This window comes from Tachyglossus aculeatus, chromosome 2 (assembly GCF_015852505.1).
Source record: "Tachyglossus aculeatus isolate mTacAcu1 chromosome 2, mTacAcu1.pri, whole genome shotgun sequence".
Taxonomy (NCBI): Eukaryota; Metazoa; Chordata; class Mammalia; order Monotremata; family Tachyglossidae; genus Tachyglossus; species Tachyglossus aculeatus.
The window spans coordinates 34,000,751-34,144,929 of NC_052067.1; the positions used below are offsets into that span (position 1 = coordinate 34,000,751).

General features: G+C 46.5%; 2 protein-coding genes across 4 annotated transcripts; one reads left to right on the forward strand and one right to left on the reverse strand.

Moving 5' to 3' along the window:
- The first annotated feature begins 8,064 nt into the window (after nucleotides 1-8,064).
- Nucleotides 8,065-76,472, forward strand: SH3BP5 (SH3 domain binding protein 5). The gene is made up of 9 exons (XM_038740434.1): nucleotides 8,065-8,386; nucleotides 14,239-14,301; nucleotides 39,355-39,483; nucleotides 57,424-57,588; nucleotides 65,760-65,890; nucleotides 68,578-68,620; nucleotides 69,085-69,310; nucleotides 72,923-73,183; nucleotides 74,849-76,472. Exons 1-9 carry the CDS (start codon nucleotides 8,174-8,176, stop codon nucleotides 75,052-75,054), a joined length of 1,437 nt encoding a protein of 478 aa, XP_038596362.1. The 5' UTR covers nucleotides 8,065-8,173; the 3' UTR covers nucleotides 75,055-76,472.
- A 2,248-nt stretch (nucleotides 76,473-78,720) lies between these two features.
- On the reverse strand, nucleotides 78,721-120,104 carry CAPN7 (calpain 7). Of its 3 annotated transcripts, XM_038740406.1 has the most exons (21): nucleotides 119,971-120,104; nucleotides 109,056-109,164; nucleotides 107,756-107,913; nucleotides 104,046-104,113; nucleotides 101,499-101,699; nucleotides 98,298-98,384; nucleotides 95,718-95,844; nucleotides 94,717-94,802; nucleotides 93,589-93,682; nucleotides 92,269-92,415; nucleotides 89,877-89,983; nucleotides 88,961-89,081; nucleotides 86,807-86,951; nucleotides 86,007-86,106; nucleotides 85,593-85,728; nucleotides 84,565-84,640; nucleotides 82,442-82,587; nucleotides 80,983-81,045; nucleotides 80,646-80,776; nucleotides 79,699-79,791; nucleotides 78,721-79,597 (listed from the first exon to the last, which is right to left on the reverse strand). In XM_038740406.1, the coding sequence occupies exons 1-21, from the start codon at nucleotides 120,070-120,072 to the stop codon at nucleotides 79,453-79,455; spliced, it is 2,442 nt and encodes an 813-aa protein (XP_038596334.1). In that variant the 5' UTR covers nucleotides 120,073-120,104; the 3' UTR covers nucleotides 78,721-79,452. The 3 variants fall into 3 exon arrangements, with proteins under 3 accessions (XP_038596334.1, XP_038596350.1, XP_038596343.1); XM_038740422.1 differs by lacking the exons at nucleotides 82,442-82,587; nucleotides 85,593-85,728; XM_038740415.1 differs by lacking the exons at nucleotides 109,056-109,164; nucleotides 119,971-120,104 and having other exon boundaries at nucleotides 107,714-107,790.
- Nucleotides 120,105-144,179: the final 24,075 nt, after the last annotated feature.

Here is a 144,179-nt window from a genome sequence, read left to right on the forward strand (position 1 = left end):
TCTCCTTGACGCTGCCAACCTCTTCCTCCACCCCACCTCACCCACTCACCAACTTGGTCATACCCTCGACCTCATCATCTCCTACCGCTGCACTGTGTCCACCCTCACCAACTCTGTGATCCCTCTCTCTGATCATAATCTTCTCACCTGCCTCCTCACTCACACACCTTTCCCCCGTAAATCCGTATTACTCCCTCACAGAGATCTCCGCTCTCTGGACCCCACCCATCTTTCGGAGCGCCTCACACCCCACCTCGCCGCCCTCTCCTCTCTACCCAGTCTTGATGATCAGATTACTGCTCTCAACTCTACCCTTTCTACTCAGCTAGACTCGCTCGCTCCCCTTTCCCTTCGCCGCTCTTGCACCACTAACCCACAGCCCTGGATCACTGCCACTGTCCGCCTCCTTCGCTCTTATGCTCGAGCTGCCGAACGCTGCTGGCGAAAGTCTAAACACCATGCCAACCTCGTTCACTTCAAGTTTATCCTTTCCTGCCTTAACTCAGCCCTCTCTTCTGCCAGACAAAACTATTTCTCCTCCCTTATTGACACCCATGCCCAGCACCCCCGCCAGCTCTTCCGTACATTCAACTCCCTTCTCAGGCCCCCGGTTCCTCCCCCTCCTCCTTCCCTCACCCCCAACGATCTGGCCTCCTACTTCATTAACAAAATTAAATCCATCAGGTCCGACCTCCCCAAAGTCTCTTCCCCCCTTTCTCCAACCCCCCGGCTCTCAACACTCTCTGCTACTCTCCCATCCTTCCCAGCGGTATCCTCAGTGGAACTCTCCTCCCTCCTCTCAAGTGCTACTCCAGCCACCTGTGCTTCTGACCCCATTCCCTCTCATCTTATGAAATCTCTCGCTCCATCCCTTCTCCCCTCCTTAACTTCCATCTTCAACCGCTCACTCTCCACTGGTTCCTTCCCCTCTGCCTTCAAACATGCCCATGTCTCTCCCATCCTAAAAAAACCCTCTCTTGACCCCACCTCACCTTCTAGTTATCGTCCCATATCCCTCCTACCATTCCTTTCCAAACTCCTTGAACGAGTTGTCTACACGCGCTGCCTAGAATTCCTCAACAACAACTCTCTCCTCGACCCCCTCCAGTCTGGCTTCCGTTCCCTTCATTCCACGGAAACTGCGCTCTCAAAGGTCACCAATGACCTCCTGCTTGCCAAATCCAACGGCTCATACTCTGTCCTAATCCTCCTCGACCTCTCAGCTGCCTTTGACACTGTGGACCACCCCCTTCTCCTCCACACGTTATCTGACCTTGGCTTCACAGACTCCGTCCTCTCCTGGTTCTCCTCTTATCTCTCTGGTCGTTCTTTCTCAGTCTCTTTTGCAGGCTCCTCCTCCCCCTCCCATCCTCTTACGGTGGGGGTTCCCCAAGGTTCAGTGCTTGGTCCCCTTCTGTTCTCAATCTACACTCACTCCCTTGGTGACCTCATTCGCTCCCACGGCTTCAACTATCATCTCTACGCTGATGACACCCAGATCTCCATCTCTGCCCCTGCTCTCTCCCCCTCCCTCCAGGCTCGCAACTCCTCCTGCCTTCAGGACATCTCCATCTGGATGTCCGCCCGCCACCTAAAGCTCAACATGTCGAAGACTGAGCTCCTTGTCTTCCCTCCCAAACCTTGTCCTCTCCCTGACTTTCCCATCTCTGTTGACGGCACTACCATCCTTCCCGTCTCACAAGCCCGCAACCTTGGTGTCATCCTCGACTCTGCTCTCTCATTCACCCCTCACATCCAAGCCGTCACCAAAACCTGCCGGTCTCAGCTCCGCAACATTGCCAAGATCCGCCCTTTCCTCTCCATCCAAACTGCTACCCTGCTCATTCAAGCTCTCATCCTATCCCGTCTGGACTACTGCACTAGCCTTCTCTCTGATCTCCCATCCTCGTGTCTCTCTCCACTTCAATCCATACTTCATGCTGCTGCCCGGATTATCTTTGTCCAGAAACGCTCTGGACATATTACTCCCCTCCTCAAAAACCTCCAATGGCTACCGATCAATCTGCGCATCAGGCAGAAACTCCTCACCCTGGGCTTCCAGGCTGTCCATCCCCTCGCCCCCTCCTACCTCACCTCCCTTCTCTCCTTCTACTGCCCAGCCCGCACCCTCCGCTCCTCCACCACTAATCTCCTCACTGTACCTCGCTCTCGCCTGTCCCGCCATCGCCCCCCGGCCCACGTCATCCCCCGGGCCTGGAATGCCCTCCCTCTGCCCATCCGCCAAGCTAGCTCTCTTCCTCCCTTCAAGGCCCTGCCGAGAGCTCACCTCCTCCAGGAGGCCTTCCCAGACTGAGCCCCTTCTTTCCTCTCCCCCTCGTCCCCCTCTCCATCCCCCCGTCTTACCTCCTTCCCTTCCCCACAGCACCTGTATATATGTATATATGGTTGTACATATTTATTACTCTATTTATTTATTTATTTATTTATTTTACTTGTACATTTCTATCCTACTTATTTTATTTTGTTGGTATGTTTGGTTCTGTTCTCTGTCTCCCCCTTTTAGACTGTGAGCCCACTGTTGGGTAGGGACTGTCTCTATGTGATGCCAATTTGTACTTCCCAAGCGCTTAGTACAGTGCTCTGCACATAGTAAGCGCTCAATAAATACGATTGATTGATTGATTGATTAGAACAATCAATCAATCAATCAATCGTATTTATTGAGCGCTTACTGTGTGCTAGAGCACTGTACTAAGCGCTTGGGAAGTCCAAGTTGGCAACCTATAGAGACAGTCCCTCCCCAACAGTGGGCTCACAGTCCAAGCGCTAAGCACAGTGCTCTGCACACAGTAAGGGCCCCATACATACGACTGAATGAATGCATGCGTGATGAATGAATGAACGAATGCAGGCATTCATCTGTAAAATGGGGATGATTATAATGATGGCATTTGTTAAGCGCTCACTATGGGCAAAGCACTGTTCTAAGCGCTGAGCACTGTTCCAAGTGCTGATGAAGACTGTGAGCCCCCCGTGGGACAACCTGATCACCTTGTAACCTCCCCAGTGCTTAGAACAGTGCTTCGCACATAGTAAGCGCTTAGAACAATGTTTTGCACATAGTAAGAGCTTAGGACAGTGTTTCGCACATAGTAAGCGCTTAGAACAGTGCTTTGCGCATAGTAAGCGCTTAGAACAGTGCTTCGCGCACAATAAGCACTTAGAACAGTGCTTCACACAGTAAGCGCTTAGAACAGTGTTTTTCACATAGTAAGCGCTTAGAACAGTGCTTCGCGCACAGTAAGCGCTTAGAACAGTGCTTCGCACATAGTAAGCGCTTAGAACAGTGCTTCGCACATAGTAAGCGCTTAGAACAGTGTTTTGCGCTCAGTAAGCGCTTAGAACAGTGTTTCGCATATAGTAAGCACTTAGAACAGTGCTTTGCACATAGTAAGCGCTTAGAACAGTGTTTCGCATATAGTAAGCGCTTAGAACAGTGCTTTGCTCATAGTAAGCGCTTAGAACAGTGCTTTGCGCATAGTAAGCGCTTAGAACAGTGCTTTGCACTTAGTAAGCGCTTAGAACAGTGCTTTGCACATAGTAAGCACTTAGAACAGTGCTTCGCACCTAGTAAGCGCTTAGAACAGTGCTTCGCACATAGTAAGTGCTTAATAAATGCCATTATTATTATTATTATGCATGCATTCTAGACTGTGAGCCCGTTGTTGGGAAGGGACCGTATCTGTATGTTGCCCACTTGTCCTTCCCAAGCGCTTAGTACAGTGCTCTGCACACAGTAAGAGCTCAATAAATACGATTGAATGAATGAATGAATGAATGAATGAAATGAATGAGTGAATGAATGAATGAAATGAATGAGTGAATGAATGAATGAATGAATGAATGAAATGAATGAATGAATGAATGAATGAATGAATGAATGAATGAATGAGGAGTGGAAAAGGGATAGGAGCGGCGGGGCTGCTGCGGTGCGGGCGGCGGCCGAGAGGGGGCGGGCGCGAGGCGGGGCAGAAGGTACGGTGCAGGGCGGGCGGCGGCCGAGAGGGGGCGGGCGCGAGGCGGGGCATTCATTCATTCAATCGTATTTATTCATTCATTCAATCGTATTTATTGAGTAAGCGCTTGGGAAGGACAAGTCGGCAACATATAGAGACGGTCCCTACCCAACATTCATTCATTCAATCGTATTTATTGAGCGCTTACTGTGTGCAGAGCACTGTACTAAGCGCTTGGGAAGTACAAGTTGGCAACATATAGAGACATATAGTCATATACAGAGACATATAGTCCCTACCCAACAGCGGGCTCACAGTGTAGAAGAGAAGGTCCGGGGCGGGCGCGAGGCGGGTCATTCACTCATTCAACGGTATTTATGGAGCGCTTACTGTGTGCAGAGCACTGTACTAAGCGCTGGGGAAGTCCAAGTTGGCGACATATAAAGACGGTCCCTACCCAACAGCGGGCTCACAGTGTAGAAGAGAAGGTCCGGGGCGGGCGCGAGGCGGGTCATTCACTCGTTCAGTCGTATTTATTGAGCGCTTACTGTGAGCAGAGCACTGTACTAAGCGCTTGGGAAGTACAAGTTGGCAACATAGAGAGACGGTCGGGGGGCGGCCGAGAGGGGGCGGGCGCGAGGCGGTGCGCTGCGGGCGGCGGCCGAGAGGGGGCGGGCGCGAGGCGGGGCATTCACTCACTCAATGGTATTTATTGAGCGCTTACTGTGTGCAGAGCACTGTACTGAGCGCTTGGGAAGGACAAGTCGGCAACATATAGAGACGGTCCCTACCCAACATTCATTCAGTGGTATTTATTGAGCGCTTACTGTGTGCAGAGCACTGTACTAAGCGCTTGGGAAGGACAAGTCGGCAACATATAGAGATGGGGGAACCCAACATTCATTCATTCATTCATTCGATCGTATTTATTGAGCGCTTACTGCGTACGGAGCGCTGGACTAACGCTTGGGAAGTCCACGTCGGCGACATCTAGAGACGGTCCCTACCCAACAGCGGGCTTCCAGTCTAGAAGAGAAGGTCCGGGGCGGGCGCGAGGCGGGTCATTCACTCGTTCAATCGTATTTATTGAGCGCTTACAGTGTGCGGAGCACTGGACTAAGCGCTTGGGAAGGACAAGCCCTACCCAACAGCGGGCTTACAGTCTAGAAGAGAAGGTGCGCTGCGGGCGGCGGCCGAGAGGGGGCGGGCGCGAGGCAGTGCGCTGCTGGCGGCGGCCGAGAGGGGGCGGGCGCGAGGTGGGTCATTCATTCATTCAATCGTATTTATTGAGCGCTTACTGCGTGCGGAGCACTGTACTAAGCGCTTGGGAAGTCCAAGTCGGCGACATATAGAGACGGTCCCTACCCAGCAGCGGGCTTACAGTCTAGAAGAGAAGGTACGGGGCGGGCGCGAGGCGGGTCATTCACTCATTCAATCGTATTTATTGAGGCGCTTACAGTGTGCGGAGCACTGGACTAAGCGCTTGGGAAGTCCAAGTTGGCGACGTATAGAGACGGTCGGGCGGCGGCCGAGAGGGGGCGGGCGCGAGGCAGTGCGCTGCGGGCGGCGGCCGAGAGGGGGCGGGCGCGAGGCGGGGCATTCACTCACTCAATGGTATTTATTGAGCGCTTACTGTGTGCAGAGTACTGTACTGAGCGCTTGGGCAGGACAAGTCGGCAACATATTGAGACGGTCCCTACCCAACAGTGGGCTCACAGTCTAGAAGGGAAGGTACGGGGCGGGCGCGAGGCGGGTCATTCATTCATTCAATCGTATTTATTGAGCGCTTCCTGCGTACGGAGCACTGTACTAAGCGCTTGGGAAGGACAAGTCGGCGACATATAGAGACGGTCCCTACCCAACAGCGGGCTCACAGTCTAAAAGAGAAGGTCCGGGGCGGGCGCGAGGCGGGTCATTCACTCATTCAATGGCATTTATTGAGCGCTTACTGCGTGCAGAGCACTGTATTAAGCGCTTGGGAAGGACAAGTTGGCAACATATAGAGACGGTCGGGGGGCGGCCGAGAGGGGGCGGGCGCGAGGCAGTGCGCTGCGGGCGGCGGCCGAGAGGGGGCGGGCGCGAGGCGGGGCATTCACTCACTCAATGGTATTTATTGAGCGCTTACTGCGTGCAGAGCACTGTACTGAGCGCTTGGGAAGGACAAGTCGGCAACATATAGAGACGGTCCCTACCCAACATTCATTCAATCGTATTTATTGAGCGCTTACTGTGTGCAGAGCACTGTACTAAGCGCTTGGGAAGGACAAGTCGGCAACATATAGATAAGGGGGAACCCAACATTCATTCATTCATTCAATCGTATTTATTGAGCGCTTACTGCGTGCAGAGCACTGTACTGAGCGCTTGGGCAGGACAAGTCGGCAACATGTTGAAACGGTCCCTACCCAACAGTGGGCTCACAGTCTAGAAGGGAAGGTACGGGGTGGGCGCGAGGCGGGTCATTCATTCATTCAGTCGTATTTATTGAGCGCTTCCTGCGTACGGAGCACTGGACTAAGCGCTTGGGAAGGACAAGTCGGCAACATAGAGAGACGGTCGGGCGGCGGCCGAGAGGGGGCGGGCGCGAGGCGGGTCATTCATTCATTCAATCGTATTTATTGAGCGCTTACTGCGTGCAGAGCACTGTACTAAGCGCTTGGGAAGTCCAAGTCGGCAACATCTGGAGACGGTCCCTACCCAACAGCGGGCTCACAGTGTAGAAGAGAAGGTACGGGGCGGGCGCGGGGCGGGTCATTCACTCATTCAATCGTATTTATTGAGCGCTTACAGTGTGCGGAGCACTGTGCTAAGCGCTTGGGAAGTACAAGTTGGCAACATCTAGAGACGGTCGGGGGGCAGCCGAGAGGGGGCGGGCGCGAGGCAGTGCGCTGCGGGCGGCGGCCGAGAGGGGGCGGGCGCGAGGCGGGGCATTCACTCACTCAATGGTATTTATTGAGCGCTTACTGTGTGCAGAGCACTGTACTGAGCACTTGGGCAGGACAAGTCGGCAACATATTGAGACGGTCCCTACCCAGCAGCGGGCTCACAGTCTGGAAGGGAAGGTAGGGGGCGGGCGCGAGGCGGGTCATTCATTCATTCAATCGTATTTATTGAGCGCTTACTGTGTGCAGAGCACTGTATTAAGCGCTTGGGAAGGACAAGTTGGCAACATATAGAGACGGTCGGGGGGCGGCCGAGAGGGGGCGGGCGCGAGGCGGTGCGCTGCGGGCGGCGGCCGAGAGGGGGCGGGCGCGAGGCGGGGCATTCACTCATTCGGTGGTATTTATTGAGCGCTTACTGCGTGCAGAGCACTGTACTGAGCGCTTGGGAAGGACAAGTCGGCAACATATAGAGACGGTCCCCACCCAACAGTGGGCTCACAGTCTAGAAGGGAAGGTACGGGGCGGGCGCGAGGCGGGTCATTCATTCATTCAATCGTATTTATTGAGCGCTTCCTACGTACGGAGCACTGTACTAAGCGCTTGGGAAGGACAAGTCGGCGACATATAGAGACGGTCCCTACCCAGCAGCGGGCTTACAGTCTAGAAAAGAAGGTACGGGGCGGGCGCGAGGCGGGTCATTCACTCATTCAATGGCATTTATTGAGCGCTTACTGCGTGCAGAGCACTGTATTAAGCGCTTGGGAAGGACAAGTTGGCAACATATAGAGACGGTCGGGGGGGCAGCCGAGAGGGGGCGGGCGCGAGGCAGTGCGCTGCGGGCGGCGGCCGAGAGGGGGCGGGCGCGAGGCGGGGCATTCAATCACTCAATGGTATTTATTGAGCGCTTACTGTGTGCAGAGCACTGTACTGAGCGCTTGGGCAGGACAAGTCGGCAACATATTGAGACGGTCCCTACCCAACAGCGGGCTCACAGTGTAGAAGAGAAGGGGCGGGCGCGAGGCGGGGCGGGGCGGGGCGGGCGGCGGCCGCGAGGGGGCGGGCGCGAGGCAGTGCGCTGCGGGCGGCGGCGTTGCCGGTGCGGTGCGGTGCGGGCGGCGGCCGAGAGGGGGCGGGCGCGAGGCGGCTCGTCCGCTGGATCTCGTGCTCCTTTTCTGCGGGCGGGCGGGCGGCTGCACGGACCCCGCTCCTTGGCAACCCGAGCAGGACCGGACCGGACCGGACCGGACCGGACCGGACCGGACGTCTGTCTGTCCGGAGGAGGAGGAGGAGGAGGACGGTGACCCGCCCCCCGTCATGGAGTCGGCGCTGAAACGGGCCCGGGCGGAGGAGCCGCGCGACGGGGCCCCAGCCGACCCCGCCCGGCGCGACGTGGACGGGCACCACCGGCCCGGGGACCGCGAGGAGGAGGAGGAGGAGGAGGAGGACGACGACGACGACGGGGAGGAGGAGGAGGAGGAGGCCGACGCCCCCCCCGAGGGGGAGGAGGAGGTGGACCCCCGCATCCAGGTAACCGACGGACGCCCCCGGCCCTGCCCCGGGCCGCTGTGTGTGTGTGTGTGTGTGTGTGTGTGTGTGTGAGAGAGAGACACTGCGTGGGGGGCCCGGGGGCGCGCGCGCGCGCACACACACATACAGGGAGGAGGAGGGGCCCGCTGTTGGTGTGCGGGGGAATCTGTGTGCCTGTCTGTGTGTGTGTCCGTGTCCGTGTCCGTGTGACACGGGGGAGTGTGTCTGGGGAGCGCCCCGCCGTGTGCACGTGTTTGTGTGTGAGAGAGAGACACGGGGGGGGGGGGAATCCCTGGGGAGCGTGTGTGTGTGTGTATGTGTGTGTGTGAGAGAGAGAGAGAGACACGGTGGGGGTGTGTGTCCCTGGGGAGCGTCCCGCTGTGTGTGTGTGTGTGTGTGTGTGTGTGTGTGTGTGTGAGTGAGAGAGAGAGAGAGACACGGGGGAGGGGGTGTCCCGCTGTGTGTACGTGTGTGTGTGTGTGTGTGTGACATGGGGGGTGTCCCTGGGGAGCGTCCCGCTGTGTGTGTGTGTGTGTGTGGGGGGGGGGGAGAGACACGGGGGAGGGGGCGTCCCGCTGTATGTACGTGTGAGTGTGTGTGTGTGTGTTTGTGGCATGGGGAGGTGTCCCTGGGGAGCGTCCCGCTGTGCGTACGTGTGTGTGTGACGGGGGTGGGGGGGTGTCCCTGGGGAACGTCCCGCTGTGTATACGTGTCTGTATATGTGTGTGTATGTGAGACACACACACACACACACACACACACGGGGGGGCGTGTCCCTGGGGAGCGTCCCGCTGTGTATACGTGTGTGTGTATGTGTGTGACGGGGTGGGGGGGGTGTCCCTGGGGAGTGTCCCGCTGTGTATGCGTGTGTGTATAGTGTGTCCGTGTGACACGGGGTGGGGGGTGGGGGTCCCTGAGGAGCGTCCCGCTGTCTATACGTGTGTGTGTGTGTGTAGTGTGTCCGTGTGACACGGGGTGGGGGTGGGGGGGGTCGCTGAGAAGCGTCCCGCTGTGTATATGTGTGTGTGTGTGTGTGTCCGTGTCCGTGAGTGACTGGGTTGTGTGTGTGTGTGTGTGTGTGTGTGACCCCGGTGGGAGGTGACGAGTTGGGGGGCGCCCCGAAACCGCCCAGCGCGCGCGCGCGCGCGCGCGCCCTTCTTGCCGGGGGGGTGGGGAGGGCCCCGAAACCGCCCAACGGACCCTGCCCGCCGCGGCGGGGGGTGGGGGGCGCCCCGAAACCGCCCAGCGCGCGCGCGCGCCCTTCTTGCCGGGGGGGAGGGCCCCGAAACTGCCCAACGGACCCTGCCCGCCGCGGCGGGGGGTGGGGGGCGCCCCGAAACCGCCCAGCGCGCGCTCCCTTCTTGCCGGGGGGTGGGGGGCGCCCCGAAACCGCCCAGCGCGCGCGCGCCCCCTCAGCGCCAACGCCGCCCCCCCGGCCGGGGGGGGGGCGGAGGATAGAATTACTTGGACCTCATTGTCTCTCTTTGTCTCGGCTAAAGCTGCTGCTGCTGCTTCGAAAAACCCATCCAAGCGTAGGAACCCCCCCCCCCCATCCTACCGCACTTTCTCATAATAATAATAATAATGATGATGATGATGATGATGGCATTTGCTAAGCGCTTACAACGTGCCAAGCACCGCTCCAAGCGCTGGGGTAGATCCAAGGTGATCAGGTTGCCCCACGTGGGGCTCACAGTCTTCACCTCCATCTTACAGATGAGGGAACTGAGGCCCAGGGAATAATAATAATAATGATGATGGTGGCATTTGCTAAGCACTTACTATGTGCAAAGCACCTCTCTAAGCGCTGGGGAGGATACAAGGTGATCAGGTTGTCCCACGTGGGGCTTACAGTCTTCATCTCCATCTTACAGATGACAGAACTGAGGCCCGGAGAATAATAATAATAATAATAATGATGGTGGCATTTGTTAAGCGCTTACTATGTGCCAAGCACCGCTCTAAGCGCTGGGGAGGATACAAGGTGATCAGGTTGCCCCGCGTGGGGCTCACAGTCTTCATCTCCATCTTACAGATGACAGAACTGAGGCCCGGAGAATAATAATAATAATGATGATGGTGGCATTTGCTAAGCACTTACTATGTGCAAAGCACCGCTCTAAGCGCTGGGGAGGATACAAGGTGATCAGGTTGCCCCGCGTGGGGCTCACAGTCTTCATCTCCATCTTACAGATGACAGAACTGAGGCCCGGAGAATAATAATAATAATGATGATGGTGGCATTTGCTAAGCACTTACTATGTGCAAAGCACCGCTGTAAGCGCTGGGGAGGTTAAAAGGTGATCGGGTTGTCCCACGTGGAGCTCACAGTCTTCATCTCCATTTGACAGATGAGGGAACTGAGGCCCAGAGAAGAAGTAGAATAATGGTGGCATTTGTTAAGCGCTATGTGCAAAGCACCGCTCTAAGCGCTGGGGAGGTTACAAGGTGATCAGGTTGTCCCGCGTGGAGCTCACAGTCTTCATCTCCGTTTGACAGATGAGGGAACTGAGGCCCAGAGAAGAAGAATAATAATGGTGGCATTTGTTAAGCGCTTACTGTGTGCAAAGCACCGCTCTAAGCGCTGGGGAGGATACAAGGTGATCGGGTTGTCCCACGTGGAGCTCACAGTCTTCATCTCCATTTGACAGATGAGGGAACTGAGGCCCAGAGAATAATAATAATAATGGTGGCATTTGTTAAGCGCATACTGTGTGCAAAGCACCGCTCTAAGCACTGAGGAGGATACAAGGTGATCGGGTTGTCCCACGTGGAGCTCACAGTCTTCATCTCCGTTTGACAGATGAGGGAACTGAGGCCCAGAGAAGAAGAATAATAATGGTGGCATTTGTTAAGTGCTTACTGTGTGCAAAGCACCGCTCTAAGCGCTGAGGAGGTTACAAGGTGATCGGGTTGTCCCACGTGGAGCTCACAGTCTTCATCTCCATTTGACAGATGAGGGAACTGAGGCCCAGAGAAGAAGAATAATAATGGTGGCATTTGTTAAGCGCTTACTATGTGCAAAGCACCACTCTAAGCACTGGGGAGGTTACAAGGTGATCGGGTTGTCCCACGTGGAGCTCACAGTCTTCATCTCCATTTGACAGATGAGGGAACTGAGGCCCAGAGAAGAAGAATAATAATGGTGGCATTTGTTAAGCGCTTACTGTGTGCAAAGCACCACTCTAAGCGCTGGGGAGGTTACAAGGTGATCGGGTTGTCCCACGTGGAGCTCACAGTCTTCATCTCCGTTTGACAGATGAGGGAACTGAGGCCCAGAGAAGAAGAATAATAATGGTGGCATTTGTTAAGCGCTTACTGTGTGCAAAGCACCGCTCTAAGCGCTGGGGAGGATACAAGGTGATCGGGTTGTCCCACGTGGAGCTCACAGTCTTCATCTCCGTTTGACAGATGAGGGAACTGAGGCCCAGAGAAGTGAAGTGACTGGCCCAAAGTTACCCAGCCGACAAATGGCAGAGGTGGGATTCGAACCCACGACCCCTGACTCCCAAGCCCGGGCTGTTGCCGCGGCTTCTCTTGCGGCTCGCAAATCCAGTGAACGCTGCCCTCACTGGTTGGGACTCGAGGGGATCGGAGGGGCCTTTAGGGAGATAAAGATAGGGACCATCTCTATCTGTTGCCGATTTGTACTTCCCAAGCACTTAGTCTAGGGCTGTGCACACAGTCAGTGCTCACTAAATGCGATTGAATGAATGAATGAATGAATGAATGAACTCCTTGAGAAAGTCAAAAATCTCCAGTGGCTACCAATCAACCGACACATCAGGCAAAAACTCCTCACCCTGGGCTTCAAGGCTGTCCATCCCCTCGCCCCCTCCTGCCTCACCTCCCTTCTCTCCTTCTCCAGCCCAGCTCACACCCTCCGCTCCTCTGCCGCCACCAACCTCCTCACCGTACCTCGTTCTCGCCCGTCCCGCCGTCGACCCCCGGCCCACGTCCTCCCCCTGTCCTGGAATGCCCTCCCTCCCCACATCTGCCAAGCTAGCTCTCTTCCTCCCTTCAAAGCCCTACTGAGAGCTCACCTCCTCCAGGAGGCCTTCCCAAACTGAGCCCCCTCCTTCCTCTCCCCCTCCCCATCCCCTGCCTTACCTCCTTCCCCTCCCCACAGCACCTGTATATATGCATATATGTTTGTACATATTTATTACTCTATGTATTTTACTTGTACATATTTATTCTATTTATTTTATTTTGTTAATATGTTTTGTTGTCTGTCTCCCCCTTCTAGACTGTGAGCCCTCTTTTGGGTAGAGACCGTCTCTATATGTTGCCAACTTGGACTTTCCAAGCGCTTAGTACAGTGCTCTGCACACAGTAAGCACTCAAATACAATTGAATGAATGAGTGAATGAATGTTACCAGTGCCAATTCTCAGTTCGTGAGTTTGCCACCAGAATTCTGTTGGCAAGGACCTTCGTTTTTCCTCATCTCTCGGTGAACTTTCGATCCTGCTTGTATTTGTACCAGTCAACGTTTATCTAAACCTTGTCGATAAAAGAAGATGCTACAAAGAAAACCTCAGATACCCGCATGACTTCCTCTGAGCTCTTCTCATCATCAATCGTATTTATCGAGCGCTTACCGTGTGCAGAGCACTGTACTAAGCGCTTAGCACAGTACTTTCTCAGAAAAGCCTCTAAGGTTTGTCAGTTTCCCTGAACTACGTTGATGTGAATTTGGTTTTGATTTTTGGACTTTTTCATTCCGCTGCATTGAGAGAGCACATGGTTCCAGCAGTCAACTGAAACAAATATGTAGAAATCACTCGGCACGAGATTGATTCAGCAAGCCATTTTTTTTTTAATGATTGCTTCACCCACTTCCTCTTATTTCACTCTTCGAGGAGCCTGAGACATCTCGGACCCCTTCTTGACAAGATACGTAAAAGAGGCCCTTCCCAACCCTCTACGTATCCTGCCCCTTTCCCCTGCTGCCCAGGTCCCTGTGCCCTCCTTCATCCCTGTATTTCCATCTTTCCCCTCCACAGCTCCAACCTGACACCCCGCACTGTCACCTCAGCTGCTGCCCAGACACCCCCATGACTGACTGATCAGGGAAGGATGGAGAGAGAGAGAGCAGTGGGGGGTGAGGAAGAGCCTTGGACCACCAACCGCCCCCCCCCCCCAGTAGCCACAGCGAGGCCCTCAGCATTTGAGGGCTTCAAAATTATGAAAAAAATCATTTTGAATGGAAGGGAGAAGGGCGGGGGATCCGGGAGATTGGGGACTGGTGAGCCCGGGCCTCAGGAGAGGGTCCTGGAAAACTTTGGGATCCGCGAGGGGCCGGGCTAGGAAGGATGGCGTGGAGTTGCTTCCCAGGTAAATTCGCCAAACTTCAGTCCTGCCAAGAAAGTGTTTTCTGTTGTGAAACCCAACCAGAGTCTTTGTAAAGGAGAGATTTTTTAAAAACTCAGACTTTAAAAAAAAAAATGCTGTTATTTTGGTTGCCAACCTGTACTTCCCAAGCGCTTAGGGCAGAGCACACAGTAAGCGCTCAATAAATATGATTGATTTTGGTTAATAGTCCAGCTAGGCTCATTTTTCTGGGAGGTGTAGCCCTCGTTTCAAGTCCATTTATGCCTAATGATGTATGGCTTTCTTTTTCAATCGAATTATTCAGTTATCCCTTAAAAGTTTTTGTTTCAAAAGTTTCACTGGACCTGGACTACAGACTGTGGGAGTGAAGGTTCAAGTTCAGAGCATTCTGCACTTATCGCAACAGGTGTATCAACTGATTGTTCCCTCTTTCTTTTCCTTCTTAGTCTAATTTCAGGGTGTGTCTTCCCTTCACTTGAAAACGCAAACACTTTTTCCCCCTCCTCTTTTCTACAGGGCGAACTGGAGAAGCTAAACCAGTCCACAGATGACATCAACAAAAGGGAAACTGAACTTGAGGTACATAATTTTCTCATTTTGTATTCCCTCTTTCCCTGAACTTTTTTCTTGTGGACTTGCAGCCGGTTATTTTAAGGGCCATCGGATTATTGTAGAGGCCTTTATTGTTAACTTGGCTTGTTAACTCAATGAATGAAATACTGAATTAGCATCTGAGAATCTGTGAGTGGAGCCCACAGGGATCCTATTTCATGTTGTTTTTCATTTCAGTAGTTCCGTCAGGCCAAAGCCAAATGTTCTGTGGAACATCTCACATTCTTAAATGTATTTTTAATGTTTCTGTGAAAATCCTCAGAGAAAAATTCTCCCGAGTCTTACATAATGAATAATGATTCTTTCATGTTCCTTAAATAGGCCTTTTACTTTTAGTCTTAGGACTTGCTTTCCACAGACTTACGATTGTGGCCTTTTTCTATGATTAAAAAGCGTGTGTGTGCGTGTTGTAATCATCCTAATTGTACACAGAGCTGTTTAAGCAATGGAGGATTTTCCAGTGGGGAAATGCTAAGAGGCAAGCTTGTAGCTCAGTTTGAATTTCATGAGAATTTTTCCATCTGCTCATGACAGATGATTCTTCACAGCTGTCAATGAATCCTCCAGTTCTTTTTTGGGAGTTGGCTTTTATAATCTATTAGCAAATCGTAATTCTTTTATTTCAAATTGTAACCGTGAGTTTGGGTGATTTTGGTATTAAGCACTTGGGGCCGGGCGTTGTGTACCTAGTGCTGGAGTAAATGCACTAGAGGCAGATCAGACACAGACCCTGTCCCACTTGGGACTCTCTGCGTGGGAAGGAGAACAAGCATTTAATGCCCATTTTACAGATGGCACAGAAAAGTTAAGTGATTTGCCCAAGGTCACAGGCCAGAGAAGTGGCAGAGATGGGATTGGGTCACAGATCCTCTGATTCCCAGCCCATGCTCTTTCCAGTAGTTCACACTGTTTCAAACTCCATAAAAGCCATAATACCGCATAGTGAGGATAATAATAATAATAATGATGGCATTTATTAAGCGCTTACTATGTGCAAAGCACTGTTCTAAGCACTGGGGTAGATACAAGGTGATCAGGTTGTCCCACGGGGGGCTCACAGTCTTAATCCCCATTTTACAGATGCGTTTTACAGAGCAGAGAAAAAAGCAGAAAGGAAATCATTTTTATTTGTCCATGATTGACATTCACTGTGAGGGGGGTGAGGGTCAGGTTTTACCCAGAATAGGTTGAATAATAACGATGGCATTTGTTAAGCACTTACTATGTGCCAAGCACTGTTCTAAGCGCTGGGGAGGATACAAGGCGATCCGGTTGTCCCACGTGGGGCTCAATCCCCGTTTTACAGATGAGGTAACCGAGGCACAGAGAAGTTAAATGACCTGCCCAAGGTCACACAGTTGACAATTGGTGGAGGCTGGATTTGAACCCATGACCTCTGACTCCAAAGCCCAGGCTCTTTGCATTGAGCCATGCTGAATAGGCTTCTGGGCCCTTTAGGTGAGAAGCAGCGTGGCTCAGTGGAAAGAGCACGGGCTTTGGAACCAGAGGTCATGGGTTCAAATCCCAGATCTGCCGGTTGTCAGCTGTGTGACTTTGGGCAAGTCACTTCACTTCTCTGGGCCTCAGTGACCTCATCTGTAAAAATGGGGATTAAGACTGTGAGCCCCCTGTGGGACAACCTGATCACCTTGTAATCTCCCCAGTGCTTAGAACAGTGCTTTGCACATAGTAAGTGCTTAATAAATGCCGTTATTATTATTATTATTATTATTATTATTATGTGGATGAGGCTTTCAGGGGCAGGGCCCAAACGGAGAAGAAAGATCAGGAGGAGAAAAATGCCTTCACTGTCCCAGTGGAAGCGCCGGCAACCTGACCGTAGGCTGGCCAGATAAGTTGGTGGCTACTATTCATTCACTCATTCATTCATTCATACATATTCATTGAGCGCTTACTGTGTGCGGAGCACTGTACTAAGTGCTTCCCCCCATCTTACCTCCTTCCCTTCCCCACAGCACCTGTATATATGTTTGTACATATTTATTTATTTATTCATTTTACTTGTTCCTATCTATTCTATTTATTTTATTTTGTTAGTATGTTTGGTTTTGTTCTCTATCTCCCCCTTCTAGACTGTGAGCCCACTGTTGGGTAGGGACTGTCTCTATAGGTTGCCAGCTTGTACTTCCCAAGCGCTTAGTACAGTGCTCTGCACACAGTAGGTGCTCAATAAATACAATTGACTGATTGGGAAGTACAAGTCAGCAACAAATTAGAGATAATCCCTACCCAACAGTGGGCTCACAGTCTAGAAGAGGGGAGACAGACAACAAAACAAAGCAAGTAAACAGGTATCAATAGCACCAATATAAATAGGATTATAGATACAGGCACATCATTAATAAAATAAATAGAATAATAACTGTACAGAAGCAGCGTGGCTCAGTGGAAAGAGCCCGGGCTTTGGAGTCAGAGGTCATGGGTTCAAATCCCGGCTCCGCCACTTGTCAGCTGTGTGACTTTGGGCAAGTCACTTCACGTCTCTGGGCCTCAGTTCCCTCATCTGTAAAATGGGGATTAAGACTGTGAGCCCCACCGTGGGACAACCTCACCACCTTGTAACCTCCCCAGCGCTTAGAACGGTGCTTTGCACATAGTAAGTGCTTAATAAATGCTGTCATTATTATTATTACATAAATACACAAGTGCTGTGGGGTGGGGAGGGGGGTAGAGCAGAGGGAGGGAGTCGGGGCAATGCGGAGGGGAGGTGGGGCAGAGGAAAAAGGGGGACATTTAGGATTGCTTTTAGACTGAGCCCACTGTTGGGTAGGGACTGTCTCTATATGTTGCCAACTTGGACTTCCCAAGCGCTTAGTACAGTGCTCTGCACACAGTAAGTGCTCAATAAATACGATTGATGATGATGATGATTGCTCCGACTTCTGCCCAGGAGGAGATGGTAGTGATGGCACTACCACCAGCAACAGCAGCAGCCCCCTCCGCCATAGGTTAGTGGAGCTGGGACCAAGGGCATCATCTATCACTTGAGTTATAGTGGCAGTGTGGTCCCGTGGTTGCTGTGGTTCAGGTGAACTGGACCATCATCAATCGTATTTATTGAGCGCTTACTATGTGCAGAGCACTGTACTAAGCGCTTGGCAAGTACAAATCGGCAACATCTAGAGACAGTCCCCAACAGTGGGCTCACAGTCTGAAAGGGGGAGACAGAGAACAAAACCAAACATACTAACAAAATAAAATAAATAGAATAGATATGCACAAGTAGAATAAATAGAGTAATAAATATGTACAAGAGTAATAAATATGACCAGGATCAGGGATGCAAGGGAATTTCTAGCAGGGATCTGTGTTGGAAAATTCCACTGTGCGTTTCTCTGGGATGGACCAGACCAGCTGCGGGGATAATTTCGGAGGAAAAGAGTCCGGGCAGCTTCCTCCCTTTCTTCATTGCCCAGCTGCTGCCGGTGCCACAATGGCTAAAAGGTTTTGTCTCCACCGCCTATCGGAGGCAGAACCCGTTAGCTTTTCGAGTGGTAGGATAAAACCTTGAAAAATGTCCATGCTCTACCTCTTGTGGAATGTCTAATGATGCTAATTTTGGCAGCCTGCCAATTCACACCTCATCTGGCCACATCCCACATCCTCTAGACTGTAAGTTCAGTGTGGGCGGGGAGTGTGTCTGCCAACTCCGTTGTATCGTACTCTCCCAAACAGTGCAGTGCTCTGCATTCATTCGTTCGTTCATTCATTCAGTCGCATTTATTGAGCGCTTACTGTGTGCAGAGCACTGTACTAAGCGCTTGGGAAGTACAAGTTGGCAACATATAGAGACGGTCCCTACCCAACATCATCATCATCAATCGTATTTATTGAGCGCTTACTGTGTGCAGAGCACTGTACTGAGCGCTTGGGAAGTACAAGTTGGCAACATATAGAGACAGTCCCTACCCAACAGTGGGCTCGCAGTCTAAAAGGGGGAGCTCACAGTCTAGAAGTGCTCAGTAAATGTGATTGATTGATGTGGCCACAACCCAGTCCCAAGCCCTTGAGACCCACAGTCTAGAGATGACAATTTAGGGTAGCAATTCGTTGTTGAACGTTACATGTTCCATGCTTGCCCAACCTAGTGAGCTCGTTGACCTCATAAAATACGTGCAGCCACGCAGATCTGCAGCGGGGCTTAGTGGAAAGAGCCCAGGCTTGGGAGTCAGAGGTCGTGGGTTCTAATCCCGGCTCCGACACTTGTCAGCTGTGTGACTTTGGGTAAGTCACTTAACTTCTCTGTGCCTGTTAGCTCATCTGTAAAATGGAGATGAAGACTGTGAGCCCCGCGTGGGATAGCCTGATGACCTTGTATCTACTTCAGCGCTTAGAACAGTGCTTGGCACAGAGTAAACGCTTAACAAATACCATCATTATTATTATTACCAGGCTTGAAAGAAATGCAGTGAACTTCACTTTTGACCTTGTCCTATTGCGGTTTTTATAGAAATTTGCCATTTTGATTGCAGCTTTGGTATTTGATTCCAAATAGAGAAGCAGCATGGCCTAGTGAATAGAGCACAGGCCTGAGAGTCAGAAAGACCTGGGTTCTATTCCTGGCTCTACCACACATGTCTGCCATGTGACTTTGGGCAAGTCATTTAATTTCTCCATGCCTCAGTTACCTCATCTGTAAAATGGAGGTTAAGACTGTGAGCCCCATTTGGCTCACATTGACTGTGTCACATGGACTGTGTCCAACCTGATTAGCTTGTATCTACCCCAGTGTTTAGTACAGTGTCTGGCACACAGTAAGCACTTAAAAAATGCCATTACCCTACCCCCCCCCAAAACCCCCCGATATTTGCTTTCTTCAGTTAAGTGTTTTTATTAGCCTAGTGGAAATGGGAGTTACGATAGGAAATGTGAGCAGGCTCAGTGAAAAGTTTCTAGGCAAGGAAAAATCATTGGCTCCCGCTATTTCTTTTCATTTGTTCATTCAAATGTATTTATTGAGTGCTTACTGTGTGCAGAGCACTGTACTAAACGCTTGGGAGGTACAAATCGTCAACATATAGAGACGGTCCCTACCCAACAACGGGCTCACATCATCATCAATCATCAATTGTATTGAGCGCTTACTATGTGCAGAGCACTGTACTAAGCGCTTGGGAAGTACAAATTGGCAACATATAGAGACAGTCCCTACCCAACAGTGGGCTCACAGTCTAGAAGGGGGAGACAGAGAACAAAACCAAACATATTAACAAAATAAAATACATAGAATAGATATGTACAAGTAAAATAGAGTAATAAATATGTACAAACATATATACATATGTACAGGTGCTGTGGGGAAGGGAAAGAGGTAAGAAGGTGGGGATGGAGAGGGGGACGAGGGGGAGAGGAAGGAAGGGGCTCAGTCAGGGAAGGCCTCCTGGAGGAGGTGAGCCTTCAATAGGGCCTTGAAGGGAGGAAGAGAGCTAGCTTGGCGGATGGGCAGAGCACAGTTTGGAAGGGGGAGACAGACAACAGTACAAAACAAGCAGACAGGCGTCAGTACTGGACAGGCATCAATACCAATTTCTTCTACCCACAAAATAGGTTAGATTTAACCTTTCTTTCCTAATAAGTCTTTTAACATGCTTAAATTTTCATGCTTACCCGGTGGGGGGGCCAGGGCAGGTGCATCCTGCCTGCGCTGACTCACACTGAGTTACAGGTGTGTTTCGTCCAAACACAATAATACCGCACGTAACCTGGGCAAGTGGGAGAAACAGTTGCCTAGAATCTGTGGTGGGAGGATGGTACCTGGGTGAGAAGGCAGTGTTTTTTGACATGTCCTGATGAACACGTTCATAACAAACAACTCACCTAGGACCGTGGTTGAATTTGGGGTCACCGTTAGTCCTGACGGGCAGGCCAGTTGCCCGTCGCTTGTCCAGAACTGGACTACTTACTGTCGAGCCCGGCCTCCTGTCTGAGTTCACACGACTTGGCCAGCGGAGGGGAGGGGTGTAGGGGGTCTCGAGCATTTGGGTTCCCTCAGAGAAACGCCCCAATTTGCTTTCCGTAAAATAGTGGATGTATAGCACATCAATCTGTGATATTTACTGAACACTTACTGTGTGCAGAGCGCTATCCTAAGCAGTTGAGAGAGTACAATTTAGATTGTGAGCCCACTATTGGGTAGGGACTGTCTCTATATGTTGCCAATTTGTACTTCCCAAGCGCTTAGTACAGTGCTCTGCACATAGTAAGCGCTCAATAAATACGATTGATGATGATATGACAGAGTCAGTAGACATGCTCCCCATCCACAAGGTGCTTACGCTTTAGTGGGCGAGGCAGACGTTAAAATAAGTTATGGATAGGAATCTCTGTGCCCTGGGGTGAATAAAGGGTACCAAACCATGTGCCTCAGTTTCTGTTTTTTTTTTTCGAGTGAGAAGCGGCATGGCTCAGTGGAAAGAGCACGGGCTTTGGAGTCAGAGGGCGTGGGTTCAAATCCCGGCTCCGCCAGTTGTCAGCTGTGTGACTTTGGGCAAGTCACTTAACTTCTCTGTGCCTCAGTTCCCTCATCTGTATAATGGTGATTAAGACAGTGAGCCCCCCATGGGGCAACCTGATCACCCTGTATCCCCCCAGTGCTTAGGACAGTGCTTTGCACATAGTAAACACTTAACAAATACTATTATTATTGTTATTATCCTTGGCCACCCTAGTTGAACCACTTCCTTGAACGTCGCCGGGCAGTTTTCACGAGGGTGAGAATTTGAAGGAGCGAAACGTTGAAATAGTTTGGAACTATGTTTTGCAGTGGCTTATACAGCCCTTTGCCCTGGGTCCTGATTCCTCGTCTGTTAATTGCACTTGCAGGCAGCGACCCAATCTTGAGTGAATCGAGGCACAGAGGAGGGTTTTCATGAGAAGGCGCTAAATGGGCTCAGATCAGCTGGGGGCCCTGAGCCCGGTCACCGGCCTGGCCGGGTCGCAGCGTGGCTTAGTGGACCTGGGTTCCGATCCCAGCGCCGCCGCTTGCCTACTGGGCGACCTTGGGCGAGTCACTTAACTTTTCCGTGCCTCAGTTTTCGCACCTGCGAAATGGGGATTCCAAACCTGTTCTCCCTCCTACTTAGACTTTGAGCTTCATATGGGCCAGGGATTGGGTGTCTGACCTGATTGATTTGTATCTACCCAGTGCTTCGAACAGTGCCGGGCTCAGAGTAAGCGTATAACAAATACTATAATAATAATAAAGCTTGGGCATTGCCTCCAAATTTCCTCCTCTTCCTTTTCCTTCCCTCCCCTAGCAAATAATTCAATTTCCCTCCTGCCCGAACTTCGGTGAAAATGGTAGGACTTGCAGCGCATTGTGGCACGGAGTCCGTTTAAGGTGGGGGTGGACGGGTGCTAGGGAAAGACTTCACATCCGTGGCTCAATGGAAGGAGCCCAGGCTTTGGAGTCAGAGGTCATGGGTTCAAATCCCGGCTCTGCCAATTGTCAGCTGTGTAACTTTGGGCAAGACACTTCACTTCTCCATGCCTCAGTTCCCTCATCTGTAAAATGGGGATTAAGACTGTGAGCCCCCCATGGGACAACCTGATCACCTTGTAACCTCCCCAGTGCTTAGAACAGAGCTTTGCACATAGTAAGCACTTAATAAATGCCATTATTATTATTATTGTCCCTGAATGCACTAAGGCGCCACATCTTGAGAACCTGAAATTCATCCCGAAGGCCAAAGTCGTAACAAAAAGGCTTGTCTCTGGGATGTTTATTTGTTTTTGATCCTGGAACCTCAATTTTCACCATGTCCACTGGGTTTCTGTCCGTGTAGTGGTCTGTTTTACATGTTGAGCGTTGTTTCCACCGTCACCCATGCTTTGCAGTGTGGCCAGCGTTCCTGCTCAGTACGTGGAGGGTGGGCCGGTGTGGCCGTTACCTCCTGTATCTTTGAGGGGACCACTTTCCCAGCTCCTGTGCCCGGTACCTTGCTTGGAGAGAGTAGCCTGGCCTTCTCAGGGTGGCTGCAGACCAGACCAAGGTCACTGGGGCAGGCCACAAGGATCTCCCACTGTACGCATAAGAAGCAGCGGTAAATTTGCCACCGGTACAACAGAAACAAATAGATGGGTGGGGGAGTGGTTAACTATCACTCTCTAAACCGAGCACTTCCAGCTGAGTGGTTTGACCATCAGTGGAACTTATTGAGCGCCTGCTGTGGGTACAGCACTGACCTAAGAGCTTGGGAGAGTATAGTGCAATAGAGTGAGTAGATGTGATCACTTGCCCTCGAAGAGTTTACAGTCCACTGGAGGACTTTAGCCTAATCTCATATTATTGGCCTTTCCCAATAACAACTAGGTTAGTCTAGTAATAATAAAGTGATAACGGTATTTGTTAAGCACTTACTGTATGCCAAGCACTGTTCTAAGCGCTGGGATAGACACAAGGTAAGCCCACTGTTGGGTAGGGACCGTTTCTATATGTTGCCAACTTGTACTCAGTCAATCAATCAATCGTATTGAGCGCTTACTATGTGCAGAGCACTGTACTAAGCACTTGGGAAGTACAAATTGGCAACATATAGAGACAGTCCCTACCCAACAGTGGGCTCACAGTCTAAAAGGGGGAAAGCGCTTAGTACAGTGCCCCCCAAGCGCTTAGTACAGTGCTCTGCACACAGTAAGCACTCAATAAATGTGATTGAATGAATGAAGTTGTCTTCTAAACCGTGAGCCCGCTGTTGGGTAGGGACTGTCTCTATGTGTTGCCGACTTGTACTTCCCAAGCGCTTAGGACAGTGCTCTGCACACAGTAAGCGCTCAATAAATGTGATTGATCGATTGATTGACACAGTCCCTGCCCCACATGGGGCATCACAGTCTCAAGCTCCATTTTACAGATGAGGTAGTTGAGGCACAGAGAAGTTAAGTGACTCGCCCAAGGTCACACAGTCGGTAAGTGGCAGAGCTGGGATTAGAACCCAGGATCTCCGTCTGTCAAGCCTGAGCTTTTGCCAATAGGCTCCGCTGCTTCTCAACCCAGGGGACCGCTCATTTCCTAGCCTTCTGATATAAGGGTGAAGTGCTCCCACTGAACTTGATGTGAAGAACAGCTGCCTTTATTTCAGGGTGTTGTTGGGATGATGAAATGTGCGTTTTATTAGTGGGCAGCAAAAGCTTCCTGAAACTTTGTCCGGGGCACCTTTAAATCTCTGAAACCCGCTGCTGATCAGTCGGTGCAGCTGAAAGGCAAGGTGTAGTCTTACAGAATGCCCTTGGAAGTCTTTGAGGAGAGTGTATTCCTTAAAATAGAAACTCCGCTGTACTCAGGCTGGTACAGGTGATCTGAGGTAATTTGTAAGTTGCTTCAGAGTTCAGTTGACCCTGAAAGAAGGTTTCATTTATTTCTCTAATTGTTAACGTTCTGGCCTGGTAGTGTGTTAATCAGAGAGGATAACGAGATAAATGGTGGTGGTCTCTTGTGGCATTTTATTTGTTCATTATGCAATGGTGGCTTTGTTGTGGGGATGAGGAAATCAATCAATCGTTCGCATTTATTGAGAGTTTACAGTGCGCAGGCACTGTACTGAGCCCTCGGGAGAGTACTAACAACAATGTAACAAATACATTCCTGAATTTTGACAATGAGAGTCGGACCATTCTAGGTCATAAAGACATTTACAGAGAAGCAGCGTGGCTTAATGGATAGAGCATGGGCTAGAGAGTCAGAAGGATCTGGATTCTAATCTTGGCTCCGATATTTGTTTGCTGTGTGACCTTGGGCAGGTTAGTTCACTTCTCTGGGCCTCAGTTCCCTCATCTGTGAAATTAAGATTTAAGACTGTGTGCCCCAAGTGGGACAGGGTTTGTGTCCACCCAGATTAACTTGTACCTACCTTGGCATTTAGAACAGTGCTTGGCCCATAATAAGTGCTTAACAAGTACCATGATTAATATTATAATTATTATTTGCAGAACCTAAGAATATTAAATTAAGGCCAGTTAACTGTGCTAGTCACAAGGATGAAAATGTATGATTCCTTTTGAAAGAAGAGTACAAGTCTTTATAAAAAAGCCTGTATACCCATGCTGCACAGGTCAAAGTATGGTATCCCAATAATCACGGTAGTGCATGCTTAGGAACAAATCAATTCTATAAGAGTAGTCAAGAAAGGTTAAAGTTGGGAGTGAATGTCTTACGGAGGAAAAGATGGAAAATTTGGAGCTGGAGAAAACGAAGAATGGGGAGACAAAATAAAAAAAATGCATTTCACTACTATTCCCGTACACTTCAGTTTTGAAGTTTAATGTTTAAAAGAAAGACCAGGTGCTGATTGATAAAAATGGAAAAAGTTAAGATTGGTAATGTAAGATGGCGAGAATATAACGTATGTGGACATTTACAGTGTTTGTCAAATGCTTATTCCATTTACAATGTTTATGAATGTATAAGATGCTCCGGAACAATGCCTGTAATATAAAGCCTGTGGAGTCAAATATAATAACCCTTCTTGGAGCTTTTCAGAAAGAGTGTTCTAATAGTATGCAAATACAAGGTGGTGGTATTCTAAAAATGACAATAGCCTCAGTGTTAAGAGGCTATTGCTGAAATAGCTCCATCTCCAAGTATCCTGCCGTATAAAGTTGTGACTGTTCACCCTTTACTCCAAGACAGGATAATATTTCTTAGGCTCCATTATTTGTTTTGGATCTTGTGTTGCTTCATTTGGCAGTTGTGTGATGTCCTGTCACGTTGTGTGCTAGAATAGCGCATATCATGTCGCATCATCATCATCAATCATCAATCGTATTTATTGAGCGTTTACTATGTGCAGAGCACTGTACTAAGCGCTTGGGAAGTACAAATTGGCAACATATAGAGACAGACCCTACCCAGCAGTGGGCTCACAGTCTAAAAGGGGGAGACAGAGAACAAAACCAAACATACTAACAAAATAAAATAAATAGAATAGATATGTACAAGTAAAATAAATAGAGTAATAAATATGTACAAACATATATACATATATACAGGTGCTGTGGGGAAGGGAAGGAGGTAAGATGGGGGCATGGAGAGGGGGATGCATCTTGGAGGGCAGGTTTTTGCCACCTCTGCCACCACTACATTCAACTTTCCCTTACTCTTCTTCCATCGTATTTATTGAGTGCTTACTGTGTACAGAGCATTGTCCTAAGTGCTTAGAAGAGTACAGTGCAACAATAAACACACATTCCCTGCCCACAAAGAGCTTCCAGTCCAGCGGGGGCTGGCCCGCAGGAGGAGAGAAAGAGACGTCAATACAAATAAATAAATTACAGATATGTACATAAGCGCCCAACCTCTCACCCACGTCCTGCCTCTGGCCTAGAACGCCCTCCCTCAAATCCAACCACCCCCCTGCAAAGCCTTATTGAAGGCACATCTCTTCCAAGAGGCCTTCCCAGATTAAGCCCCCCTTTTCCCTCTTCTCCCATTCCCTTCTACGTCTCCCTGACTTGCTCCCTTGGTTCCTCCCCCTCCCCACCTACCCTTGTTCACCTCTTTGGCCCTGTTTGGCTGGTTTTGCATATTTTTAATCAATCAATCAATCATATTTATTGAGCGCTTACTGTGTGCAGAGCACTGTACTAAGCGCTTGGGAAGTACAGGTTGGCAACATATAGAGACAGTCCCTACCCAACAGCGGGCTCACAGTCTAAAAGGGGGAGACAGAACAAAACCAAACATACTAACAAAATAAAATAAATAGAATAGATATGTACAAGTAAAATAAATAAATATTTAGAGTAATAAATATGTACAAACATATATACATATATACAGGTGAAGCTCTTTACCTCGACTGCCCAGTGAAATTAATCGTACCGTAAATAATAAATTGTTTAATGTCTGAATTGTGCCCAAGAAGGCAGTCTCGTGGTCTTTCGGCTGTCAGACTCATTTGGTTTGCTCAGATCTCTAAAAAGGATGCCTTTGGTTTTCTTTGTCCTTCATTTCCTTCTGAATGTTTATCCTAGCCACTTTAATCGTGCCGTTGCATGTATTAGTGCGTGATGAATTAAACACCTGTCGAACTAAATCCTTTTACCCTTGATCCTAACTATCTAGCTCGGCCCTCCTGGGAGAGAGGGGTTAGAGAAATGTTTGTGCTCTAAAAGTGAGCTTGTTTTGTATGATACCTTTTTAAATGATTTGAAACTATTTAAGAATGAGGATGTGGGATTGTTTTTAGCTAGACTGAAATCATCCAAAAAGGTGGTTTTAACATTGCCTCCAGATAGTACTCCTTTCATTCCCGTAAGGGACAATGGTAGATGTTGTTTGTTCTTGCCTGACTTTTCTTGCTGAATTCACTGGCTTATTTAGGAATTATTAATGTTTGCTCTGAGAGCAACAACCAATGGAGAGACAATCAGCGGAACATCCACTGCTTATCACAGGAATGGCCAAGTTGACTTCCTGTAACTCCGTACGTTGATAATGCACAAACATAGCTTGTGATGAATGAATTCAAGAGGAGATGCACTTCCTTCCAACCCCTCCTCTGCTGCTCGGAATATTTTGTAGCCAAAATGAAAATATTTTTGCCTTAGGTTCAGGGTAGTAGACATTTCACATTGTTTTTCTTTTTTTCCCATTTCCTTTGTGGGCTTTACTGAAGCAGAACTAGGTAAAGAAACAGGAGAGGATGATGCCTGTTTTTTTTGTTACAGTTTTACTGTTGGATTTGATATCCATAATACCCTGTTTCTAATTAGAATGACTCAAGCAGCTGCACTTAAGATAAATCTTATGTCTTTAAATGATAAAAAAAAGCCTACAAGTAGGATTGGATTAAATTTAGATACTGACTTTCAAAAGCCAAACAATCAGTGAACTCATTTTGCCTGATCCTTGCCCATTCATTCATTCATTCAATCATTTATTGAGTGCGTACTGTGTGCTGAGCACTGTACTAAGCATTTGGGAAGTACAAGTTGGCAACATGTAGAGACGGTCCCTACCCAACAGTGGGCTCACAGTCTAGAAGGGGGAGACAGAGTACAAAACAAAACATATTAACAAAATAAAATAAATAGAATAAATATGTACAAATAAAATAGAGTAATAAATACATACAAACATATGTACATATATACAGGTGCTGTGGGGAGGGGAAGGAGGTAAGGCAGGGGGGATGGAGAGGGGGAAGAGGGGGAGAGGAAGGAGGGAGCTCAGTCTGGGAAGGCCTCGTGGAGGAGGTGAGCTCTCAGTAGGGCCTTGAAGGCCCATAAGGGACTTACAGTCTAGAGGTGGAGACAGACATTAAAATAAATTATGGATAAGTACTTAAGTCCTGGAGGATGGGCTGGAGGATACTACAATGCATTGTACCCAGTGAGAGTTCAGTAAATACCACTACCCTATATATATATATGTGTGTATATATATATATGTATATATATGTATATATATGTGTGTATGTGTGTATATATATGTATATATATGTGTATATATACATATATATGTATGTGTGTGTGTATATATATATATATATATATATGTATATATATATATATATATATTTGAAGAAGCTGCGACTCTTGGTGACATCCTCACTGTACCTCGTTCTTGCCTGTCCCGCCGTCGACCCCCGGCCCACATCCTCCCCCAGGCCTGGAATGCCCTCCCTCTGCACATCCTCCAAGCTAGCTCTCTTCCTCCCTTCAAAGCCCTACTGAGAGCTCACCTCTTCCAGGAGGCCTTCCCAGACTGAGCCCCCTTTTTCCTCTCCTCCTCCCCATCCCCCCGCCCTACCTCCTTCCCCTCCCCACAGCACCTGTATATATGTTTGTACAGATTTATTACTCTATTTTACTTGTACATATTTACTATCCTATTTATTTTGTTAATGATGTACATATAGCTTTAATTCTATTTTGTTCTGATGATTTTGTCACCTGTCTACATGCTTTGTTTTGTTGTCTGTCTCCCCCTTCTAGACTGTGAGCCCGTTATTGGGTAGGGAGCTTCTCTATATGTTGCCAACTTGTACTTCCCAAGCGCTTAGTACAGTGCTCTGCACACAGTAAACGCTCAATAAATACGATGGGATGAATAAATTCTCCTAGGACTGCATGCCTGACTGAAAAGGCCATGGTGGGACCTACAGACCAGCCATGTTAAGTGCACTGATTGGTGGTCCTCTGTTGTGTTATCATGTTGCTGTTGGCAGAACATGGTGCTGTTTTCTCTTTGGCCTCTTCTTATCTCTCATTCCTTAAAAAATTTCGGTGCAAAAAAGGTCAGTGAGGTACAGCTAGAAAGTGGGCTGGGGAGTAAGTAGAGGATGAAGAGAGCCACTCTAGACTGTAAGTTCATTGTGGCCAGGGAACATGTCTTCTCACTCTGTTGTAATGTGCTTTCCCAAGCGCTTAGTACAATGCTCTGCACACAGTAAGTGCTTGGTAAATATCATAGATCGATTCAGAGCCGTGGGGAGAGTTGGTGAAGAGCCTTGAAGCTGATTGTGATGAGGCCGGTGGAGCTGATATGGAGAGAAGTGGGAAGTCATAGAGAAGAAGCGTGGCTTAGTGGGAAGAGCCCGGGCTTGGGAGTCAGAGGTCGCGGGTTCTAATCCTGGCTCCACCACTTGTCAGCTGTGTGACTTTGGGCGAGTCACTTAACTTCTCTGGGCCTCAGTTACCTCATCTGGAAAATGGGGATTAAGACTTGTCAGCCCCACATGGGACAGCCTGATAAACTTGTATCTATCCCAGCACTTAGAACCGTGTCTGGCACACAGAGCTTAACAAATACAATCATTGTTATTGGGGGTTTTCTAGGAGTTGAGAGATGTGTTCTGAGCGACACTTCATGCCCTGCAGCCGCTTGCGGTGTAGGTTGGAGTCGGGAGAGACTGAACTATATGCAGTAATTCATTTCTGGCCCTGTAAGACTTCCAATTACTGGGAGTTCTCCACTTAGCAAATATGAAGAAAAGCCAATTAAATTACATCATCAGACTTCTTCAGTGTTTACTAGCAATTTGTGAGAAATGCCTGAATAACCACACCCAAAGGCTATTAAACCAATCCCTGATTGTTTGGGGAGTTTTTTGGTTTTTTTTTTTAAAAAACTCACATCCAATCTCTTAGATTGACATTGCTGTTTACTGGTTTTATTTCAGAGCTCTGAAGTGGTAAAACACAGTACTGTTTTACTGACCCCTAATGTGTGGGGTGTATGTGGATGGTGTGGAAGGAGCTGATGTCCTTGGGCGTTTTAAGTCGAAAAGGAAAAGTCTATCCTGAAGTTTCTCAGGTGCCTTAAGGGGGGAGAACAGCCAGTGTGTGTTGAACCACTCTTGGCCTGGTTTTTAAAAGCTGGACCCCAGTTTTAAAAGCTTTTTGTAGGGACCAGCTCCTATAAGCTGTTTATCCAGAAAGACATGGTAGGTATATGTTGGTATGTATATGTATGTATACATGTATGTATATGTTGCCAACTTGTACTTCCCAAGCGCTTAGTACAGTGCTCTGCACACAGTAAGCGCTCAATAAATACGATTGATTGATAGGAGAGAAATGCGCAGATGAATAGAGGCACAGATGAACTTGAATACAATTTTATTCCATGGGAAAACTTAGGTGGGTTTGTTCTGTTTTGGGTTTTGTTCTATTTTTATAACAATCCTGTGAGGGAGTTTAATTAATCTGGCTGTCTGTGTCATTAGGAGCAATGTTTAGAGTGTTGCTGTCTTTTGTTCTGGTATTTGGATGAGCCAGACCTCGATTTGATGACAAATTAATAGTAATAGTAGTAACTACCGTGGTATTTGTGGGTGCCGCACGCCAAGCACTGTGCTAAGCAAGAATGAGTACAGTCACATCAGTCATGGTCCCTATCCCTAAATGGGAGGGAGGACAGGTATTTAATCCCAATTTTAAAGATGAAGAAATTGGCACCAAAGTTAAGTGACTTGCCCAAATTCACACCTCAGGCGAGAGGTGGAGTTGGGATTAGAATCCAGGTCTTTGACGCCCAGCCCTGTTCTCTTCTTGGTACTATAACAGGCTGCTTCTCGTGGCCTAATTGCTGACCCAGGTACTGGGATTTAGGTTGTCGAGGCTGTTGCTGGCTGGTTTCTTGCTCAAACCCCAGCCAGGCATTTCTTAGGATTTACTGAGAAATGGTAAGATGCACAAATTGGCATTCTTGAAACCTCTTAGGCTCAGGTAGCAACGAAAGCGAGTGGGGCAGAAGGAGAGAGTTCTCTCTTAGTTTTATTAACTAGACTTGGGTAGGGACTGTCTCTATATGTTACCGACTTGTACTTCCCGAGCGCCTAGTACAGTGCTCTGCACACAGTAAGCGCTCAATAAATGTGACTGAATTATGTACTGTCAAAGGGCTATTATGCCAGCTTTTGTAGATGCATATTTTTGTAAAGTCCACATTATTTTTCCAAGGGAGAAAGAAACAAAAAGATGGGGCCTGGAAAAGCCACTTGCCCAAATTGTCACATTTAAATCTCCTCTCCTCACATACAGACTGCTAGGTGCGGTCTCACCTCAGGAGAATTTTTAATAAAAGAATGTATCCTAAAAATGTAAATTAAAAGCAAATTGAGTCCTGCTGTTGAAAATGATAGCAACAGGGCCTCTATGCCCATACCTCTGTCTTTCAAATAGTCACCTACCTGCTTGGCTAGGACCAGTGACAATTTCTGTCAAACCAATATCAAAGAATGTAGTTTTTATTTCCCGTAGTACTTTAGTTACTTTCCACCAACAATTTATACCCAGCCCGGTCATGATGAATTCTGGCTAAATTTCGGTTGATTGTGTAGGGCTGAAACATAACTTTGTTGGATCATAGCAGCTGGCTCATTCTTCTTGTTTTCTTGTGTGTGCCTTTGTGCTTTCAGGGCATGGAGTGCAGCTGCAGATAGAGCAGCTCTTGAACGGCTCAATCTGGGAATTTTTAATGATCCTTTAAACCTTTGAGAGCCATAAACTGTTCGCACCGGGCAGGCTGAACTGTTCATCACCAAGGGCTGTGGTCTTGAGCCCTTTGGAAACCCCCCCACCCTCCAAGCACCATGTTCCCATGTGATGGTTTTCATTTCTGAATTGTGTATTTCTTAATAACTCCCATTTGTTTAACCACCTTTCCTTGGTTTCTGTCTTCGTCCATCCCTGGGGCTGCTAGCTCTTTATTTGTTCTACCCCTGTACTTAGCCCAGTGCTGAGCATAGAGTTAGGGCTTAGTAAATACCATAAATACCATAATCATCACTCCTTAAAACTGTTTCATTTGGGAGTAGTTTTAATATAATAATAATGATAATTGTGGTATTTGCTGAGCTCTTGGTATGTGTCAAGCACAGAGCACGGGCTTGGGAGTCAGAAGGTCATGGGTTCTAATTCCGGCTCCGCCACTTGCCTGCTGTTTGGTCTTGGGCAATTTACTTAACTTCTCTGTGGCTCAATGATCTCATCTTTAAATTGGGGATTAAGACTGTGAGCCGCATGTGGGACAAGGACTGTGTCCAGCCCGATTTGCTTGTATCTGCCTCAGAGCTTAGTACAGTGCCTGGCACATAGTAAGCACTTAAAAAATACCATCATTACTATGATTATTGTTATTATTATTATTATTATTACCAAGAGCTGGGGTAAGTATATGGTGATCAGGTCCCACATGGGGGTCTCAGTCCAAATAGAACAGGTATTGAATTGCCACTGTGCAGATAAGGGAACTGAAGCACAGAGAAGCAAAGTGACTCGCACAAGCTCACATAGCAGACAGAGGTGGAGTCGGGATTAGAACCCAGAACCTCTGTCCCCCAGACCTGTGCTCTTTCCACTTGGCCGCACTACTTCTCCAAGTACTTTTAGTGCTCCGAGTGCGGCGTCGAGAATCCAGCCTGTGCTTTTGAGTGGTGAAAGGTGTGTTCCTTGTCTGGTAAATCTCCGCCTGCTTCCCAGAGGCTCCTTTGTGGTCCGACTGCTGCGCCGCGCTGTACTTTCTGCACCACATTGAGACGGTCAGATCTGCTCATCTCTAGGCGCTTCAGAGTCGTCCATCCCGAGGCGGTGCTCAGCACACAGATTTGTTTGCAATTATGGGCACCAGCCGGCTGTGCAAGGTTCATTTGCTTCCTGAAACAATTATGAACTTCACGCACATGACTCACTGGGTGGTTGCCTCTTAAAGAAGTTGTGTTGTTTTTGGTTTTTTGTTTTTTTGAAAAAAATTAAGCCCTTTTCCTGAGAGTATCTAAGGCAGGTAAAAGCAGATGCTTCCGACTTCGCCTTCTTTGGACGAGACGTACTCTGTGTGCTAGAGAATTTCCTTTTCCGTTTCTCCATCGTTTAATTCTTTTGCCGGAACATCAAGGATTTTGTAAGGGAGAAGAGGGACATTCTGCTTAACTAACCCCGTAGTAACCAAGTGTACACTTCAATCAATCGTATTTATTGAGCGCTTACTGTGTGCAGAGCACTGTACTAAGCACTTTTAGTTTCTTCTCCACACATTCACTAAAAAAAGGTTCCAGTTCTTGATGGAGTTATAGAAATAGTTATTGGTTGTAGGTTTGTAAGATTACCCTGGATCAGAGCCTTCCCTCAATCCGTTACTGCAGCTAAAGCAGGTGAATTTCTTGTTTTTGGTGGAAAATAAGGAACTTGAATTTTGACTCCATTAAATCACCGCGTTGATGTTCTGCTGGGAGTTCTGTAATCCCCTTGCCATTAACAGGCGCACTATTTCTTACATAGAGCAGTTGCACATGACAGCCGTCCGAACTGGATCGTTAAGCCATTCACCAGCCCGGAGGCAGGGGGCTGACCTGGATGATCTCACGAGGTCCCTCTCAGCTCGGAATTTATAACTATGACCGGGATAATCGCTTAGGCTTTTTCCGCAACAGGAGATGTGACGGGGTTGATCCGTCAGGTCGGAATGCAAATCACTGGAAAAGAGTGGAGCAGTCCCTTTGCCCTCAGGACCTTGGATGCTTAACCCAGGGACTGACCACCAAAAGTGGATGCCACCCCGTCTACACGTTTTGTTTTGTTGTCTGTCTCCCCCTTCTAGACTGTGAGCCCGTTATTGGGTAGGGACCGTCTCTATATGTTGCCGACTTGGACTTCCCAAGCGCTTAGTACAGTGCTCTGCACACAGTAAGCGCTCAATAAATACGATTGACTGAATGAATGAATGAGTGTGAGGCCTGTGTGCCAAAGAGCTGCCTTCTGCAGACATTTCCCATAAAAGCTCAGGAACAACTCTCTCTGGGATTCTTCATACTTGATCATTAAAAGTTACAGACTGAGCTTGGTGTTGCCTACAACAGTGCCAAAGTACACAGCAGTAACTGTGGGGACCTGGAAGTGTCTAGTAGATTCTGGGCCATTAGGGTTATTTTTTTCCGCTCTTCCTCCTGTTACAGTTTTGTGGGAGGGGAGTTTGGCAGAATGCTTTTCTGAGTCTGGGGAATTTCAAACATCAGTCCTTCAGTCGTATTTATTGATTGTTTCCTGGGTGCAGAGCACTGTACTAAGCGCTTGGGAAAGTACGCTATACCAGAATTGATAGACAAGTTCCCTGGTCACAACAAGCTTACAGTCCAGGAGGGGAGACAGACATTAATAAAGACACGTTACGGATATGTACATAAATGCCGTGGGGCCAAGGGAGAGGTGAATAAGGGGTGCAAATCCAAGGGCAATCCCGTCTCTTCCACTTGTCTGCTGTGTGATCTTGGGCAAGTCACTTCACTTTTCTGTGCCTCACTTAACTTTTCAGTAAAATAGGGATTAAGACTGCAAGTCCCATATGTAGCAGGACTGTGTCCAAAGTGATTAGCTTGTGTCTATCTACCCCAGCACTTGGTACATAAGCACTTAACAAAGAGGAATGATTGAATGGCCGTCTCTCTCTCTCTCAGTTGCCGACTTGTGCATTGTCCTTCCCAAGCGCTTAGTGCAGTGCTCTGCACACAGTAAGCACTCAATAAATACGATTGAATGAATGAATGACCGTCTCTCTTCGTTGCCGACTAGTGCTTTGTCCTTCCCAAGTGCTTAATGCAGTGCTCTGCGCACAGTAAGCACTCAATAAATATGATTGAATGAATGAATGACCGTCTCTCTCTCCGTTGCTGAATTGTGCTTTGTACTTCCCAAGAGCTCAGTACAGTGCTCTGCACACAGTAAGCGCTCAATAAATATGATTGAAGGAAAGAAGCAGCATGGCCTAGTGGAGAGAGCACAGGCCCGAGAGTCAGAAGGACCTGGGTTCTAATTATGGCTCGGCCAGTTGCTTGCTATGTGACCTTGGACAAGTCCCTTAACTTCTGTGCCTCAGTTTCCTCAAATACAAAATGGGGATAGCTCTTCTCCCTCCTACTTAAATGGGTACGGGGACTGTGTCTGGCTCAGTTAACCTGCACCTACCCCAGCACTTAGAACAGTGTTTGACACATAGTGAGCACTTAACAAATGCCATTTAAAAAAAGGTCAAGGGTAACACAGAAGGGAGTGGAAGAAGAGGAAATGAGGACTTAGGGAAGGCCTCTTGGAGGAGGTGTGTCTTTAATAATAAGTATTTGCAGATGGGTAAAGAAAACATCTGCAGCACCAGAAGAGGGAGGGAGTTCCAGGCCAGAGGTGGGACATGGGTAAGGGGTCGGAGGTGAGCTAGATGAGATTGAGGTACAGTGAGTAAATTGGCAATAGAGGAATGAAGTGAGCAGGCTTGGTTGTAGTAGGAAATCAGGGAAGGGAGGGGAGGAGTGGGAAAGATGATTGAGTGCTTTAAAGCCAATAGTAAGGGGTTTCTGTTTGATGCAAAAGTTGATGGGCAACCACTAGAGGTTGTTGAAGAGTGGGGAAACATGGACTTTTAATCTTTTTATAGAAAAATGATCCAGGAAGCAGAGTGAAGTTTGGACTGAAGTGGGGAGAGGCAGGGAGGTCAGCAAGGAGGCTGATACAGTAGTCCTGGAGGGACAAGATAAACGCTTGGATTAATATGGTAGCAGATTGGATGGAGAGGAAAGGGTAGAATTTAAGCAATGTTGTGAAGATTGAACCAACAGGATTTGGTGACATTGAATATGTGAGTTGGACGAAGAAATGAGTCAAGGTGTAATGCCAAGGTATGGGCTTGCCTGACGGGGTATGGTGGTGCCGCCGCTTACACTAATGGGAAAGTTTGGGTGGGAATAGGAGGAGTTCCGTTTTGGGCATCTGGCTTCCTGTCAGTGGAAGCCACAGGCACTGTGTTAATTTTTTTTTTCATACACTCTCATCATAAATTTACATTTAAAAGGAGACTGACTATTTGAGGAAAACAGAGCTGTTAACACCAAGGCAGAATGTGTGTGATTACTCTTTCCTTCTCTCTCTGTAACGATTTCAGAAATATCACAATGTACTATCCCCTGATTCCTTCTCCTAGCCCCTTCCACCATCCCCATGCCCTGGAGCATATACTTAGCAAAACAAAATGGGAAATTCAAATATATTTCCCAATATTCATGAGCCAACTTTCTTGTGGTTGCTAAAATCTTCCATTAAAATTGAAAGTCAGCAATAAATGTGCTCTGTTTTTATGGAATGCATTTCTTTGTGTTTAAAAAGATTAGCCTTCAGTGAACGTTCTTCCTTTAGTCATCCACTTACTGGATTTTATTAATTTTCCTCTTGAATGGAACAATCATTTGGTTAACAGTGGATCAAAGCTCCATTCAGATATTACTTTGGTGGTGATCTGCTCTGGTGGGCCTGAATATTTGAGGATGCTACTTGGGTTAATCATGGCTGGAGACTCATTTCCCTTTCCATAGTTATGTGTTAGAGTCTTAGAATGACTTTCCAACCAGGAACTCTGCAACATTAAAAAAAAAAGCAGCACCATTAGATTAAAAAACAGGAAAAGCACGGGAAGCAACAGTAGGTAATAGTAATAACAATAATAATGGCATTTATTAAGTGCTTACTATGTGCAAAGCACTGTTCTAAGCGCCGGGGAGGTTACAGGGTGATCAGGTTGTCCCACGGGGGGCTCACAGTCTTAATCCCCATTTTACAGATGAGGTAACTGAGGCACAGAGAAGTTAAGGGACTTGCCCAAAGTCACACAGCTGACAATTGGCAGAGCCGGGATTTGACGTCTGACTCCAAAGCCCGTGCTCTTTCCACTGACCCACGCTGCTTCTCCGAGGTACCTACCAGAGAACAGAAGGCTTAGGAGCAACAAGAAAATCCTAAGCCTTGACCTGCTGAGGAGCTAGTATAAGGGAATTCCACTTATCTCCTGTTGTTCCTTAGCCCCCATTCCATGAGAAAATTCCGTCTGTCCACAAGGACGTTTGAATTTTAATGGAAACTAACCACCAGTAGGGCTGAAGCGGACTGGAGCTTATGATACCAGGTTCAGCAGCATGTACTCTTTTGTGACTATTCCTTCAGAGTCAAGGAATGACAGACTGATTTGGCCCCGGGCAAATTTCATAGGAATTTGTAGGGAGGCTGCAGTGCATTATTAGACTGTAAACTTGTTGTGGGCAGGGAGCATGCCTACCAACTCTGTTACAGTAGACTCTCCCAAGCACCGCTGCTACATTAGTACAGTCACTCATCCTATCCCACCTGGATTACTGCATCAGCCTCCTTTCTGACCTCCCAACCTCCTGTCTTTCCCCACTTAAGTCCATACTTCAATCTGCTGCCTGGATTATCTTTCTACAGAATCGTTCTGGGCATGTCACCCTCCCCTCCTCAAAAATCTCCAGTGGTTGCCTAGCAACCTCTGTATCAAGCAAAAACTCCTCACTACTGGCTTCAAAGCTCTCCGTCACCTTGCCCCCTCTTACCTCACCTCCATTCTTTTCTTCTGCATCTCAGCCCACACACTTCGCTCCTCTGATGCTAACCGACGCACTGTGCCTGGTTCTCACCTGTCCCGCCATCAATAGCTATATTTTTATTTATTCTGATGGTTTTGACACCTGCCTACATGTTTTGTTGTCTGTCTCCCCCTTCTTGAACTGTGAGCCCATTGTTGGGTAGGGACCGTCTCTATATGTTGCCGACTTGGACTTCCCAAGCACTTAGAACAATGCTCTGCACACAGTAAGCGCTCAATAAATACCATTGAATGAATGAATGACCCCGGCCCACATCCTACCTCTGGCCTGGAATGCCCTCCTTCCTCAAATCTGCCAAACGACCACACTTCCCCCCTTCAAAGCTTTCCTGAAGGCTCACCTTCTCCAAGAGGCATTCCCAGACTCAGCCCTGCTTTTCCTCAGCTCCCCTTTCCCCGCCCCACAGGACTTGTGTGTATATATACATATCTCCAATTCTGTTTATATTGATGCCTGTTTACTTGTTTTGGAGTCTGTCTCCCCCCTTCTAGACTGTAAGCCCGTTGTGGGCAGGGATTGTCTCTCGTTATTGCTGAATTGTACTTTCCAAGCACTTAGTACAGTGCTCTGCACACAGTAAGCACTCAATAAATACGATTGAATGAATGAATGAATGAAAGCGGCAGAGCCGGGATCAGAACCCAGGTCTGTCTGAGTCCCAGGCCTATGTTCCGTCCTCTAGGCCATGAAAGAACACAGATGTACGAATATTGGGAATCAGTTGTTAACTCTTGGCTGATTTTACCCTGATCCATTGGGGGTGCTGCTGTGGGAGGTGAAGCTGAAATATGAGACGAGGTTAAAGAAGCTGCATATTTGGTTATTGGAAAAAATTCCCTTCAGTATTTTATTTAATGCCCCATACTCTCTCCTTGGCTTCTACCACCAATAATCTTTTATTTTTGCCATTTTCCTAAGCCCTGGCAGGCTTTTTTTTTTTTTTACTGTCCCCCAAATCTTTGTTTCTGGTCCCCAGTTAATCTTCTCTGCATTCTTGTGACATTTACCATTGAATGGACTCTGGTGTGTGTGATAATTAATTGTAATTATGGCATCGATTAAGCACTTACCCCGTGCTGAATGCTGGGGTAGCCACAAGGTTATCAGATGAGGTGCAGTCCCTGCCCCAAGTGGGGCTCCCCATTTTACAGATGAGGAAACTAAGTAAGGCCCAGAGAGATTAAAGGAATTGGCCGAGGTAACCCAGCAGGCCTGTGGAGGAGCTTAAACCCAAACTTCTTAGCCCATGTCTGTGCTGCCCTGCCTCCCCTCCCCAACTTAAAGCATATTTTGTGGGTAGTGGGTTAAGCAGGCCGGATTGGGAGTTACAACTCTTGACCTCTTTTCTTGGCTTCACTCGCAGAGTGGGACTGTGGGTGAGCCATTGCCTCGCTTAGGAATTGAATTACTTCCATCAGGAAAATGGATATAAAGCTACCTTGTGCCCTAACCTCACAGAGATGTCTATTTGCATTGTAACTAATGAGTAGATCTACCTTGTGAGTAAGCTGCTCCACGGTAGGACATTCCAAAGGCTTTAAGTGTCCAGCACCAGTGAGCTCTGATCCTGAACTTAGCCCCTCTGAAAGTTTGTAGTTGCCTTTCTCCTTTCTTTCCCTGAGCAGAGCGATGCTGCTCTGTAGTTTTGGATTGAAGGTTTTTGGTTGCATGTAAACTCTTTGCGGTCCCTGGTGGGTGCGTCTCCTAAAATTTATAGCATGTCTAGAGAGCTCCCATCCATCTGGTAGGATTTGCCATGTAATGGGCGGTTCCTTGAAACGAGGGGTTGTGAAGCAATCTGTACCCGTCTACCAAAAGAGGAGAAGCAGCGTGGCTCAGTGGAAAGAGCCCGGGCTTTGGAGTCAGAGCTCATGGGTTCAAATCCCGGCTCCGCCACTTGTCAGCTGTGTGACTTTGGGCAAGTCACTTAACTTCTCTGGGCCTCAGTTCCCTCATCTGTAAAATGTGGATTGACTGTGAGCCCCACGTGGGACAACCTGATCACCTTGTATTCTCCCCAGCGCTTAGAACAGTGCTTTGCACATAGTAAGCGCTTAATAAATGCTGTCATTATTATTCTCATATTCCAATTGTGTCTCTCCTTATGTACTCCTGGCTGTAGGATGCTCGCCAGAAGTTCCGTTCAGTTCTGGTGGAGGCGACAGTGAAACTGGATGAACTGGTGAAAAAAATCGGCAAAGCTGTGGAGGATTCCAAACCGTACTGGGAGGCCCGCCGGATAGCCCGGCAGGTAAGAGATCATTCCTCTCCACTCCAACACCCCTCTCCTGCATGCCTTGCGGGTTTAATTTATTGGAAACTCAAAATGGCTTTTGCCGCAAATTCCCTGCATGCTTATATATCCTACTCCGAGTCAAACCAGATGTGGTTCCCGCACATCTTCTCATCGCTTCTCACAGGGCTGTAGGCAGAGGCGTTGGGATGGTACTGCAGCAGCAACACTCCGGCCGTGGAAGTTGAGGGCCAGATCTGTGGCTGGCACGTGCGGCTTATTTTATATTTCTCCCCCTCCTTCGCTAGGTGGGCATGTTCACCCCCTCTTTTTCGGCCCTCCTAATTGGTTTTAAAGTTATTACTCTTTTGACTGTCACCTAATAATCGTATATTCTAGAACCTTAAATAAGCAGCTAAAGAACTCTAAGCCTAAATTGCGGGGATGGGAGGGTGAAGGAAGGGAAATGTTTAGTCACTCCCATTCCCCCTTCCTTGAGAAGAAACCGACTGGGGTCGACGTGAACAAGAGGTTTAGGGTTTCTTTAGCTTCCTTCCCTTTCCTCTATGTTTTGCATCTTAGAAACTGTCCACGATGGATCAACTGAGGGCGGATTCAATTTAGCTGGGGGCTAGACCGTTGTGTTCTCCTCTGAGTGAAGGAAATATCTGTTTTACACTTACTATAAAGGTTAATTTAAAAGGAACCAGCTTGCCTAGCTAAATGGCCCAACAAAATCTGAACAAGTTCCTGAGGGGGGCTCAAATAATAATAATAATAGTAATAATAATAATAATAATAATGATGATGATGGTATTTGTTAAGTGCTTACTATGTGAAAAGCACTGTTTTAAGCGCTGGGGGGATACAAGGTGATCAGGTTGTCCCACGTGGGGTCACAATCTTAATCCCCATTTTCCAGATGAGGGAACCGAGGCACAGAGAAGTTAAGTGACTTGCCCAAAGTCACACAGCTGAGAATTGGCGGAGCCGGGATTTGAACCCATGACCTCTGACTGCAAAGCCCGTGCTCTTTCCACTGAGCCATGCTGCTTCTCTCAAAGTGACTCTCCTTAAATCACTGCAGCCTGAGCTGGAGTAAAGAGAGAGTGGAGGTGGTAGAGAGGGGAAAGGGTGTGATCTGCACACAGCAGACATTCAATAAATAATGATTTTTTTAAAAAAACATTCCTAGGATCCTTAGTTGCTAGGGAAAACAGCAGGGGCAGATCTGAGGAAGATTATGGAGAAAAAATTAGTAGAATTTACCAACAGAAAGCAAAGGTTCAAAAATGGTATCCTCATCCATTCCTCACTAAGACTTCTGGTTTCTGGGGCAGGGAGAATGATGGTGTCAACAGAGATAGGGAAGTTAGGAAGATGAATGGGTGGATAAGAGTTCGGTGCTGTAGGGACGCTGCTGTGGAAGTAATAATAATAATAATAATAATGGTATTTATTAAGGGCTTACTATGTGCAAAGCACTGTTCTAAGCGCTGGGGAGGTTACAAGGTGATCAGGTTGTCCCACGGGGGCTCACAGTCTTCATCCCCATTATTACTCTACGTGATGCCCGCTTCCTTTGCCCCTGGCCCTGCCCCTGCTCATCACACATCTGGCCGCCCCCTTCACTAAGCGCTTAGTACAGTGCTCTGCCCACAGTAAGCGCTCACTAAATACGATTGATGGATTCGTATTCGTGGAAGTGTCCTGAAGGCAATGAGAAATGTGTGTTTGTATAGCTTGAAGGACTTTGATAGGGGCGAGGTAGATTCAGGAGTCATCTGAAGAAAGGTGGTGGCGAAGCCATGGTTGAAGGTAGAGTGAGAAGAGAAGCCCCAAAAGAGCCTCAGGAGATGAGGTGGAAGAAGAGCCAGTGGGTGAGATGGCGACGGAGCACTCAGAGGTAGGAGGAGAACTAAGGAGAGTAGCCCACACTCTTTGCTCCTCTGGCCAACTTACTCACTGTACCCTAATCTCCTTTATCTCACCAATGACCCCTTTCCCAGGTAGGTTGGAACTCCTTCCCCCTCCATATACTCCAGACCACCACCCTCCCCACCTCCAGAGCTCTGTTAAAGTCGCATCTCCTCCAAGAGGCCTTCCCCTCTTAAGCCGTCTTTTCCCCACTCTCACTCCCTTCTGTGTCTGTGTGCGTGGGTCTGTGCCCTTTGAGCATTTGGTAATCACCTCAGCCCCACAGCGCTTAATAATAATTGTGGTATTTAAGCACTTACTGTGTGCCAGGCACTGTACTAAGCACTGGGGTGGATGCAAGCAACTTGGGTTAGACTGCATCCCTGTCCCTTATGGGACTCACGGACTTAATCCCCATTTTACAGATGAAGTAACAGAGGCACAGAGAAGTTAAGTGACTTACCAAAACCACATGGCCGACAAATGGCAGAGCCGGGATTAGAACCCAGAGCTCTGTTAAAGTCGCATCTACTCCAAGAGGCCTTCCCCTCTTAAGCCCTCTTTTCCCCACTCTCACTCCCTTCTGTGTGCGTGTGGATCTGTGCCCTTTGAGCATTTGGTAATCACCTCAGCCCCACAGCGCTTAATAATAATTGTAATATTTAAGCACTTACTATGTGCCAGGCACTGTACTAAGCTCTGGGGTGGATACAAGCAACTTGGGTTAGACTGCATCCCTGTCCCTTAAGGGACTCACAGACTTAATCCCCATTTTACAGATGAAGTAACTGAGGCAATCAATCAATCAGTCGTATTTATTGAGCACTTACTGTGTGCAGAGCACTGTACTAAGTGCTTGGGAAGTACAAGTTGGAAACATATAGAGACAGTCCCTACCCAACAGTGGGCTCACAGTCTAAAAGAGGCACAGAGAAGTTAAGTGACTTACCCAAAACCACATGGCCGACAAATGGCAGAGCCGGGATTAGAACCCAGAGCTCTGTTAAAGTCGCATCTCCTCCAAGAGGCCTTCCCCTCTTAAGCCCTCTTTTCCCCACTCTCACTCCCTTCTGTGTCTGTGCATGTGGGTCTGTGCCCTTTGAGCATTTGGTAATCACCTCAGCCCCACAGCGCTTAATAATTATTGTAATATTTAAGCACTTACTATGTGCCAGGCACTGTACTAAGCACTGGGGTGGATACAAGCAACTTGGGTTAGACTGCATCCCTGTCCCTTATGGGACTCACAGACTTAATCCCCATTTTACAGATGAAGTAACAGAGGCACAGAGAAGTTAAGTGACTTACCCAAAACCACATGGCCGACAAATGGCAGAGCCGGGACTAGAACCCAGAGCTCTGTTAAAGTCGCATCTCCTCCAAGAGGCCTTCCCCTCTTAAGCCCTCTTTCCCCCACTCTCACTCCCTTCTGTGTCTGTGCGTGTGGATCTGTGCCCTTTGAGCATTTGGTAATCACCTCAGCCCCACAGCGCTTAATAATAATTGTAATATTTAAGCACTTACTATGTGCCAGGCACTGTACTAAGCTCTGGGGTGGATACAAGCAACTTGGGTTAGACTGCATCCCTGTCCCTTATGGGACCACGAACTTAATCCCCATTTTACAGATGAAGTAACTGAGGCAATCAATCAATCAGTCGTATTTATTGAGCACTTACTGTGTGCAGAGCACTGTACTAAGTGCTTGGGAAGTACAAGTTGGAAACATATAGAGACAGTCCCTACCCAACAGTGGGCTCACAGTCTAAAAGAGGCACAGAGAAGTTAAGTGACTTACCCAAAACCACATGGCCGACAAATGGCAGAGCCGGGATTAGAACCCAGAGCTCTGTTAAAGTCGCATCTCCTCCAAGAGGCCTTCCCCTCTTAAGCCCTCTTTCCCCCACTCTCACTCCCTTCTGTGTCTGTGCGCGTGGATCTGTGCCCTTTGAGCATTTGGTAATCACCTCAGCCCCACAGCGCTTAATAATAATTGTAATATTTAAGCACTTACTATGTGCCAGGCACTGTACTAAGCTCTGGGGTGGATACGAGCAACTTGGGTTAGACTGCATCCCTGTCCCTTAAGGGACTCACAGACTTAATCCCCATTTTACAGATGAAGTAACTGAGGCAATCAATCAATCAGTCGTATTTATTGAGCACTTACTGTGTGCAGAGCACTGTACTAAGCACTTGGGAAGTACAAGTTGGAAACATATAGAGACAGTCCCTACCCAACAGTGGGCTCACAGTCTAAAAGAGGCACAGAGAAGTTAAGTGACTTACCCAAAACCACATGGCCGACAAATGGCAGAGCTGGGATTAGAACCCAGAGCTCTGTTAAAGTCACATCTCCTCCAAGAGGCCTTCCCCTCTTAAGCCATCTTTTCCCCACTCTCACTCCCTTCTGTGTCTGTGCACGTGGGTCTGTGCCCTTTGAGCATTTGGTAATCACCTCAGCCCCACAGCGCTTAATAATTATTGTAATATTTAAGCACTTACTATGTGCCAGGCACTGTACTAAGCTCTGGGGTGGATACGAGCAACTTGGGTTAGACTGCATCCCTGTCCCTTACGGGACTCACAGACTTAATCCCCATTTTACAGATGAAGTAACAGAGGCACAGAGAAGTTAAGTGATTTACCCAAAACCACATGGCCGACAAATGGCAGAGCTGGGATTAGAACCCAGAGCTCTGTTAAAGTCGCATCTCTTCCAAGAGGCCTTCCCCTCTTAAGCCGTCTTTTCCCCACTCTCACTCCCTTCTGTGTCTGTGCGTGTGGATCTGTGCCCTTTGAGCATTTGGTAATCACCTCAGCCCCACAGCGCTTAATAATTATTGTAATATTTAAGCACTTACTATGTGCCAGGCACTGTACTAAGCTCTGGGGTGGATACAAGCAACTTGGGTTAGACTGCATCCCTGTCCCTTATGGGACTCACGGACTTAATCCCCATTTTACAGATGAAGTAACAGAGGCACAGAGAAGTTAAGTGACTTACCCAAAACCACATGGCCGACAAACGGCAGAGCCGGGATTAGAACCCAGGTCCTTCCGACTCTCGGGCCCGTGCTCTACCCACGAGGTCACACTGCTTCTCATTAGGCTCCGCTGAACGTCTCTATAAATTATTTTTATCAATGCACCTCTCCCCTTCTAGACTGTAAGCTTGTTGTGGGCAGGGAACATGCCTGCCAACTCTGTTGTATCATACTCTCCCAAGCGCTTGGTACAGTGCTCTGCACATAGTAAGTAATCCAGTTGATTATAAGGGATGCACCATTTAGTAATGCTAACTTTTCCGTGTACATTCCTAATTTTCTCTCTTTCTTTGCATGCCCTAATTCTTAGATTGTGAGCCCCAGGTGGGAATTATCTTAAATTCTTCTAAGCACTTAGCGCAGTGCTTCACACATCAAAAGGGCTGAAATGCCATTAAGGAAAAGAAAAATCCGAACTTCTCTTGAACCTGCTGACTTTTTTTTTTTTTGGCGTTCACAACTTCTTGTGGGATCAGATTTTCTACATTTACTCCCTGCTGTATGAAGAGTAGTTTCTTTTTGCTTGTTTTGAATTTGCCACATTTCTTCAAGCTTTGTAGACTGTCCACCAGTTCTCTTGTGGGAAGATTTGGTGAATAACAGATTCGGAATTTCCTCTGTCCACCATTTTGATGATTTTTGTAGACAGAATCACAATCCTTTTCAGTCTCTGACTTTCCCGTCTGAAGTCCTAAAACTTTCTAAGTCTGTCCACCTAAAGAAGCTTCTCTGTTTCTCTGATCACCTTCGTTGCTCTTCTTTGTACCTTCCCCAGCTCTATTCTTTTCTTTCTGAAATGAGGTCAGCAGAGCTAGGTGTAATATTCCAAGTACGTGGTTTTAGTGGCAAAAGTGTATTTTCTTTTGATTGTTTTTCTGTCCTCTTTCTGATGATGCCCAGCATATTGTCTCTGCTAATTTTACACCGATAGGGTGGCTCAGAAACTGGTCGTTAGCTTGGTTAAATGTAATAAAGTTGTCCCAGAGTTGTCTAGTTTGATTTATCCGAGCCCTATCTAATCATCCCCTCCTTTTCCTTCAGCTGTCTCAGCCATTTCCGTGCTCAGTTTTTTTTTTTATTTTTTTTGTGGTATTTTTTAGGCAGCTACTATGTGCCAGGGGTAGGAGCTAATCAGATTGGACACTGTCTTACATAGGGCTCACAGTCTTAGTCCCCATTTTACAAATGAGGTAACTGAGGTCCAGAAAAGTTAAGTGACTTGCCCAAGGTCACACAGCAGACGCGTGGCAGAGCCAATATTAGAACCCAGGTCCTTCCGACTTCCAGTCCCGTGCCCTCTCCACTAAACCATGCTATTTCTCAGTTGCACCTCTCCCAGAGGTGATGGGGATAAAAAGAGGAGGGGAAACCTACCAATTGTTAAGCCCCTGTTAAAGGCTTTGGTGGGGAGGAGGTTGGTTCTTCGTAGCTAAAAGGAGGCTTTGGGCTTTTTCTGCGGATTTCATTTATTCCCGGTATCTCTGGTCTCCATAACATAGGTATTTGAGGACTGATTGTACCAGAGACTCTTGGAGCTTTATGAACTCTTCCCATCGCCCTTCTCTTCATCCTAGCTTTCTCCCCGTTCTCCTTCATAATAATCGTCATCAAGATTATTCTTCTTCCCAGTACTTTTCCATTTCTACGGTGAATCTTTGCCATTTGTCAGAGGGGAGGTCACCTCTGTCTCCTTTTTCCGAGGGGAAGTTTGGGTCATTGACGTCCGTCTGGCTGTGAGAGTTTGGAATTCCCTCTGTAGGGTCACAGGTCAGCTCCCTGGAAGCACGTCAGTCCCCAGCCCTCCCAGGGCACAAGCCAGAAGTTCGACAAAGGCGGTAGGCACAAATCCAAAACCCAAGTTCAGAGTGATTTGTGATAAGAAAGGGGAACTGGAACTTCATAACTCTTTAGGAGGAAAGCCACTTCCTGTTTTGGGATTCTGTTGCCAACTTGTACTTCCCAAGCACTTAGTACAGTGCTCTGCACACAGTACGCGCTCAATAAATACGATTGATTGATTGATTGATTGAGAGACAAGAGCAGAAGTTTTTGAAGCCAGGTACCCTCCGAATATAAATAAGTAAAGGCAGAAGATGCTGGAATTTTGGTGACCTTAATAATGTTGTGTTGAGGTGTGTTTATGTGGGCACATCAATCAGTCAGTGGTATTTTATTGAGTATATGCTGAGAGCAGAACACTGTGCTAAGCACTTGGAAGAGTACAATGTAACAGAATTGAAGCCCCACTTTTCCTCATCTCCCACTCCCTTCTGCATCGCCTTGACTTGCTCCCTTTACTTCCCCCCAACCCCGAGCCCCATAGCATTTAAGTACATATTTTTTGTCTTATTTATTTGTATTGATGTCTGTTTCTCCCCCCGCGCCTCCCAGACTGTGAGTTCATTGTGGGCAGGGATTGTCACTGATTATTGTTGTATTGTTCTTTCCCAAGCGCTTAGTACAGTGCTCTTCACACAGTAAGCTCATAATAAATAGAATGAATGAATAGATGTGTTCCCTGTCCACAAGAAGCTGACAGTCTAGCTTACGTGTTCTGGGTACAGAAATTAGCTTATGGCTGAATGTCTCTCTACATGTAGAAAGCCTTCAGGTTTCATTGCAAAGTTTTCCTTTTCTTTTTCATTTCTGTTGCCTGCCTGGCTTATTTATGAAGAAAACCTTTTTTGTTTGTGGCTGTGTGGGTGGCAGCAGGCCTGCTTCTTACCTGTGGTCTTCCTGGTTGTAAAGTGTTGGGAGATGGTCATCTCTATATGTTGCCAACTTGTACTTCCCAAACGTTTAGTACAGTGCTCTGCACACAGTAAGCACTCAATAAATATGAATGAATGAATGATTTCCTTTGTGCTTTTAAGATGTTTATTACATGAAACAAAGTGGAGGAATTTACTGCCAAGGTGACCAGAGACAAGAACTCTGTCGGTCATCTGATTTTACCAGTTGAACAAACGGTTTAAGAGGTGGAGAACTGACATTTCCATCGCTTGTATTTCCTTTTCATCTTTGCCTTCCGTGTGCTCCTCTTTGCAGAAGTACTTGCAATATATTCATTTCTCCTACAACACGTCGCTCTTGTGTTTTGGCTGGAATGAGACAGGATAAATAGGGGGTGTTCTTTCAACATCATATGCCTTTCTCTGTTTGGGTGTCTGAGGGTCTGCCTCTCTCTTCTCCTCTGTTAGCTTATTTAGCAACAGGTAACTTATTTGTAGAAGTCTGTAAGCTCCCGAGGGCAGAGATCACATGTACTAATTCACAAGCACTTAGAACAGGGCTGTGCGCGTAGTAACTGCTCAGTAAATTATTTGGATATTTTCCCACCATTGTTTTGCCAGATGTGTGAGTGAATCTGTATGCGTGCTTCTTAGTTCCTGGTCTTGAAGATGCGATACTCTTCAATCTACAGCTTACATTTTACATGCTACAAGAATTTGGGAAGTCACGTTTAAAATCATTAATTTCCCATGAGTTACTCCTCTGACACTGGGATCTCACGCAGTCTGTGGGTTACTGCCCTTCTTTTCATTGGAGTACAGGTGGCTCATTTCATAAGGATCCTCCTGAATATTAACCTGGGAGGTTACATTGCATTATTGTGCTCTTCCCCACCAGCTCCAGAGCCATCAGTCAGTCAGCGGTATTTATTGAGTGCTTACTATGTGCAGCACACTTTACTAAGTGCTTGGGAGAGTGCAACACAATAATGTGACAGACATTCCCTGGCAGTCATGAAAAGAGTGTGTGTGCCCGTGTGTGTGTGTACACACTCACACAGCTATGTTCCCATCCTCTAATACATGATTTGTTTTGGGGCTTTTAGAAAGGTAAGTGAAATTAGCTCTCTAGGAATCCAGCTTGCAGGCATTGAAGCAGTGGGTGGAAGAGACATCCTGATAGCTTTTTTTCTTTATTCCTCGCTGGCTGATTAGGGTGTATGTCTGCAGAGTAAGTGTGTACCGTCCCTGCGGGGGGACAAAGAGGGTTGCAACGCTTTGGGAGCCCGATTCGCCTCTGCTTCGCCACTGATTAGATGTAAGGCAAACCTGAAACGCTTGGTATTATCTCAGGTAGTTATGGAGAGCAGCATACATGGCAGTCCAGGGAGGCTCCTCTGTCTTGTGCTGGGTGGGTGGACCTTTGTCCCACATAAGCAGCCAGCGCGGAGGAGGAGGCAGGAGGCGGCACCGCCCGTACCCGGCATGGCCCTTCCCTTTTTTTCCCTATTTTTCCCTTTTCCCCTGCCCGGACCCCGGAGACCCCGCCTGACGTTCGTCTGTCTCTGTGTCTCTCTGTCCGTCTCTGTGTCTCTGTCTCTGTCTCTCTTCATCTCCCTGTCTCTAACTCTATTTGTCTCTGTCTTCATCTCCCTGTCTCTCCCTGTACCTCTATTTGTCTCTGACTGTCTCCCTCTGTCTCTCTCTCTCCGTCTCCCTGTCTCTCTGTGTCTCTGTTTGTCTCTGTCTCTCTCCATCTCCCCGTCTCTAACTCTATTTGTGTCTGTCTCCATCTCCCTGTCTCCGTCTGTGTGTCTCTCTGTCTCCCTGTCTCTCTGTCTCTGTCTCTGTCTCTTTCCATCTCCCTGTCTCCCTCTGTGTCTCTCTGTCTTCCTGTCTCTTTCTGTGTCTCTGTTTGTCTCTGTCTCTCTCCATCTCCCTGTTTCCCTCTGTGTGTCTCTCTCTCCGTCTCCCTGTCTCTGCCTCTGTCTCTCTCCATCTTCCTGTCTCTCTGTATCTGTTTGCCTGTCTCCCTCCATCTTCCTGTCTCTCCCTCTGTATCTCTGTTTGCCTCTGACTCCATCCCCTGTCTCCCTCTGTGTGTCTCTCTCTCTCTGTCTCTCCATCTCCCTGTCTCTCTCTCTGTATCTCTGTTTGTCTCTGTCTCCATCTCCCTTACTCTCCCTCTGTATCTCTATTTGTCTCTGACTCTTCATCTCCCTGTCTCCCTCTCTCCATCTCCCTGCCTCTCTCTCTGTATCTCTGTTTGTCTCTGTCTCTCTCCATCTCCTTGTCTCTCCCTCTGTATCTCTGTCTCTGACTCCATCTCCCTGTGAGCCCACTGTTGGGTAGGGACCGTCTCTATATGTTGCCAATTTGTACTTCCCAAGTGCTTAGTACAGTGCTCTGCACACAGTCAGCGCTGAATAAATACGATTGATGATGATGATCCTTGACTGGGGCCTGGTCAGATGCAGCGGATGGAATTAGACCCCCCTCCTGGTTTGCCTTTTTTGGACTAGATTGCAATGTAGACTTGGTAACATGCCATCCTGACAGGAGGGTGTTTTATTTTGCAAGATTTCTATTTGACTGCAATCTCTATTTTTTTTTTTTTGATGTTCTTCAAAGCATTGGTAGAATCAAGCCAGATTATCGTGGTGTCGGGAAAAGTAACAGATGGAAGGAAGAGGGTGTGGTTTTCCATTGAAGCAGTTGCTCTTCAGTGGAACGACTGCAATAGTGCAAAAAGTCTCCAAGAAGGCTATAATTTAGGGTATGTGTAAGGAAATGTTACCAGGCTACCTTAAACTTACAGGGAATTGTTTCTGACTTTTGCATAGCCTAGAATGGAACATTTTTCAAAATCGACCTAAAACCGAATTATATATCGCCTGATCCATTGTTAATAATTTGGTTGTAATATAGTTCCCCAAGCCCCTAGAACAGTGCCCTGCACACTGGAGGCACTTACTAAATGCCATTGATGGATGGATTGATTGATCGTATAGCCTTCATCTTGGGTCAGGCAGAGAGGCCGTTGGGACCCTCCCCTGAGTGGATAATAATAGTAATGATGGTATTTAGGGGAGCAGCGTGGCTCAGTGAAAAGAGCATGGGCTTTGGAGTCAGAGGTCATGGGTTCAAATCCTGGCTCCGCCAGTTGTCAGCTGTGTGACTTTGGGCAAGTCACTTCACTTCTCTGTGCCTCAGTTACCTCATCTGTAAAATGGGGATTGACTGTGAGCCCCCCGTGGGAGAACCTGATCATCTTGTAACCTCCCCAGCGCTTAGAACAGCGCTTTGCACATAGTAAATGCTTAATAAATGCCATTATTATTATTGTTATTATTATCTGTTAAGTGCTTACTATGTGCAAAGCACTGTTCTAAGTGTTGGGGGGATACAGGTTGTCCCACGTGGGGCTCACAGTCTTCATCCCCATTTTCCAGATGAGGGAACTGAGGCCCAGAGAAGTGAAGTGACTTGCCCAAAGTCACACAGCTGACAGTTGGCAGAGCTGGAATTTGAACCCGTGACCTCTGACTCCCAAGCCCGTGCTCTTTCCACTGAACCACGCTGCTTCTCTCAGAACCCTTGGCCCCAGAATTGCTCTGGCCTTTCCAGTAGTCAGTCAGACAGTTGTATTTAGTGAGCGCTTCCTGTGTGCAGAGCGCTGCACTAAGCTGTTGGAAGAGTACAATATGAGAGGCACATTTCCTGCCCACAGCGTGTTTACAGTCTAGAGGAGTGACTGCACCCGGGCCCGCTGGAATCTAGAGCCGCAGCCTTTCGCATGGTGCCAGCGCCTGGCCTCCCCAAGGGTGGAATAAGAGCCCACCTACGGTCCCAGCATGTCCAGAGTGGGGGCTGTGGTCTTGGCCCTCGTCTTGGCCACCTCCAGAATGGTTTGCTATGGTAGCGCCCTCGCCACTTGACCATAATGCGGCATTGGCAGCAGCTTTAAACCACTGTGCCCAGAGGAACAATCAGCCCATCAGGGGTGTCGGTGGGAGGGCAAGAGAAACACCCCAAAGTGAGCAAAGATCAGGCGCCTTTACACTTCAGGTTGTCATAAAGCTTAGTACAGTGCTCTGCACATAGCAAGCGCTCAATAAATACGATTGATGATGATGATAAGCTTGGCCAGTGGCTGTCTTTTCCGTGGCAGTCCCTTCAGGTTTGGAGACCTAGTGGTAAAGGGGCAGAGGGACTGACCAAGGGAACTTTTGAGTTTTCTTTTTGTTATTCCCTCCTTCAGATATACAAGGGTATAAAAGTGGCTGTCCCAGACTAAGGAAGGGGAGGGGGAAAGATGTTTAGGGGAACAATAAGAGGCCAGGAAGCGTACTAGCCCAGCGTGTGCATTATTGGGCCACTACCTAAGTAATTATAGGGGGTAAAGCCAGTTTGACCTTTTCAGTGCCATTTATTAAATGCTTACTGAGTGCAGGGCTATTGATGCCTGCTGTTGCCTACTTGTTCTGTTTTACTGTCTGTCTCCCCCTTCTAGACTGTGAACCCGTTGTTGGGTAGGGACTGTCTCTTATCTGTTGCCGGATTGTGCTTTCCAAGCGCTTAGTACAGTGTTCTGCACACAGTAAGCACTCAGTAAATACGATTGAACGAATGAATTACTGCGTGCAGAGCACTTTCCACTAAGCACTTGGGAGAGCACAAGACACCAGAGTCGGTAGACCCGGAAATCACCATGTTAGGAATGTGAGTTTTGTTAACCACCGTGGACTTGACTCCAGAGGTTGAAAGTGAAGCCAAGCGGAGCTGAGAGTGGCTGGCAGATGTCCAGTCCTTTCAAATGAGGAGAAACTCTCTGGGGGCTATTTTTATTAACCGTAGAGTGGGTATCGTGGGGTGGGACCCATCCCCTTCGTGTTTGCTTCCTGTTGCAGAGGGGCAAGGACTTATAAGAAACTACGAACCGCTTTGTTTTAGAAAGCTACTCTCGAAGAGGAGATTAGAAGACCATGATGAATTAGCCCATTGGCATGGGGGTAATCTGACCAAAATAATGGTCACGGGCAGCTCTGGCTTCATGTACGTTGTGTGATTCCTATTTCCTTGTCTGAGACCTATTTAATAGGTCCCTGAAGGCAGAGAGTTTGGCAGACTCATGCTTTTATTTGGATGGATGATACCGACTACCATTTTGTGGCCCTGGTTTAGTGTTTTAGAGGTCATTTGGGGATTGGAAAGTTTCTTTGGCCGTCCTGTCTGTGAAAGGGGGTAGATGGGTGAGTAAGCATGCCAGTGAACTCTCAGGATGTACATTAGCCTCTTCCCTATTTCAGAGTCCTGTGATGAAGGGCCAGAAACTAACCTTCTGCTGTCCTAGGGTTGGTCAGACCTTTATTGGCTGGGCACTAAAGCCAGTTTTGGGGCTTCACATTTTAAGAAGGATGTGGGCTCAGTGGCTTGGTTGGAAAAATAGGAAAAGGAAGAAAAACCAATGACTGGAATTAGGATTCTGTCGTCTGGACCAGAGAAGGCTAAGATGTGACATAATTATGTTCTCCAAGCATATGAAGGTTTATAAAGAGAACGCTGACCAGGCAGCAGTTTGGCATTCCCATCAAGGATTAAATAAATGAGGAAATGGGACAAAAAACCCTTCCCATCTGTCAATGTGGGAAGGGGCAGTCACGTGATTTCCTTCCTACAAGGGAAGGTCTGTGCTCAGCCATGCTTTATCACGTGTTGTGAATGTGGAAGTTTCATGCGCTCTGGGAATGGCAGGGAGGCTGAGGGTGACTCCCAGAGAGGCAGAAAACGAATGTTGGTTTAGATGGAAAAAAAATACAGATTTGAAAGGCTTCGGTAAACCTGCCTCAGCAGAAGACACTAATATTTTATAGCAAGTTGAAGTACATCATCTCATTGTCAGATGAATCCTCCTTATTCCCTTTAGTCTGGCATTTTCAAGGAAGCCTTTATGTTGAATTTGACAAGGTGCCAGATGGACATTTGCTGTGTAAAAACAAAAAACCCAAATCTGTTAACCTTCTGTATATTTCTTTGCCTCTCGTGTAAAATTTGGCCACAGCTTTTATGTTATTTTTTTTTTGTGGGGGGGCGTTGGTTATGGCAGGACTGACCCAGTAAAGTCACTCAGGATTCAAAAATAAACATTAGTAAGAAAGTTCTGCGTTTGTATTGGAAGTTAGATTTGAAAAAGCTATTTGTACTTACCACTCTGGGGATTACCACCTCACCATCAAACTTCCTTTCCCCTTCCTTTATCCCTCACCTTCACTACCTATAAGTTTTTATCTACTTGTTTTTTGGGCAGTTTTGTGATTGCATTTACAGAAACGTGTTAATGGATTTGGGGGCCAAAGAGTGACCATTTTTCTTCTCACCTTTCCCTCACTTCCCATTATTAACCTATGCCTTATATACACATATTGAAGACGTTCAGAATTTTTTTCTCCTCTAAAGCTCAACAAGAGCTACAATAGCCTTGGAAGGGAAGTTCATTATGGTGTTCCCTAAGGAAATGAGTAAATGAGTAAAAAAGAAACTAATCCCTCCGCTCTTCCCCCAAATCCACTGCTGTTTTAACCATCTGGAAAATTGTAGCGGGCCTGGCAGGGCAGGAGTCTTGCCCAAGGTCACGCAACAAAGAAGTGGCAGAGTTGGGAGTGGAGCCCAGGTCTTCTGGCACGCAAGTCCATGCTCTTTCCAATAGACCACATAACTTCTTTAGGCCTTGAGCAGTTTTTTGGGGTTTTTTAAATTCTTTTCGTTTGAATAAAGCCTTTGATCTCCTCAACCTGATGGAGAAAAGTTATCCTAAGGCTCTGACGAAGGGTAGGGGGAGGAAGGCGCGACCAGTGACAACGCAGGTGGGTTCTTGGACCCTAAATGCCGTAGGGATCGTGAATGAGAAGCTTGAGAGATCTGGGTGAATGCAGGAAGGGGTATGAGGTTTGATTTTGGAGGAGATGTTTTGAGGGGAAAGAAGCAAGATTGAGCGTCTGCAGCGTGGCTCAATGGAAAGAGCCCGGGCTTGGGAGTCAGAGGTCATGGGTTCAAATTCCGGCTCCGCCACTTGTCAGCTGTGTGACTGTGGGCAAGTCACTTAACTTCTCTGGGCCTCAGTTCCCTCATCTGTAAAATGGGGATTAAGACTGTGAGCCCCCTGTGGGACAACCTGATCACCTTGTAACCTCCTCAGCGCTTAGAACAGTGCTTTGCACATAGTAAGCGCTTAATAAATGCCATTATTATTATTATTATTATTATGATAAGGCAGAAACAAAGGGAAAATAATGTGGGGATATCAAAAAATCAAGGAAGTACTCATTTTGTGGGAAAATTGTATTAAAAGTGAAGAGGTGGGATAGTCAATAAGCAAACCAAAGGGACAGAAAAATGAAAGGTCAACCTTCCACATACCCTCCCTTCCATGGGGCCAACAAACAGTCCGATGATGTATACTTTTAAACAATTACAAATAACCTACTAATGTTATGGAAAACTGGTATTTCCTCATTTTTACTTCTCCCCGGTTTTAATGACAGCTGCTTAATTATTTTCTCTCTCTGTAAGAACAGAGCAGGATTGCTCAGTGATTAATAGGTAAAGAAAAGCATTCATGCGTAGGATTTGCAATTTAGATTGCCCTGAATGTCTTCAGGAGGTATCCTGTCATTTGCTTGTGCTTCTGGTACCAGGATTTGGGATTATTACCAAAAGGGGAGCTTGTTTTTCAGTCCACCTGGGAGAAACAAAATCTCGTAGCAGTCCAGGGTTCGGGTGAGAAGATACGGAGTTCTGTTTTGGGCGTGTTAAGCTTGAGGTGACAGGAGGACATCCAGGTAGAGACATATTGAAGGCAGGAGGAAATGCGGGACTGCAGAGAGGGAGAGAGATTTGGGAAGCAGCCGCATAGAGGTGGTAGTTGAAGCCATGGGAGCAAATGAGTTCTTCAAGGGAGGGGGTTTAGATGGAGAATAGAAGGGGACCCAGAGCTGAACCTTGAGGGCCCCCCACAGTTTAGGGGGTGGAAGGTAGAGGAAGAGCCCACGAAAGAGATTGAGAATGAGCAGCCAGAGAGATGAGGAGAACCAGGAAAGGATAGCATCCTTGGCGGTTTTTGTGGTAAAATATGGTATTTAAGTGCTTATTTGGGTGCCGAACACTGTACAAGACTGTGCACAGTCCCTGTCCCACATGCTACTCAAAGTTCCCTTACATCCCGATGTGCCATTAGCCTTGCAGTTTGGAATTCCACACCTCAGTGCTTGGGAGAAACCCTCTGTATCAAGACAGTTTTGATCCATTAATAGCTACTGGGAAGCAGCGTGGCTCAGTGGAAAGAGCCCGGGCTTTGGAGTCAGAGGTCATGGGTTCAAATCCCGGCTCCGCCAACTGTCAGCTGTGTGACTTTGGGCAAGTCACTTCACTTCTCTGGGCCTCAGTGACCTCATCTGTAAAATGGGGATTAAGACTGTGAGCTCCCCGTGGGACAACCTGATTACCTTGTAACCTCCCCAGCACTTAGAGCAGTGCTTTGCACATAGTAAGCGCTTAATAAATGCCATCATTATTATTATTATTATTACTGGCAATTTTACAGGTGTGAAATCTTGTTATTTTTTCAGTGCCCGTGTTGTGCAATCACAGGTGAAAACATGAGGGAGAGAGACATACCTTCAGAACCATCTTCCTGTGCTTTGGAGCCCCACTGGTTGATGACTGTTTGCTTTTCATTAGTTATTGAGCTCCCACGATCTCTTAGGCGCTTGGTAGAATACCCACGGCATGGCTCCTACACAGTGGGAACTCTGGTTTGTTTTGGTTTGTTTTGTTGTCTGTTTCCCCCTTCTAGACTGTGAGCCCACTGTTGGGTAGGGACTGTCTCTATATGTTGCCAACTTGTACTTCCCAAGCGCTTAATACAGTGCTCTGCACACAGTAAGCGCTCAGTAAATACGATTGAATGAATGAATGGTTCCAAGGAGCAACAACTGAATCTTAAATTATATATCAAGCTAAACAGGACTGGCTTTTCTTCTTGAAGAATATGTTGTTCTCTGATTTGGGGCTAGGTAAATACATGGTTTTAAATATGTGGTGGTGTTTGAAGCAGTGGATAGGTTGCACTTCAGTAAGCAGCTGTGTTCGCAGGAGGGTCATTGCTGCCCGTCCTGTGGAACGAAAGAAAAAAAACGTGTAAATTATGTAAGTGGGAGGCCTGGAGATATCCACAACAGAGCTTCATTCGGGTGTTGCTGAATTCAAAAAAATCCTCCCACACTCGGAAAACATTGAGAACACAAACATATTTGTGGAACTTACTGTGCTATCTGGCCTGATTAATGATATAAATTCAAGTTCTACTTAGGCAGATTTTTTTTTTTTTTTACCCCGTCACTGTGGCACCAAGTGTTCATTTCCGGTGGTTTTAACATGCCGCAGGATTCCCGAGGGATGCGAAGTGGGGGTCAGAAGCAGCCTGCCCTGTGGAAAGAGCACAACCCGGAGCTGGGATTAGCCTGAGGCTTAGGGAATTACCCTGGGGGGGTAGGCTGGGGTCCCCCCTGGGGCTGGTGATAGAAGAGCCTGCTGCTATTCCAGCTTTCAGTTGACCCCCCTGTTACTGAGAAAGTGAGGCTTGGCTGCCCTCCCAGCCCCACGCCGGGGAGGGAAAGGGGGGGGGTCCTCATCCTGCTCTGTGTCCTTGGCCAAGTCATTTAACTTTTCTGGGCCTCAGTTTTCCCATTTGTAAATCGGATTACAGTTTTCCCATCCGTAAATGGGGCAGGGACTGTGTCCTGTTTGCAAATACTGTGTACAGTGCTTTGCATAAAGTATGCACTTGAATACCATTATTATCATTATTATTGTGAACCTCATGTTGTAACCTACCTCTCTTTGGTAAAAGATGTCTGTTACACTTGCTGGTCCGTTGGGCATTAGTAGCATTATGCTGTTGTCAGAGGACATATCCCTTTTCTCCTAGCCTACATCACCATGAGAGTGTTTCCAAGTTGAGTAAAACAGTGCAGGCATTAGTTGTGGAGGATCAGTGGACCATGCTCTTGTGGAAAAAATGCCAGAGACATATATACCGCATCTCCTGTAAGTGTTGCCCTGGTACTACTCACGTTGAAGGCTGAACTGTTTGCACAGGCTGAAGATTTTGCTTTGAGGTGGTGGGGAACAGTTTGGCCTAGGTGTGATCCTGTCCGCTTCCTGGGTTTGGTGTGTGGTCTCACTGATGTGCTTCTCTCCTTTAGGCCCAGCTTGAAGCCCAGAAGGCAACTCAAGATTTTCAGAGGGCTACCGAGGTGCTCCGGGCGGCCAAAGAGACTATTTCTCTGGCAGAACAACGGCTGCTAGAAGATGACAAGCGGCAGTTTGACTCGGCTTGGCAAGAGATGCTTAATCATGCCACTCAGAGGGTACGGTCAGTGCCTTGTGTGCCGCCTGGGCAGCCGGGAGGTAGACTTTGTTTCCTCTCTCCTTTTCCTCTCTCCTTTTGCTCTCTCCTCTGGACATTGCACTAACCTCAGGGCTGGGGCCAAGGAGACGGCTGCACGGACCCTCGCAGCTGGAGCCGGGCTTGTAGACGCGCACAGGGGTACAGGGGGTTCACAGGGCAGGTCTTGAAGAGCTTGTGCTATTCCAGCTTTCAGCTGACCCTCCTCTGGGTGGTTGAGGCAGGGCTGCCTTCTCAGGCCCATCCTGGAGAGTTGGGGGGAGAGGGACCCCATTTCCTCCGGAGATCGCGGATCAGGAAATTGGAGTTGGCCTTCAGAACAAAGGATCCCCTTTGTTGAATCCAGTTGTTGCCCTAGAAATGGGGGTATTTCAGACTAGATTGACAGCAAGAGGGAGAGGACTGAGGAACCCTGAGGATTTTTTTCCCAGCTTGCTGAGTGACCTGAGAGTCACCTGCAGCTCAAGTTTCCCGTCACCAAATTGGACTAATATTACTGGATCCCGGATTGTTAAGCAAGTGAAATCCAGAGGGATCTCTTTACGCTCTTGCTCATAACTGGGCGCTTGTCTGCGTTGCCAGTAACGATGGGGAGGCAGCCGCGAACCAAGGAGAAGATGATCCAAAGTGCACTGTTCTTTGAGGACTGTTTGGATGTAGAGCCGCTGGTTTTACAATTATAGTGAACTTCTTTATTCTTCCAAGGCATCTTTTAGGGTAGGGCTCTGTAGCACAGTGGTTACACATCCAGAAGAGGGGGGAGATCCTCAGGGCTAAACATCAAAAACGAAATACAGGCTTATTTGTTTTAAATTGGCCCAAAAAATGTCTTGCAGGGAAGGGTTTTTTTGTTTTGTTTTGTTTTTTCCTTTCCTCCTTGAGTTGAGAGGATTGTAGCTTCTTTGGACAAATTTGCTTGCCTATTGCAAAAAGATAAAGGGGCACAGTGAGAGATAACAATTTGAAATCTGTAGGGCAATAAAATTTAAGAACTTACAGTGGAAAAACAGCCAAAAGGATTCGTTTGGAGGGTAAATGCTTCTATAATAATAATAATTACGGTATTTGTTCAGCGCCTACTATGTGCCAAGGACTGTTCTAAGTGCTGGGATAGATACAGAGTAATCAGGTTGTCCTACGCGGGCTCACAGTCTTAATCCCCATTTTACAGATGAGGTAACTGAGGCACAGAGAAGTTGTGGCTTGCCCAAGATCACAGAGCGGATAGGTGGCGGAGCCAGGATTAGAACCCAAGTCCTCTGACCCCCAAGCCCGTGCTCGTTCCACTGAGCCATGCTGCTGTTACACGAGAGAGTAGGGAAATATTACCAAATTGTCCATCCTGCCTTGCAATTGGAAGAAGAAGGCCTGGAATAGAAAAGACGGACTGGAATTGTCTGTAGCTGGTTTTCCTGCTCCCGGATGGAATATCTAGAGGGTGTGTTTGCGTCTCCACTCTCTAAGCAGATGAAGGTGACACAGGGGTGGGTCACCTCCCTCTCATCTCCCCTCATCTCCCTTGAGACAGAATTATTTTTGTCCTGTTCTGACAAATCAAGTTTCTCAACCCTTTCGATGCAGAAAGTAATGGAATAAGCCGATTAAAGACTTGGAGTAGTAAAATTAACTCCCCTCCCCAGGGAAAAGCGGAATATATGATTTAGCAGTGTGGTGTTAGCAGAGGAGACAGGCTGAGTATAATTAATGGAGAAAAGACCCGGAGAGGGGCGGTGAAGTGGGGGCAGCTACCTCACCGATGCCCATCTCTGTTGGCAAGCTGACACCGAGCAGAAGAAGTGTAACCACAATCAATCAATCGTATTTATTGAGCGCTTACCGTGTGCAGAGCACTGTAGTAAGCGCTTGGGAAGTACAAGTTGGAACACAGGCAGAATGGTGGGGTGGAGGGCACTAATGCTAAGAAGCTCAGTGGCTTTTGCGAGCTGTTAGGACCCCTAAAGTGAGGACCCCTTGGATAGAAAGGGCCCATTGAAGTGTGTGAAGTCCTCATGGGAAGGGAGCAGGAGGGAGTTATGCCAAGTTGCCCTCTGGCACTGCTCCAGGGGAGGGACAGATCTGGCTGGGGGAGAGAGGCCACACTCATCGAGGGAGGGAGGAAGCCCAGCAGCTCAGTTGTGTCTGTCATCAGGTCCGTGAGCCCACGGGCTCACGGTTTTCGTCCCCATTTTCTAGATGAGGAAACCGAAGCCCAGAGCAGTTAAGTGACTTGCCCAAGGTCACACAGCAGACAGATGGTGGAGCCGGGATTAGGGCCCAGGTCCTTCTGGGTCCTGGGCCTGTGCTCTTTCCGTTAGGCCACGTTGCTTCTCAGTACGGTCTGTACTGTATAGTACAGTCTGTAGTACAGTGTTCCTTAGAGATGCCACTGGTGAGCCCACTGTTGGGTAGGGACTGTCTCTATATGTTGCCAACTTGTACTTCCCAAGCATTTAGTACAGTTCTCTGCACACAGTAAGTGCTCAATAAATATGATTGATTGGTGAGTTAAGACCTGAGTTAAGACCTGTATATATGTATATATGTTTGTACATATTTATTACTCTATTTATTTATTTATTTATTTATCTTGTACATATCTATTCTATTTATTTTATTTTGTTAGTATGTTTGGTTTTGTTCTCTGTCTCCCCCTTTTAGACTGTGAGCCCACTGTTGGGTAGGGACTGTCTCTATATGTTGCCAACTTGGACTTCCCAAGCGCTTAGTACAGTGCTCTGCACATAGTAAGCGCTCAATAAATACGATTGATGATGATGATGAGTGAAAGCACCGAGAGAGACGGAGAAAGCGCGTGGAAGGGTGTTTCCTTAAAGGCTTTTTGCCATTTCTCAGATTAGAGATCCAGGAAAGTGGATGGGCGTGGTAACAGGGTCCTGCTAGGCTTTGAAACAGAGGGACGTGGGATTCCACAACAGTCAGCGGGAGTCCTTCTTCCAGGGAAGGCAGACAGGAGGAGGTGGACAAGATGATTCCCCAAGTCCCTGTAGGAGTTTACAGGCAATGAAATACAGATTCTTGGTTGAAGGTACTCGGTGTCTTTCCATCAGTCAACCAGTGGCACTTATTGAGCACCTACTGAGGGCAAACCACTGTAGAAAGCACTTGGGGGAAGCAGCATAATAGGAACAAAATGCAAGTTCCCCACGGAACTTACAATCTCTTGAGGGAGAGAAGCGGATGAGATTATTTCCTAATAGGCTCCTGCGGGAGGAAGAGCAAGGATATTAAAAGGAAGTTGTGCCTGTATTTCAGTCCTGTCATTTTGCCTGTTCAAGAATGATGGTGAGCACCATTGTTTCTCCTCTGCCTGATCCTGCTCTCCTCCCCCTCCCCGCCGCCCCAGCTCCCTTATTTGCTCTTTCCCTTCATTTTCCCCCAATCCCTCCCCATCCTTTCTGTCAGTGCCCTGGGCCCTGATGCTGAGCTTCCTCACATATACCATTCCGGTTTCGCTTCCAGATCAAAACACTTTGTCTTTGTATCAGCACTTCACATACCCTTCTCACTCACTCCTGCCAGCTATCAGCCTTCCTGCTGAGAATTGCCTGGGTTGCCTAGGAAACCTAACCAAGGCCACGAGCGAAGGCTTGCTCTCCCTCAAAATGTCAGGGAGCAAAGCCTCTCTCTTTAGTCACAGAATAGATGTGGGGGAGGGACAGGGAAGGAGGGATGGAGGGAGGGAGGGTGGACCAGACCCCTCAACCCTGCAGGTTCGAGCATACCCACCAGCTGTTTCCCTCTGACTGTGGGAGATGATGAGGCAGTGGTTGGGTGGGGGCTGGACTCTTTTTATCAGAAATTGGAGCGTTTTCCATCCTGATTCCCAGGGCTTCTCATGCATGCGTGTTTTTTAAGGGCATCTAAGCTTTTTTTCTGATTTTGGGGTAGATTCTAAAAAAAGGGAGGGGGAGAATTTGTTGTGTTGTAAAAATGGCCTCATATTTAAGATGAAACCAATCTTTTTGGGTTCCTTGACGTAAACCTCTGGGTTTCTGAAAGTGTGCGATTTTAGGGTGACTCTTTGTTCCTCCTAAAGGACCTAGGTGTGGAAAGTTGAGGGAGAGAATACTCCAGGCCTGGGTAGGGTTGGTTCTGGCCTTCTTCTGGCCTTCTTCAGTCCAGCCATTGCCAGGCTGGGCCTGTGGCATTAGATTGAGAATTGGCCTTTTCCTGTTGCGAGTCTGCCTCATGTTTTGTTTTGTTTTTAAAATAGTATTTGTTAAGCGCTTACTATGTGGCAGGCACTGTACTAAGCGCTAGGGTAGGTACAAGCTAACCAGGATGGACACAGTGTCTGTCCCCTAGTCTTAATCTCCATTTTACAGATGAGTTAACTGAGGCACAGAGAATCTAAGTGACGTGTCCAAGGTCACACAGGAGACAAGTGGAGGAGCGGGGATTAGAACCCAGGCCCTCTGATTCCTAGGCCCGGGCTCGCTCCACCAGGCCGTGCTGCTCCTTCTTCAGTGGAGCCAGCTTGAAGTTCATCCTGCACTTTTTGAGTGAGCCTCCTCCAGGATCACTCTCTTGGTTGCTCCTTTCATTCATTCATTCATTCATTCATTCATTCAGTCGTATTTACTGAGCGCTTACTGTGTGCAGAGCACTGTGCTAAGCGCTTGGAAAAAAACAGTTCAGCAACATATAGAGACAATCCCTACCCAACAACGGGCTCACAGTCTAGAAGGGGGAGACAGACAACAAAACCAAACAAGCAGACAGGCATCCTTTTCACTGTTTCTTTAAACAACCAGCCAAACCCGGGCACTGAATTGTAAACTGCGGAGTAGAACTGGGTGCTTTTGCCCAAAGCTGTGTGTATGTGGGAGGGGAGAGAGGAGGAGGGGGCCTGTTGGCATGGTTTTCATTACTTGTCAAGCAAAGTCCATAAGCGAACACACTTCTCTTTATCTATCTTGAAGCTACCTTTTGAATTGTTTAACGCTTACAAATGGATTCAGAGGGCGGTTTTTATTCACCATGCCAAATTTTCCCTCTCTGTTAATGTGCCAGGAATCAGTCTCCTTGCTGACCTCCCTGCCTCCAGTCTCTCCCCACTGCAGCCCATACTGCACTCTGCTGCTCAGGTCATTTTTCTACAGAAATGTTTGGTCCATGTTTTCCCCACCCCTCAAAAACCTCCAGTGGTTGTATATCCACTTCTGCATCAAACTGAAACTCCTTAACACCAGCTTTAAAGTACTCAATCACCTTGCCTCCCACCTCCCCTCACTGCCCTCCCACTACAACCCAGCCCACACACTTCACTCCCCTAAGTCATTCATTCATTCAGTCGTATTTATTGAGTGCTTACCGTGTGCAGAGCACTGTACTAAGCACTTCGGCTTCTCACTGTACCTTGATCTCATCTATCTCATTGCCAACGTCTCGCCTGTGCCCTGTCTGGCCTGGAACACCCTTCCTTTTTGTATCTGACAGGCAATTATTCTCCCCACCTTCAAAGATTTATTGGAGATACAGCTCCTGCAAGAGGCCTTCCCTCATTAAGCCCTCATTTCCTCTTCTCCCATCCCTTCTGCATCACCCTTGCACTTGAATTTGCTCCCTTTTTCACCCATCCCTCAGCCCCACAGGATTTACATACGCATCTGTAGTTTACATTAATGTCCGTCTCCCTTTCTAGCCTGTAATCTGTGTTGTTATACTCTCCCAATTAGCACAGTGCTCTGCACACAGTAAGTGCTCCATAATAATAATAGTGCTAATAACTGTGTTATTCGTTAAGCCCTTACTGCGTGCCAGGCACTGTGCTAACCACTGGGATAGATACAAGGTAATCAGGTTGGACACAGTCAATATCCCGCGTGGGGCTCACAGTCCTAATCCCCATTTTACAGATGAGGTCACTGAGGCACAGAGACTATAAAGGTCGCACGGCAGACAGATGGCAGAGCTGGGATTAGAGATAGGTGGGTGAGTGATTGTTAATTCACTTTTGTCATGAAACACAGTTGTTTGGCAGGATCTGTCTTACTCCACGTGCTAAATGTATTTCTGGTCCATCACCAGTTGGCCTAAATCACCTCCCCCAGCAGGCAGTTGGCACTGCATCGGGGGCATTGACGACCCTCTGGGACAAAGAGCGGAGGGTGTGGTCTCTAGCCCGAAGAGAGGCAACTGGTGGAGATTAGCCTTGAGTTTGCTGCTTTCCACCCAGCCGCGCGCCAGGGTGGGTACGGGTCAGGATGTGGGATAGACATTGCCCGGTTATTGTCCACACACTTGTCCGCTTGCCTGAGGCAGCTGGAATTCATCCCCGTCAGGCCCCTGATGGAGTCCCGGCAGGAGGAGTTCCTGTGGACCACGTGGGAGGAGGAAGGCTGCCGTGACTTGGAGGGAAGTTCCCAGTGAGCCCCCGGGAGAGGGGCCCGACGTGTGGAAACTACTTGGGGTGGATGCCAGTTGAAGTGGAAGTTCTTACCTGGGCCAAGATTGCAGGGGCAGGGCAAGATACTTCTTCCCACCCTAGTCCCGGGAGCAGCCCTGTAGAGAGAGCTGGGGTGTATTGTGAAAGAAAAAGCTTAGAAAAAAGGTCAAGGGGTAAAGTCATCCAGGAGTTTGGGGCAGGGCGAAGCAGCTCAGGTTCTCTTCTCTGTTTTCTTTCCTCTTCTCTCCCTTAATCTTGTGTACTGTTAACTTGTGGTTCTGTACGGGTTGTTTATGATGGTCCTGTCAGCCTCCCTCCGCTCTGTGCCGTTGGAGGCTATCACCGGTGATTAACCCTGCCACCTCCATCTCGGTAGCCCATCAAACTTCAGCCCTTTCACACGGTGACCTGTTCGCCTCTCCGGGAAGCAGTTTAGGTGAGGGCAGATATTGAAATTCTTGGTTAAAATAACTGTGTGTCTGTGGGCTTACTAAATTTATCCATACCCTCTTGGGAAACGCCAAGTTGCATTCTTGCAAACCTGTATTCTGCGGCATGTACCCAGACCGAGGCCGTGCTCAGGCGCTGCTTTTTTCTGAAACTGGGGCTCGCCGGAGCGAAACAGGCCCCAATTACTGGCCAGCTTCCAGCTTTCTAGTGGAAATGTAGAGTGAAAATGTGCACTCTGGAGTCCCGAGTTAAAACTGTGTTGGCTCCCCGGATGTCTCACTTTGGTTTTTTTCAAATTAGGAAGACAGAAAAGATATTTTTTGGAAGTTCATTTTAAAGGAAAATTCCACCTGCTCTTCGCTTGTGAAAGTGTCGTAAGATGAATTTGGGGTCTGTTCTGGAGCATGACAGATGAGACAAAGTCCTGAGACTCCAGAACCTCAGAACCTGGTAGAGGAATTCAGCCTAGTGGTAATGGCTTGGCCCAGGGCCATTCACACACACACCCTTCATCCTGCCAGTTTTGTTCCCACTGGGGCACAGACAGCACTGACCAAGCATGCTGCGGGGGGCCCTTTGCCGTCTTCACCTACGTTATCCGGCTTGTAGCACGGGTCACTCTCTCTGCTCTTTGAAAAACTCCAGGGGTTGCCCATTCCTCTCCACATCAGTCAGAAACCCCTAGTCTTTGGCTTTAAAGCCATCAGATCATCTGTACCTTTTTCTCCCCCCAACTCCTATTCGTGTATGTGTTCTTCCGTTACACTGTACCTCCTCCTCCTCCTCTTTCCTGCCACTGACCTCTTGCTTACGCTCTTCTCCCCCACCCCCTTCCCATCCAACAGGCCACTCCTCTCCCTGACTTCGAAGCCCTCTTGAAATCACATTTTCCTTAGGAGGCCTTCCTTTGTTAATTTCTAATCTCTTCCCCTTAGATATCATCTAATCCCCATAGTACTTCTACATGTCTTTATATTTTTATTTCGTTTCTTCTAATCTGAAACTTATTTTAGAGTCTGTCTTCCGTACTAGATAGTAAACTTCTTGAGGGCAGGGATGGCAACTAACTTGTATTGTACTCCTCCAGCTATTACAGTGCTCTACATAGAAATGCTCAATAAATTCTGCTGATTGACTAGGATGAGAACTCAGGTCTCCTGATTGCACGAGCACCGTTTTATCCAGTGGGCCAAAAGCAGGGCTATAGGATCGGCAGAAAAAGTGGACCAACAGGTTCCGGGGCTCCTATGCAGCTGTGATTTGTTCTCTTGAAGGTTATGGAGGCAGAACAGACCAAAACCCGGAGTGAACTGGTGCACAAAGAGACTGCCGCCAAGTACAACGCCGCCATGGGCCGGATGAGACAGCTGGAGAAGAAACTCAAAAGGGCAATCAATAAATCAAAGTAAGTTTGCAATCCTAGACCATCCCTCCACTAACGTGCCTCTGGGTATTTGATGTCAGTGTTAGCGGGAGGCCAAGTGGAAATGCCATTCTTTGCCATTTGAGCACTGTGCGGTAATCCTTCTTGAACTCTGTGTGTATGTGCACGTGCCCACCCGCGCATATCCGTGTGACCGTCACTCATCCACGCCCTACCAGCGATTTGATTACATTTTGTTGTCTGCAGGCAAAGCGGACAACATTCTAGAAAAACCGCCTTTTGAGTGAAGTTTTTCACTTCATTTTGAGAAACCCTTGCATAGTACAGGAATCCTTTTCTGTCCCCCTCATCGCCTACACCTTTGGTTTCTGAGGCATTCAGATTGGCAGAACACATTTTAGTACTGGCCCCTGGGGTGAAAGGCCACAGTTTGCCTTGTTTTGATCAGTTGGTCTTAGGCCTGGCCCACCTGCGAGTTACCGATGGGCTCCTTGGTAGGCACGGACAGAGGCATTCCAGCCAGGGACGGGCCCCTCTTGGTGATACATCCTGGAAGGCAGCCACCGCAGACAGGTGTAGGGGACCAGTTTATTCCCTTACCTCCCACCTCGAATTTCATGATGGATTTTGGAGGATCCAGCTCTCTCTTCTCCTGGAACCTGTGAGTGTGTGGCCCAAGGAAGAGAGAGCGGTTTGTAATGAATGCGTTTTCTATCCCAGAATGCCAACGATCCACAAGGCATGGGATTTTAGGGGCTAGAATTCTGCAAAGAAGAGGTGGGACACTGGGCACAAACCGACTAATAAAAAGACAGAAGATTCTTTGATTTAGTCAAGAATCTCTGTGTCCCATTAGTGCAGTAGCTGTACGGAGCGAGCCCGGTATCTCTCTGCTCTGTCTCTGGTTTCCTCTGCCCTCGATCTGCTGAGTTGCCCAGAAGGAACTGCAGCACCACCCGGACCCATTGTCTAAGCTGAACAAACATCTGGTGTCACACGTTTTGGAGGAAATCCGGGAGAGGCAGCGTGTTGTTTTCCCCTTCCAATAATCCTACTCACTGAAGTATAGAGGCCCGGGGCAGTTTCTCATGTGGCGGAAGAGAATGGGTGAAGAGCCATCCCCACCCCCTTGTCCTTTTCCTGCAGGAAAACTGTGATGGTAGGATCAGACTGGGCTCAGTCTGGCCAGCTCAGAATTAATCTGCATCAGGGAAAAGAAAGGAGGTCTTGGCATGGTTTCCCAGGGAGGAAACTGGTTTGGGGTTATTGGCTCCACTATGGAGAAGTCTGTGTTTTCCGGTGGGTTCAACTGGGCCTGCTGTCGGCACTTCAGTGCTGTAACTTACGTCGTGAAGGCTCCTGTCCAGGGCCTCGGAGCAGGGAGAGTTGTCGTAATCCGGCTCCCTGGGTTTGTCGAGTAGGTGAAACAGCCTCTTGGACTCTCTGCAAGTGCCTCTTGAGAGCTTTTGGCTTTTGGTATCCCAGGTCAGTGAGTTATTTTTGTTCCCGCTTAGTGTGATGGAGTGTTTGCTGTCTTGGACGTGAGGCCTGATTTCTCATCAAGAACTGGTGAAAGCTCCTTCTTTGATAGCCACAGTATGGTTACTGAGAACAGCAAGCAGGGAGGATCCCCACTAAACTGCAAACTCATTGTGGGCAGGGAACCTGTCTGCCAACTCTGCTATACTGTACTCTCCCAAGCGCTTAGTACAGCACTCTGCACTTAGTAGATGCTCAGTAAATACCATTGATGACAACGTGGGGGTGGGAGAGGAAAGTGAGGTCAGCTTCTTGGAAGCCAGAACCAGAATTCTGGGAGAGCTTAGAATGGGAAGTTTAGGAGACCAGTGCGGGGAAATAATGATAGAATTTATTTAGCCAGCGCTTACTCTGTGCTAAAGCCCTGGGGTACCCGATAAAAGATAACCGGATCGGACACAGGTCCCTACCCCACAACCGGGCTCACAGTCTAAGAGGAAACTGAGGCCCAGAGAGGTTAAGTGACTTACCCAAGGTCACACTTTAGCCAAGTGGCGCAGCGGGGACTGATTCCCCTAGAACGCACTGCCTCCTTATTATAAATAAAGCTGGGAAGGAAAAACAAACACTTCACGTACAAGATGGGCAAAGATTAGCTGCGCGCAGTTACGGTAGGAAAGGCCCTTGGGATCATAATGGAGAGTAAGCCTAGCAGGAGTCACACCTGAAGCACCTCGGGTGTTCCAGTCAGTCCAGGAAGTAGTTTCATAGTACCCACCTATCTCCATCCCTCACGTAATTGGTGTATAATGCCTTCAGAGTAGGTAAGTTCATTCACGGGTGAATGTTTAGCTCTACCCTCCCTAGTTTCACTTCATGGGTCAGCCTTTGCTTGAGGGATTTTTTTTTTTTTTGGCAGGAGGCGGAGTTAGGGGATCGGAGGACAATACACAGAGTTAAATTTGTAAGACTTTAAAAATCTGTTTAACTTTCCCCTTCCCTCTTAAGTGCAAACCCCTGGAGTCCTTTCAGTAGCTACCAGGTTGGGCAGCCCAGGGCTCAGTGTGCTTAGTGGAGCAAGGCAGCCTGCAGACGTGGTCACAGCAAACAGGGAGGGATACCAAAGCTCTCATCAGGGGCTGGCCAAGGGTAGCCCTGGTCCTCACCTTCCTGGAAAATTGCTCTAACCCTTGCTGTGAATGATTCTTTTTCTTTACTTTCTTCCACAGGCCTTATTTTGAACTCAAGGCCAAGTACTACGTACAGCTGGAGGTGGGTATGACATTCTGATCCCCCAACATGGGATAGTTTCCCCAAATTGTGAGTCTCTGAGCTCAGTGGTGTGCAAACAAGTGTATTTGAGCAAGAGGGCCTCTGAATATATAGTCCTGATGGTTCTGTGGGTTGGCATGGTCAGTTTGGAGTCCAGAAGCTCTCAAAACAGCAGCAAGAGTAAAAAGCGGGGAGCACTTTTCTTCCTGCTACCTCCACTGGTATTTTTCAAGTCTCCCCGGACCCATAACCCTCCCAAAGTGAAGCACTCCTGGTTCATAAATGGTGTCTTCTTCAGGGAGGGCAGACGGGCTCGGCCGCGGGATTGAGTGAAAGGAGCTTGGAGTGGAAATCCGGAGCCCAGATGCTAAGGCTTTGGGCACCATTCGAGTCCTGGGGTGACTGGAGAAAATGACCCCCACGGACCAGGCCCGTTTAATCAGGCGGTCGTCTTCTGTTCTCAGCAACTGAAGAAGATCGTGGACGATCTGCAGGCAAAGCTCTCCCTGGCCAAAGGCGAATACAAGACAGCCTTGAAGAACCTGGAAATGATCTCGGATGAGATCCACGAGAGAAGGCGGTCCAGTGCCATGGGCCCACGGGGCTGCGGGGTCGGGGCTGAAGGCAACAACGGCGACAGCTCTGTGGAGGACCTCTCTGGGTGCAAGCCGGACTCTGATACGGTTTCTGGTGAGTAGGAACTGTGGGGTCCTGTTGGAAGGTGGAGGCTGCTAGTTGAAGCAGTCTTCCCTTTTGGGTCGAAATGCTGCTGTTTGAGCCAAGGGCCCAAACTCCTCCAGAGTTGCGGAAAGGACCTGGCAGGTGAGAGGGGAGAGATACCTGTCCTTTTAGGCAGGTGAACTTCTTAGCACATCCTCCTCCTCTCCCGTCTCCCAGTGGAACTACGTGTCGAAGGCCAAAGAGAGACATCTGTTGGTTCTGTATGTCCTTCAGCGACAGGTAACTCGGTCATTTGGGGCTTCATTCTCCACTCATTCTTCAGGACGTGTAATTCTCTTCCACAGTCTGCCTTAAGGGTAGTGTAACGTGGCCAAGAGGGCATTTATTTTGGCTCCCATCCACCCAATGGAGACCTCCGAGTAGGCGGGAGATCCCTCGCTGGCTGCAGTCCCGTGGAGCCCCGGTAATGGGGCTCATTTTCGGTGTCTGAGAGAATGAAGGTGGGGTGTGCAGCAGTGGGGCCCTGCTGTCGTTGACAGTAATTCTCATCAGTTTGGATCATCTGGGGGGCATGGGGGCGACGGTTTGAAGATGACGCTGTGAAGCTACCCACCTGCCTAATGGGGCAAAAAACAGATAGCACACGTTCCCCATTTCCTACCCTGCAGTCACGGAGCTGGTCTACAAGTCACTTAACTTCCCTGGGCCTCAGTTCCCTCACCTGTAAATGGGGATTAAGACTGTGAGCCCAGTGTGGGACAACCCGATTACCTTGTATCCCCCGCCCCCAGCGCTTAGAACAGTGCTTGGCACATAGTAAGTGCTTAGCAAATGCCATCATTATTATTATTGTTATTATCCTCCCGAACCCCTCGTTATCCTCGTGGAGCTGGCTCCCATAATGTAGAACAGCCTCAGAACCTACCCAGACTAGGACCATCCTAGAAAGAAATTCCTTCTGGGGTTTCCCCAGAGGTCTAGGTCACTTTTGTGGATCCTGAGCGCAGATCCAAGCCCCAAAGCCTACCCCAGTCTCCCCAGGATCCCCGGAACAACCGGTGGCCTTGGCTCTACGACCTCTGCTTTTGGGTGCGGACTCCCTGGGGGAGGTCCAGGCTAAATGGGATACAGACCCACAGGACATTCCTAAGAGAGTGGCCAAGTGACATTCAGCTCCCAGTTTCCTGCCCCTTGTCAGGTCGAGCTCTGGGCTCTTCATGTGTATGAATGATAAGACAGGACTTGGGGTCATGTGGGAAGCAGGGAAAAGACCTGGATGCCCCGTGGCTTGTCTCTTTGCAGGGCATTCTTTTTAGAATTGGCTTGCTTTTTCCTCCGATGCTATTTTAAGTTGGCACGGAGCTTTGTTTAGGAGATAAGATCAAGGTCATGACCCAACTCCCAAGGAATATTATTTATTCCAACTAAATACTGACAGAGGGGAAATGATCTCCCAGAGTATTCCGGGTAGGGAGCGGGGAGGAAGAGAACAAACTGGCCTGAGATCCAGATGACCCGGTTAGCCCACAGTTGATTGCAGAGGGCAGAGTTGCTTCAGTGACTTCCTTTGGGGTCTGGATAGAGTGCGGCTTTGTTTCGTTGTGGGGTGACCAAGACTTTGTGAGGATTTTGAACCTCAAACCATGCAAGAGAAAAGGGGACCTCTCCCTTCCCCCGGCTCATGCTTTCTGATTGCTGAGAGAGAGATAAAAGCCCGGGAGGACTTCAACACGTCACCTCCCAGACCATCAGGTTGCTCTTGCCTTTCAACTTTGGGATACTGTTTCATGGTTTGGACTTGATGCTGCAGGGGAGGGCGGCCTTTAGTCATGTTTCATTCCTCTTAAAAGGGCAGAAAAAGAACACCTCGGTCTGTCCATCCAAGACAAAGGCCTGAAAGGTGAAAACGCAGTTCCGTAGAGCAGCGTATAAAAATTGGAAAGGCCGTTCCTGGAACCGGAACAGTTGGGGAAGGAGGCTGTCCTTGATGTGTGTCCTAATTATAGGGGATTTTCCACCTAATAGCCCCAACTTTTGTTTTTTCTATATCTGCCTCCCTCTTATAACCAACTGGTGTCTTCCGCCTACGCAACTTCTGGTGCTCACAAATGCCATATACTCACCACCTGCTGTGTGAAAGAGGCACGCTTCTTTTTGTCTTTTTTGAAGCTGCCATCCTCCGACTTCAGTGGATGTCCTTGTTCTGCTCTGTTTTGTTTTGTGTTTTGGCAAGAAATAAGTTGCGTTAGCCCCTGTCGCACACCACTCGTGATTTTATGTAATTCAATCTAACCACCTTGGCTCTCGATCTCTTCTCATCCATTTCCCCGATCACCTTGATTTCTTTTCTTTGATCCCCTAGAAACCTGTCGGGTTCTTTCTGAGGTGCGGTGACCAGAATGTGTGCAATATTCCTGCTCCAGATGTTGCGATTTTAGGCAGTGACAAAACAATCCACCCCTTTTATTTTCTGTCCCTATTCCCCTTGATATCCCTTATACTCAAGTGGCCTGTTTGGCCGTGGCTGCACCTTGGACCAGTGAATTAAAAGAACAGTAGTTCTTTTAAATGTCTAGTAGGGATTTTGAAGTCCCTTTACGATGTGAGGGTTAATTAGAGCTCATTGTAATGTGGATTATTTAGGTTTAGGTTTACTTTTCGAGGGGCAGCTCGGCTTAGTGGCAAGAGCCCGGGCTTGAGAGTCAGAGGTCATGGGTTCTAATCCCGGCTCTGCCGTTTGTCAGCTGTGTGACTTTGGGCAAGTCACTTCACTTCTCTGGGCCTCGGTTACCTCATCTGTAAAATGGGGATGAAGACTGTGAGCCCCATATGGGACAACCTGATTACCTTGTATCTACCCCAGTGCTTAGAACAGTGCTTGGCACACAGTAAGTGCTTAACAAATGCCATCATCATTTTTATAATAATAATAATTATTGTTTAGGTGTATTACCTTGAGCCTTCTCCAGCTCACCTACCTCTTTTCGTCCCACCCGTTCAACTTTGAGGTAGATCATCATCATCATCATCAATCGTATTTATTGAGCGCTTACTATGTGCAGAGCACTGTACTAAGCGCTTGGGATGATCCTAGGATTGATCTCCATAGCATTTCTCACCTGGATCAGCTTTATGTCACTTGCGGACTTGGAGATTTTGCCGCACGCGCCACCTTCCAGGTCGTTTAAGATGATGACAGCAGGCCCTACCTAACACTGATCCTTTGGGGGCCGGCCCACCCCCGCTTACTATTTATACATCTCCATCTTGAAAAGTGATCGTGTAACTGTCCTTTGTATCCTACCCAGGATAACAGAGAGCACATCTCCCAAGGGGTTTACTCATTTTTTTTTAAGTCTTTGGAAAATCTGTGTCCACAAATCCCCTCTACCACTTCTCAGTGAACTCTGGCAGTAGAGGGATATGGCATGATTTCCTCCTTCAGGTGGATTTTTTAAGGGTTCTGTGATTGTAAACTTATCAAAAACGACTGGTTTTCTGGGTGTAGAAGTGTGGCTGACTCACCCGAGTCCCCGGGCCACCCGTACACCACAGGGTCGGGGGCGGCTGCCTCGGTGTCCGGCAGACCCGGCTTGAGCGGTTTTGTCCCTTGTGCCCCAGTGGCTTCGGAAGCGTTCGAAGACGACAACTGCAGCAGCTTCGTGTCCGAAGATGACTCCGAAACCCAGTCTGTGTCCAGCTTCAGCTCCGGCCACACGAGCCCCTACGAGATGCCCGGGCAGCACCCGCCGGCTCCACGGCCTGGCAGCCTCGATCTGCCCAGCCCCGTGTCTTTGTCGGATTTTGGAATAACGTTCCCCGTGCTGGGGCCTCGCAGCGAGTGCAGCGGGGCCTCTTCCCCTGAATGCGAAGTGGAAAGAGGTAAGCCGGGGGTGTGGTTCAGCTTTGCTGGCGAGTCGGGCAGCATCGATTTTTCCCTTAGCAGCGCTGTTTTGCTTGGGGGTGGGAGGAGGGAGAGGGGCGTCCAAAGAAAAAGGGGTGTAAAAGTCTGGAGCGCTGCCTGTTTGGGCTGCTGTAATAATAATAATGATGGCATTTGTTAAGCGCTTACTATGTGCAAAGCACTGTTCTAAGCGCTAGGAGGGATACAAGGTGATCAGGTTGTCACACGTGGGGCTCACAGTCTTCATCCCCATTTTACAGATGAGGGAACTGAGGCTCAGAGAAGTGAAGGAACTTGCCCAAGATCACAGAGCAGACATGTGGCGGAGCTGGGATTCGAACCCATGACCTCTGACTCCAAAGCCCGGGCTCTTTCCATTGAGCCACGCTGCTTCTCAATCTGCTGTGGAAATCCTAGGTGTGGGAAGCACCCGGAGAGGTCACTGAACCTAAAACCTACTAGACCTACTAAAACTTGTCTCCCGTTTTTAGACTGTGAGCCCAATGTTGGGTAGGGACTGTCTCTATATGTCGCCAATTTGTACTTCCCAAGCGCTTAGTACAGTGCTCTGCACATAGTAAGCGCTCAATAAATATGATTGATTGATTGATTAGACGGAGTTAAAGCTCTCCATAGCCTCCCCCGAAGCTAACTCGGATCCCTCGTGGGACTCTCGATCTGGCCAGCGGGAGACTGTTCATCTCGATAACAATGGCTGGAGCCTGTAAACACCCATTTTTACTTCCGGGCTTCCTGACTCCCGGTGAATTAACAGAAAGTCGGGGTAGCTCAGGGGCTGAGCAATCCACATCGCCCTTCATCCCGGTGACGTGGCGGACTTGGGATGATGATCTAAGGCAAGGGCTCTGTCTCTCTCTCTCTCTCATCCAGCAGTTTCACCTTCAGTACATTTCTTCTGTGGGCCACCAAGAGGATAGCCGAGCAAGCCTTACACTTAAAGTGGGGAAACGCTCTCCCAGAGTAGCAGCAGTAGACTGGAAATGTAGGTAGATTCGTCTTTTCTAGGGTTCTGAATCCCTCGATTTCATGTCGGCGAGATCCTAAAATGGTGGGACAAACTCTTTTTGCAGCAGCGTGGCCCAGCCTTCCTTCTGTGTAACCTCGGGCAAGCCACTTAACTTCTCTGTGCCTCAGTTTCCTTATCGGTAAAACGTTCTCCCTCCTACTTAGACGGCGAGTCCCATAACTGCGTCCGACCTGACTCTCCCATTCATTCATTCAATCGTATTAAGCGCTTACTGTGTGCAGAGCACTGTACTGAGTGCTTGGGAAGTACAAGTTGTGGCCATGCTGCTTCTCAAGGATACAGACTTTGGAGACAGGGAGGATAGGGGTGCTGTCTACAGTGATTGGGAAGAGTTTGGTTTTGGACATGTTCAGTTCGAGGTAAAAGTGGGACACACAAGTAGAGATGTCCTGAAAGCAGGAGGAATTCCAAGATTGCAGGGAAGGAGAGAGGTCAGGATTGGAGAACTAGATTTGGGAATCATCCACATAGAGAGGATAGGCGAAACTGTCCCCTGGTACGGTGCTCGTTACACCGAGTAAATGCTTAAATACCCCAAAAATCCTAATTATTGTCATGCATTTCCACCCTTAACTGTTTCATTTGGTCCCCGCAGGTGATAGGGCCGAGGGGGCAGAGAATAAGCCGAGTGATAAAGCCAACAACAACAGCGGCAGGGGCCGGGGCCGGGGCAGGGGGAGTACCGGCAGCGGTGGCACGGAAGGCCTGACCTTGGATAACAGGATGAAGCAGCTCGCGCTCCAGTGCATGAAGGGGAAAAGTGGGATCTCCGCAGACAGAAAAACGGTGCAGATCGGCTGACCCGTCCAGGAGCCCTCCCTTTGGCCGGCGGGGAGCTACGTGTATTCATACGGGGAACTCGAACCGAGTGGAGAACGGTGTGCCAATAATCATTTAACAGATGCCAAATCTTTAAGCGTTTACTCTAAACTGCACTAATGAAGTTTCAGTGACCGGGAAGGCTTCATGAAGACTTTTGTTTTCTTCTCGGTAAATTCTCTTGGGTTATTGGGTTTAGAGCAGAAGAGCTGTCAGGTGACAGGCTGTGCTCGAGCTCCACAGTCCGTGTAAAATAACCACCATCTGTGATGGCCTGGCAGAAGCAATAACTAGTTCCTGGGAAATAGCCTGAGCCAGCGGTGATGTAAGGGGTTTGAATGCCAAGCCAGACTTTTGTAATGAGCAATTCACTTTTCCCCGTCCTCTCCCCACCTTCTTTTCACAGTCGGAGCCGTAGTCTCCTTACTCGGTGTGGGTCCGAATGGAGTGGTCTTTCACAGCAGGAAAAAATCATCGAAAGCACTTAAACCGTCCGGTAACTTGTAAAACCACTGGCATTCGTTCTCGATCTCTACAAGGAGGCAGGCGTTGCATGCGTGTGGGTCTAGGAGACGAGGCTTTCGAGTCCTCTCGGGGGAGGGTGAGAGACTGGGGCTCCCCTCCAAGGTGTTGTTGGCACCCGTGGGGGCTACGGGGTAGGAAAGTGCTCAAAATGAGCCTCCCACCCAGAAGCTTTTTAGATATTTTCTAAAGAACTTGTTCAGCACTTTGGGAGGGAAGAGGGGGCAGGTGGGGGCAAAGGGTGGGAGGGAACGAGTTAGCTAACGGGGGACTCCTCAGGGGAGGATTAAGAAGCTGGGGGGTCGGCGGGGAGGGTGGGCAGGATTCACGTCATGCATGTGCAAGACAATTTTGCCTTTGTGGTAACTAGACTGACCGGTGTTCGTTTTCTCCATAGGTTCGTATCTTATTTTTACAAAACTATTTAAGGGTTAGGCTGCCCTAGCCAAGCCTTAGAGAAACCGTCCCATTGCAAGTAGAAGAAAGTAGGCGTGTGTTGGCAAAGGCTATTAGATAGAAGCAGTGGCGTCTGTCTGTTAGTGCTGCTAATAGTTGTGATTGTAGGGCTGCTTTTAAAAGTTCTGGTGGTTACTGATTCTTAAGGCACTGTACTGCTGCATTTCTGTTAGTTTGGGAATTTAGCATTTTACACCGTCCCCCCCCTCCGCCCCCAACGGATTTCACGTTTTGCAGTCTTGTGTTTTCGTCCTTGCCACAGCTTCTGTAATCTAATAGCTAGGTGTAATGGTGAAACTCTTCATGCTTAGTAAAACTTGGTTTTTCCTTATTTTTATTCTGACTGATGCAGAATCCTCATTTCAAAGTTATTTTGTGCTTGTCTTAAAACCTTGAGTGTAATAAAGAGAAATCTGAAGACAGTGGTTGGCTTTCTGTGACCTCAAATGGAAACGTGCGACCTCATCTTTGCAACACCCGCTGACCAAGCTGGCTTTCCAGGAAGCAGGTTTACCACCGGGGTAAGCGTTTTTTAGACTTTGTATTCTGTCTCTGTTTTAGTTTTCACTGAAGGCCTTAAATTCTAACACAGTAATGATCTGAAACTTCAAAGCAATCATATATTATGCTTGTGCGCCCGTGCTAGCCGAATAAGCTAAGGACAGTGAGGGTCAAGGGAATTAACGGGTGATTACTGCGAAGGGTTACCTTCCATCCCTAAAACCACTTCCTTTCACAGCATGTGCACTGTGAAATATTTGGACCTGGCCACGTAACACTGGAACTGAGCCCCACGCTAAGAAAAGCATTTGGGAGAGTACGAAAATTCTTGTCTGTAAAACTCAGTCAGGGCTCACCCCACCTTCAGTTGTTAGTTCTACTGCGTTCTTAGTTTCAAATAACCTTGATTTGCGTTGTCTTTGTATTGTACTAGACAGAGGCCAGGATTAGAATTGTCTTCGTGGGCGAGGGAACTTCTTCTGGGATTTAAAATGCCTTGGGTTTGGAATTTAAACCAGGTGGGAGGAGGTCGGGGCTGCAGCCCTCACCTTTCACTTTTAAATACAGCCAATCCGGCCACAGTGCTTGGCACAGAGTAAGTGCTTAACGAATACCGCTATTATGATTGTTTTGGATATAATGGAATGTTTCTCCGCCAATGGGTGTCTTCAAGAACGCAATAACTATGCTTTTTAAGCAGCACTTACTCTGTGCCAAGCCCTGTGGTTGGACAAGAGATGATAACCAGAGACAGTTCGTTCCCATCTGGGGCTCAGTAATAGGTAGAGGAGCTTTAACCCACATCTTTCACTAGACTGGACTGATATTCCTCCCCATCTTTCTGAAACTAAATTGTTCATTACTAACCGGTTAGTGTTCTGATCCTCTCAGAAATGAGTCAAAGGATCCAGGTTTAATTCCTGTCCTTAGATGGTCTTCCAGAGATGATTCAATGCACATGCTCTTATATCATAACCTACTTAAAGCAGCTGCTTAATCTGAAAAAATACAAGATTAAATAAGTGAACTCAATAGCTTGCGGTAGCAGATGTCTGTCACTAATTATGTAGTAATTGAATTGTAGTCAAGAATACCTTGAAGTGTTTTTTGCCTTGCTACATACACCTGTCAGTCTTTATACCTTTTTTTTTTAAAACCAAATGTTGGTCACTGTCATTCTGATAATTTTCTCTTTGCCTTTCTTAATTCGATAAATAAGGTAAAGAAGATTCAGACCAGTAATTGGGGGTTTGATTTTAAATTATTTAGTAGATGGTGCAGTTCTGCTAAAACAAAAAGCTGGAGGCTTTATCTTGAGAGTTTGTCACATTGAACAGATCCTAAACTTGGAAACTGAGGCGCAGGAACCTTTTTGACCCTGTTTAAAACTATAAGATCCCAGTTGCTAAAATCATTGGAGGAGAGGGTGGAACTTTTTACTTTACCTGTTGAGTGTTTTCCAGGAATCTTGGACTAGTAGATAGATGGGCCAGTAGTATGTGGCCATTACCTCAGCTCACCTGTTTAAAATGCATTTGAACACTGGTATCCTAAAAGAGGAATTTAGACTTTTCAAAACCTGTACATAGTAGTGTCTTTTTTCGTGTTATTCGTTAAGTGCTTTTGGGCCGGACACTCTACGTATTAAATTCCGGGGTAGATACAAAGTTGGACATAATCCCTGTTTCAAACGGGGGTCACAGTCTTAATCCCCATTTAACAGATGAGGTAACTGAGACCAAGAGAAGGGAAGTGACCGGCCCAAAAATCACAAAGGAGACAAATGGAAGAGCAGGGATTAGAATCCAGGTTCTCTAAATCCCAGACCCGTGTTCTATCCAGTAGCCCCCCACAAATGCAAAGATGGTTCATTTCCTGATTGTAAAAACAAGTTATTAAAGGACATTTGCCACAATTTAAAAAATCTTAGGAAAAAAGAGTTTGAGAGCCTTGGAGCGCTGGTTACGGTAAGCGTTAGCACCTCGTTGAGGTAATTTTAGTGTTTTCTCCTTGAGAAAGATGACTTTTTTTTGTGAAAGACAGTCGGGCAGGATTCTCCAACCACCCCAAGACTGCCATAAATCCAAACATTACACAAAACCGCCTAGAATTAAAAAGGAAGCTAATTGCCAGCATTGGTTTACTCCATGCAGCTTTAAAAAGATTCAGTGATGGGTATGAACTCTTTTATTCAAATTAAGAAGCTAAGAAGTTTTACTGATGATACCAAAGTGACTCTTGTGTAAATAACTGAGATTTCAGCCATGGCATTAGTGACTTGGTCACTGAATCTGAAAGCAAAATAGTCATATCCCTACTTCAAGGTGCCGTATTTCCCATGACGAGCATAAAAACAAAGTAAATAGAAAATACTGTAAAAAACTAAATTGAGAGCATCAATGCTAAATATGATTTAAGAGATGAACTGCAAAGTGTCCAGTTCTATTTACATGATTTAGTAAGCCAATCATTTAAAGCACTCTTGTGCATCTTCAGGTTTACTAGCATCTCAGTTCCCTCATCTGTAAAATGGGGGTTAGGACTGTGAGCCCCCCCGTGGGACCACCTGATCACCTTGTAACCTCCCCAGCGCTTAGAACAGTGCTTGGCACATAGCAAGCGTTGAATAAATGCCCCCATTATTATTATTATTATCTCTTAAAACATTCATTAGCAGTTTCTATCCCTGATAATACCTGAGCAACAAAAACCTGTCAAATAAATTGCTGCAGTGGATTTCAGACATGGAGACATGAGTCGTTTCGTAAGCAGTGGTCCAAGCCCTGAAGAACGATTCAGTTCAATTTCTTTATGAATTCGGCCTTTGAGATTCTGTGGCTTCACTTGCTTTTTGGCGAAGTCGGAATGGGGGAGTCAGTTCCAGTGCCTAGGGTTCCCAATTCACTGAAGCTGTGTTGCCTTGATAGGGGTGACGCTATTAAAGTCCAAGAAGAAAGGACCTTCTTGTTGAGGCAGAAAAGTGCTAGGAATGACATTATAAACCCCAGCAGGTACATTTTCCACTTCCAGGTAACAAAAGCCACACCTGAGATTAAAAAAAAAACAAACAAAAAACCACAAGCACAGGAGTGAGACTGTAGTATCACAGCCAAAGAAATATAAATTAATTCAAATGGAGAACATTACCTAAAATCACCACTGTTCTTCTTCTGGAAGCCAAAGGAGCCAGGATCCCCTACCACGGAGACTGCGACAAGTTCAAATCCAACACTGTACTGCCTACAATTAAGAAGGAAAGTCATTACCACACATCCTCACATGGGGACCGGGCAATAATTACAAGTAAAACCAGTTACTGTACAAGCATACTCTGAGACAGCAAATAAAAATACTTTTTTCCCCTCATTATTCAAATTCCATTTTAGAAAGGGCTAAGTTATAACCTGATTTTAATATTTTGAAAGCTTAAACCCCTTATTTGGATAGGAATTTGGTTTGTGGATTAACTAAAATTATTTTAACAGTCTGATTTTGAAGATCTAGCTTTGATTAGGGATAAAACAAATAAAAATTCCATTTAATAACTTGGGAAAACTGTTGCTCAGACTAATTCACCTTGTTCAAGGTGACTTGTCTTAACACGTATCTATTAATACATATCTATTTTATTAATACATTTTGTTTTGTTCTCTGTCTCCCCCTTCTAGGCTGTGAGCCCACCGTTGGGTAGGGACTGTCTCTATATGTTGCCAACTTGTACTTCCCAAGCGTTCAGTACAGTGCTCTGCACAGAGTAAGTGCTCAATCAATACGATTGATTGAACACATACTCAAAGTAGAAGCAGTTTAATGTAAGTAATGCAAAGCAACTTTCCCTGGCCAAATTCTGCAGTACTGCTTAATTTTCAACCAAAGAAAAAAAAATTCAAGTTATTTCAAGTCAAAAGACAGTAACCTACTTAAAACAAATCTAATGTCTGCCTCTCTTCTAGACTGTAAGCTCGCTGTACTCTCCTCGGTGCTTAGCACATAGTAAGTGCTCAATAAATACCATTAATACCATTGATGATGATGATACTTAATTTCATTTGTACTCCTATTAGGTAACACACAGCAAGTCACTCTCCACAAACCTTGGCCCTCTTAGTTCAATTAATAACGGCCCAGTCTTCTCCAACTGGAACTGATAAATGGGATTGTTTTTATGTGAATCTCTGAAATTCCCACATCCTCCAGCACTCTGGCCTTTCCACCGTCCATTGACCTAAGAGAAGAACAGACTTTTAAAATTTTAACTGATAAAACCTGGGAAACAAACACCAAAGTCCAACATTAAATAGTCTCTCAAAGAAATACATTCTTCTAGAAGGGTGAGCTTGAAGAGGAAAAATGAAGACACAAATACTACACTACCCATTAGGTAACTGACAGAGATTATTAAACGCTGCTCCAGAAAAATCATTTCCTTACCCGTTTTGATAGGGTATATGGTGTCGGGATCTTTGAGAAAGTGAATTTACATGCTGAATACACCTAGGTTTAAGACAAAATGGAGAGAGATATAAGAAACTTAATCACTTCATTGATTCTATTTATTTTATTTTGTTAGTATGTTTGGTTTTGTTCTCTGTCTCCCCCTTTTAGACTGTGAGCCCATGTTGGGTAGGGACTGTCTCTATATGTTGCCAATTTGTACTTCCCAAGCGCTTAGTACAGTGCTCTGCACATAGTAAGCGCTCAATAAATACGATTGATGATGATGATGATGATAAACCTTTTGATTGAAATTCTTCAATATCAAAGAGCCAACCTTCTGAAGACTTTTTTTTTAATTCCTCTGCCATGAGTGAATGCATGATTACTAATTGGAGCCCATTTCCCAAACTTACATTCCAAGTGAAACTCCCAATAAAGTCACGGCCGTATTAGAACCATATTCATAGATCTAGTCTCAAACATTATGGTCTCTGGAGCTCCACAATTGGCTACCAGGTTAGTAGAGTTGTTCCACAGGTTGAAGATGCTGTTTTTGTGAAGGTCTGAGAGAATCTCACTACTTATTACAGCAAGATCAGAAGGCCAACCCCAAGGAAGAGTTGGCAGAGTACCTCACTTCACCGTCCGCTCCGCTGGACCCCCCCAAACAAGACCAGAGCAGTTGAGTACAGGTGTTTGTGACCAAAGTGCTCATACAACGTGCGTGTTTCAATCAATCGTATTTGCTGATCACTTGGGAAAGCACAATAGAACAGTTCATACACCACACCTTCCCTGCCCACGACGAACTTACGCCTGCATACATCATACATGTCTGTGGGACGTGAGTGCAACCATGGGCTGTGGAAGTGTGAGTTAGCGTGTTTCTGAAATCTAGAGATTAGGCCAAAGTCTGAGTAGATGATGGGTGAGTGAAAAAGAAAGGACGAGGGAAAGGTAGGGAGGAGGCTCATGTACAATGAGTAAATGAAAAATTAGAGCAGCAGCGTGGCTCAGTGGAAAGAGCCCGGGCTTGGGTAGGGACCATCTCTATATGTTGCCAACTTGTACTTCCCAAGCGCTTAGTACAGTGCTCTGCGTTCAATAAATATGATTGAATGAATGGAGTCAAAGGTCATGGGTTCAAATCCCAGCTCCACCAACTGTCAGCTGTGTGACTTTGGTCTAGTCATTTCTCTGTGCCTCAGTTCCCTCATCTGTAAAATGGGGATGAAGACTGTGAGCCCCCCCGTGGGACAACCTGATCTCCTTGTAACCTCCCCAGCGCTTAGGACAGTGCTTTGCACATAGCAAGCGCTTAATAAATGCCATCATTACTATTATTATTAAGATCCCTAACCTGGGCAAAGAAAGGTTTCCAAGCTAGAGCTCCTTTCTTTTGCACCTGCTCTTTCTGCTTTAGCAGTTCAGCACAGTTTTCGATGGTACTTACCCTGACGGTGTAGTGGATGGTATTCTGTTTCTCATACTGAGACACCACTAAGGTAAACGTATGAGTCCCTGGAGTGGTTAGTTTTATCTTGGTCAGGTAGTGGGGGCTGTTGATCCGAATGCCATCAATATATGGAGAAGGGTCCGCTGGAAGGAAACAGATGTGTTTACAGAGAGGTAATCAAACAATCGATGCTATCTACCGAGGGCTTACTGTGTGCAGAGCACTATGCTAAGTGCTTGGGAGAGTTCAATACACTAGTGGTAGTAGATATGATCTTCTGGATCATGACTTCAAAGGGTTAGTGCTCATTTTTTCAGAAATGCGCAGGTAAGGAAGGAAATTAGATGCTTGGACGTGAGCAGCTCGGTTTGGTTCTTCTGTCCCAGGGAAAGTGACTTAAATTAGATGCCCGGACTTGAGCAGCTCAGTTTGGTTCTTCCGTTCGGCTATACTGAAACTGAAGGGTTGTGGAACTAGCGGTTCTATCTGTTCCAGGGAAAGTGACTTAAATCAAATCGGAGTCCAAGTGGCCACCTAGACCAGCCCCATCCCTCCTGGGTCGGAACTACTATGCGACAGGGAGGGCCATTCGTAGTGAAAGGGACCACCCCCAGTCCCTTGAGGCCCTTGCCCTTACCCTCACTTGTTATATTTGGTTAAGTCAAATTGTCCTTTAGCTCTGCGCTAGGTAAAAATCTGGAAAAAGAAGCCTCACTCAATCACAATTGCGTGAGATCTTTTCAGAGTAATTCACTTCCATTACAAAAACCTGTAGTAATAATAATGATGATGGCATGTATTAACCGCTTATGATGTGCAAAGCACTGTTCTAAGCGCTGGGGAGGTTACAAGGTGATCAGGTTGTCCCACGTGGGGCTCACAGTCTTAATCCCCCTTTTACAGATGAGGCAGCTGAGGCCCAGAGAAGTGAAGTGACTTGCCCAAAGTCACACAGCTGACAATTGGCGGAGCCGGTATTAGACCCCATGACCTCTGACTCCAAAGCCCATGCTCTTTCCACTGAGCCACGCTGCTTCTCTACATTTATTTTTCTGTTTTCTCCTCCTTCGCAGAAGTGTGAGGAAAGCAGAGTAAATTATTTAACACTTAAATACAGAAATTCTGGCTTTTATACTAACAAACTAAACTTCATGCAGTCAGTCTTGGGTACAACTGCTCACTGACATGTTAAACAGACAGATGCTGTTGGAAAGACAAGGGCCTGAATCACTAAAAGAAAAGCAACGTGATTTAGTGGCAAGAGCCCGGGCTTGGGAGTCTGAGGTCATGGGTTCTAATCCCTGCTCTGCCACTCGTCTGCTGTGTGACTTTGGGCAAGTCACTTCACTTTTCCGTGCCTCAATTTCCTCATCTGTAAAATGGGGATTAAGACTGTGAGCCCCACATGGGACAACCTGATTACCTTATATCTAACTCTAGTGCTTAAAACTGTGCTTGGCACATAGTAAGTGCTTAACAAATGCCATGATTATTATTATTATTACTACTAATAATAAAAGACTTACTGTTGGCCAAGAAGTGAGGAATATTAGGGCCGTACTTATTAAGCTGTTATCTGGTATGGATTACTTTATTACCCCCGACCATTCTTCCCCTCTGTGGGAAGCAGCAAGGCCTAGTGGAAAGAGCACAGGCCTGGGAGTTGGAGGTCTGGGTTCTAATCCTGCCTCTGCCACTTTTCTGCTGTGTGACCTTGGGCAAATCATTTCACTTCTCTGTGCCTCAGTTTCCTCATCTGTAAAACGGGGATTAAAACTGTGAGCCCCATGCGGGACAGGGCCTGTGTCCAACCTGATGATCTTGTATCTCCCCCAGCACTTAGTACAGTGCCTGGCACATAGTAAGTGCTTATAATAATAATAATAATAAATAATAATAATAATAATAATAATCTTCTAGACTGTGAGCCCACTGTTGGGGAGGGACTGTCTCTATATGTTGCCAACTTGTACTTCCCAAGCGCTTAGTACAGTGCTCTGCACACAGTAAGCGCTCAATACGATTGATTGATTAATAAATACCACAATTATTAAGTCAATATTTTTCACTTGAAAATACAGAGATAACACAGAATTTTTTTTTTGATGGCATACACCTACCTGGGTAGTAAATCTTTTTCCCATCACTCTTGTAGACAACCATGGTGATGAATTCCCGATTGTTCGCAAAGTCATCCTGAAAACATAAACCATCATTTTTAAATGAATATTTTAAAGTACCCACGCCAGATCTGATAATCCCTATGAAATCTAATCACACAGCATTTTTGAAAAAGACAATGCTATTTTACCTATGAACAGTGCACTTCACCCGGGGGGGAGAATGGATTACATTAGAAGAGAACTAGCTGTATATTCCTAAGGGCTGATTATTCATTTTGATATCGGGGCGGGGGTGGGATTTTAGTGGAACCGGGAGGAGCGGTTCGGATGAGACTTCAGAAAGTGGGCAAGCTCGAAGGTCGGCTCACTTGGAAAGCCGGAATGAGTGAAGCAGGAAGCCCAGCTCAATCAGCGGCAGGGGTGAAACCAACGGTTTCAGCTCCACAGCTAGAAATCGGGGGTGGGCAGTGCGCCCTAAACCACAAGAGTGTTATACTCACGACAGGCAGGCAGAACACTTTCAGGGATATATCTGCTCCCCAAAACTAGAGTCCTGGAAAAGGTGAGCAATTCAGGTGGCCCCGACAATCAATGTCGGGGTTGCTGACCCCTCCTTCACTGTATCTCAATATATAAAGCTAAAATCATGTATAAAATGGTATCATGAAAGCTTTATACTAACATAATTCCACATATTTTTCCCTCTAAGTCTGAACGTCAGGGCACTGTTAAATCAAAAACTAACTGCCTTTGATAAAAGTGCTGATTTCTTCAAATTATTCAAGCTATTATTCAATCAATATTCAAACTGTGCTTGCCTCACCGGTCCAGAGAAATCCTTCGCTTGGCCGAAAGCTTTCCTCATTAATCATTCTAGTTCGTTTTTGCTTAAAGTGCTAACTTTAATATTCGTCAAAGACACCCAATTAAAGGTCATGATAGAATATTGTTAGCTGTGAATTGGTGCCCCCACCCCCTTCAAAAAACCCCCCCCAAAACCCCCCAAAACCCCCAGTCCATAATACCTTGTCAATAATATGTCTACTAAGCAGGACCCACACTGCAGCTCCACCTTGGGGACACTGGACCTCCAATTTATACTGGGGATTATTTGCCAGACTATATGCATCTTTCACTGGGCCGTGTTTGGCATCCCATGTACTAGACAATAACATTAAAAAAAAAGAGAGAGAGAGACAAGACGCTTATCTTATTTCCTAAAGCACTCAATACATAATGGGACCATATGTGCAAAACTGTTCTACAGGACAAAAACGACCTATAGAAACCCACGCCGAATGGAACAGCAGTAGGGACGGAGAGAGAAGAGGTCTCTTTTCCCTAAAATACCACCTCATATTTAAAAAATTCACAGAAGCGGAGAATACCTCGGGGCTAGACTGAGCGGGTCAAATTTTCACGGCCTTTTTAGGACAAACCTGTGAATACAAGTGGACTCTCTGAAGAGATTTGGGTTCCAGCTCAGGTAAATCACATCAAAATATTGACACAGGTCCTCCCACGCGATCCAGAAAATTCCTGCAAATTAACATTTTATGATGATTTACTTTTAAGACATATTGCTCACTAATGCAACCCAACCTACTCTCTGCACCTCCACGCTGATGATGGTGATTTCATGTCTGGAGTGCTCAATGTGTGCCGAAAACTATACTAAGCACTCGGGAGAGTACAGTACCACTGAGTTAGCAGACACGTACCCTGCCCATTACAAACTTACAATCTACAGTCTCTGCCACCAACCCCTTGCCCTCCTCCTCCTCCTCCTCCTCCTCCCTCTGGCCTGGATCTCCCTCCCGCTTCATATCTGAAAGACCATCACTCGCCCCACATTTAAAGTCATCCTAAAAATCACATCTCCTAAAAGAGGCCTTCCCCAGTCAAGTCTTCACTTCCCTTACCCTCTACCCTCTCTGCGCTACCACTCAATATTCCCCCGACCCTCAGCTCCACAGCACTTATGGACATATCCTCACCCTCTGCCATTTCCCCTATCAATAGCTGATTTTAATGTCTGTCTCCCTGTCGAGTCTTTAAGCTCCTTGTGGACAGGGATCCTGTCCACTAACTCTTTTGTACTTCCCTAAAGGTCTTAGTACAGTGCTCTGCTACAGAGTAAGCGCTCAATGCCATGATTGATCGAGCCATTCCAATTAATCTATTACATTTCAAGTCATTAAAGCATCAATCTGTAAGTTCCCAATGGCAACCCGCTTACCGTTGTCTATTTTCTGGGCTGTTCTGGGATCAAAATTTAAAAATTTCTGTAGCTCTGGGGTCCAGTTTCTCACATCATTCTCACTGTATCGTCCTTTCCAACGTAAGTGGCTCCAGGGGTTTTTCAACTGGATAAATCGGTGCCCCTACATAGACAGTAAAGGAAAGTTATATTAAATTCAATTTTTAGGGTAATATTAAGATATTTTTCAGGGTTTTTGTGGGTTTTTAAACTAATTCCTCAACAATTACTTCTCTTTTCATGATGGAAATAGCATTTGGAAACTGACTCATTTCTCCACTTTAAAATTTTTAGCCCAAGTACTCAGGTAGGCAGTTCCAGTCTGCCAAATTAGATGGCTTTTAGTACGTGGGAAATTGGCACAAAGCGGGGATTCGTTCCTATTATTCATGCCAATCCTTCGTCACGTCTCTATCTTCCCATTGAACTTACCTGATCGGTCTGAGGGTAAATGGAAGAAAGCAGAAGGGGCAAACACCTGAGCACAGTGCACAATATTTGGACGGTCTGAGCAATCTATGGCCACGTTCATACACGCATCTTTTGAAGAACACTTTCTTGGAGACTATTTTGGCTTTGGTCTGCTGAGGGCAAACCACGCTCCGGGCCAGCCCCGCGTTAGGTAGGAAGGCATTTTGCAGTTTGGGGACCAAACAATCTCCAGTTCTGCCTCCTAGACTGACCTAGGAACCCTGACTTCACTACATCTTCCTGCATTTTGGGTTTTACCTCCTCCGGGTTCGTTCCTGTTTCTTCCTGGGGCTCAGAAGGGAACGGTTCACAGGGAAATCCCTAGAGGTCAGGCAGCCTGGGAACAGGGTGAGGATGAGGGTGCAGGGCTGCCGACTGGACAGATTTCTGGTCAAGCGGGAGGCAGCCGCGAGAATGCAGTCTTAAGGAAAAATACCTGTTGGTACCAATTTGACCCTTCAGTGCCAAACTGGGGCACTTCCTAAAGTTAGCTGGCTAAAGAGGGATTTTCACATACGGAGATTGTGACATTTCTGTCATGTGTGGTCAGGTGTGCTGCACACTGAGAGAGCCTATAATCAGAGGGGAAAGTAAGCGAATTGTTCAGAACGCTGCACCAGTCATACGAACAGTGCAGGTTCAGCTTTTCCTCTGTGAACCTGCTCCTCCTCCCCTCCTAATCCCTGCCCCTCTTGGAGGCAGGACTTGGCCCCGATTTGGCGCTAAAGCCGCAGCCCAGGCCCCAAGCTGGAGTAGGCCAGGCAGCCAGTTGGCCACAGGCAGTGCCATCTGTTCCCGCAGTAAGGCCGGCCTGGTTCTGGGAGGGGCGGAGGGGCCGCTCCCTTCCGAGTGGGAATCGCGGGAAAGCCACCTCTTTCCGGCCGGCGGTAGGACGCAAGCCCTGCCCGGGGCCTGGCCCGGAGACTTGAGGGGCTCCCGTTTTCCTGCCCAGGCCGCAGGGCGAGCCCCAGGTCATCCTGATAAGAGAAAGTTTTCATTTCACCCTTGCCTAGGATAGGGAAGCAGCGTGGCTCAGTGGAAAGAGCCCGGGCTTGGGAGTCAGAGGTCGTGGGTTCTAATTACGGCTCCGTCACTTGTCAGCCGTGTGACTTTGGGCAGGTCACCTCACTTCTCTGGGCCTCAGTTCTCTCATCTGTAAAATGGGGATTAAGACTGTGAGCCCCATAGGAGACAACCTGATTACCTTGTAATACCCCCCAGTGCTTAGAACAGTGCTTAGCACATAGTAAGCACTTAAAAGCCATTATTATTATAGGGAAAGGGTAGAGAGGAAAAGGACTTGAATCCACGAGTCTACTGGAATCTTCCTACTGTCTGACATCCTTGTAATGCTCTGGCCAAATGACTGCATATTTCCACATCGCTGCCTCACTCCACTGCTGCAACGTAGCTTCTGTTTTCCTGCCCTCTCATTACTTTGTCCTTTAGAGCCCCAACAGGCAGGAATACCAGTGTTAACATTTTTGGCAGGGGGAGGATGTTAAAACTCGTTTTCAAGCCTACGCTAACGATATGTCTGAATCCTAATGCAAAAATACCAGTAGAGTCCTTCTAACATTGGTACCAAAAACATCACGGTGCTTGGAAAACAGTAAGCACTCAATAGGATTACATTTCTTGGAAGACATTTCAACTAAAAACCTTATGTTCTCGAATATCCAAAACAGCATAGGCATGTGTAGGAACCAAACCCCACTTCTCTCCTTCTTCTTCTGACATCACTCCAGTAGCTGTGGTGATAAGGACATCCCCTTTGTGAAATCTAAAAAGATATCAATGGGGAGGTAAGTATAAGAAACACCCCCACCCCACCCCACCAATAGCATGTGTAGCTACAGTCTCTACAATCAATGACTCTTCTAGTGGGTTTCCCCATACTACTTTGCTCTGCATGTACTAGTTCTAAAACTGATTTGAAAATCTGGAATTCTAACATTAAAAGGTGCCAGAGATGAACTAGTCATTTTCTAATATTTTTACTACTAGTTTAAAAAAAGTCCATTACTTTTTTTTGCTGGTCAGACGTCAAAGAACTAGAGAGTCTTAACGAAGACTTATCAAGTTTGACACCTTCCAGTGGCATACTGAAATCTAAACTAAAAAATCAAAGAGTATTTCCAAAAGTTTTGAACGTAAGGCTGCAGGTACAAAATACAGAAATTCTTCCAAAGTGGGGAAGAGCATTCTAAGACCACAGTTTCAGAAGATCACTGTTGAAATGTTTTGGCTGGAATTTATTTAGTTGACAGTATATGCAAAATAAAAAATGCCAGCCAAAGTTTATGCTTAAAAGAGATGCTCTTACATAGTAATTTCTTTGAGCATAAATTCTGTAAAAATTGTGAAATAAGAATGCAAAAATAAAAATCACAGCACTAAGCTGCAAACAACAAACATGAAAACACAGGAAAGAATAATCTTTATGCACATTATGTTTTTGAGAGAGGGTTGTTGCTTTTTGCTCAAAGTTCCTGGTGCTACTTCAAGTTTGAGTTTCATTCCAAAGACATTACAAAATTATTTCCATTATTATGGAAAGAACATTCCAAATATTTACCTTTGGTAAAGCATTCTGAAAGAACTCTCCTTGTTGAAAGTCTGATTGTCTGAATGCATAGCAATCCTCTCTGGTATCCAGCCAGTGAGAGCGTGGAGATCAATATTCTGCAACATTAATACATTGCTATTAACTCCGAAAGGCATTTTAAGCCATCAACTAAACTGTAAAGATAATTTGCTATTTTTATACTTCACCACATTTGATTTCGCTATCTACAAAGGAAGGCCATTTTAAGCTAACGAGCCAAGGATTTTTAAGCTATTTCATTTCTCTGGTATTAGAAACTCATGCCTAGAATTTAAAGACATTCTTTCCCTAATATTCTATGTCCCAAACTTCCCTTCTGCTTCTGTGTAAATGAAATCCTAGTGAGGAATTAAAAGTACAATTCCTAATTGCAAACAAGAAGTGGGACTAGTTAACCACGCTAACACACATGGAAAATCTAGCTTAATCTCTTCTGGGGAAGAAAAACAGAAGCAACAGCGTAAGTCATTGGAGAGTATTGTGTTCTAGCTTACAACTGTGAGATTGTGTCAGTTCCAAAAGAAGAACGGGAAGTAGTAGTAACGGCAGCAGTTCAGGTAACTTCCCAATATGTGGGCTGTTTTAGGAAGGTGGAGTTTTTTTCCTGCTTGCCCTGCTGTCCCTCTGAGTTCTCTTAAACTCTGCCACCTCCTTTCCTACTCCTCACTCCCTCCAAAACCCATATAAATCTTAGAAAGCCAAGGCCCTTTCTGATGCCCTTTTCCCACTGTTGTGCTCCACTTTTTTTACTTCTCCCTGAGAGAAGACCAGAAGAGTGGGAAGCAGAGGAGGGGACAGCAAAACGCACTGAGAAGGAGTCGTCAGAAGGACAGGAGGAAAACCAAGAGAGGACGATATCAGAGAAGCCAAGGTTAGATGATGTTTCCGGGAGAAGGGGGTGGTCCTTAGTCCTGAAGGTAGCAGAAAGGTAGAGGAAGATTTAGGATAGAGAAGAGGCCACTGGACTTTTCAAGAAGGAGGTCTTTAGTGACCTTAGAGCAATTTCAGTGGAGTGAAGGTGGTGGAAGTCAGATTGCAGGGGGTCGGAGGAGAGAGCTGACATGAAGTGGAGGCAGTGAGTGTAGACAACTTCCTCAAGGAGTTTGGAAAGGAATGGTGAGAGGGAGAAAGGGTAATTGCTGGAGGTTGCTGTGGGATCAAGGAAGGTTGTTTCGGGTTTGTTTTTTTGTTAAGATAGGGGATACAGGACTTGTTTGAAAGCAGTGGGGAAGGAGCCACTGCGAAGTAAGGGGTGGAAGATGGTGGTCAGGGAGGGAGGAAGGGAAGAGGCAATAGTTTTGATAAAGTGAGAAGGGATGGGTCAGAAGCACAAATGGAGGGTGTAGAATTTGAGAGGAGGCAGATCTCCATTAGAAGGAACATACTGGACTACTAATGGAAAGATTAGGGAACATTAGAAGGCTCAAGAAAACATGTATGGTGGGTTAGAAGAAAAAATTGCACAGACATTTTAAATGATACGTCCATAAACATTCAGCATGAGAATAATTACTGAGGACAACTAACCTACGATTCCTCCTTGCCAGAAAGAAGAGTGATCTGGACTGCTGGTCCGAGCATGGCATTTTTATGTTGAGTTCGGCACTTCAGAAATACTATTGGTACTACCAGTTCTCCCTATCTGCATCACATACTATCATCCTATTAAGCAAACCTTTCAACAAGTTTTTTATTCCGATTCATTTTAAAAGCATTAGTTTCAAAACAGACGACAATCCTACATCGGCAAGAATTTCACAGACTCCCTTGGCCCCACCCCTATCCTATACAGATGGAGACAGGGAAGGGGTGCCAGAGTCTGGCCTGGGCTCTCCTAGAGGGTAGGTGGCCAAATGGATGTCCATGTCCCCACAGCACTTATGTACACTTCTTTAAATTATACACTGTAAATTCTGTATTTATATTAATGTCTGTCTCCCCCCCCTAGATTGTAAGCTTGTTATGGGCAGGAAACGTGTCCCTAATTCTGTCGTATCGCACTCCCCCAAGCGCTCGGTACAGTGCTCTGCACAAAGTGAGTGCTCAATAATTATCACTGATTGATGTTGGCTGCCGTGAACTGTGGTCGGCTGGAACAGTCCCAATGTGGGTTGAAATCAGAATATAATGAAGTGTCACTGCAGAAGTTTTAATCTGCCCAAATTGCCGTTGCTCATCTCCCTCCCTCCCATCCAATCCAACCTGAAAGAGTCATAAAAGTGAGAGGACGGCAGAGCCTCTGATGGGGGTCTGGGCTGACATAAATGTGAACCAAATTAGGTTCAGGATCCCCAAGTCTAGGCCCAGTTTAAGCTCTGATAAACAGATCTATGCTCCCAGCTACAAGTTACCTCAGACTTACTGAATTTGATCCCGGAAAGTCATACCCTCCCATGACTTTCATATAAGCCTTTTCTATGAGTGACACCCATAATTCACTTTTGTTGTTGGAATAAGAACAGAGAAGCTCTCCATTATGATCAATGGGCAACTGGTCATCAATTATCACCTGAGCAGAAAAAGGCAAAAAAAAATATTTATGTAACAGGTGCTTGAAATGTTGAAACGTTTTTAAAAATCAATCACAGGCATAACACTGTGTGCTATTTAGGGGTTATTTTTAAATAATAATAATAATGATGGCATTTATTAAGCGCTTACTATGTGCAGAGCACTGTTCTAAGCGCTGAAAATGAAAAAGGTGCCATAGTCACTAGTGAAATGGAAGGCTTTACGGATTACTTCACAAGAAGACTGTCACTTGAATGCAAAAAATAAACAAGGGGTATAGCTGGATTGGATTCAGCAAAAACTAGCAGTTCTGGGGGTTTATTTTAAACAGTAATTGTTAAGTGCTTACTATCTACCAAACATGGACACAGTTACTGTCCCACATGGGGCTCACAGTCTAGGTAGGAGGGAAATGGGTATTTAATTCCCATTTTAAAGGTGAGGAAACAGAGGCACAGAGAAGCTAAGTCACTTGCCCTTGAACACACAGCAGACAGGTGGCAGTTGGGATTAAAACTCTGGTCCTCTGACTCCTAAACCCATGCTGCTCTTTCCTCTAGACCAAACTGCTTGTTACGCGCTAGAAATACCATCAAATCCGTGACCACTTCAATTTCAATATTAATAAATAGGTCCCCAGTGTGAGAACATAACTCCTGTTACAGAAGTGGCTGTATGGAGCACTACTGGACTAGACGTAACATCCAGGGGAGCAGTGGGCAACAGGCTCACTACAGAGGTATTTTCAGCTTCCTTCCTCCCAGAGAAACAGCTCAGGGCTGTGGTGGCCACGGTTTATAAAGGTACCAAGTTGTCGTGGGACTTTAGCTGGGCCTCTGGAACAATCTGAACACTGCCAGAATACACTTACATTTTGCCAATGAAGTGGGCAATGGGGCTATACTTTTCTGCAGCTGTGAAACCTGATCTGTGCTCAGCTGACAGAAAATATTTTGAAAACTCACACAGTTTTTGTTATGCCTATGATCAAAGCTGGTCCACAAGTTTGCTATTTTTCAAAATTTAGAAACAAGAACAGTGAATTTAGAAAGTAATTCTCTGAATGGACTGCCTAACTGGGTTTCAATAACCTGGAGTTGTCAAGTAATTCCCAGGGCCTATCCATTTAATTTATTCAGCAACACATTTATTTATCCCAAACGGTATTTACCTTCCTTGGAACACCATTGATATGAAGTTTTACCATGTATTTCCCACATGGATTGTATTCCGGCTCTCCTTTTTTATTCTGAGGGTAAATTATACTTTCACAAAAAAAGTGTGACAGTGTTAGCGATTAATATTCCATATGTGCAATATATGTTACTATCACGTTGAACGTAAGTTGGTGCAAAATACTGTTGAGTACTTTTTTTTTTTTCTAGTGGTATTTGTTAAGTGCTTACTATGTGCCAGGCACCGTTCTGAGCCCTGGGGTAGATATACAAGGTAATCAGGTTGGACACAGTCCATGTTCCTTATGGGGCTCACAGTCTTAATCCCCATTTTACAGGTGAGGTCACTGAGACCTAGAGAATTTAAGTAACTTGCCCAAGGTCACACAGCAGATAAGTGGCAGAGCCAGAACCGGAGCCTAGATCCTTCTGACTCCGGGGCCCATGCTTTAACCACTAGGCCATGCTGCTTTTACCACACATTTCATGCTAAAATACTAAGTTAATCAAACGGGCTCTGAAAAGACAAACGCAGATTTTCTATTAGTCCAAATCCACTAAAAATAAGTAAGCGCTTAATACAAAACCACCAGTTGGACATATTTCATAATACCTACACACTGTTTACGGGCAGTCTGTGAAAGAAATCAAGGTATGTGAGTGAAGGAATCAATTTACCACACATTTCATGCTAAAATACTAAGTTAATCAAACGGGCTCTGAAAAGACAAACGCAGATTTTCTATTAGTCCATATCCACTAAAAATAAGTAAGCGCTTAATATAAAACCACCAGTTGGACATATTTCATAATACCTACACACTGTTTACGGGCAGTCAATGAAAGAAATCAAGGTATGTGAGTGAAGGAATCAAAGTTCCTGCAAAATGCCTTCACACACACTGGGGGAGAAAAAGCACCATATTCCTCTCCTTTAGCAAATAATGGCATAGTGTTAGACAAAGCACATTTCACTCTCTGGCATTTTGCTAGGTTATTTCAACCAGCCAGAGAAAAGCAAAAGCAAGTTTGTTAAATATTTAACTCTTACACATGTCTGTTATGTATAAATGCTATTACACAAGAATACAAGATGGGACAATGAAAAATACACAAATTTTTACCTTGTAATCAATTTCTTATTGTACCGCCTCTCATACGCTGCACTTATAGCCAACGACGCCACAAAGGAACAATCTGACACTATTGTCTAATAATAATAATAATAATAAAAAAATTAAAGATAGAATAGTCTTCTCAAAAATGACTCAACATCCCATTATACTCATCACCTTCCTCTCTGGCATTATAATCTTTTGAATCAAGGACTGATCTCATAGGGAAACTGAACAGAAATGCAAAATCTCAAATCCTCAAAATAAATTTAGAAATTTAGAGTCATGACAAAAGGACTTGCTTGGCTAAAATAAAATGAGAACTAGAAAGCATTATCGCGAGTATTTGAAGTTTTTTAAAATCTTGTAATCATCAATGAACGGTAGCTATTTAGCCTACAAGTGCATTTTAAATTATATGAGGGAATTTTGTAAGTTTTAATTTGAGAGTTCCACTATCACCGTGTGAAACAAGAGTGTCAAACGGTAATATCTACAGTAGGTGGGCATTACCATAAAATGTCTAAATCGTGAGCAGATTTGTGGGACTGCCCGAACAACTTATGAAAATGATCGATAACTTCCTACTCTTTTAATGTCAGTTAAAGCAAGTTCAAATCATGACCTCATGGAGCTATTAATATGGTCTAGGCTAAATTTGAGTCTATTTCTTATCCTCGCCATCTCTTTGACATATAGAATTCTCATGATTTTATATTTTAATATATATTGGAAAATAATCAAGCAGAAAAAATACCAGGTCAAACAAAAGCACTTGTAAATTTTTATATTTTAAAGTATATTACAAAATATGTATATTTATACTTTTAATTTACCAGAATTTAAATCCCAGTTACAGAATAAATGAATATATTTCTGCTCAAAACAGAAGCATTTCAAGGGTTTATGATGAAAATTACGAAAGTTTATAAAACAGTCAATATTTAGAATCTTCATGTTTAAAAAAAAAATCCTTATTTTTTTCTCCAGAGTTGCATGACAGAAATTACCTGCTTTATGCTGAAGCTAGAAACAGTGTAGATCATTGTGGGATTATTGGTAAGATCATCTGGGCGCACCCATTTAGAAAACATAGCCTTTTGTTTGGGGGACAGTGGTAACTTCCCATATTTATCACTGAAACGAAGGAAAAAAGGAACCCTAAGAGATTCTTCAAAAACCTAACATTCCAAACAAAAGCTGATTTTTTGAATAACATTAAAAACTCTATTTCTGTCTCTGATACAGCCACCTAAGCAGTGACAACTTTATAAAAGTTCAAACACTCAGAGGTTTTGAGTTCATTACAGAGATCCTACACACAGCCCTCCCCGCTACTCCAGCCCTGCATATACACACATACACAGCCCTGCTGCTGGTTTGGTAGAAATTCTAACAAAACGGCCTGGGCATCAGGAGACCTACATACTAGTCCCAGTTAATAATAATGGCATATTGGTAGTTAATGGTAATAACCATTAGAATTATTAGAACCATAAGAATAATGGTAGTTCTGCCTACAGTTGGCTACCGTGGGCATAGACTACCCACCTACTTCACAATATGTTTCCCCCCCATATGGGAAGTACAACAGAAGCACAAGATTCATTCCCTGCACCCACAACAGGCTTACACTCTTAACTTTCCTTGAAAGAATTTCTTCAGGTCCCCTTGGTTTGGGTCACTTCACCGGAGCTAAGAGCTAACAGGCAAAATTAGGCTGAAGTAGCCGGTTAGAACCGTTCTGATCCTGCTTAGGCACTTGATGCTGTGTATGACATGTAGTAAACATGAACAGAACTGCTTAAGGAGCCCAATGAGACATTTACGCGGGTCCGTGTCGCACAACCATATTCGGAAGAGGCTATGTTATCCATCGTGCTTAGAGAATGGACTTAGAGAGTGGACTGTGAGCCCACTGTTGGGTAGGGACTGTCTCTATATGTTGCCAATTTGTACTTCCCAAGCGCTTAATACAGTGCTCTGCACATAGTAAGCGCTCAATAAATACGATTGATGATGATGAGAATGGGAAGTACCGGTGAGTCAAAAGTCTTGTTCTCTAAGATGAAGGAGGGCTGACTAGCAAGAGAGCTTTGCAAAACCAGGCAGAGCTCAAGTACACGCCTTCCCTAATGTCCAATAATGTAAGAGAAACAGCACAACAAATCCTGGCAGTTTTCATTCAACTCATGTTGAAGCTACTGTTAATGATTAGTACTGTACGCCAACTGCTATTCTATTTATTTTATTTTGTTAATATATTTTGTTTTGTTGTCTGTCTCCCCCTTCTAGACTGTGAACACGTTGTTGGGTAGGGACGTCTCTATATGTTGCCAACTTGTACTTCCCAAATGCTTAGTACAGTGTTCTGCACACAGTAAGTGCTCAATAAATATGATTGAATGAATGACCTACATAAGCCAAGCAACTAACCTAGTGAAACTCTCTGAAAAGTACACACAAACTGAAGTCCAAGGATCAGACATCAATGGGAAAGGGACCTCATGATCCAAGAGGGCTTCCCCAATTAACAGACTCCTTCTCCCTTCAGTGTCATCTAAGCATGACTTTTGGGCATTTGGTATTTGCCCCACCCTTCGCCCCAAAGCACTTTACACGTCTATAATTCATGTATTACAAATTATTTATATTGTTGTCTGACTCCCCCTCTAGACTGTGAGCTCATTGTGGGCAGGGAATGCACCTACCAACTCTGCTGTACTGAACTCTCCCAAGCACTTGGCACAGTGCTCTGCATACAGTAAGCACTCAATAAATACCATTGATTGATTGATGACTGACTGTGAACTGAGACACAAACTACGCAAATGCCGTGGGAGCTGGGGGAGGATTCAACCACCGCAAATAAATTCCCAATAAAAGATCAGCTGACTAAGAATGCCCATGTATGCCAGTTAGTAAGGCACCAGATAATAGTTTTTATTATCGCTCCTTAGACCTTCAATTTGGTCTGAAGTCTGGTGCCACATTATCACCACACACCAGAAGTCTCCCAAACGATAATGCGGGCTTTCTTAATTTGGTTTTCTTCTTCACTATCTGTTATGCAGCATGGATAGTGTGCTGTCTAGGTAAAAAAATTATATGATGCCATCCAGTTCCCAACTGCTAGCCAAGAGTTTTGCTTTCTCTGGATCAAGGTTATACTTTGCCTAGGATCTTGTTTTCCACTGCAAAAAGGTTCACCATCATCTTCCCAAACCAAGACGGTATTTGCCTCTAGTCCTCCCATAGAGCAACTCACGACGGCTATCTTCAGAACATGCTCAAAGCCTATTAGAGGATAAGCGCCTTCTGGGCAGGAAATGTGTCTTGTGTGCCTGAGGAACTTTCCCGAGCACTCTGTACAGTGCACTGCAGTCATGTGATCAATAAACAGCATAACTGCTACCACTGTTGAATTGAAAGCTTCCCAAAGGATGGGAAATATGTTAAAGTAAGAAAAATTTTAAGAAGAAAAAAACTGCTTCATATAGTTTTTAAAGAAACGGTCTTAACCAACATTTCGGGCACAAGAAAAGAACCCACCATGAACAAAACCGACACCTTAAACAGTGTTCACTTACGAGAATGGCATTGGAAAGGCAAAACGTTCCCTCAAATCCACACTCATGAACGGGACATACTCAACACCATTTATTTTTGATGTCTTTCTGCAAAGTAAAAGAAAAATGTTTATACGTAAGTGAGCATTATAAATTCAAAATTACCTATTAATAATGGTATTTGTTAAGCACTTACTATAAGCACTGTTCTAACCACTGGGGTAGATACAAGGTAATCTGGTTGTCCCATGTGGGGCTCACAGTCTGAATCCCCATTTTAAAGACGAGGTAATGGGCACAGGGAAGTGAAGTGATTTGCCCAAAGTCACATAACTGACAAGTGGCAGAGCCAGGATTAGAACCCACCACCTCCAATTCCCGAGCCCGGGCTCTTTCCACTAAGCCACACTGCTTCTCATTAAAAACACCACTTATAAAAAAGTTCACCTTTTTCATTTCTTGTATAGTATAAACAACATTTGTTTTCATTTCTTGTATAGTATAAATAAAATTTGTTCAAGTCTGCAGCTAGCTGAGGGATACTTTTAAAAAAGGATAAATAGCATACAAAATTGTCAGTTCATCCAGTCCAGCTCTCCCATGTACTAGGCTTTTGACGCAGCCAAAGGAGATGAGCCTTTTTATCCCACAACACTCATTCTCCTCACCACCACCCAGGCCATCCCTGTTTGGGAGAAGGGTCTTCATCACTCCTCTGAGCCTCAGAGGATATAGGAATAGTTCTCTCCTCTGAGCCCTAAGGGTACAGTTCAGCTAGGTGTGCTCTTCTGGCATGGTTTAATCTATTTATTGGGTTGTTGTTTTTGACAATCTCACCCAAATAAAGATTTAAGTGATAAATACATGACACTATGTAAAAATGTTTACTTCTCAGCTTCTAGTACAGTTGGATAGGTTATACCCAAACCAAGTAAAAACAGGTCTAGCTGCCAGAAGAGGTGCAAAAAATTACAATTACTTGGAGGAAAGCTTTTGGGCTGAGCAGCACAAAAAGGCCGAATGGACGGCCCTACTTTGCATAAGCCCCTAACAATTTTCAGGTGTACGTGGATGCAGGGAAGGGGATGTAATGTGCCACCCAAAGGCACAAAAAAAACAAGCAATCAAACCTTATTTCACTTTTTTTACACAATAATCCATTATGAGAAATTTAAAGATAGAAAGCAAGAGGTTCTTCTTTAAGTTATTCAACTAATTAAAATAGCAAACCTGAAAAATTGCTGACGTAGCCTAGGAACCCTAAGTCCTGCCCGACATCACATCTAAAAGCTGCAAGGACGACTGCAGGAATCCACCCATTCTGATCCATTCAAACTGCTACCTCACATTGGTCCAAGTACCTGTCATAAGTTGACAACTGCTGCATTAGCTTTCTTACTGACGTCCCTGCTTTAAGTCTCTCTCCTCTCTACTCGAGACTTCGCTCTGCTGCTTGGATCATTGTTCTGTGCACATCTCCCTGTTCCTCAAAAACCCCCAATATTGTCCATCCCTTTCCACGTGAGACTTTTAGACATTCAATCAGCTATCTTTCCCCTACTTATCCCCACTCCTCTCCCGCTACAACCCAGGTTGCACACTTCATTCCTCTAATGCCAACATACAGTCCCTCGCTTTCATCTCTCTCACCACGGATTTCCTGTTTGCAACCCCTGGGAGATCACTACTCTCCTCACCTTCAGAGCCCTATAATAAGAATTATGTATTTGTTAAGCTATTACTACATGCCAGACACTGTACTTAGCGCTGGGGTGGATACAAGCTAATCGGGTTGGACGCAGTCCCTGTCCCGCATGGGGCTCACAGTCTTAATCCCCATTTTACAGATAAGATAACAGAGACACAGAGAAGCAAAGTGACATGCTCAAGGCCACACAGCAGACAAGCAGCAGAGCTGGAATCCCCAGAGTCACACAGCGGGCCAGGATTGGAACCCGGGACTTGGGACCCACTGCCACGGTCCCTCCCCTCGGGCCGGTCCCCGTGGGGTCCTCACTCTAGAATCACATTTCTTCCAGAAGTCTTCCCTGAATAATTTCATCTCCTCACTGTATTTCCCCACTCTATTGCCCCGACTAGATCATGTCGACTAACTCTACTGTAGCTTCTCATGTGCTCAGTACAATGTTCTGCACAGAATATGCACTCAATAAAGATATTTCCCTCCCTGCGTGCCTCCCCCTCTCCCCGACACGCATGCATACCCCACTTTCAAACCGGTGACATGTAGGCTGGATTCTCTGCTTCAGTAGGGAGGTAATGCTGTTAGGTCAGAAATGGAAGGGACATATATCTCCCCTCTCCTGGCCTGATTTTGTGTGGCCTTTGGGCGAAGCCAGAGAAGCCTGTTCAGCCGCTCATGACCCCAGCTTCCCATTCATTAACTGGCGCTGTGCTACGCGCCCCAATGCTGTGCTGCATTTGGTGGGCAGAGGGACTGGTGTCTTGGCGAAGAATTGCTCTCTTACTACAGCTGGAAATGTTCCTGGGCTAAAGTGAGGCCTCTTCTCCATAATGAAGAAGCCCGACAGGCAGCTAACATTAGAGAGGCTAGCCAAGAGCAGCAGGAGAGAACAGAGGCCGGGGGAACAGACTCGGCTCAATGCCATTTTAGGCAAGGAGGTAGGGTGAGGACTTGGGGATATGTCACTGGGGTCTAAGGACCATGTTTGTTAATATTTTCCCATCCCCTTTCTTCTAGAAGCTGTGGTGGTGGCACACTGTTTCACTGGGAGCCATACAAATCCCCAGTTTAAAAAAATTAAAGAGTCAGAAGGCAGGGTGAGGGAGGGATGGATCGTGTTTTTTTTTTAAATTACCTTAAAGGGCTAATTTAGTTAACTTGTCAGGTACGGTTCTCGAACAGGAAATCAACAAATTACATTTAAGTCTCTGGGAAAATGTATCTCGCAGTATAATGGTTCACACAATACATCACATTTCTGAGGAATATATTCCAAAGGTATCCTGGAGTACACCTTGTATTCCACACTGTAATCATTTATGGATATATAAACTTTCCCCTTAGGAAATACACTTCTTAAGTTTTGAACATTATTAAAAAAATCCAAAAAACAAAACTCACCTTCATCTGACAGCTGTAGCACTTGGCAACAAAAAAATTATGGTTTTTTTTTTGTTTCAAAACCTTGCTATCAGAATAGGCTTTGCATGCCATGTAAATTAGCGTTCCTTACTCACCTGAGCACCTCTATCTCTTCTGATGTGTATCGCTGCCCTTGTGGTTCACTCGCTTGCACACTTCTAACCATCTGAGGCTTGTCGTTCAAGGAAAAATCAGGTCCCAGTGGAAAGAATGTTCTGACAGGCTGACTTGATTTAACTGGTGTGGATTTGTCTTTCTGAGATGAGTTTGACATAGAGTCTTTCAATGCCTCTGCTCTAAAATAATATTGCACAGAGAAACATAGCATTACAACTTCATATTTTCTTGTGAATTTTTCAAGTAAAGCTCCCTAAATCCAGTATTATTTCAAAGTAAGTATCTCAATGTGTAAGACAGTGTATATATTTACTCTGAGGAAAAAGACACTTTTGGAAGTTGTATTAACTCTTCCAGGATACGCTTAGGACAACAGTAACGCACTGAGGCAATTTTTCACTTCCCCTATACCTTCCCTTTTTAAATCTCTCCTTGAACCTGCAGATAAGTAAGACCCATGAACCACACCCTCTCACACTCATATCAGGTTTACGTGTGCTTTAAGCAGCTTTGACCCAGCTTTCTACGCTCAGCAGTAATAGAAGCATTCACCCTTTCTTCTTTCTTCCAACCTGGTTCTTTGAAATACGAGATTTAAGTGTCAAGGGAGATCCGAAGAAATACAGTAAAGGTCTCCACTTTATTCTTGCTGGAGTTCAGAAAGAAGCGGGAAGGGAAAGGCTGTTTACAGAACAACACTGCAATTCTAGGAATTTCATTGCAATTTTAGGTTATTTTCAACCCTGCTGATTTTCCCTTTTTAATTTTTTTAAGACATTTTCCTTCCTCCAGAAACTCTCTCTAGTCATATTCTCGACAGCACTCTCCTGTTTCTCTTCCTACCTCTGTTTCCACTGAGCTTCTCCTCCTCCTCATTCCTGATGCACTGAATTTGTTAAGCACTTACTATGTGCCGAGCACCGTTCTAAGACTTGGGTAGAAACAAGGTAATCGGGTTGTCCCATGTGGGGCTCACAGTCTTAATCCCATTTTACAGACGAGGTAAAAAGCACGGGGAAGTGAAGTGGCTTGCCCAAGGCCACACAGCAGACAAGTGGAGGAGCAGGAATTAGAACCTACGTCTTCTGACTCTCAAGTCCATGCTCTTTCCACTAAACCATGCTGCTTTTCATATTTGAGACTGTCTCAATACTTTGTGTCAATTTCACTCAGTTATGTACTTATCTGTAATTGATTTTTATGATGGTCTCCCTTCTAAACTGTAAGTTCCTTGAGGGCAGGGAACACGTACCAAATCTGTTATATTGCATTCTCCCAAGCACTAAGTAGTGTTCTGCACACGGTAAGTCCTCAATAAATACTACTGATTGAGTTCAACACAAGTTCTCTCAGGAAGGTCAACCACCCAAGTAGTTTCAGCTTCCATTTCTCTGGGACAAGTCCTAAATCTACATTCCCAACCCTACCCTCTCATAATAATAATAATAATGGTATTTGTTAAGCGCTTACTAGAGGACTGTTCTAAGCGCTGGATAATGATGGCATTTGTTAAGCGCTTACTATGTGCCAAGCACTGCCTACATGGGGCTCACAGTCTTAATCCCCATTTTACAGATGAGGTAACTGAGGCACAGAGAAGTTAAGTAACTTGCCCAAAGTCACAAAGCTGACAAGTGGCGGAGTCGGGATTAGAACCCACGACCTCTGACTCCCAAGCCTGGGCTCTTTCCACTGAGCCACGCTGCTTCCCCACGCGTTTTACTAAATCCTATCTCGTCCTGGATGAACTCAATATGTCTTCATCCTTTACTTCCAAAGCCCTCAACACCTCATGGATAGACTACTTTAACATTAATCTCTTGCTAGTCTCCTTAACTTCCAGACTTTCGCCTCTTCAGTCTATACACCCGCATAGCTAAACAATCCTTTACACATAAAAACTCACCAGCCGTCTCTCAAGCTCCCACTTTTTTTCCTGCTTCACTCCAGCTCAGGCTTTTTGTGCCCTCCAATCAAGCTCTTTAAATCTTCCTTGCTCTCATTTTCTTGTCTGGCTCACTGCTCATGACTCTCCTCCCTGCGAAGAACTCCTTCTCCCTTCAAATCCACCAATTACTCTCAATCTACAAAGGCTCCTAAAAAGGCACATCCTCCAAGAAGAATTCCATAACTACCTCCCCATGGTCCTGCTACTCCACCTGCGCTTGGCCCTAACATCCCTACCTTTTCCTGCTAAAAGGCCCTTAGTAGTCATCCACAAATGTATCTAAATCTTTCTTGAATCCACTGAAATTCTTCTCGTGAGGCATCAAATTCCACATGCCTATGATCTTTTTGCTTTAAAAAAGGTTAAAAAATCAGTTTTTGCTTTAAAACGCGGCATCCGTGAGGCTTCAACAGGTAGTGGTTGATACTTGCAGAATAAGAAATTTTTTGGTTCACCTTGATCATACCTTTCACAATTTTGATAAACTCTGAGTTTCGCCTTTCCAGACTGAAAAATCCTAATCTTTTCATCTATCCCCATATAGACAGATCATTCAAAATGTAGGGAAACTACTCACCTATCCAATGCTTGTCGAGCCAGTTGTTTTAGTTTAGTTTGCAGGGCCTGATCAGAAGTTTCATTAGACTTGAAGAAAAAAAAAAAAAGATACCAAAATGTTGTCAAGCCAACTAATGGTGAATGCATAAACATCTTTGGTTTCAAGGCTCTGAACCAGGTTGTTCCATCTTACATCTTCACTCGCTACTCTTTAATCCTTCCAGGCTCACCTTCTAATTATACCTTGCTTTCAACTTTCCTGCCTCTGATCTCTATCATCATCACCACAATCATAGGCATTCACTGAGTGCTTACTGAATACAGAGCACTGTGCTAAATGCTTGGGAAAGTTCAATCCAACAGAGCTGGCAGACATGTTCCCTGCCCACAACAAGCTTCGAGTCTAGCTCATATTGTTCTCCAAACCTGGAACTTCTTTACCTTACCAGATATGCCAAATTAAAGCTCTCCCCATTCTAAAGCCCTCCTAAAAAGCCCACTTCCTCTCAGAAGCCTTCCCTGACTTAGTCACAACACCCAGATAAATTTGACCAACACCTAACCATAGTGCTTGTGTACTTTAATCCCATCAGCATTTGGATATATGCATTTTTTTTGTATTGATATTCTTTAGTCATTTCATCCTGAAGGGTCTATACTGCTTCCTGCTTTACTTGTTTTTCCTCAGCTTTCTCTTTCTCTACGTAACTTTTGTCTTTGTCTCTCCATTACATTGTCTCTGTATGCTTTGTGAAGGCAGGGGATGTATAGCTTACTGCTGTTCACTCTCAAGCACTCAGTAAGTACTCAATAAATGCCACTAACTGATGTAAAAACCTTCCTTCTAAAACTATAAGCTTTGATATATCCAGCAGACATTTTCTAACAGGCTAAAACAATGAATAACTGTAACTAATACTTTATTAAAACAAGCAGGATTCACGACATTAAAATCTGAAAGAACAATAAACCTCAGAAAATGATATTTTCAGGTGCTTTAAACTACTTAACCTTAGGAGTTTTTCTACTGTGGCAATGAGTACAATCCTCCTAGTATTCTATCTGGCCTGCAGGAAACTTATGTAGGGAATACTTAATAAAGGAGCTAATTCCCACTCTATTATTAAGAATTCCCTACGTACACGTCAATTCTATTTAGAATGATGCTACTGGTGCCTGTTTCACTTGTTTTGATGTCTGCCTCCCGCTTTCTAATCTGTGAGCCTATCTGGCCTGCAGGAAGCTTATGTAGGGAATACTTAATAAAGGAGCTAATTCCCACTCTATTATTAAGAATTCCCTACGTACACGTCAATTCTATTTATTTATAATGATGCTACTGGTGCCTGTTTTACTTGTTTTGACGTCTGCCTCCCCCTTTCTAATCTGTGAGCCTGTTATGTCTCTGTTGCTATACTGTACTTCCCAAGCATGTAGTACATTGCTCTGCACACAGTAAGCGCTCAATAAATACGACTGAACTGAATAAATGAATGAATGCAAGAGGAAGGAGCTAATTCCCACTCTCTGAGCTTTCAAGTGTGTAAAGACTACAATCACCTTGACCAAAGGGGTCCTGTATTCAAGAGTGTCCTCTTGGGTGTCTGGTTCTACTGCAGTCACTGAGGCTGCATCTTGCCAGGGTTTCAGTCATTTCAGGAAGATACTCCCATGCTATTTTATCCCATAAATCTGCATGACCCTGGACCAGTCAGGATGATTCCAGCCAGAACCCAAGATGGGCCCACCCTAATGTGAGTGAGCGTATGCAGGGGGACAAGGGGAAAGAAAGGAGAGCCAGGATTGCTGGAGCATTTCTGTCCCTGTGTGCTGCTGGGAAGGAGGCCCTAGAAGGGATACAGATTTCTGTGCAATCTTCTCCTGCTAAGGAGAGACTAAACAGGTTTGAAAGAAGCAGAGAGGTGGAAGAATGAGGGTGAAAAGAAGGTCTCGTAAACTATCCTGCCCTGAGCCCAGCTCAGCTGAGGATCTACCAAGTCTGGTGTAAGCAGGGGACACGTCTACCAACCTAGTGGCCAGAGCACAGGCTTGGGAGTCAGAGGACGTGGGTTCTAATCCCTGCTCCGCACTTGTCTGCTGTGTGACCCTGGGCAAGTCACTTCACTTCTCTGTGCCTCCGTTACCTCATCTGCAAAATGGGGATTAAGACTGTGAGCCCCACTTAGGACAACCTGATTACCCTGTATCTACCCCAGCTCTTAGAAGAGTGCTTGGCACAGAGTAAGCATTTAAATACCATTATTATTATTACTGATTGCATTGTACTTTCCCAAGCACTTAGTAAGTGCTCTGCACCCAGTAAGTGCTTAATAAATACTACTGATTGGCTGACTGCAGGGCTTGACTTTGCCCCTTCCAGCTTATATCACTGTCCTTCAGACTCATTATATCTTAATGGGTCCCTCCCAGATTTTTTTTAAACTGGCTCAAAGGTAATTGAAAACTGATCTTTACCTCAAAGATCTCTGAAACTTTTGACTTCCTTTTCCTCATTTTATAATTTGTTTACTCACTCCTCAACAATATATGGGTATACATTACTAAATTCCTATAAAACCCTCTATATTTATAAAACCACCTAATGAATTTGATTCTCCCATTTCTGATTCTCCTAATGTCACTTCCTGATAGCCAACCTGGCACTGAAAAGCATTTTAACTCTAATCACTACATCATTTAGTGCATTACTGATCAATACCTTTCTAATGCTTAACTTCAGAGTAACTATAGCACTCGGAGAATAGTGTACCTTACGCAATTTAAATCCAGATGAAAGAGCAATTTAAGTCTATGGAAACATTTGAAAAAATCAAACCTGGGCAGTTTAAAAGCGTACCAAATGCCATTCTTCTAACACTGACAATGCCTTTTTATGCAAATTTTACTTTTCCAAATGATAAAGCCTTCCCAAGCCACCTCTTGCTTCAGTATTTAATCAACAAAAGAAAATGCAAGAAGAATGATTCAGACTTGGTGGAGTTACATCATGGTGAGTTCTTCCTCAAATGAGTTAATTTTGGCTTCTGGGCTTTTTCAGATAAAAAGGTAGTACCTGCAATTTTTGGAGCAAACATTTCAAATGGTAACATAATGATTCCTCACCTGAACAGTGTCAAATTCCGGTGATATTAATGGCAGACACGCAATTTCCATTTTTAGATTTCCACATGAATTAAGACTGCATACAGTTTTTAAATCATTACATTTAAATTGCTACCCAAAAATGTATCTTGTTAATAAATTAGCATACAAATAGAGTGGGTAAATTTAAGGTTACCTCACTTTTTTTTCTGTATAGGTCAGAAATTCAATTTACAGAATATTTAGAGGCCATTGTGAAAAAACAAAGGACCAATACAGGAAGAATAGTTTGTGTTTCTAGTCACACTGAGCCAACAGAAAACTGGACTGCCACTCTTGCAGACACCACAACTATAACTGATATCAACGTTTTACAATGAACAAGAGAGAATGATCTCTTTCATTCATTCAATCGTATTTATTGAGCGCTTACTGTCTGCAGAGCACTGTACTAAGCGCTTGGAAAGTACAAGTTGGCAACATATAGAGACGTTCCCTACCCAACAGTGGGATCACAGTACAGGTACTACCTTTTTTTTTCAGCCAGTTAAGGGCAATTCATGGTCAAGTGGAAGAATTTCTTACCATAACATAATTTTACCAAGTAAACCTGTAGCTTTAACATACTGTTTTCAGACAGAGATCCACTGCTTCTGTGTACAATTCTATTGCCTCTTCTGCGTTGCCTTTATCATCTTCATCAAAAGCCTGTGTAACTAGGAAATGGGCCCGCTCCAGATCCAACTGTTGTTTTGACTTCAAGGGATCGGAGTTCTGAGATTGAACTAGGTGTAAAAGATATACATAGTTAGCTGACACAGAAGAGTGTTTAAAAAAGCAAAATGAAAAACAACCAAGGCGGAGAAAGAAACAATAAGATAGTTCTACTATTCTATCCCACGTCCTAGCCTCTCAACTACCACCCTCAAACCGCTGGTGTCACCTCCTCACTTGTGCATTCGCAACTATCTAGAGCAGTTCTGTACATTATTGATTTACATACTTCTCAATTTAAGCACCTACTCATCCCCATTTCCATTTTTCCATTTCCTTCTCCCATCTGTGAGACTGTTTCACCTGCTGGATTCCTTGACATTCTTCTCAATTTAAGCACCTACTCATCCCCATATTCATTTTTCCATTCCCTTCTTCCATCTGTGAGACTGTTTCACCTGCTGGATTCCTTGAGGGCCAGAATGATCTCCTCTAACTTCTGTATTCTCCCAAGCACTTAGTACAGTGTTTTGCACACGGAAGGTGCTCAATAAATACTAGTGATTGAGTAGAGATACTACTTATAATTTCACATAATTGCATGCAATTCTAGTCACCCTTCCACGCAACTTTAAAAAGTCTAGGAGTCGGTACTTCAAGGGAACCTGAACATACTGCTTACACATTTCCTACAAAATTAAGTTATTAAAAGGGAAACCTCTCAAGGTAATTAAAGATTCAAAATTGTATGCTGCCTAATCTCTCTGTGATATCAGTTCTCTCTGATATTGGCTATTCAACCACCTAAATAACTAGAAACCAATCTCCATTTATGTTAAGTACTGAAAAAATACAACGTGTTTGCCAACTGCTAGAGGGATCACAGTGTGTGCATGATGTGATGGGGATGGTGGGTCCTGCATTGGTCTTTTTCAAAACCATGCTCATACGTGAATTTCACCATTAATGGTATCCACATCAAATATAAAGGACAACTCAACTACACACACACACACACACACACACACACACACACACACACACACACCACACACCCCCCTCAATGTGGATAAGATTATTTGTGAAAGTGATACTTCATTATGGAATCAGCACTTAAAACTATAAATTCTGCAATTCAAGACTCAGATCTGAAATAGTTTTCAATTCTCAATGGACGTATATTTTCGGCTGTAATTAAAAGGCCTTCACCAACCTGCTGAATAAAGAGCTTGGACTCTTTCCAAATATTCATTTATTTTATCCTGAATGTTTTCCAGACTTGATCCTGCCATTCCAGCATAAATCAAGGCTTGTGCAGCTTCCTGAAACATAAAAAGGGGAAAATTTTAGAGGGTGACAAAAGAGCAACGTTCCTCTGAATTTATATTTTGCTTCCTAATTTATTATTAGGTAAACATTTCAGTACTGTCACGGTCATGAGGTTCTAAGTAAACCTTTTCCGGTAACAGTTATTTCTGATCCTCCCATGATATTTGTCTTCATTTTCCAACCAGTATTGCAAACTACACACAGAAAATCTTATCTGTTGCTGACAGGGTCTTTCAGTTCCCTGGGCATCCATCGTCTGATGCCTGCTGTTGGCTACCTGGAAATTTGGCAAGAGAATGTGGCAGGTTCAGGGGAATCCATTACTACTATAAAAACAGATCAACTGCATGTCCCGTTGGTGGTAAGACAGCCCTCACTTCCTCAAACCCGAACCCTAAAGTTAAACAAAAGTTAGTCCAATGTTGATCTCTTGCTGTTAACGGATTGTGTCCTTAGCTCCTGAGCAGCCCGATTTACGGAGTGTGTTCATACCGTTTAAGAACTTGAAAAGGTACCTTGCAATATTCCCATGGACACAGTGTGCAAAGGATTGTCTTTCAAGGACACTCATCCACATGGTTGGAATCACAAATGTTCCCCTTCGTGGAACTCCTTCCTTACTCAAATTCACCAGAACTTTGCCCTCTCCACCCTAAAAGCCCACTCAATCAATCGTATTTATTGAGCGCTTACTGTGTGCAGAGAGGCATTCTCCACTTCTCACCTGGTTATGTCATCCCAACAGCCACCCATAGCACTCATCTGAAAAGCTATATATTTTTTGCTTGCTTACTTTCTTACTTCCTATACCTACGTTTTCAACAACTAAGGCGGAGCGTGTACCTGTTTTTGGAAGCACAAGAAGAAGAAGAACGGTCGCGGAGAAGTTTGTCAATATAGAAAAACATTCCCGTGAATAAAGACCTAAGACCAAAACAAATATATAAAGCCCACTGCTAAAACAGACACTATTTTCAGACTTTCATAACTCTGAAAAACCTCACAAAAATAACACAGTTTACATTTCAGAAAAACGAGCAATACCAAATTCAACTGCTCTACATTTCCGCAAGTACTACTCCCAATCAGCACTAGAGCCCGGGCTTTGGAGTCGGAGGTCATGGGTTCAAATCCCGGCTCTGCCACTTGTCAGCTGTGTGACTGTGGGCAAGTCACTTCACTTCTCTGGGCCTCAGTTCCCTCATCTGTAAAATGGGGAATAAGACTGTGAGCCCCACATGGGACAACCTAATTACCTTGTATCCACCCCAGCGCTTAGACAGTGCTTGGCACGTAGTAAGCGCTTAACAAATACCAACATTATTATTATTATTATTATTATTATTATTATTAACTTAATGCCCAAACAATTATCACCGATCCAACGGCTCTTTTTAATTAAAATAAAAAAAAGCCAGGGCATACTTGGGGTATAATCGACCACTTGCACTTTTACCGAGTGCTTACTTAACTTCACTGCACCTCAGTTCCCACCACTGTAAAATGGGTACATAGTGAGCACTTAACAAATGCCATCATTATTGTATATATGCATGTACATATTTATTACTCTATTTTATTTATTTTACTTGTACATATCTATTCTATTTATTTTATTTTGTTCGTATGTTTGGTTTTGTTCTCTGCCTCCCCCTTTTAGACTGTGAGCCCACTGGTGGGTAGGGACTGTCTCTATATGTTGCCAACTTGGACTTCCCAAGCGCTTAGTACAGTGCTCTGCACACAGTAAGCGCTCAATAAATACGACATTTATTTATTTATTATTATTGTTATTATCTAGGATTGATTACTCTATTTATTTTACTTGTACATATCTATTCTATTTATTTTATTTTGTTTGTACGTTTGGTTTTGTTCTCTGTCTCCCCCTTTTAGACTGTGAGCCCACTGTTGGGTAGGGACTGTCTCTATATGTTGCCAACTTGGACTTCCCAAGCGCTTAGTACAGTGCTCTGCACACAGTAAGCGCTCAATAAATACGACTTATTTATTTATTTATTATTATTATAATCTAGGATTTATTACTCTATTTATTTGTTTATTTTACTTGTACATACCTACTCTATTTATTTTATTTTGTTCGTATGTTTGGTTTTGTTCTCTGTCTCCCCCCTTTACACTGTGAGCCCACTGTTGGGTAGGGACTGTCTCTATATGTTGCCAACTTGGACTTCCCAAGCGCTTAGTACAGTGTTCTGCACACAGTGAGCGCTCAATAAATATGATTGATGATGATGATACTATGGAGATTCAACACTTGTTCTCCTTCCTACTTAGACTGTGAGCACCCTGTGAGACAGGGATTGGGTCAATCTGATGAACCTTCGACCTACCGCAGCTCTTACAACAGTCCCTGACGCGTAGAAAGCGCTTAAGACCGTAATTATTATTCTCCTTAAAATACAAAATCAGGGCTCGATCCATTTGCATTGGGAAGGTTGAACTCGGATGCAGAGGGTTGGTGGGCCGAAGGTGCCCACCAAAGTGTCACGCACAGAGAGCGCCGCCGAGTAAGCTCTTCGTGGGCAGTGAACTGTCAGCTGATCTCTCCCAAGCGCTTAGTACGACGCTCTCTGCACCCAGTAAGCGCTCAGTACGTACAACTGATCGATGGAGATAACAACACGGTAATCCCACAGGGATTCCAGATCAGGGAAAAGAGGTACTGACACATCCCAACTCTTCAGCGGACTCCAAGTCGCTCCTAAGTGAAATAAGGCTCGCAGTCGAGCCCACTGTTGCATTATCAATCAATCAATCGTATTGATTGAGCGCTTACTGTGTGCAGAGCACTGTACTAAGCGCTTGGGAAGTACAAGTTGGCAACATATAGAGACGGTCCCTACCCAACAGTGGGCTCACAGTCTAAAAGGGGGAGAGATTATAAAGCAGAGGGATTGAAGCAGCAGATACCAGGCGGCAGATTGAAAAGCAGCGTGGCTTAGTTGCAACAGCACAAGCCTGGGAGTCAGAGGAGGTGGGTTCTAATTCTGACTCCGCCGCTTGTCTGCTGTGTGACCTTGGGCAAACCACTTCACTTCTCTGTGTCTCAGGTACCTCATCTGTAAAATGGGGATTAAGACTGTGAGCCCCATGTGGGACCGTTGCCGAACTGTACTTTCCAAGCACTTAGTACAGTGCTCTGCACACAGTCGGCGCTCCATAAATACAATTGGAATGAATGACAACCCGATTAGCTTGCAACTACCCCAGGGCTTAGTACACAACCCTCACGTTAATCCTCTCCCAACCGGCTACGAGGAGGAATAAAAACTTCGCCCGGGGACCACAGTGGTGTTTCGGACCAACGCTCTCCGCCTGGACCAGAAAACCGTACAGGACCTTCACTTGGACCTGAAATGACGACAGATGCTATTCTCTGTGTGTGTGGCTGAGATGGCCTAAATAAATAACTCTCACCGTGGTGTGCGGTACAGCGTGTTGGGAATTTAGGAAGCCCTTTAGTTTTAGGGTGCTTGTTAAGTCCAGGCGCTGAAGTAGATTCCCCCTTTTAGACTGTGAGCCCACTGTTGGGTAGGGACTGTCTCTATATGTTGCCAATTTGTACTTCCCAAGCACTTAGTAGAGTGCTCTGCACACAGTAAGCGCTCAATAAATACGATTGATGATGATGATGGGCAAATAGTAAGCGCTTAACAGATACCACCATTATTATTACGAGAAGCAGTATGGACTAGTGGAGAGAGCACGGGCCTGGGAAACAGAGGGTCATGGGTTCCAATCCTGTCTCTTCCTCTTGTCTGCTGTGTGACCCTGGGCAAGTCACTTGACTTCTCTGGGCCTCCGTTTCCTCATTTGTAAAATGGGGATTAAGACTGTGAGCCCTATGTGGGGCAGGGACTGTGTCCAACCCTGCGTCTTGTATCTGCCCCAGCACTTAGTACAGTGCCAGGCATAGAGGTGAGCCATAATGAATTCCATAATTACTATTATTATAAGAGACGGTCTCTTGGGCCCTCGTCAGCAGCTCATCATCATCATCAATCGTATTTATTGAGTGCTTACTGTGTGCAGAGCACTGTACTAAGCGCTTGATGTACTAAGCTCGATGGTCTAACCCCAATCTGGATCTGGGACAAGGGAAGGAGCCAAGAGGGCGGTTTCCGCCGGGGTGCAGGGCGGTGGGGGGGGGGGGGGGGGAATCCTATTATTCAATAGGATTTACTGAATTTATAATAATAATAATAATGTTGGTATTTGTTAAGCAAGCGCTATGTGCCAAGCACTGTTCTAAGCGCTGGGGAGGTTACAAGGTGATCAGGTTGTCCCACGGGGGGGGCTCACACTCTTCATCCCCATTTGACAGATGAGGTAACTGAGGCCTAGAGAAGTGAAGTGACTCGCCCTAAGTCACGCAGCTGACAGTTGGCGGAGCCGGGATTTGAACCCATGACTTCTGACTCCAAAGCCCGGGCTCTTTCCACTGAGCCACGAAGCGGCGTGGGGCTTGGCTGAAAGAGCCCGGGTTTAGGAGTCAGAGGATCTGGGTTCTAATCCCTGCTCCGCCACTTGTCCCACGTGGGGCTCCCAATCTCAATCCCCGTTTTACGTTTGAGGTAACAGGCACAGGGTATAAGAATAATAATAATGGCAGCATTTGTTAAGCGCTTACTATGTGCAAAGCACTGTTCTAAGCACTGGGGAGGATACAAGGTGATCAGGTGGTCCCACGGGGGGCTCACAGGCTTCATCCCCCTTCTACAGATGAGGTCGCTGAGGCCCAGAGAAGTGAAGTGACTTGCCCAAAGTCACACAGCTGACAAGTGGCAGAGCCGGGACTTGAACCCATGACCTCTGACTCCCAAACCCGGGCCACTTCCACTGAGCCACGCTGCTTCTCTAAGTGAAGTGCCTGCCCAAGGTGAGACTACCGAAAGCGAGACTACTTTCTGACTTTCATAACGTCACTTCTCTGGGCCTCAGTGACCTCATCTGGAAAATGGGGGTTAAGACTGTGAGCCCCAAGTGGGGCAACCTGGTTTCTAGACTGGGAGCCCATTGTGGGGCAGGGACCGAATCTATCTGCTGCCCATTTGTACTTCCCAAGTGCTTAGTACAGTGCTCTGCACACAGTAAGCGCTCAATAAATACGATTGAATGAATGGATTATCCTGCATCTCTCTCCGACGCTTAGAACAGTGCTTGGCACGTAATAAGCGCTTAATAAATACCATAGTAATAATACTGTGGATCAGTGTTACGAGCACGGGTTTGGGAGTAAGAGGTCGTGGGTTCTAATCCTGGCTCTGCCACTTGTCAGCTGTGTGACTTTGGGCAAGTCACTTCATTTCTCTGGGCCTCAGTCCCCTCATCTGTAAAATGGGGATGAAGACTGGGAGCTCCACGGGGTACAACCTCATCACCTTGTACCCCCTGCAGCGCTTAGAACAGTGCTGGGCACATAGTAAGCACTTAACAAATACCAACATTATTATTATTCTCTGGGCCTCAGTCCTCTCATCTGTAAAATGGGGATGAAGACTGGGAGTCCCACGTGGGACAACCTTGATCACCTTGTATCCCCTGCAGAGCTTAGAACGGTGCTTGGCACATAGTAAGCGCTTAACAAATACCAATATTATTACTATTATTCTCTGGGGCTCAGTCCCCTCATCTGTAAAATGGGGATGAAGACTGGGAGCCCCACGTGGGACAACCTTGATCACCTTGTATCTAACCCAGTGCTTGGAACGGTGCTTGGCACAGAGTAAGCACTTAACAAATACCAACATTATTACTGTATTATTACTTAATTAATATAATATTATTACTACTAATAATGATGGTACCAACATTATTATCATATAATATAGAGAAGCAGCGTGGCTCAGTGGAAAGAGCCCGGGCTTTGGAGTCAGAGGTCATGGGTTCGAATCCCGGCTCCACCACATGTCTGCTGTGTGACCTTGGGCAAGTCACTTAACTTCTCTGAGCCTCAGTTCCCTCATCTGTAAAATGGGGATGACGACTGTGAGCCCCACATGGGACAATCTCATCACCTTGTATCCCCTCAGCGCTTAGAACAGTGTTTTGCACATAGTAAGCGCTTAACAAATGCCATTATTATTACTATAACATTATTACTGCTAATAATGATGGTACCAACATTATTATCGTATTATTACTTAATTAACATAATATTATTACTACTACTGATGATGGTATTTGTTAAGCACTTACTATGTGCCAAGCACCATTCTAAGCGCTAGGCAGTAAGCGCTTAACCTGTTATTATTATTATTATTATTATTCTTGAGCGCTTACTCTGTACTTCCCAAGCGCTTAGTCCGGTGCTCTGCACATAGTAAGCGCTCAATAAATATGACTAAATGAATGAATGTGTTCGTTATTATTAATATTATAATAGTAATATTATAAATAAATAATGATGGTATTTGTTAAGCACTTAGTACGTGCCAAGCACTGCTCTAAGCGCTTAACGAATACTGTCATTACTATTATTCTTATTATGGAGCGCTTATCAGCGGTTAGAACAGTGCTTTGCGTACAGTAAGCACTTAATAAATGCCATCAGTGGAAAGAGCCCCGGCTTTGGAGTCAGAGGTCAAGGGTTCAAATCCCGGCTCTGCCACTTGTCAGCTGTGTGACTTTGTGCAAGTCACTTCACTTCTCTGGGCCTCAGTTCCCTCATCTGTAAAATGGGGATGAAGACTGTGAGCCCCCCCGGTACAGCCTGATCACCTTGTACCTACCCCAGAGCTTAGAACAGTGCTTCGCACATAGTAAGTGCTTAATAAATGCCATTATTATTATTATTACTATTATTATGTGCAGAGCGCTGTGCTACACACTTGGGGTTGCTGCCCTTTCCGGGCCCAGCAACATGGGAGGGAAGCATTGTGGCTCAGTGGAAACAGCCCAGGCTTTGGAGTCAGAGGTCATGGGTTCGAATCCCAGCTCCACTACATGTCTGCTGTGTGACCCTGGGAAAGTCACTTCACTTCTCGGAGCCTCAGTTCCCTCATCTGTAAAATGGGGATGAAGATGGTGGGCCCCACATGGGGCAACCTCATCACCTTGTATCCCCCCAGCGCTTAGAACAGGGCTTGGCACATAGTAGGCGCTCAACATACACCATCATTATTATTATTCATTACCTTGTATCCCCCCGCAGCGCTTAGAACACTGCTTGGCACATAGTAAGCGCTTAACAAATACCATCATCATTATTACCTTCGATCCCCCCAGTGCTTAGAACGGTGCTTGGCACATAGTAAGCGCTTAAATACCATCACTATTATTATTATTATTACCTTGTATCCCCCCAGTGCTTAGAATGGTGCTTTGCACATAGTAAGTGCTTAACAAATAAATACCATCATCAACATTATTATTATTACCTTGCATCCCCCCCCAGCGCTTAGAATAGGGCTTTGCACATAGTAAGCCCTTAACAAATACCATTATTATTATTACCTTGTATCCCCCCCAACAGCGCTTAGAACAGGGCTTGGCACATAGTAAGTGCTTAACAAATACCATCATTATTATTATTATTATTATTATTACCTTGTATCCCCCCCAGCGCTTAGAACAGGGCTTGGCACATAGTAAGCGCTTAACAAATACCATCATTATTATTATTACCTTGTATACCCCCCAGCGCTTAGAACAGGGCTTGGCACATAGTAAACGCTTAACAAATACCATCATTTTTTTTTTCCCACCGTCTTGCTGGAGCGCCGACTGTGTGAGGAGCCCTGTTCTAAGAGCTGGGGAAGTCATTCATTCATTCAATCGTATTTACTGAGTGTTGGGTAGGGGCCGTCTCTGTATGTTGCCAACTTGGACTTCCCAAGCTCTTAGTACAGTGCTCTGCACACAGTAAGCGCTCAATAAATACGATTGAATGAATGAATGAATGAATACTAAGCGCTTGGGAAGGACAAAGCACAAGTCGGCAACAGAGAGAGATGGCCATTCATTCATTGATTCCTTCAATGGTATTTATTGAGCGCTTACTGTGTGCAGAGCACTGTACTAAGCGCTTGGGAAGTCCAAGTTGGCAACATATAGAGACAGTCCCTACCCAACAGTGGGCTCACAGTCTAGAAGGGGGAGGCAGACAACAAAACAAAACATAGTAACAAAATAAAATAGACTAAATATGTACAAATAAAATGAATAGAGTAATAAATCCGTACAAACATATATATACATATCGAGGTGCTGTGGGGAGGGGAAGGAGGTAAGGTGGGGGGGATGGGGAGGGGGAGGAGAAAGTTGCGTGGCTTCAGTGGAAAGAGCCTGGCTTTGGAGTCCGAGGTCATGGGTTCAAATCCCGGCTCTGCCAACTGTCAGCTGCCGTCAGCTGTGTGACTTTGGGCAAGTCACTTCACTTCTCTGGGCCTCAGTTCCCTCATCTGGAAAATGGGGATTAAGACTGTGAACCCCACGTGGGACAACCTGATCACTTTGTAACCTCCCCAGCGCTTAGAACGGTGCTTTGCACATAGTAAGCGCTTAATAAATGCCATCATTATTATTATTATTATTTGGAGTCCGAGGTCATGGGTTCAAATCCCTGCTCCGCCAACTGCTGTCTGTGTGACTTTGGGTGAGTCAATTCACTTCTCTGGGCCTCAGTTCCCTCACCTGCAAAATGGGGATTAAGACTGAGAGCCCCACATGGGACAACCTGATCACCTTGTAACCTCCCCGGCGTTTAGTGCGGTGCTTTAGCACATAGTAAGCGCTTAATAACTGCCATCATTATTATTATTATTATTATTATTATTTGGAGCCCGAGGTCATGGGTTCAAATCCCAGCTCCGCCAACTGTCGGCTGTGTGACCCTGGGCGAGTCACTTCACTGGGCCTCAGTTCCCTCATCTGTAAAATGGGGATGAAGACTGCGAGCCCCACGTGGGACAACCTCATCACCTTGTAACCTCCCCAGCGCTTAGAACGGTGCTTTAGCACATAGTAAGCGCTGAATAAATGCCATCATTATTATTATGTGGAGTCCGAGGTCCTAGGTTCAAATGCCGGCTCCACCAACTGCCGGCTGAGTGACTTTGGGCGAGTCACTTCAGTTCCCTCATCTGTAAAATGGGGATTAAGAGTGTGAGCCCCCCGTGGGACAACCTCATCACCTTGTAACCTCCCCAGCGCTTAGAACGGTGCTTGGCACATAGTAAGCGCCTAATAACTGCCATCATTATTATTATGTGGAGTCCGAGGTCCTGGGTTCAAATCCCGGCTCCGCCAACTGCCGGCTGACTGGCTTTGGGCGAGTCACTTCAGTTCCCTCATCTGCAAAATGGGGGTGAAGCCTGTGAGCCCCCCCCCCCCCCCCCCCCCACCGCAGTGGGGGCCAACCTGGTCACCCTGTAACCTGGGGGGGGGGCGGCCGTTAGGGCGCTGCTTTGCACACCATAAGCGCTGACCGAATTCCGTCATTCTTATTATTATTATTAGTATGAGGAGGACCTTCAAGGCCCTACTGAGAGCTCACCTCCTCCAGGAGGCCTTCCCAGACTGAGCCCCTTCCTTCCTCTCCTCCTCGTCCCCCCCTCCATCCCCCCTTCTTACCTCCTTCCCTTCCCCACAGCACCCGTATATATGTTTATACATATTTATTACTCTATTTATCTACTTTACTTGTACCTATCTATTCTATTTATTTTATTTTGTTAGTATGTTTGGTTTTGTTCTCTGTCTCCCCCTTTTAGACTGTGAGCCCACTGGTGGGTAGGGACCGTCTCTCTATGTTGCCAACTTGGACTTCCCAAGCTCTTAGTACAGTGCTCTGCACACAGTAAGTGCTCAATAAATGCGATTGTATTTACGATGTGTACATATTTGTTACTCTATTTATTTATTTATTTTACTTGTACCTATCTATTCTATTTATTTTATTTTGTTAGTATGTTTGGTTTTTTTTTTCTCTGTCTCCCCCTTTTAGACTGTGAGCCCACTGTTGGGTAGGGACTGTCTATGTTGCCAATTTGGACTTCCCAAGTGCTTAGTCCAGTGCTCTGCACACGGTAAGCGCTCAATAAATACGATTGTATTTATGATGTGTACATATTTCTTACTCTATTTATTTATTTATTTTACTTGTACCTACCTATTCTATTTATTTTATTTTGTTAGTATGTTTGGTTTTGTTCTCTGTCTCCCCCTTTTAGACTGTGAGCCCACTGTTGGGTAGGGACTGTCTCTAGATGTTGCCAATCTGGACTTCCCAAGAGCTTAGTCCAGTGCTCTGCACACAGTAAGCGCTCAATAAATACGATTGTATTTACGATGTGTACATATTTGTTACTCTATTTATTTTACTTGTACCTATCTATTCTATTTATTTTATTTTGTTCGTATGTTTGGTTTTGTTCTCTGTCTCCCCCTTCTAGACTGTGAGCCCAGTGTTGGGTAGGGACTGTCTCTCTATAGTGCCAACTTGTACTTCCCAAGCGCTTAGTCCAGTGCTCTGCACACAGTAAGCGCTCAATAAATACGATTGTATTTACGATGTGTACATATTTGTTACTCTATTTATTTATTTTACTTGTACATATCTACCCTATTTATTTTACTTTGTTAGTACGTTTGGTTTTGTTCTCTATCTCCCCCTTTTAGACTGTAAGCCCGCTGTTGGGTAGGGACTGTCTCTCTACGGTGCCAACTTGGACTTCCCAAGCGCTTAGTACAGTGCTCTGCACATAGTAGGCGCTCAGTAAATACGATTGGTGGTGATGAGGAGGATGTTGTGCGGGTGCCCGTGGGTCTGTCACCTTGTAGTAGAAGACGGCCTCCCGGTAGCGCCCGCCCTGGTCCCGCTGCACCGCCAGCTGCGCGAACTGCACCGCGTCCCGCTCCAGCGCCGCCGCGTCCATCGCCTCAACGCTGAGGGAACGGACCGGTCCGGACCGGACGCCGCCGGATCCCACCGGACCGCGCGCGCGCGCCCGCCCCGCCCCTCTCCCCTCCTCCGCCACCACTTCCTCGTCACGGCGACGGCGCACGCGCCGGACGGGGAGGAAGCCCGTGGATAGGCGCGCGCGCGCGCGAGGCGCGCCCCCTCGGCGCACGCGCCGGGAAGGGAACCCGGGGAGCCGCTCGGGCGCGCGCCGGGAGCGCCCCCTTGAGGCGCGCGCCGGCAGGGCAGACGGGGGGCCGCTCGGGCGCGCGCGCGGGGAGCGCCCCCTCTTGACGCACGCGCCGAGAAGGCGGACGGGGTAGAAACGCGGAAGGCCGCTCGGGCGCTTGCTGTCGCCCCCTCGTGCCCCTTTGGCGCACGCGCCGTGAGGGCGGACGGGGTGGAACCCCGGGAAGCCAATCGGGCGCGCGCTGTCGCCGCCTCGTGCCCCTTTGGTGCACGCGCCAGCAAGGCGGGCGGAGTGGGAACGCGGGGAGCCGCTCGGGCGCGCGCCGGGAGCGCCCCCTTGAGGCACGCGCCGGCAGGGCAGGCCGGTGGGGATCCCGGGGAGCCGCTCGGGCGGGCGCGCGCGCGGGGAGCGTCCCCTCTTGACGCACGCGCCGCGAAGGCGGACGGACTGGAAACCCGGAGAGCCGCCTGGAAACCCGGAGAGCCGCTCGGGCGCGCGCGGGGAGCGCCCCCCCTTGACGCACGCGCCGAGAAGGCGGACGCGGTGGAAACCCGGAGGGCCGCTCGGGCGCGCGCGAGGAGCGCCCCCCTTGACGCACGCGTCGAGAAGGCGGACGGGGTGGAAACCCGGGAAGCCAATCGGGCGCGCGCTGTCACCGCCTCGTGCCCCTTTGGCGCACGCGCCGTGAGGGCGGACGGGGTGGAAATCCGGGGAGCCAATCGGGCGCGCGCTGTCGCCGCCTCGTGCCCCTTTGGCGCACGCGCCGGCAAGGAGGACGGGGTGGAAACCCGAGGAGCCGCTCGGGAGCGCGCGAGGAGCGCCCCCTCTTGACGCACGCGCCGAGTAGGCGGACGCGGTGGAAACCCGGGGAGCCTCTCGGGCGCGCGCTGTCGCCGCCTCGTGCCCCTTCGGCGCACGCGCCGGCAAGGCGGACGGAGTGGGAACGCGGGGAGCCGCTCGGGCGCGCGCGCGGGGAGCGTCCCCTCTTGACGCACGCGCCGAGAAGGCGGACGCGGTGGAAACCCGGAGGGCCGCTCGGGCGCGCGCGAGGAGCGCCCCCTTGACGCACGCGCCGAGAAGGCGAACGGGGTGGAACCCCGGGAAGCCAATCGGGCGCGCGCTGTCACCGCCTCGTGCCCCTTTGGCGCACGCGCCGGCAGGGCGGACGGGGTGGAAACCTGAGGAGCCGCTCGGGCGCGCGCGGGGAGCACCCCCCTTGACGCACGCGCCGAGAAGGCGGACGCGGTGGAAACCCGGAGAGCCGCTCGGGCGCGCGCTGTCGCCGCCTCGTGCCCCTTTGGCGCACGCGCCGGCAAGGAGGACGGGGTGGAAATCCGGAGGGCCGCTCGGGCGCGCGCGCCGGGAAGGAAACCAGGGCAGCCGCCTCATTCATTCAATCATATTTACTGAGCGCTTACTGTGTGCAGAGCACTGTGCTAAGCGCTTGGGAAGTACAAATCGGCAACATATAGAGACGGTCCCTACCCAACAGCGGGCTCACCTCACGATCTAGCAGGGGGAGACAGACAACAAGGCATATTAACAAATTAAAATAGAATGTTAAATGTGTACAAATAAAATCAATCAATAAATAGAGTAATAAATGTGTCCAAACATATATACAGGGGCGGGGGGATGGGGTGAGGGAGGAGGGTGCGCCCCCTTGACGCACGCGCCGGGAAGGAAACCCGGGGAGTCGCTGGGGCGCGCGCGCGCGCATGAGGAGCGCCCCCTCTGGACGCGCGCGCGCGCGAGGAGGCGGACGGGGTGGAAACCCGGAGGGCCGCTCGGGCGCGCGCGGCCCCTGCCTCGCGCCCCTTTGGCGCACGCGCCGGCAGGGCGGACGGGGTGGAAACCCGCGGAGCCGCTCGGGGGCGCGCTATCGCCGCCTCGTGCCCCTTTGACGCACGCGCCCTTAAGGCGGACGGGGTGGAAACCCGGAGGGCCGCTCGGGCGCGTGCTGTCGCCGCCTAGCGCCCCTTTGGCGCACGCGCCGGCAGGGCGGACGGGGTGGAGGACCCCCTCTGTCGCCGGCAGGGCGGACGGGGAGGAAGCCCGGGGAGGAAACCCGGGCAGCCGCCTCATTCATTCAATCGTATTTACTGAGAGCTTACTGTGTGCTGAGCACTGTGCTAAGCGCTTGGGAAGTCCAAGTTGGCAACATATAGAGACAGTCCCTACCCAACAGCGGGCTCACAATCTAGAAGGGGGAGACAGACAACAAGGCATATTAACAAATTAAAATCAATAGAATGTTAAATGTGTACAAATAAAATCAATCAATAAATAGAGTAATAAATACGTCCAAACATATATACAGGGGAGGGGGGATGGGGTGAGGGAGGAGGGTGCGCCCCTTTGACGCACGCGCCGGGAAGGAAACCCGGGGAGCCGCTGGGGCGCGCGCACGCGCGCGAGGAGCGCCCCCTCTGGACGCGCGCGCGCGAGGAGGCGGACGGGGTGGAAACCCGGAGGGCCGCTCGGGCACGCGCGGCCCCTGCCTCGTGCCCCTTTGGCGCACGCGCCGGCAAGGAGGACGGGGTGGAAACCCGAGGAGCCGCTCGGGCGCGCGCGGGGAGCCCCCCCCCCCCCCCTTGACGCACGCGCCGTGAGGGCGGACGGGGTGGAACCCCGGGGAGCCGCTAGGGCGCGCGCTGTCACCGCCTCGCGCCCCTTTGGCGCACGCGCCGTGAGGGCGGACGGGGTGGAAACCCGGAGGGCCGCTCGGGCGCGCGCGAGGAGCGCCCCCAATTGACGCATGCGCCGGCCGGGCGGACGGGGTGGAAACCCGGGGAGCCGCTCGGGCGCGCGCTGCCACCGCCTAGCGCCCCTTTGGCGCACGCGCCGGCAGGGCGGACGGGGTGGAACCCCGGGAGGCCTCTCGGGCGCGCGCGCCGGGAAGGAAACCCGGGCAGCCGCCTCATTCATTCAATCGTATTTACTGAGCGCTTACTGTGTGCTGAGCACTGTACTAAGCGCATGGGAAGTCCAAGTTGGCAACATATAGAGACGGTCCCTACCCAACAGCGGGCTCACAGTCCAGAAGGGGGAGACAGACATTAACACATTAAAATAAGTTGATTAAATGTGCACAAATAAAATCAATCAATAAACAGAGTAATAAATATGTCCAAACATATATACAGGGGCGGGGGGATGGGAGGAGGGTGCGCCCCTTTGACGCACGCGCCGGGAAGGAAACCCGGGGAGCCGCTGGGGCGTGCGCGCGCGCGCTCGCGAGGAGGCGGACGGGGTGGAAACCCGGAGGGTCGCTCGGGCGCGCGCTGTCGCCGCCTCGTGCCCCTTTGGCGCACGCGCCGGCAAGGAGGACGGGGTGGAAATCCGGAGAGCCGCTCGGGCGCGCGCGGGGAGCCCCCCCGCCCCTTGACGCACGCGCCGTGAGGGCGGACGGGGTGGAACCCCGGGGAGCCGCTAGGGCGCGCGCTGTCGCCGCCTCGCGCCCCTTTGGCGCACGCGCCGTGAGGGCGGACGGGGTGGAAACCCGGAGGGCCGCTCGGGCGCGCGCTGTCGCCGCCTAGCGCCCATTTGGCGCACGCGCCGAGAAGGCGGACGGGGTGGAAACCCGGCAGCTCCACAGCACTTATGTACATAGCTGTCATTGATTTATTTGTACTGATGACCGTCTCCCCTGCTATGGACCGTAAACTCATTGAGGGCAGGGATTGTGTCTGTTTATCGTTGTACTGTACTCTCCTAAACACTTAGTACAGTGCTCTGCACATAGTAAGCCCTCAATAAATACGATCGAATGAAAGTAAGCAGGACTGAATGGGCTTGGGGTTGGGCCTCACTCCGCCTCTCTGAAACCTGCCATTCCCAAATCTCCTGCTTATTCGCCTCTCAGCTGCTCTCACATTCAAAATGAAAATTTGACATTTATACCAATAGGTTCGGCGAGTGACATGTGTATTCTTTTTCTTTACCTTTATGAAAGAGTTGATAAACATTAGCTGGAGGTGTAGTTCAGGATATCGATGTAATAGGTTCCTCTAAAATGTGCGTATATCGCGAGCAGCGTGGCTCGGTGGAAAGAGCACGGGCTCGGGAGCCAGAGGTCGTGGGTTCAAATCCCAGCTCGGCCACTTGTCAGCTGTGTGACTTTGGGCAAGACACTTAGCTTCTCTTTGCCTCAGTTACCCCATCTGTAAAATGGGGATTAAGACTGTGAGCCCCACGTGGGACAACCTGATCACCTTGTATCCTCCCCAGCGCTTAGAACTGTGCTTTGCACATAGTAAGTGCTTAATGAATGCCATTATTATTATTGTGGGATACATTTTCCTATACACTCAAAAGAAATGTGTTAGTTTTCAATTCCACAATCAGCACTGACAACCTGACAATTGAGCTCTATAGGTGACTCAAAAGGATACTGTAAACCACTTTCTGCCATTCCTCTGTCCCCTTCCCTTCCCCTCCACTATTGGGTCACTAACTCCATTTCCAGGGGACTCATTTAGCTCCTGCTCCAGCTGTGCGCCATTACCATTCCTTCCAGCAGAACGGGAGCTGGAAAATGCTAAAGGATCCCAGGTAGGACCCTGATTCATTCATTCATTCAATCGTATTTATTGAGCACTTACTGTGTGCAGAGCACTGTACTAAGCTCTTGGGAGAGTACAAATCAGCAACATATAGAGACGGTACCTACCTAGCAGCAACAGGCCCACAGTCTAGAAGGGGGAGACAGACAACAAAACAGAACAGGTAGACAGGTGTCAATAACATCAGAATAAATAGATTTATAGCTAAATACACATCATTAATAAACTAAATGGATTAATAAATATGTACAAATAGAGTAATGAATATGTACAAATATACCCAAGTGCTGTGGGGAGGGGAAGGGGATAGGGCAGGGGGGGCGATGGGGAGGGGAGGAGGAGAGGAAAAAGGGGGGTTTCAGTCTGGGAAGGCCTTCTGGAGGAGGTGGTGATGAGATACCTGAGTTCTAGCCCCACCTCCACCAGCCAAATGAGGAGGAGCCGGTTCAGTTTGAGCTGGGCACATTCCCTCTGGCTATTTTCTATCATTTTGACTCCAAGACCCTTCAAGTAAGCACCTCTGTCTCTGGCTGTCAGCTGCCCATCAGCTCTCTTTGTTGAAATCTGTTCTCCATGGCAGTGATAAGACAGCAAATGCAGAACAAAATTGGTGTGGGAAGGTGAGTGGCATGCTGTGGTTAATGAATTGGAAGACAGGGGTGGGGAAATGACTGAACTGGTTTTTCTTCTTCCGTGAGAACTGGAAGACAGGGGTGGAGAAATGACTGAACTGGCTTTTCTTCTTCCGCGACACAGAATCAGAAAGAGAAGAAATTTCCATCCCTTCCATTCCTGCCCCTTCCCTGCTGCCTCTCCAAAGCAAAGAACGGGCCCTGAAAGTGACCGATGTGAAAGTAGTCTGTCTATATGTATATATGTTTTATACATATTTATTACTCTATTTATTTATTTATTTTACTTGTACATATCTATTCTATTTATTTTATTTTGTTAATATGTTTGGTTTTGTTCTCTGTCTCCCCCTCTTAGACTGTGAGCCCACTGCTGGGTAGGGACTGTCTCTATATGTTGCCAACTTGTACTTCCCAAGTGCTTAGTACAGTGCTCCGCACACAGTAAGCGCTCAATAAATATGATTGATGATGATGATGATAGTCATAGTGTGGAAAATACAATAAGTTAACAAGCAAGGTGATTGAATCTGGGAGCCGTAAACACCAGTTTTCCAAGACTCATCTTGTTACCTTAGTTGTTAGGCTGATCTAACAAGTGATCAGTTGCAGAGCTTAGTTTAAAACAACAGCAGCTCCTTGAGATCTGATTTCTTTCCCCTCCATCCTCCCTTCCTCCTGCTCTCCCTTTCCTCTCCCTTTCGAACAGGGCTGCAGAATTCCATTTCCAGGACGTTGGTATTCCCTGCTTTGGGACTGCAAGTCTCCCCGCAAGTGCCTATTAGCTATGGTTGCAGTTGTTGGTCCAGTTGAAGGAGCTTGACTCCAGAAATCGGAAGACCTGGGGTTCTAATGCAGGCTCTGAAAGCAGGGGACTGCTTCCTGGGGCTATGCCTACATTATAAAATTAATAGTTGGCTGATGTAGGTGGTGAAGATGGTACAGCTCAAGTAATCAGTGCTATTTATTGAGTGCCTACTGTGTGCAGAGCACTGTATTTAGCACTCGGGAGAGTACGTATGTCTGAGTTGATAAACACATTCGCTGCCCCCAGATAGCTTAGAGTCTGAAGGGAGACTTACATGGGGCTCACGCACCATCCCCAGTTTACAGATGAGGTAACTGAGGCCCAGAGAAGTTGAGTGACTTGCCCAAGGTCACACAGCAGACGTGCAGCAGAGTCATGATTAGAATTCAGGTCCTTCTGACTCCCACGCCCCCGCGCTTTATCCTCAAAGCCACGCTGCTTCTCTGAGCTGAGTTCTCCACGGGAGTGGTGTAGACGGAGAATAGAAGGGGACCCAGGTCTGAACCTGGAGGGATGAAGAGCCCACGAAATAATAATAATAATAATAATGGCATTTGTTAAGGGCTTACTATGTGCAAAAAAGAGACTGAGAATTAATATAATGAATATAATGGTTGAAGATGATGCTACTGAATATATACAATATATTATATTACAATATACAATACACTAATATTGGAATGGTACAATATAGGCAGCTGGAATGTGAGGGAAAAACTACTTTAAGTTATTCTTAGCTCTAAAGTCAATTCATAATATTATCTAGACCAGTGTTTCTTAATTGCCGTCATTCTGGCTTCAGTTAGCTCAAGGAGTTCTACGTAGCCAGGATGGCTCTTGCTCCCTCCTTCCCCATCTCCCGGCCCTCAAACTGAAAAAGTTGATTTTTCTTTCAGAAGTCGGTGGCTATTCAATCATGAATCTGGATGTCAAGCAAGCAGCTCTCCTCATTTAAAGCAGCAGGAAATTCAGTTATTGAGGGGTAGTTGCTCACAGTAGCAAAAAAAAAAAGGGGGAAAAAAAGAGAAGGAAAATCCTTGTGGGCAGGGAATGTGTCTACCAACTCTGTTGTACTATACGTTCCCAAATGCTTAGTACAAGCACACTATAAGCCCTCAAAAAATACCATTGGTTGATTACCAACTCTTTCCATATTCTCCCAAGTACATAGTAGAGTGCTCTGTACACAGTATGTGTTCAGATGCCATTGATGGATTGAAAACGAAGAGGAGGAAAGATGCAAATAGAATGTCCCCTTTGAGAGTTTCTCCCTACTTCTTTCTCTGTCTCCACAATCTCTTCTTTACTCTCTCCTGCCTTTTCCTCTCGCCCACCTTTCACTCTGCACACCCTTAGGCCATTGGTCAGGAGTTGTCCATGATAATAATAAAATGATGGCATTTGTGAAGCACTTACTATGTGCAAAGCACTGTTCTAAGTGCTGGGGGGATACAAGTTGATCAGGTTGTCCCACGTGGGGCTCACAGTCTTAATCCCCATTTTCCAGATGAGGGAACTGAGGCTCAGGGAAGTTAAGTGACTTGCCCAAGCTCACACAGCTGACATGTGGTGGAGTCAGGATTCGAACCCATGCCCTCTGACTTCAAAGCCCGGGCTCTTTCCATTGAGCCACGCTGCTTCTCTGTTACCATATGGGAAAGCTGGGTTGGGAGCCAGAAGGAAGCCTTTGGGGGAAATTTGGGTGATGAGGCCCAGGTGTGAATGTTTCAGGATGTGGGTGGGCATCACATGTATTACCGGTTACATTTTTTTTTTTGAGAAAGTGTGGTCCATGTCATTACTGTTTCCAGATTCTGCTGCACCCAATTACACATTCTAGCCCCAACATGAGAAGTGAGGAGAGATCTTTCTTGGAAGAATGACTCAGGAAAGATATTTTTATGTGCTACTTACTTCCATCTGGATCACTACCATCTGCATTTCTTCCACATGCTTGGCAGGTGAGATATAATGAGACGGTTAGCTGAGCCAATTGCACCGGATAAGGATTTGCAACACTTAAGGAAAAACTGGATCAGTTACAGTACTGGTTAGCTGAAATACCACATTAAACATCCACCTGGAAACCTTGCTGGTCCTGTCAGTTCCCATCTCCAAAGTACAATTAATCCAGTTATAATAATCTTAGGTTTTGAAAACCATTTTAAAAGTCAACAGTCCTTTTAAGGTCATCAAGAGTTCAAATAAGAATGGACTGGTTTGGAAGATGGTGCAACTCATTTAGCCATTTTACAGTTTATTTGATCAGTCAGCTGGGCCTTGTAGTGAATAATTCAAGCCTTCTGAATAGTGAGACTGTTTACTCAGGTGAAGTGGAGAGGTCATCACTACCACCAATGGGTTTTTTTTGGAGCACTTACCATGTGCAGATCACTCTACTAAAGTGCTTGGGAGAGTACATTACAACAGATTTGGTAGACACTTTCCCTGCCTATAATGAGCTTACATTTGTGAAGGGAGCAATTGTTATTATGGGAACACTTATGCCAAAAAGCTTTCTAGTGCTGAAAAGCAGTGGGGTTTTTTTTTGCCAGATTTATCTGGGATAATTTCACAGAGCTCAAAATACAAAGATGGTTGTAGACAGTTTATAGGATTCTACTCATTTAAAATGGTGATATCCCATTGACATTTTGGAAATACACTTTCATATTGCTCATAGAAAGTGGTCTTTTATGGCAGAAGAGAATCTAAAATACTTTTCACTATGAAGATGGTGGTTTGGGAAAATGTTTTGGTCCCAAACCTGACCATTGAGCCTTTCTTATTAAGGCCGTGACCATTTCACTTTCAATAGTACAGTGCCCAGTGCTTAGTACACTGCTGGCACAGAGTAAGTGCTTACAGATTATGATCATCATTATTATTATTTAATATTAGTAAACCATTTCACCTTCAATAGTACAGTGCCCAGTGCTTAGTACACTGCCTGGCACATAGTAAGTGCTTACAGATATCATCATCATTATTATTATTATTATTTAATATTAGTAAATCTGTCCTTAGGATACATGAGCCTGCACTCAAGGGGCTTATACTAGCAGGACCAACCAGTAGCATTGACTGAGTGCTTATTTTGTGCAAAGCACAGCACTGAGCATCTTGGAGCATACATTTGGTAGACAGGATCCCTGCCACCAAGAAACAGAAAGTCTAATGGAGAGACAGCTACTTTAATAAGTTACCGTGTATTATTTCTGATAGTTTCTGAAGGAAAAGAGATTTTGAAGTTTAAGATGAAAAAGAATAGAAAATGGCCATTATGTGCTGAAACATCAGGATGCTAAATTAGAAAGAAAAATGGTTATAGATATTGCATTGGCATTATAGAATTGAGTGAAACAAGACTCCCCAATAAAGAATCATGGAAAGCCCTCCTGAGGAAACCTTCCCTTTTATTGAGCAAAGGCTCTCCTGTGTTAGCTTCACAGTTAGGCAGTTGCTTGCCTCAGAAACTAACTGGCTCAAAGACATTAGTGAGGACCTAATGACTTAACAAATGACCTCCAAAATAGAAACACTATCCATTCATTCATTCATTCAATCGTATTTATTGAGTGCTTACTGTGTGCAGAGTGCTGTACTAAGCGCTTGGGAAGAACAAGTAGGCAATACATAGGAGACAGTCCCTATCCGCATGCTACCATCTCACTGCATATCCCCTTAAAGGCCACCACACATCTAATAGGAGAAAGTAGTATAATTGTAGTACCTTTTAAGGGCTTACCAAGCTTCTGAACTACACATGGTTCCTCTCCCTCAAGCGACTCACAATCGTTTTGCTATGAAGTGATGCTTACTGTGTGCAGAGTGCTGTACTAAGCGCTTGGGAAGAACAAGTAGGCAATACATAGGAGACAGTCCCTATCCGCATGCTACCATCTCACTGCATATCCCCTTAAAGGCCACCACACATCTAATAGGAGAAAGTAGTATAATTGTAGTACCTTTTAAGGGCTTACCAAGCTTCTGAACTACACATGGTTCCTCTCCCTCAAGCGACTCACAATCGTTTTGCTATGAAGTGATGCTTCTGGTTTGCCACTGCGGCTTGCTGCCTATTACGCTTCACAAATTCAATTTAAAAATAGGCCCCGGGCCAGGCCATCTCATTGAGTGACACTTTCCCAGCCAGAATCTGGAAGATTGGAGTCGCGGGGAAGGGAGGGGAGAAGGGTTGGTAGTGGTTCCAGTAATGGCAGAGTAGCCCTGTAGGAAACCAAATAAATGCTTCGAGTCCCATGAGACAATCCATATTTTCAGGAGGGAAATATGAACCAAAGAAGTCCAACTGTCCTGCTCTGCCTCCTGCCCCCAACCCATCCCCACAATCACATCAAGCACGACAGTCCAGAAGCCATCCCCAGCCCCAGAAACCATGTATTGAGGTAGGAAGACTGGAACTGTTTAAGATTATCAAGTCTCTGCGTTGCTTAAGCACATTTTTTACCTGCTGGAGTGTGGGCTTGGGGTACAATCCAGAACTTGTAAAAGCAGCACAGGTGCTTGGGCGAGCAACATATGATTCGAGGAGATACTAAAAACAACGGAGTGGGTTCTGGGTTTAGGAGAACTCTTCTGCTTGAGAAGGGGATGCCTTCAGAACCAGAGAAGCACTGTTGTTCACTCATCACCTTTCCCTCCTTCTCTGACCCATTAAGTCCTGGGATGGGGTGTCTGTCCCAGGGATTGACCGCTGTCAGAACTACCCTGCAAGATTATTTTTCTGGGTGGCAAAATCCAATATAAAAATCCAAGCCGGCAGACAGGTATAAGACACCTTACTCTCTAAAATGTTTTACCAGGTTCCTTTTCTTCTCCCTGATAGGACCCAAGGAGTGCAATAAATGAAGTCAGGCTGGCAAACATTATTACTCACCAAACTGAGAATAATAATAATATATTATATGATCATATTATATTATTATAATATTGGCATTTGAGCATTTACTACATGCCAAGCGCTGGGGTAGATAAGAGATAATCAGATGGGGACAGTACCTGTTTTACATGGGACTGATGATCTATGGGGTAGGGGGGAGAGCAGGTAGTTTGCCCCCATTTTACAGATGAGGAAATTGAGGCACAGAGACTTTCACTGACTTGCCCAAGATTACACAGCAGGCAAGGGGCCGACCCTGAACTAAAATCCAGGCCACCTGACTCCCAATCCCCAAATCTGTTAAATAATGACACTGATCAGTGTCCTCGTGACTTCTAGATTATAATTTAGCAAATATATATTTGTATTAAAAACAGTGTAAAACGTAAAAGCAAAGCCAACGTAAAACTGACCAATTTCTTAGTGAATTAACTTGGGCCTTCCTGGAAAATCACAGTGGGTTTCAATATAGTATTCCTCATGCAACTCTACAGAATTCCACAATGTGGTGCTAGGATCTTTTAGGAAAATACCCCGAGCTGGACAGCCATTTATCACTCAGGATAACATCTACTTCACAAACCATTATTTGAGACCCAAAGCAACCTTCCGTGAGAAGCATATGCAGTGTACAAACCGACTCCCGTCAAGGCACAAACACTCTCCTGCTCGTCTGAAGCAGCTGAACCAAGAGGTCGAGTCCTTCTGGTGTCTGGCCCGGGCATGTTTCTCAGATGCTACAGATGGAGTGAGGAGCACATCTGTGGAAAATTATAGTCCCCTTTGCATTTTCTTAAAAATCAAAGCAGGCCTGTTGTGTTCTCCTTCCAACTACAATGTCCCCAATCTGTCAGTGGCATGACGAATTGGCTCATTATCACAACATTAAGCAGCTGTTGGAAAGAAAGCAAGGGGCAAACCCTGTTTTCATCTTCCCTGGGTGGGAAGCTGGAGGGGTTCTTTTCACTAAACGAGAAGGAAAAGGGGTTACCAAATGATAAAAAAAATACAATCTCACTTGATTTTCCCCAGATTCTCCATTCAATCAATCATAAGCTACTTGCTGCTTTTGACCAAGACTGGAATAATTAACAGCGTGGGTGTGTATAAACAACCCAGGACATCCTACTACAGACACAAGCTAGAGAGTCCCCGGAAGGAACGGCACGCTCGCCACCCTGATCCCCAATATTCCTGTTCGGGTCACAAATCTCAAACCCTGCCCCACCTCACAATATTCCACATAGTTGCATTCCCTCTTCCCTCACCTCAAACCATAAGGGTTGGTCTTCCTAGAGCTTCGGGGAGCAGAGAGCAGGTAGCTGCCCAAGGACTTTGAAGGAGAAAAAGATGTTTCAGGGAAAAAGAGAGAAGCCACCACAGGCAAAGCCTGACCATCTCCCCACCCTGACAGGTCTGCAAAACAGAACTTGGGAAGCATGCTGAGTCCTGATTACCAGGATAGGCCTGGATTGTGGGGTGCTGCTTCTCAGGATTCTGGGATTAGCTCCATTCCTCTGCACCAGAATGAAATGCCGTGATTTATTTTTTCAACATGGTACTTGTTAAACACTTTTTTAAAAAATGGTATTACTTTAGCACTTACTACGTGCCAGACAGTGTACAAAGTGCTGGGGTACGTACAAACTGATCAGTTTGGACACAGTCCATTGTTCCGCATGTGACTCACAGTCTTTAATCCCTGTTTTTACAGATAAGGGAAGAGGCACAGGGAAATAAAGTGACTTGCCCAAGGTCACTCAGCAGACAAGCAGCGGAGCCAGGACTAGAACCCCGGTTCTTCTGACTCCTAGGCCTGTGTTATATCCATTAGGCCACACTGCTGGGGTAAGTAAAAGATAATCAGGTCATACACAGTTCCTGTCCTAGAAAGAAACAGTGTGGCTCAGTGGAGAGAGCCCAGGCTTGGGAGTCAGAGGTCATGGGTTCTAATCCCATCTCCTCCACACGTCTGCTCTGTGACCTTGGGCAAGTCATTTCAATTCTCCGGGCTTCAGTTCCCTCATCTGTAAAATGGGGATGAAGACTGTGAGCCCCACGTGGGACAACCTGATCACCTTGTATCCCCTCCCAGCGCTTGGAACAGGGCTTTGCACATAGTAAGCGCTTAACAAATGCCATTATTATTATTAGGGGGCTCATAGTCTAAGCTGGTTATGGAGATGCAGGGGACTGGAAGGCCAAGCCAGACTTGGAGACAGAGACGGTAATATTATCAAGGCAAAGTAGCCCACAGAGTCAAAAAGGGAGGAGATGAGGAAAGGAAGTGGTTGAAAGAGTATGGTGTTCTCCTAGGGAAGAGAGAATGAAAGGAAATGGAGCACTTATATTCCCCAAATGAATCCACTAATCACCTTGGTAAATGCAAGCATTGGTATGTAAAGCTGGGACCCCTGTGCTGTCACTTTCTTGGCAGTATTACTGTAGAGGATCTCCCTGACACTCATCATCATCATCATCAATCGTATTTATTGAGCGCTATGTGCAGAGCACTGTACTAAGCGCTTGGGAAGTACAAATTGGCAACATATAGAGACAGTCCCTACCCAACAGTGGGCTCACAGTCTAAAAGGGGGAGACAGAGAACAAATCCAAACATACTAACAAAATAAAATAAATAGAATAGATATGTACAAGGAAAATAAATAGAGTAATAAATATGTACAAACATATATACAGGTGCTGTGGGGAAGGGAAGGAGGTAAGATGGGGGGGATGGAGAGGGGGACCAGGGGGAGAGGAAGGAAGGGTGAGTCCGCACACAGAAACCTGGGGACACTAATTAGAGCAAGGAAACCCTGATGGACCTATTCATTCCCAAACATGAAATAAGGATGGCTTAGTGTCTGAGGAGGATTACTAAAATAGCTATCCAATGCCCCTGGCAGCAGAAAACCCATTTTCAGTAAGCCCTGAAATCTCCATCTAGGGCACCTGGCTACGCAGCAGCATTTCATGATATGATACGTTGGATCGCTAACCCAGAAGGAGCCATAACCCTTGTGTTAGCAAAGGCTACGCTGCAGCATTTCACGATATGATACGTTGGATCGCTAACCCAGAAGGAGCCATGACCCTTGTGTTAGCAAAGGCTACGCTGCAGCATTTCACGATATGATACGTTGGATCGCTAACCCAGAAGGAGCCATGACCCTTGTGTTAGCAAAGGCTACGCTGCAGCATTTCACGATATGATACGTTGGATCGCTAACCCAGAAGGAGCCATGACCCTTGTGTTAGCAAAACCGGCCTTGAGCCTGTCACTGATCTCTGCAGAGGCAGCAAGTCTCCCCTCCGCCAATGTTGGTTTGAAGGAGCCAACTCACAATTCCTTAAATAGGAGGCATGTTCACAATTCCTTAAATAGGAGGCATTGGCGCCATCCAATGACTTTCATTCTGGATCACAGAGGCCGGAATTCCTCAGGTGATGCCGCTCTGGTGTTGTAGCCACCCGAGAAGCGGTGTGGTCTAGTGGATAGAGTCAGAAAGATCTGGGTTCTAATCACTGCTGTGTGACCTTGGGCAAGTTATTTCCCGGCTCTGTACCTCGGTTACCTCATCTGTAAAATGGGGATTGAGACTGTGAACTTCATGTGGGATATGGACTGGGTCCAACCTGATTAGCATGCATCTACCACAGAGCTTAGTACAATGCCTGGCACATAATAAGCACCTAACAAATACCACAAAAAACCCCAAACAAACATACATAAAAACTCTCCAGGTGATGCTGGTTTGATGCAGCCACCAAAAATCCACATCGACTTTAATAATCAACATCAATAAATACGTTTGAATGAATGAATGAACTTTGGGGCTCAGCTCCTCTGTCTCCCCAGGAAAGAATGTCTTTCTTTCATTCATTCATTCAGTCGTATTTATTGAGCGCTTACTGTGTGCAGAGCACTGTACTAAACGTTGGGAAGTACAAGTTGGCAACCTATAGAGACGGTCCCTACCCAACAGTGGGCTCAAGTCTTTGGTTAGACTATCAGAAGTATTCCAGCAGTTATATAGCAGTATTAAATTTACCAGCTCCTATCAGTGGATCCCTTCTAGCTAATAATAATAATAATAATAATAATAATAACAATAATAATCATGGTATTTGTTAAGTGCTTACTCTGTGCCAGGCACTGTTCTAAGTGCTGTGGTAGATATTCATTCATTCAATCGTATTTATTGAGCACTTGCTGTGTGCAGAGCACTGTACTAAGCACTTACAAGATAATCAGGTTGGACACAGCCCCTATCCCACACAGGGCTCACAATCTTAATCCCCATTTTACAGGTGAGGGAACTGAGGCACAGAGACATTAAATAACTTGCCCAAGGTCACACTGCAGACAACTGGTGAACGTGGCATAGTGGAAAGAGCACAGGCTTGGGAGTCAGGGCATGGGTTCTAATCCTGCCTCCGCCACTTATCATTCATTCATTCATTCAATCGTATTTATTGAGCACTTACGGTGTGCAGAGCACTGTACTAAGCGCTTGGGAAGTACAAGTCGGCAACATATAGAGACGGTCCCTACCCAACAGTGGGCTCAAGTCGTTTAACTTCTCTGTGCCTCAGTTACCTCATTTGTAAAATGCGGATTAAGACTGTGAGCCTCACGTAGGACAACCTGATGACCTTGTAACTGCCCCATCGCTTAGAACAGTGCTTGGCACATAGTAAGCGCTTAACAAATACCATTATTATTATTATTATCCAATTTAGATGTATTATTATCAGATGGGGAAGCAGCGTGGCTCAGTGGAAAGAGCCCGGGCTTCGGAGTCAGAGGTCCTCGGTTCAAATCCCAGCTCCGCCACTTGTCAGCTGTGTGACTTTGGGCAAGTCACTTCACTTCTCTGGGCCTCAGTTCCCTCATCTGTAAAATGGGGATGAAGACTGGGAGCCCCCCGGGGGACAACCTGATCACATTATAACCTCCCCAGCGCTTAGAACGGTGCCGTGCACGTAGTAAGTGCTTAATAAATGGCACTATTATTATTATTAACCCATGAACTTCTGATCCCCAGGCCCACGCTCTATCCACGAGACCACACTACGGAGTTTTCTTAGTCCCCATTTTCCTGGAGCTGCCCCTCTCTGTCCATCGTCCTATTTCTCCTGATCTGATTCATTACCCAGAAACTTCAGCAGTAGGTTGGTTTGCAAACCAGTGGGTAGGTTTGAAAGCCAGGTTTTGAATGCAATCGGGTGACTTCAGAAATACAGTCACGGGGTGGCAGCAAATTCCTCTGTTAAACTAAATTTCACTGAAATGAATACAAGGCTCTTCTAGTGGCTCAGCAGTGGCTGTGACCCACTTCGGGCAGCATCCTGGACTAGCGGCTGCGAGGGCTGTAGTGTAGTTGCAAACTCCAGAGCTCTTTTATTTGTCACTAAATTTAGCTCTTTTCGACCAAGCCCGGATTTATATTGAGGTTTTCAACGATTCCAAGGGGGGGTTTAGCAGCTCTCTAGCATGGCAAGGGAAAAGGGAGGCTCTGATGCTGTTCAACTGGCCTACTACTGGATAGGGTCGGGTCTCTGAAAGGTGGGACTTCTGGGACTTCATTCAGGATAAAGTCTACCTCGCGATCTGTTATTTGAGCCCCAGAGCATCCTTCCGTGAGGAGCCTATAATAATGATGGTGTTTGTTAAGCGCTGACTATGTGCCAAGCACTGTTCTAAGCCCTGGGGTAGATACAAGCATATCGAGTTGTCCCGTGTGGGACTCACGGTCTTAATTCCCATTTTACAGATGAGGTAACTGAGGCCCAGAGAAGTTAAGTGACTTGTCCAAAGTCACACAGCTGGCAAGTGGCGGAGTCAGGATTAGAACCCATGACTTCTGATTCCCAAGCCAGTGCTCTTTCCAATAAGCCACGCTGCTTTCTCCGGGCATGTTTCCCAGATGCTACAGATGGAGGTACTGGAGGAGTATGGGAAGTTAGGGGACAAGTGGTTGGGAACCACTTGCCACTTTTCCTCTACCAGCCTCCTCTCCTGTGCCCAAAAGGCTACCCTTTTGGCCAGAGAACCAGGTTCGAATGTCCCCTGTAATGGTCAGAACACCTCCCTGGTACTGCAGTAGTGTTATCTCCCTGACTTTCCAGTTCTAGACTCCTTTCTTCTGTTCAGTGGGACTCCCTGAAGCCTTCCACCTAACTGGCTGAGCATCCAGAGAAGATTGGTTGAGCACAGAGAATCAATCAATCAATCGTATTTATCGAGCGCTTACTGTGTGCAGAGCCCTGTACTAAGCGCTTGGGAAGTCCAAGTTGGCAACATATAGAGACGGTCCCTACCCAACAGTGGGCTCACAGTCTAGAAGGGGGAGACAGAGAACAAAACCAAACATATTAACAAAATAAAATAAATAGAATAGATATGTATAAGTAAAAGTAAATACATAACAAGTAAAATAAATAGAGTAATAAATATGTAGAAACATATATACATATATACAGGTGCTGTGGGGAAGGGAAGGAGGTAAGATGGGGGGATGGAGAGGGGAACGAGGGGGAGAGGAAGGAGGGGGCTCAGTCTGGGAAGGCCTCCTGGAGGAGGTGAGCTCTCAGTAGGGCCTTGAAGGGAAGCAGCGTGGCTCAGTGGAAAGAGCTCGGGCTTTGGAGTCAGAGGTCATGGGTTCAAATCCTGGCCAACTGTCAGCTGTGTGACTTTGGGCAAGTCACTTAACTTCCCTGGGCCTCAGTTACCTCATCTGTAAAATGGGGATTAAGACTGTGAGCCCCCCGTGGGACAACCTGATCACCTTGTAACCTCCCCAGAGCTTAGAACAGTGCTTTGCTCATAGTAAGCACTTAACAAATACCATCATTATTATTATTATTATTAGAACAGTGCTTTGCACATAGTAAGCGCTTAATAAATGCCATTATTATTATTATCCACTCAACCGACTTTAGGTGATGCCTGCTGCTTGCTAATGAGTCCTTCTTTCCATGACTGGTGTGCAGTGTGGGAGTAGAATTAGAAACACAAAGTAACTTGGAGCAGGTTTCCCAGCTTTAGATGGCTGCCCAAGCCTATGAAGTTACTGAGAAGTCCTCTGATGGTCCTGGAAACACATTGCTTTGTCTCATTCCTTTGTGGAAATCAGACATGCTGGCAAATGGCAGATCTCTCGGGAGTTATTAAACTCTTGTGAAGTTCCGAACTTCAAATTTGGTCTTGACATTTTGAACTGCTTTTTCTTTCCCTTTTCTTCGGGTCCAACTCGCCAAGCCCACGCACGGCTAACAAGACACAATTTATACTGCTTATCTGAAGGCATGCTTATACGTACATACATACGAAACGGATCAAACGTCCTGAGAGTGACCACAGATCCATATACCTAATCTGTATGCCTGATTTATAATATGAAGCACAAAATGGCTATAATAATAGTAATAATAATGATGGTATTTGTTAAGCGCTTACTATATGCCAAGCACTGTTCTAAGCATCGGAGTAAATACAAAGTAATCAGGTGGTCTCATGTGGGGCTTACAGTTTTAATCCCCATTTTACAGAGGAGGTCACTGAGGCACAGGGGAGTTAAGTGACTTGCCCAAAGTCACACAGCTGATAAGTGATGGGGCCGGGATTAAAACCCATGGCCTCTGACTCCCAAGACCGTGCTCGTTCCACTAAGTGTAGAAATGTTTGCCCCGATAGTCTTTTAAGGGCATTCTTAGTTTTCTGAAAAGACAGGAGCGTTGCTCAGAACACCGAAGGCATTAGAAATGACAGAAACTGCTGATATTGAGCTTTCTGTGAGTACTGAACAAGATGACCAGTGCAATAAATTTCTCATTTTCTGAGAAAGTCATAGTAAGAAATATATGACTCTTTCCCTTTAAGAATCACTGGCAAATGAAAAATTTTAATTTTCCTTCCAGCAGAAAGTGTGTAATAATGGCCGGAATTTACCTATGCTAACCTCCAATAGGAATGAACAATAGACTCGTATTTCCATTATTAGCTATTGTTCTCTTGTCACTCTTGGGCCATATACAGAGATTTTCTGGCTTCCGCTTTTAACTGGAAAGTAAATGAAACGAGTGAAAGTAGGGTGTCAAGAGGAAAGGCTGTTCAATGAAGTACATTTTCCCAATTAAAAAATGGACCCAAATATTATAAATGTATCAAAAACTGAAATTTTATAACACAAAAATTGTAGTTACAAATCAATTAATACGTACCAGTAATAAAATCTTATGAATTAGTTTTTTTGTTTAGATACATAAATCCTTAATTTTCTAACTTATTTTTTTCATCACTGTCAGCAAAAAAGTCATCTTGAGCCAACAGAGTCGAGAGCTGTTATTGTGTCATGCTAGAGAACAAACACCTGTTTAGTTTAATTGGTCAAAATTCTTCCAAGACTGAGGGTGGGGGAGCGAATGAAAGGAGGCAAGCCTTTTAGAAAAGATAAACTCTGTGCTGCAAAACCAGAGGATTATTTCAAAGTGAGAGAATACTGAAGGAAAAAGCGCCGTGGCCTCATGGATCCCAACTCTGCCAATTACCTGCTGTGATCTTGAGCACATTACTTAACTTCTCCTTTTCTCCCTCCTACTCAGACTGTGAGTCCCATGTGGAACGGGGACTATGTCCAATTTAATTAATTTGTATCTACCCCAATGCTTAGAACAGCTTTGACACATAGTAAGTACTTAAAAGATACCATAAAAACATGGTATTAAAACAGTACTATCGCAAGAGCATTATCGTGGGAGATATCGAGAGGATTTGTTGTTTAACCTTAATTCAAAGAAAATATCAAAGAGTTGAATTCCAAATTAAGTCATGGGCACTATCAATCCCTTTTCTCCAATTTCTTTCTTTTGTTTGGGTCACTCCTAGGCTCTGTAATTCATCATTCGTACCTGAGTTCTGTCATTTTGCCTCCGCTGCTCACTAAAAGACAACGCTCACTAAAAGACAGTGTGGGACGGGGAAGCAAGGAGAAGTACCTGATTGTCTGGGAGTCTCCAAGGCAGGGGAGCAGGAAGGGGAGCCGATCCAGGATGAAAAGCATATGACAGAGGAGCAGAACCAGAATACTGCAAGGGCTAACGGGCCGGCGGTCAATAGACTCTGGATATGATGAGCTTGTATCTACCCCAGGACTTAGTACAGTGCTCTTAAGCACTTAACAAATTTTCTTCTGTTCAGTGGGACTCCCTGGCATCTTCAAAAGCCTTCCACCTAACTGGTTGAGCATCCAGAGAAGATTGGTTAAGCACAGAGAATCAATCAATCAATCGTATTTATTGAGTGCTTACTGTGTGCAGAGCACTGTACTAAGCGCTTGGGAAGTACAAGTTGGCAACATATAGAGACGGTCCCTACCCAACAGTGGGCTCACAGTCTAGAAGGGGGAGACAGAGAACAAAACCAAACGTATTAACAAAATAAAATAAATAGAATAGATATGCACAAGTAAAAGTAAATAAATAACAAGTAAAATAAATAGAGTAATAAATATGTACAAACATATATACATATATACAGGTGCTGTGGGGAAGGGAAGGAGGTAAGATTGGGGGGATGGAGAGGGGGACGAAGGGGAGAGGAAGGAGGGGGCTCAGTCTGGGAAGGCCTCCTGGAGGAGGTGAGCTCTCAGTAGGGCCTTGAAGGGAAGCAGCGTGGCTCAGTGGAAAGAGCCCGGGCTTTGGAGCCAGAGGTCATGGGTTCAAATCCTGGCCAACTGTCAGCTGTGTGACTTTGGGCAAGTCACTTAACTTCTCTGGGCCTCAGTTACCTCATCTGTAAAATGGGGATTAAGACTGTGAGCCCCCCATGGGACAACCTGATCACCTTGTAAGCGCTTAACAAATACCACAATTATGACTATTATTATTATTAGCATTATTAAAAGGGATCCTGGATCCCCAGAACACTCCCAGAGAGGTAATCACGTGCCTCGTGACCCCTCCAACATGGCCACTGCTGGGACATTTTGAAGACGGTATCCAAAATAGACGATGATATCCCTCTTGGGCTTGAAGATGGTATCCAAAATAGACGATGATATCCCTCTTGGGCTTGAAGACAACTGATTATTAGGACTCACTGACATTCTCCTCCACCTCCTCTTCTCCCTCCACTCCTTCCTTCTGCTTATGAGCAGGTATGGCAGTCTTGGGTTTTTGCCAATAAGTGAAGTTTGGGAGTCCAACAGAGCAAAATGGAGGGGGCTTCCTCATTCATTCATTCATTCATTCATTCAATAGTATTTATTGAGCGCTTACTGTGTGCAGAACACTGTACTAAGTGCTTGGGAAGTACAATTTGGCAACAAATAGAGACAATCCCTACCCAACAATGGACTCACCATATAGACAGACACACACAGACACACAAACACACTCTCTCTCTTGCCACAGACATAGACAAAATGAGTTTCCATCAGTTATATTTATTGAGCACTTCCTGTGTGCAAAGCAGTGTACAAAGTGCTTGAGAGACCGTCTCTATATGTTGCTGACTTGTACTTCTCAAGTGCTTAGGACAGTGCTCTGCACACAGTAAATGCTCAATAAATACGATTGAATGAATGAATGACTACAACAGAGTTGGTAGACATATACTTGAGAAAGAGAAGCGAGGGAGGGCTACAGAGGTGCATTTCTATGTGAATGCATCATCATGTCGCACTGCGACATCACCTGCATTGCATGCCACGTGAGGGGCTTTTGCAGAACTATCCAACCCCAGGCCCAAGTTTTGGGCCAGAAAGGGAGGGGATATGACACTTATGGGGATTATTGATGTTCGTTTTGAAATACCACTGATGATGAGGATGGAAAATCCCACTCACAATCAGCCTCAATCCCGAGATGTCTTCGGTACCCAGAACTTGAACGAAGGAATCATTTTATAGTAGTAGAGGTTTGCTCAGAGTCACTTTCACTCTCTCACTCCTGCCAGGCGGGTATGGGGTATGGAGTGCAATGGGACAGTAGGTAAGCAGTGATGCGGCACATTGCAAAGTGCACACGGAAGATTTTTAGGACCCTCAGGAAGGAGCTGGAGCCCCCTCTTTCCCAGCGGGAGTTTGATTTGGGCGTGATGTGTCAGGTGGCAGCCAATCAAGGACAGATAAAAGGGTCCATGCAAGTTCCCGAAGTTCACTGCACCTCTTGCCCACGTCCCACCTCTGGCCCGGAACACCCACCCTCTTCATATCCGACACCCCACCTTCAAAGCCTTATTAAAGGGGCATTTCCTCCAAGAGCCCTCCGCTGTCTAAACCCTCATTTCCTTTTCTCCCACTCCCTTCTCTGCCACCCTTGCACTCAGATTGGCTCCTTTTATTCACCCCTCCCTTAGCCCCACAGCACTTTTGTACATATCCGTAACTTATTTATTTATATTAATGTCCATCTCCCCCTCTAGACTGTATGCTCTTTGTGGGCAGGGAATGTCTCTACCAACTCTGTTATGTTGTACTCTACCAGAAGCAGTGTGGCTCAGTGGAAAAGAGCACAGGCTTTGGAGTCAGAGGTCATGGGGTCAAATCCCAGCTCCACCACTTGTCAGCTGTGTGACTCTGGGCAAGTCAGTTAACTTCTCTGTGCCTCAGTTACCTCATCTGTAAAATGGGGATTAAGACTGTGAGCACCACGTGGGACAACCTGATCACCTTGTAACCTCCCCAGAGCTTAGAACAGTGCTTTGCAAATAGAAAGCGCTTAATAAATGCCATTATTATTATTACCAAGTGCTTCGAACAGTGTTCTATACACAGTAAATGCTCAATAAATACAATTTATTGACTGATTTAGGTGCGGAGCTTATTAAAGGCAACAGTGAACCAGCATAGTGCTGATTCTGTGACACAGCACCATAGTCCAGGAGGCAATTGTCTTGGTAGCCACAATGTTCATGAGGAATGAACACTGGTTGAGAGTCAGAGGACATGGTTTCTAAGCCAGACCCCATCACTTACTGTCTAAGTGACCTAGGGCAAGTCACTTGACTTATCAGTGCCTCAATTTCCTCTTTGGTAAAATGGGGATTCAATACCTGTTCTCCCTCTTACTTAGAATGTAAGCCCTGTGTGGGACAGGGCCCGTGTATGAACTGATTATATTACCTTGTATCTACCCCAGCACCTAATGGAGTGCTTGGCACACAGCATACACCGAATAGATATTTCTATTATTATCATTTTAGCCGGCTGTTTTCCAGAATTCCTGCTAGGTGGTTCATGGAAAGCTAAGGTTGCTACTTCTCTTGCAAAGATAGGCCACTGAAAGCTGACAGATGTGGGGTAGAAAGAGAGAGAGAAGGGTAAAGATATTTATTTTATTTTGTTGGTATATTTGGTTTTGTTCTCTGTCTCCCCCTTTTAGACTGTGAGCCCACTATTGGGTAGGGACTGTCTCTATATGTTGCCAAATTGTACTTCCCAAGCGCTTAGGACAGTGCTGTGCACACAGTAAGCGCTCAATAAATACGATTGATGATGATGATGATGATGATAAAGATAGAGTGGTCCTACCTGTTTTCAGACCCTAATTCCCCGTTCTCTGCCGGAAACTCCCCATCTCTTTCCACTTTCCTAGACTGGATTCATGAAAGAAACTTGCTTCTGGGTTTTGTGAGTTCGGTTAGGGATAATCACCATGAGAAGGATTTTCCTGGCAGGATAAAAATTTGCAAATATTTAAAAGAACACAAACACTTCAAGGCAATGAACTTTCTAAGGGAGAGTTCAGCATAAACATATGTAAAATATTCCGAGTCAAAGCAAAACAAAAACTCCAGATTTAAACAGTGCTACGTCATGATCGACAGGATCATTAATCTGAATGTATATCGTATTCTCAACGGATAAACCAGAAATTTAAGGCATGCCACCCACAACCCCTAGAATATAATGATGATGATGATGATGGTGGTGGTGGTATTTGTTAAGTGCTTATTATTGTGCCAAGCACTGTTCTAA

Coding starts and splice junctions, on each gene's coding strand:
- SH3BP5 (XM_038740434.1), top strand. CDS start 8,174: ATGGAGTCGGCGCTGAAACGGGCCCGGGCGGAGGAGCCGCGCGACGGG. Junction 39,484..57,423: donor CCCGCCGGATAGCCCGGCAG/GTAAGAGATCAT, acceptor TCTCTCCTTTAG/GCCCAGCTTGAAGCCCAGAA. Junction 65,891..68,577: donor AGGGCAATCAATAAATCAAA/GTAAGTTTGCAA, acceptor TTTCTTCCACAG/GCCTTATTTTGAACTCAAGG.
- CAPN7 (XM_038740406.1), bottom strand. CDS start 120,072: ATGGACGCGGCGGCGCTGGAGCGGGACGCGGTGCAGTTCGCGCAGCTG. Junction 104,114..107,755: donor TGGATCTCTGTCTGAAAACA/GTATGTTAAAGC, acceptor TTTTTCTTCAAG/TCTAATGAAACTTCTGATCA. Junction 86,107..86,806: donor AGCCCAGAAAATAGACAACG/GTAAGCGGGTTG, acceptor GTTAATTTGCAG/GAATTTTCTGGATCGCGTGG.